This window comes from Molossus molossus, unplaced genomic scaffold (genome assembly GCF_014108415.1).
Source record: "Molossus molossus isolate mMolMol1 unplaced genomic scaffold, mMolMol1.p scaffold_m16_p_1, whole genome shotgun sequence".
Classification (NCBI taxonomy): Eukaryota; Metazoa; Chordata; class Mammalia; order Chiroptera; family Molossidae; genus Molossus; species Molossus molossus.
The window spans coordinates 224082165-224204060 of NW_023425344.1; the positions used below are offsets into that span (position 1 = coordinate 224082165).

At 47.2% G+C, this 121896-nt stretch overlaps 1 protein-coding gene across 1 annotated transcript; it reads right to left on the minus strand.

The window, feature by feature from the left end:
• Window positions 1-42473: 42473 nt before the first annotated feature.
• Window positions 42474-121171, minus strand: MAP3K9 (mitogen-activated protein kinase kinase kinase 9). The gene is made up of 12 exons (XM_036267425.1): window positions 120439-121171; window positions 113338-113751; window positions 74174-74354; window positions 61847-61995; window positions 60745-60920; window positions 56098-56338; window positions 54454-54576; window positions 52882-53035; window positions 49416-49484; window positions 47915-48027; window positions 46207-47010; window positions 42474-44878 (listed from the first exon to the last, which is right to left on the minus strand). Exons 1-12 carry the CDS (start codon window positions 120836-120838, stop codon window positions 44394-44396), a joined length of 3309 nt encoding a protein of 1102 aa, XP_036123318.1. The 5' UTR covers window positions 120839-121171; the 3' UTR covers window positions 42474-44393.
• Window positions 121172-121896: the final 725 nt, after the last annotated feature.

Genomic DNA, 121896 nt, shown 5'->3' on the forward strand with positions numbered 1-121896 from the left:
TTGACCAGGCGGCCTCCAGGCTCAAGTCCCTCAAGGGAACGGCATTTCAATTTGCCCCAAATGTGCAGTCAAGCCAGGTGAAGCCCAAAGAAAAGTGGGTCAAGCTTTCTCCGGGTAGATCCATTAGAGGTAGCTGCTCCCTCGGAGCCACTTGAAGTCTGCAGCTCCTGGAGCTTCGTTTATTGACTCTGTTTATTTCTCTAATTTGTCAAGTACTGTCTGCAAGCTCCAGCTTGCCTCCTAGATTCTCAGCTTCCATCCCGCTTGCAGGCCTCACCAATTTGATTAACATTCTCTGCACTCCATCTTTTGAGCCATTAATGAAAACACGGATGAATACTGGGCATAAGTCAGATCCCTGGGAGGCCTCTCCTCAGCTGCAGCTTCTTCGTGCCTGGCTAACAACCTAGCAGGGATGACCCTTCTTTCCAGATCATTTTTGCCCATTGTTCAAGAGTTTTTGCCCCCTCTTTTCAGCCATTTATTTATTCAGTCACTCCTTCATTAATTGTGCTAGGGCTAGAGACTTAGCACAATTCCTGACAAATGCAAACTTACCTCCTCGGGTTGTTATCAGGGTTTATTATATTATTAAATAAGATAATATAGAAGAGGTACTTGAAGTATTGTTTAGGGCATAATGAGCATTCAATCAATGCTAGTTATTATTATTATATCATGCAATACAACTACCCAGTATGAGGTATTTTCTTTATTTTTTTTATCCTTTCCTGAGGACATTTTTGCATTTATCTTCAGATAGAGCGGGAGGGAGAGAGAAACATCAATATGAGAGAGCCACATCGACTGGTTGCCACCCACATGACCCCAACCGAGGCCAGAGATAAACTGCAACCGAGGTACATGCTCTTAGTGGGAACCAAACCGACGCTCTGGTCCACAAGGCGACGCTCTAACTGCTGAGCCAAACTGGCCAGGGCAATTATTCTTGTTTTACCGAAGTTAGGAGGGTAAGTAATTTACCCAAAGTGCTTCAGCCAATAATGGAACTAGTGTCCAAGCGCAAGTCTGTTTGATGGCAAATTTCTTTATTATCATAAGCTAGAAAGGAAGAAAACATGCATGGATAACTATTTTACAAGATAGAAAAGCAAATGGGACTGTAAAGTGCAGAATAATTTTATGACAGAATAGATTCTCAATAAATTCTACCAAATGATGATGATGATGATGATGATGATGATGATGATGATGACAAAATTATAAGCACCATACTGAAGTTTTAGAAAAGTGTTTTAGGGTATCAGAGGAAAGAGAGACCATTTCTGAACAGGGGAATAGTTGGAGACTTTCATGGAGAAGGTGCCACTCGAGGAGGCTTTTCAGAGGAGTGTTAATTGGACTCAATGAAAAAAGAGTGTAAAACCCAAGAAGAAATCTGTCCAAATGGACTTTTGGTGGCTAAACTGAGCCCAAATTCATAACCAGAGTCTAGTGGCCATTGCTGACAGAGACTTCTCAGACTCTGCATTTCAGGAAAAGTCATAGACTGAACTTTCAACCTCCTGTAGTATGCTCCTGCCATCAGTATAAGGGAGCTCTTGGTTTTGCCTCATCCAATCAGAATCGCACAATTATATCTTCATTTGCATCTAAACTGACCAGTCAGAACTGCTCTATGAAGACAATTAGAGCACACAATACTGACCAATCAGAACTGCATAATTCGGACCAATCAGAACTTCACCAATCTGGAAACCTCAATGGCATAAAATTGATCTAATCGGAAACCTGGGTGGAAACTTGCTCAATAAAAGGTGGCCTCTTCTTTTTCTCAGTGATACACACCATAGGCTGCATTTCCCCAGTTTGCAAACTGCTCACCTGGATAAAGTTTCTCCTTTTCCCGCATCTCTTTGGGAATTTTTGTTGACAAAAGAAAAAGGCACTCATTATAGAGGAAACTGCATGAGCAAAGGCATGAAGATGGGAAGGTTTAGGGTGTGTTTGAAAGACAAGTAACAAGAAGGTCCATTTAGATAATATGTGGTATATTGAAGGAAATAGTTGGGAAGGAACTAGAGAGTATTGGTAAATGAAGTCTTGACCAAAACACTGGCCAAAGTAGAGAGATTTTTCATACTCCAAGAGCCTCCTAAATACACCAGGGAAAGCACCATAGTACGGATTTGGGGATGAGGAAGAGGCTTTCTTTAATATTCAGGCAGGAGTAATTTTAAGAACTGTGCGATAGGGCTTGTTCGGGGTGGGGGTGAAGCAGGCTGACATTCAGCCGGTACATGAGTTGTTAAAACACTCAGATATTCTGCCCGAAGGACATTATGCTAAGCTAAAGAAGCCAGTCACAAAAGGACAAATATTGTATGCTTCCATTCATATAAAGTATCAAGCAGACAAAATTATAGAAACAGAAAGTTGAAAGGTTGTTGCCAAGGGCTAAAGGGAGAAAGAAGGGGGAATTAGTGCTCAGTGGGTATAGAGTTTCAGTTTTGCAAGATGGAAAAGTTTTAGAGATCTGTTGCACAACAATATAAATATACTTCACACTACTGAACTAAGCTCTTAAGAATTGTGTGTGTGTGTGTGTGTGTGTGTGTGTGTGTGTGTGTGTGCGTGGTGTGTGTTTTCCAATAAAGTAAAGAAAAAAGTGAATTTTCCCACCTCCCCCAATATACTAAAGTACTTTCCAGCCAGCCAGCAAATGGCACTGCCCCGAGCCACCCAAGGCTCCTTCTCCTGGACCCTGGACCTCTTTGGCATCCTGCTATAAAAGGATTAATGTCTGGCACTATTTTGAAAATCACTCTTGGGGCTAGGGGACTTGGCTAGAAGATAGTTTGCTCAGCATTTTTCTTGAGATGGAAAAACAACAATTGTATCAATGAACGGGGGAGGTGGGCAGGGCGGCTCCAGAGTGTTGAAAAAGCAAACAGACCCAACCGCTGCACTCTGGCCTCATATTCCTCAGGCAAAGTCCCTGCAAGAGACAGTAAGCATTGCTGGGAACTCTCTTCTTGCTAAGTCACTGGGCAGCAGCCCTGCCCAGCCATGAGACTGTTATGTGGGAGTCTGGAGGTACAGATCCTGAGACGGCCCCTTTTTGAGCCCAGGGAGACCACAAGAGTCCATCCATATCAGGACACTCGGCACACCTGTAGACACCTGGTTTTCCTGTTGCTCCCAGCATCAGATACCCCCGATCCCTCCATTAGTCTAATGCTGTGGAAAGCCAGAAAAAACATCCCCAAAGAGTTGGTTCTTGGCAGCTTTGGTTCCTTCGTTTCTCGACCTGATGATCCAGAGGAGGCTGGATCTGTGGGTACAGGATTGCTCCTTGTCCAGCTCCCGACTGGTCATCTGTGAGGCGGCTCGGCTCCCTCCGAGGTGACAGGAGAGAAGGGGAGACCGAAGCTTGGGGCCTGCTGTCCCCTCTGCTGCAGCTTTTCTCCTCCCGCCTCAAGCAGTGTCCTGCTCAGCCCTGCATTCCAGTCTCGCTCCTCCCACTCCCCACAGTCACCTCCCTCCTGCCCAAGCCCTTCACAGAACACAGACAAGAACAGGGAGGAAGACAGGGTCCCTGACTAGGCCGAGGTCCATGGCAACTCCAGAGGTCAGGTGTGGGTGGTGCTCCAGGATGGATGGTGCCCCCACGCTCTGAGTGCAGGGCCTGCGTGCGGGGCGCTGCCCGCACCTGGGAAGACCGGCCCACCCTTGAGCCAGGGAGCAGGAGGAAGGCGGTCCTGGACCTCCAACATCTGCCCTCCTGCAGGGTGAGACAGTGTTTCTTTAATAAAAGTCAGGGCTGCCCTGGCCGGTTTGGCTCAGCGGTTGGAGTGTCGGCCTGCGGTACAGAGAGACCCGGGTTCGGTTCCCGCTAAGGGCACGTACCTCGGTTGCAGTTTGTCCCCGGCCCTGGTTGGTCGTGCGGGTGGCAGCCACTCGATGTGTCCCTTCACATCGATGTTTCTCTTTTCCTCTCTCTCCCTCCCGCTCTATCTGAACAAAAAATGGAAAAATGTCCTCGGGTGAGGATTAAAAATAAATAAATAAATAAAAGTCAGGGCTTCCCACCCCTCCCATGTAGAGAAAACTTAGAAAACGTGACCCCTTTTCCACGGGGTCTCTCCTGGGAGCAGAAAGGAGAAACTATGAAGGGCACTGAGGGTCTGTGCAGGGGAGAAGGGGTGAAGGAAATGTCTCTGTACCGCAGGCCGACGCTCCAACCGCTGAGCCAAACCGGCTAGGGCAGGGGTGAAGGAAATGTAAGGAGGGTTTGTTGACAATTAAAATGGTCTTAGGATGTCTGGTCAAGATGGAGGGGTAGGTAAACTCCGCACCTGCCTCCTCCCACAACTACATCAAAATTACAATGAAGCTGCCAGCTGGTATGGCTAAGCATTGACCCATGTACCAGGAGGTTGCCAGTTCAATTCTCGGTCAGGGCACATGCCCAGGTTGTGGGCCAAATCTCCGGTAGGGGGCGTGCAGGAGGCGGCCAGTCGATGTTCTCTCTCATCAATGTTTCTCTCTCTCCCTCTCCCTTCCTCTCTCTCTAAAATCAATAAAGAAAAAAAATTACAACTGAACTACAAAACAACCATCATTTGAGCTGAATGAAGTCCTACAACTATGAAATTAAAGAAGAAGCCACATGGAGACCGGTTGGAGGAGCGGAGGTGTGGATAGGCTGGTCCCATGCCCACGTATGGCAGATAAAAATCAGGAGGGACACCTCAGCTGGGAAGGTCCGCCCTGAGGAGTGAGGGTCCCCATCCCAGACCAGGCCCCCAGCTCAGGATTCCAGTGCCAGGAAGAGAAGTCCCCATAATTCTGGCTGTAAACACCAGTGGGGATTGAGGCAGAGGGAGGCTACGCTGCTGGATCCCCAGGCAGTTTCTCTTAAAGGGCCCAGAAACGGACTTACACAGACCCATTCCCTCCAGGCTCCAGCATGGGGGAGCAGCTTGAAAGGCACCAGAGACAAACAGGGATTAACTGAGTTGTTTGGCATCAGGGTGAGAGCTGGAGAGGCACCTTTCTCCAGGACAGAAGTGCTGGCAGGGGCCTTTGTTCCTTTGGTGAGCCCTTCCCCCACAGGGCCAGCAGACAGGCACTATATCTGGGACTCCAGTACTTGGTTCATGCTGTTTGTCCCACCCTGGTGATTCCCTGAGGCCCCGCCCCACTCAACTTTCAGGCCCACCCAAGCTGTTTCCAGTGGCTTTACCATAGAATTTGTCTGTCTTGGCTCCTGCCAGAGATCTTCCTAAATTTTCTCAAACAAGCAGCATCTGGCCTCAGCAAGCCCCATACCCCTCACTAAGTGGCCCCAGCCTGGCACTAGGAGCAGCCAACCTTGGTTCACAACTTGGCTTTTCTTGGGCACCTCCAAGCCCAGTATAAGAAGCAGCCATCTGCAGATCGCTTTGTAGCTTATGCCTGGTGGCCCTGGCAGTGGCTGACCAACACACCCAATGGACAGCTTCAGACACATTGAAGCACCACCACCCAACTATCTCCACAAGCCACACACTCAAAGAGTGGACTCAGAGCCCCGCAGAAGTAAGTCTTGCTCTGAGCAGTGGGCCTGTGCACAGCTGATCCTCCAAGGCAGTGAGAGCTCAGTGGTCAGTGGGCACAGCTAGTCCTTGCAGCTGAGCAACCTGAGTAAATCCTTCCCCTTGAGGTGCCAACAGCAATCATGTCTCAATTACAACAGAAGGGTGTACAGTCTACAGGAGGTGTGCATCTTGAGAGCACAGGTGATCAGGGAGGAGTGATCAGGGAGGATGTGCCATTACACCCCACAGGACACCAACTACAATAGACCATCCTACCAAGCCTGGGAGACATAGCAACTCTTCCTAATACATAGAAACAAACATAGGGAGGTAGCCAAAATGAGGAGACAAAGAAATATGTCCCAAATGAAAGAACAGAAAAAATTCCAGGAAAAGAACTAAATGAAAGGGAGATAAGCAATCTAACAGATGCAGAGTTCAAAACACTGCTTATAAGGATGCTCAATGAACTTACTGAGAATTTCAAGGAACTTAGTGAGAACTTCAAGAGCATGAAAAAGGACCAATTAAAAATGAAGAATGCACAGTCAGAAATGAAGGAAGCACTAACTGAAAGAAAGAATAATTTACAGGGAATCAATAATAGAGTAGGTAAAATCAAGAAGCAAGCCATCAAGTTGGAATATAAGAAAGCAAAAAACATGCAATAAGAACAGCAAAAAGAAAAAAGAATTTTTAAAAATGAGGATAGTGTATGGAGCCTCTGGGACAACTTCAAATGTACCAACATTCGCATCATGGGGGTACCAGAAGGAGAAGACAGAGAGAGCAAGAAATTGAAAACCTATTTGAAACAATAATGACAGAAAAATTCTCTAACTTGGTGAAGGAAACATACAAGTCCAGGAAGCACAGAGAGTCCCAAACAAGATGAACCCAAAGAGGGCCACACGAAGACACATCATCATCAAAATAGAAAAGGTTAAAGACAAAGAAAGAATCTTAAAAGCAGCAAGAGAAAAGCAGTTAGTTTCCTACAAGGGAGCTCCCATAAGACTGTCAGTTGATTTCTCAAAAGAAACTTTGTACACCAGAAGAGAGTGGTAAGAAATAGTCAAAGTAATAAAAAGCAATGACCTACAACTAAGATTATTCTATCCTGCAAACCTATCATTTAGAATCGATGGACATATGAAGAGTTTCCCAGAAAAGAAAAAGCTAAAGGAGTTCATCACCACCAAACCAGTATTATATGAAACGTTGAAGGGTCTCCTTGAAGAAAAAGAAGATAAAAAATATGAACAATAAAATGGCAATAAGTACATATCTATCAACAATTGAATCTACAAACAAAACAAACAAGCAGAACAGAAACAGACTAATAGATACAGAGAACTTTTTGATGGTTGCCAGATGGGAGGGGAGTTGGGGCATGGGCAGAAAAGGTAAATGGATTAAGAAATAATATTTGGTCGTTAAACTAAGGAACCTCAAAGGAAAGGGAGGAGGGCGGGGTGGGAAGAGATAAACCAAAGAACATATATACATATATGTATCACCAAAAGACACAGACAATAGTGTAGGTAGGAGGGGGGAAGAAGCAGGGAGGAGGGGTCAGTAGGGGAAAAAGGAAGGACATCTGTAATATGTTCCACAATAAAGATAAGTTTTTTAGCCCTGGTTGGTTTGGCTCAGCGATTAGAGCATTGGCCTGTGGTCCAGAGAGAACTGGGTATGGTTCCCGCTAACGGCAGTACCTCGTACCTCGGTTGCATTTTGTCCCCAGCCCTGGTTGGGTCATGTGGGAGGTAGTCACTCAATGTGTCCTTTTCACATCCATGTTTCTCTATGTCTCTCTCTCCCTCTCTCTCCCTCCCACTCTACCTGAACAAAAACTGAAAAAAATGTCCTCAGGTGAGGATAAAAAAAAAAATAGATAAATTTTTAAAAAAATAATCTTTCACCACAGAAATACAAAGGATCATTAACAAATACTATAAACAATTATACTGCAACAAATTGGACAATCTAAGAAAAATGGACAAATTTCTAGAAACTCATAGTTTCCCAAAACTGAACCGGGAAGAAATAGAAAACTTGAACAAACCAACAACAACCAAGGAAACTGAAGAGGTAATCAAGACTCTCCCAGCAAACAAAAGCCCAGGCCCAGATGGCTTCATGGCAGAGTTTTACTAAACATTCAAAGAAGAACTAACACCCGTTCTCCTCAAACTATTCCAAAAATTTCAAGAAGAAAGACTTCCAAACTTGTTTTATGAAGCCAGCATAATGCTAATTCCAAAACCAGATAAAGACTCTACAAAGAAAGAAAACTACAAGCCAATATCCCTGATGAACATAGATGCCAAAATCCTGAACAAAATAGTAGCAAATCTAATTCAGCAATACATTAAAAAAATTATTCACCATGACCAAGTGGGATTAATCCCAGGGATGCAAGTCTGGTAAAATATTCACAAATCAATAAATGTGATACACAACATAAACAAAATGAAAGATAAAACCACATGATCATATCAATAGATGCTGAAAAAGCATTCCACAAAATCCAGCACCCATTTCTGATAAAAACACTCAGTAATGTGGGAATAGAGGGACCATATCTCGACATAATAAAGATCATATATGAAAAATCTACAGCCAACATCATACTCAATAGGCAGAAACTAAAAGTGTTTCCCTTAAGAACAGGAACAAAACAGGGATGCCCACTTTCACCACTCTTATTTAACACAGTACTGGAAGTCTTAGCCACAGCAATCAGACATGAGGAAAAAATAAAAGGGATCCAAATTGGAAAGGAGGAAGTAAAACTGTCATTATTTGCATATGACAAGGTATTATACATAGAAAATCATAAAGACTCCATCAAAAATCTGCTAGATTTAATAAATGAATTCAGCAAGGTAGCAGGATACAAAATTAACATCAAGAAATCAACGGCATTCTTATTTATTCATTTATTTTTTAATCCTCACTCAAGGACATTTTTGCATTTATCTTCACATAGAGCAAAAGAGAGAGAGAGAGAAACATTGATGTGAGAGAGACACATTGACCATTTGCCATCCACACAACCCCAACCAGGGCCAGGGACAAACTGCAACTGAGGTACATGCCCTTAGCGGAAACCAAACCCAGATCTCTCTGGTTTGTGGGCCAATGCTGTAACCGCTGAGCCAAACTGACCAGGGCTCGATGGCATTCTTTTTTTTAAATCCTCACCCGAGAACATTTCTCCATTTTTTTGTTCAGATAAAGTGGGAGGGAGGGGGAGAGAAAGAGAGAGAGAGAGAGAGAGAGAGAGAGAGAAACATCAATGTGAAAGGGACACATCAAGTGGCTGCCACCCACATGACCCAACCAGGGCTGGGGACAAACTGCAACCGAGATACACGCCCTTAGCAGGAATCGAACCCGGATCTCTCTGGACCACAGGCCAATGCTCTAATTGCTGAGCCAAACTGGCCAGGGCTTGATGGCATTCTTATACACCAATAATGAACTCACAGAAAGAGAAACTAAAAAAACAATCCCATTTATCATAGTGGCAAAAAAATTAAGATACCTAGGAATAAACTTAACCAAAGAAGTAAAGGACCTATTTGCAGAAAATTACAGGACATTGAAAAAAGAAATAGAGGAAGACAAAAAAAAGTGAAAGCACATACCTTGTTCATGGATTGGAAGAATTAACATCATTAAAATGTCCATACTATGCAAAGCAATCTATAGATTCAATGCAATCCCCTTTAAAATACCAACGACATATTTCACAGAACTAGAACAAATACTTCAAAAATTCATATGGAATCAAAAAAGACCCTGAATAGCCACAGCAATCTTGAAAAAGAAGGACAAAGTAGGTAGGATCACAATACCAGATATCAGGTTATACTACAAAGCGACAGTAATCAAAACAGCCTGGCACTGGCACAAGAACAGGCATATAGATCAATGGAACAGAACAGAGAAACCAGAAATTGACCCAAGACATTATGCTCAATTAATATTTGATAAAGGTGGCAAGAGCATACAATGGAGTAAAGACAGCCTCTTTAATAAATGATGTTGGGAAAATTGGACAGCTACATGCAAAAAAAATGAAACTAGACCATCAACTTACAACATATACCAGAATAAACTCAAAATGAATAAAAGACTTAAATGTGACTTGTGAATCAATAAAAATCCTGGAAGAAAATGTAGGCAATAAAATTTCGGACATCATACACAGCAGAATTTTCCCTGATACATCACCTACACCAACAGAAACAAAGGAAAAAATTAATATAAGGGGACTACATCAAACTACAAAGCTTCTGCACAGCAAAAAAAAAATAACCATCACAATGGCAAGGGAACCCACTGTATGGGACAACATAATTGCCAATAATACATCATATAAGGGGTTAATTTCCAAAATATATAGAGTGCTCATACAACTCAACAAAAGGAAGACAAAGAACCCAATTAAAAAATGGGCAGAGGACCTAAATAGACACCTCTCCAAACGGGACATATAAACGGCCAAGAGACATGAAGAAATGCTCAGTGTCACTAATCATCACAGAGATGTAAATTAAAACAACTATGAGGTATCACCTCACACCTGCCAGAATGGCTGCCATCAACAAATCATTAAACAACAAGTGCTGGTGAGGGTGTGGAGAAAAGGGGAATCTAGTACACTGCTGATGGGAATGCAGACTGGTGCAGCCTCTGTGGAAATCAGTATGGTGTTTCCTCAAACAATTAAAAATTGAATTGCCATTTGACCCAATGATCCCACTTCTAGGAATATATCCTAAGAAGCCTGAAACACCAATCAGAAAGAATATATGTACCCCTATGTTAATAGCAGAACTATTTGCAATCACTAAAGTCTAGAAACAGCCCAAGTGTTCATCAATAGATGAGTGGATAAAAAACTGTGGTACATATAAAATGGAATAGTGGATTTTCAAAATGGTGGCAGAGTGAAAGGAAGCTACACAGACCGTTTCCCAGACCAAAGTGGAATTACAACTAAAATAAAGACAAATCGACGGGAAAAAGCAACAGAAAAGTCACTTGCGAGGATCATATAACCAGGGACACTGACTGGATCCTGGTAGGATTGTGGAGGTGTGAGAGGGGGGCTGGGAGCCCACAGACAGCAGTGGCCTTAGCTGTGAGCAGTGCCCTCAGGTTAAACCCCCAAGCGACGCCACAGCGCAGAGCCAGGACAGACGCTAAAATAGCCACAGCCACTCACCTTAGGCTCTGGCAGAGGGAGGGTGGACTGGACTGGAACTGTGTGGGAACACTCGGGATTTGGAGAGTGCTCAGAGCTTTTGCTGAGTAGCAGCCATGCAGGACGGCGGCCATCTTACTCCTTCCCAGGACTCTGGGGAGAGGCAGCAGCCCCTCCCTTGGAGATTCAACCACACCCAAGTGGGCCATTGAAATGGAAATTGACGCTCACTAACAACCAACATCTGCCCCACCCTCGGGAAATCTCCTTACGCTGAGCACCTGAGGCAGTTTTTCATTCAACTGAGAATCCAAGGCTCTTCAAGTAACTGTTACTGATAGCCTCCAGGCAAAAAGCTAGAGGATAACTGTACCTTTCCTGGGCTAGCAACTCTAACCAGGAAAGTAAGACTTGACAGTTGTTTAACGTGGTCCTCCCTCGCTCATCCAAGGAGCCACAAACAGCAGAACACCCACACCCACAGAGAAAATTTGGCAGGCTCCAAAGCCCACTGTGATAGCCAAAATGGTGAAACATTAAAACAAAAGCCAAATGAAAGAAAAAGAGACCTCTACCGAAGATGAGATAAATGTAGAGCAGTTAAGCAAGTTAACAGAGCTAGAGTTCAAAGAAAATGAGACCTCTACCGAAGATGAGATAAATGTAGAGCAGTTAAGCAAGTTAACAGAGCTAGAGTTCAAAGAAAAAGAGACCTCTACCAAAGATGAGATAAATGTAGAGCAGTTAAGCAAGTTAACAGAGCTAGAGTTCAGAGCCATGATCCTGAGGAAGCTCAACAGCACGAGTAAGGACATAGAGATGCTGAAAATCAACTAATTGGAAATTAAAAACCACCAAGAAGAAATCAAGAATGACATATCAGAAATAAAGAACAGATTGGAAGGTCTAAACAGCAGAGTAGATGAAGCTGAGGAAAAGATCAGTGAATTAGAAGACAGGGTAAAAAAATCAACCAATCAGAAAACCAAAAGGAAAAAACTATTAAAAAACAGGAAGACAGCTTAAGAGAACTGTGGGACAACTGGAAACGTAATAATATTTGCATCATAAGAGTCCCTGAAGAAGAAGAAGAAAATGAGCAAGGATTAGAGAATATATTCGAAGAAAGAGTGACAGAAAACTTCCCTAATTTGGTGAAGGAAGAAGGCATTCAAGTTCAAGAAGCACAGAGAACCCCAAGTAAGAAGAACCCAAACAGGCCCACACCAAGACATATAGTAATTAAAACGCCAAAAATTAAAGACAAAGAGAGAATCCTAAAAGCAGCAAGAGATAAGCAACAGGTTACCTACAAAGGAACCCACATAAGGCTCTCAGTTGACCTCTCAAAGGAAACACTACAGGCCAGAAGGGAATGGCATGAAGTAATAAAGTTCATGAAAAGCAAGGATCTGAATCCAACACTACTCTACCCAGCAAGGCTGTCATTCAAAATAGAAGGTCAAATAAAGAGCTTCGACTGCTGTAATTAGTAGAAGAAATAGGAAAAAATATATAACTAAACTAAACAAAAATGGCAATAAATAAGTACATATCAATAATCACCTTAAATGTAAATGGACTGAATGCTCCAATAAAAAGGCACAGAGTAGCTGATTGGATAAGAAGGCATGACTCATCTATATGTTGTTTACAAGAGACCCACCTCACATCAAAAAACTCACATAGGTTGAAAGTGAGGGGATGAAAAAAAAAACCTTCCAAGCAACCGGAAAGGAAAAAAAAAGCTGGGGTAGCAATACTCATATCTGATAAAATAGATTTCAAAATGAAGGCCATAACTAGAGACAAAGAAGGCCACTATATAATATTCAAAGGATCTATCCAACAACAAGATAAACTTGATAAACATATATGCACCCAATATAGGAGCACCAAAATATATTTAAAATCTTCTGGAGGACTTCAAACAAGAAATCGACAGCAATACAATCATAGAAGGGGACTTTAACACCCCACTCACACCACTGGATAGATCCTCTAGACAAAAAATTAGCAAGGAAACAGAGACTCTAAATGAAGCACTAGACCAAATGGATTTAATAGATATCTACAGAGAATTACACCCCAAAACTACAGAATTCACATTCTTCTCAAGTGCACATGGGACATTCTCAAAGATAGACGACATGTTAGGACACAAACTAAATCTCTACAAGTTCAAGAAGATTGAAATCATATCAAGCCTCTTCTCAGATCACACTGGCATGAAACTAGAAATCAATTGCAACAACAACATGCAAAGACATTTGAACACATGGAAGCTAAATAGCATGTTATTAAACAATAAATGGGTTACCGAGGAGATCAAGGAAGAAGTTAAACACTTTCTGGAAACCAGTGAAAATGAACACACAACAACATAAAATCTATGGGATGCAGCAAAAGCAGTTCTGAAAGGGAAGTTCATAGCACTACAGGCCTACCTCAAGAAACAAGAAAAATTTCTAATTGACTGTCTAACCTCACAATTTAAAGAATTAGAAAGCAAACAAAAAGAAAACCCCAGAGCAAGTAGAAGGAAGGCAATAGTAAAGATCAGGGAAGAAATAAATGACGTAGAGACCAAAGAAACAATTCAAAGGATCAATGAAACAAAGAGCTGGTTTTTCGAAAAGATAAACGAGATTGATGGACCCTTAGCTAGACTCACCAAGAAACAAAGAGAGAGAATCCAAATACACAAAATCAGAAATGAAAGAGAAGAAGCAACAACTGACACCACAGAAATACAAAAGATCATTAATAACTACTATGAACAATTCTATGGCAACAAATTCAACAATCTAAGCAAAATGGACAAGTTTCTAGAAACACACAGTCCCCCAAAACTGGACCGGGAAGAGATAGAAAACTTGAATAGACCAATCACAACTAAGAAAATTGAAGAGGTAATCAAGACTCTCCCAGCAAACAAAAGCCCAGGCCCGGATAGCTTCACTGAACATTCAAAAAAGAACTAACACCCATTCTCCTCAAACTATTTCAAAAAATTCAAGAAGAAGGAAGACTTCCAAACTCGTTTTATGAGGCCAGCATAATTCTAATTCCAAAACCAGAAAAAGACACTACAAAGAAAGAAAACTACAGGCCAAAATCCTGAACAAAATACTAGCAAATCGGATCCAGCAATACATCAAAAAAATTATTCACCATGACCAAGTGGGATTAATCCCAAGGATGCAAGGCTGGTACAATATTCGCAAATCAATCAATGCGATACACCACATAAACAAAATGAAGAATGAAAACCACATGATTGTATCAATAGATGCTGAAAAAGCATTTGACAAAATCCAGCATCCATTTCTGATAAAAACACTCAGCAATGTGGGAATAGAGGGATCATATCTTGAAATAATAAAGGCCATATATGAAAGACCTACAGCCAACATCATACTCAATGGGCAGAAACTAAAAGCATTTCCATTAAGAACAGGAACAAGACAGGGATGCCCACTTTCGCCACTCTTATTTAACATAGTACTGGAAGTCTTAGCCACAGCAATCAGACATGAGGAAAAAATAAAAGGGATCCAAATTGGAAAGGAGGATGTGAAACTGTCATTATTTTCAGATGACATGATATTATACGCAGAAAACCCTAAAAATTCCACAAAAATCTACTAGACTTAATAAATGAATTTGGCAAAGTAGCAGGATACAAAATTAATGTCAAGAAATTGATGGCGCCCTGGCCGGTTTGGCTCAGTGGTTGGAGCATCCGCCTGCGGTCTGGAGAGACCCGGGTTCGGTTACCGCTAAGGGCATGTACCTCGGTTGCAGTTTGTCCCCGGCCCTGGTTGGTCGTGCGGGTGGCGGCCACTCGATGTGTCCCTTTCACATCAATGTTTCCTTCTCTCTCTTCCTCTCTCTCCCTCCCACTCTATCTGTACAAAAAATGGAAAAATGTCCTCGGGTGAGGATAAAAAAAAAAAAAAAGAAATTGATGGCATTCTTACACACCAATGATGAACTCACAGAAAGAGACACTGCAAAAAAAAATCCCATTTACCATTATGGCAAAAAAATTAAGATACCTAGGAATAAACTTAACCAAAGAAATAAATGACCTATTTGCAGAAAACTACAGGACATTGAAAAAAGAAATAGAGGAAGATATAAGAAAGTGGAAGCACGTACCTTGTTCATGGATTGGAAGAATTAACATCATTAAAATGCCTATATTAAAAAAAAAAAAAAAAAGAGTCTATATTACCCAAAGCAATCTATAGATTCAATGCAATCCCCATCAAAATACCAATGACATATTTCACAGAACTAGAACAAATACTTCAAAAGTTCATATAGAACTAAAAAAGACCCTGAATAGCCACAGCAATTTTGAAAAAGAAGGACAAAGTAGATGGGATCACAATACCAGATATCAGGTTATACTACAAAGCAACAGTAATCAAAACAACCTGGTACTGGCACAAGAACAGGCATATAGACCAGTAGAACAGAACAGAGAACCCAGAAATTGACCCAAGACATTATGCTCAATTAATATTTGACAAAGAAGGCAAGAGCATACAATGGTGTAAAGACAGCCTCTTTAATAAGTGGTGTTGGGAAAATTGGACAGCTACATGCAAAAAAATGAAACTAGACCATCAGCTTACACCATACACAAAAATAAACTCAAAATGGATAAAAGACTTAAATGTGACCCGTGAATTCATAAAAATCCTAGAAGAAAATGTAGGCAACAAAATTTCGGATATCATATGCAGCAGAATTTTCAGTGATACATCACCTAAGGCAACAGGAACAAAGGAAAAAATGAATACATGGGACTACATCAAACTAAAAAGCTTCTGCACAGCAAAAGAAACAACCATCAAAAGGGAAAGGCAACCCACTGTATGGGAGAACATCATTGCCAATGATACACCAGATTAGGGGTCAATTTCCAAAATATATACAGTACTCATACAACTCAATGAAAGGAAGACAAGGAACCCAATTAAAAAATGGGCAGAGGAGCTGAATAGACACCTCTCTAAACAGAACATACAAATGGCCAAGAGACATATGAAGAAATGCTCCACATCACTAATCATCAGAGATGCAAATTAAAACAACAATGAAGTATCACCTCACGCCTGTCAGAATGGCTGCCATCAACAAATCATCAAACAACAAGTGCTGGTGAGGGTGTGGAGAAAAGGGGATTCTAGTACACTGCTGGTGGGAATGCAGACTGATGCAGCCACTATGGAAATCAATATGGTGTTACCTCAAAAAATTAAAAGTTGAACTTCCATTTGACCCAGTGTTCCCACTTCTAGGAACATACCCTAAGAAGCCTGAAACACCAATCAGAAAGAATATATGTACCTCCATGTTCACAGCAGTACTATTTACAATCACTAAGGTCTAGAAACAGCCCAAGTGTCCATCAGTAGACAAATGGATAAAAAAGCAGTGGTACATATACACAGTGGAGTACTATGCAGCTGTAAGAAAGAAAGATCTCTTATCCTTTGAGATGACATGGAGGGACCTGGAAAGTATTATCCTAAGTGAAACAAGCCAAGCAGAAAAAGACAAATACCACATGATCTCACTTATTAGTGGAATATAATGAACATAACATTCTGAGAAATAGGGTAGACCCAGAAACATGGAAGTAGGGTACAGACTGACAACCCTCAGAAGAGGGGGTGGCGGGGGAGGGAAGAGTTAATCCACAGAACTGATATGCATGTACGCATAACCAATGGACATGGACAACAAAGCCGGAAACGGGGCGAGGGGGATGGGGAGGAGGGTGTCAATGAGGTAAAAAAGGAGAAACATCTGTAACAAAAATAAAATTAAAAAAAAATAATAAAACACTCCAGAATCCTCCTATAAAATAAAATGGAATACTATGCAGCTATAAGAAAGAAAAATCTCTCTCTTTTTTTTTATCCTCAGCTGAGGACATTTTTCCATTTTTTGTTCAGATAAAGTGAGAGGGAGGGAGAGAAACATCAACGTGAAAGGGACAAATCGAGTGGCTGCCTCCGGTACAACCCAACCAGGGCCGGGGACAAACTGCAACCGAGGTACGTGCCCTTAGCGGGAACCGAACCCGGGTCTCTCTGGACCATAGGCTGACACTCTAACCGCTAAGCCAAACTGGCCAGGGCAGAAAGAAAGATCTCTTATCCTTTGAGACAACATGGAGGGACCTCAAGTGTATTATGCTAAGCGAAATAAGCCAATCAGAGAAAGACAAATACCACATGATCTCTCTTATTTGTGGAATATAATGAACAAGGTGGTTTGATGAACGAAATAGACCCAGAGACATAGAAAGTAGTATGGTTCAGAATGAGAAACCTCAGAGCAAGGGGCGGGGGGCAGGGGTTGGATGAGATGAACCAGAGAACTTATATGCATGTATGCATAACCAATGGACATAAACAACAATGCTACGGGGGTGGGGGGACAGGATGGGGAGGAGGGTGTCTAGGTGGGAAAAAGAAGAAACGTCTGTAACAAAAATGAATTAATAAAAATTGGGGGGAAAAACAGGTCTTTGCCCAGCCAGTGTGGCTCAGTGGTTGAGCGTTGACCCACGCACCAAGAGGTCGCCAGTTCGATTCCCGGTCAGGGCACATGCCCAGGTTGTGGGTCCGATCCACAGTGGGGGAGCATGCAGGAGGCGGACAATTGATGTTCTTGCTCATCAATGTTTCTCTCTCTCCCTCTCCCTTCCTCTCTCTCTCTCAAATCAATAAAGAAAGAAAAAAGTGTTCAAAAATAATAATAAATGAATAAATAAAATAGTCTTTATTGGCAAGTCAGCCCTCCACATTCAGTGAGCGGGTCCCACCTACCCGTCCCCAGCACGTGCTTAAGGAAGCATACATGTCCATCTTGGCCATTTGAATCCTCCGTGCAACAGCATGTGCTCTGTTCTCCTGCCCACGTTGGCCTGATGCTCCCCGGACTTCACAGAGTGCTGGAATGACATCATCCCTGTCTGTGTGGAACCCACCTTCCATTCCCTACCTCAGTTCCTCGTCTCTCCTGTGGCTCCCAAGTCTCAAGTTGACTGTGTTAATTTGAGAATTTGTTTCAGCCTTTCTTGGGCATCACCAATGTTGGCCTGGCCACCCCATGATAATCCTTTGGTCAGCTTGCCATGGCTGAAAGGGGATCTCTCCTACATGCAGAAGAGCTCTTAGCGATACTCCATTAATTCACATTAACGTGGATAACCACATCTAATTTTTATCAAACTTCTCAAGTAGCAGGCACTGAATGACACCCTGAGGGAACTGGATCTTAAACATTTGGTAACATACCCAAAGCTGCATGTAAGGAACTGAGCCCAGATTCCAACCCAGGCTATTCAACTCCAGAACACAGGCATGTCCCAAAACATCATGCCATGAGGCCACCAGAGGTACACAGGACTGACACCCAGTCCTTTCCCCAGAACAGGTGGTGATGGGATGGGGGAGAAGTGGGTGAGGAGGCAGAGCTCTGAGAGGGGGGGGAAAGAGCGCAGGAAGGGGACCGGAGCCAAAGGCCACAGGGGAACCGGAACCCGGAACTCGCTCTTCGCCTTCTCTCACGAGTGGTACAGTGTGGCTGGGACTGAGGGGAAGAGGAAACCAAGGAGGTGGAAAGAGTAAGTGCGCAGAGGGTGCTAGAGGTGAGGCATCCACACAGGTTGAACTGAGAGAAGTGTTGAGATAGATACAGCACGTCAGCAGGCACAGTGGGCCCTGGCAGGGTAGCTCATTTGGTTCGTGCGTCATCCTGATACACCAGGGTTGTGGGTTCCATCCCCAGTCTGCAGGGTACATGAGTGCATGAATGGGTGGAACAACAAATCGATGTTTCTCTTCTTCTCTCTAAAAATAAAAAATAAAGAACCCTAATGAGAAGAGGAGCAAGGGAGCCAGAGTCACGCTGGAGGAACTGACCTCATGTCTGGATCCCCGACTCAGGGCTGAACTAGGCAGTCACCAACTTTGGCTCTAAGACCTGAGACCAGTCAGCTCATCATTGCAGGCTTCTTCTTGACCAAGTCTTTCCAAAGGCATGCCAGGCCAGTGAGCTCCCACAGGTTGCCCCAGGTTCTGGGAGGCCAAGAGGGAGACCAGACACGAAAGCTCCTGCCAGCAGCGCATGCCTGGCAGTGCTGGTGCCCTGGCCCTGCAGCAGTCCGCGGGCTGCCGGGACAGGCACAGGCCAGGGGCCGAGAGGGGGAAAGGCCACGCCGAGGCCCTGGGGATACCTTGTCAACAGGCCAGTGTTCTTTGGAATCTCTCCAGATAAAACAGCAACAGTGAGACAAAGGATTTCCTTCCTCCTCCAGTAAGTCATAAATTCCCTCCGGGTTCTTCCAGGAGCCACGAGTCTGTCTTTATAGAAATCTTAGTCACATTTTTTAATCCACCCTGCAAGCAGAAAATGGAGAACGAAGCAAGATTCAAAAGATGTGTCAGCTTCTGTCACTGTTGCTGTGGTCTTCCAAGCAGGATAGACTAGATATTGAGCAGAGCCGGGTCAAGGCCAGAGCCTATGGGTAAGATTCTCCAAGATCATTCATGCCCTGTAGTGTCCTCCCTGACTCAGGACTGTTAGAGCAGGGCGAGACCTCGGTGCTCATCACGCCAGTAAAACCCAGGACCCAGGGAGGGGAAGTGATTGCCGAAGGTCACACAGTAAGTTCCTCACCACGCGGGTGCCAGAGCCTTGTCTCCCAGTGATCAAGTCTCCCATCTCATTGCTACATACACCAGGCTGACTCCTGAAGACTGGGGACACTTCCAAAAGGTCAGGTTTCAGTGGGAGGGACAGGTTCACAAAAGAGAAGGGGCAGACAGACCACAGGGTCTTGCACTGTGCGACACGGTCGCGTTGTGGCGACAGGCCCTGTGCTCTGTGTTGTCAGGGTTAAGAGTGCAGCTCTGAGCTCAAACAAATCTGGACCTGAATTTTGTGTGACCCTAGATAGGTGAGTCAACTTTTCTAAGCCTCCGGCTTCTCTTCTGTGAAATGAAGATAAAAAGAATATCTCATAGGATTTGGGAGAGGATTAAATAAAATAATCCACGTAAAGCACTTAAAACATTGGAAAACTAGCCTGGAGCAGGCCTGCCTAGGGCCAGCCGGTAGTGTGTAAGGGAAAATGTCACAACACCAGTCCAGGTGAGCATGAGGTTTATGAGAGCTGGGCACAGTGAAAGGAGGCAGGCCCTGGGATAGAAGGAGTGGGAGAGCCCAGGCTGGGCTGTCTTGTTCACTGGGGAGTCAGAGGAAAGGGGGCTTGGAGGCAGGTTCAGGCGGGTAGCCTGGGACAAGCTGCTACTGCCCACTGCTCCCCTTGTTGCAAGTCTCCTGGGGTCCCTTAGAGTTTAGGAGACTGTAGGGGAAGGAGTGGGGGAAGGGAGCGGTGTGGGCTGCTCCCCAGAGGGAGAGTATGCGCGGGGAGGCCTGGGAGGGGGGCGTTCACAGGTGATGTAACAGTTCCCCAGGTGTGCTCTTTCAGTGTCACGGTCCTCACTGATTGGTCAACGCCTGGGCAGGGGGTCCTTAGTCATTGCAGCTGGTCCTGGCATTGCCCACCTGGTTTTGCTGCTTTTCTCGGCCTGGAGCTGAAATACAGCTGAGGCCTAGATGCTGTCAATTACTCTGTCCGTTTGTTCCCTATTCCACTTGTCCTGGCTTACTGGCCTGTCTCATGCTAGCTCTGGCCTCAAACTAATATGAACCTGAACTTTGTGTGACCCTGGATAGGTGACTCGACGTCTCTAAACTTCAGGTTCCTCTTCTTCAAAATAAAGATCAAAAGAATACCTCCCAGCATTTGGGAGAGGATTAAATATAATAATCCACGTAAAGCACTTCAAACATTTGAAAACTGGCCCTGAATAAGTACTTAATCTATGTTTTTATTTACAGCAGTTGCCTGATTTAAATCTCACGCCTTCCTTTTAAGAGAGGGAGAGCATAGGCTCAGAAAGGTAAGTTACTTGCTTAAATTTATGTATCCATTCAGATTCCTTAAACTCATGCCAAGAGCCAGACACTGTTCTAGACCTGGGGACACAGCAGTGAGTATAGTGAATAAAAGTCCCTGCTCTTGTGGCGCTCACTATAAGGGAGTGGTAGGGTATGCTGGGGGGTAAGTGCTAGGGAGAAACGAAGGAAGAAAGGATGGTGCGAGGGTGTGGAGGGCTGCCACGTGAGAGTGGCCATGAAGGCATGAAGAAGGCAGGGGTGCAGGCACGCGGGGAAGCGCACTGCAGAGAAAGGGAAGCACAAGTGCAAAGGCCCTGAGACAGGCACCGAGTATCAGAGAGACAACCAGGAAGCCAGTGCTCTGAGACAGAGGGGTGCAGGGAGGAGCAGGAGATGAAGTTAGAAAATGCTATCAATTATGCTGCTGGAAATGGGCATTTGAACCCAGACCTGATTCCCAAACCCATGCTCAGTTTGGGTCCTTTGTCTTGAGGCTTTTATCTCTCTAGCAGGTGGGGTCTTTAGGAGAGATCTCATGGGAGGGTTTTAGCAGAATAGTCAACAGTTTCCCAGGTGTGCTCTTTCAGTGTTGTGGTCCTCACTGATTGGTCTGCGCCAGGGCACCGCCCCCCTCGGTTTCCCTAGATGATTGGCTGGTGTGACTGAGGGGTTAATTCTACTCTTCCCTGTGTGGATGAAAAGGAGCCACATGCCAACCCGACAAGCTCAGGGAGGTCTGTGTGGCGGCCTTGCAAACTCAAAGACCTACAATAATCACAAAGGATGGTCTGAAATTAAAACTTTTTAACGAAAAGCAGTTTATGGCAGGTAGTCATGTCCTAGGCCAGCACCTTCTTTGACAAAGGTTAAGCTTGACCTTAACTGAGCCTGTCTACTGTCTTTTTTTTTTTTTTTTATCCTCACCCGAGGATGTTTTGTCATTTTTTGTTCAGATAGAGTGGGAGGGAGAGGAAGAGAGAGGGAGAGAGAAACATTGACATGAAAGGGACACATCGAGTGGTTGCCACCTGCATGACCCATCCAGGGCCAGGGACAAACTGCAACCGAGGTACGTGCCCTTAGCAGGAACTGAACCCGGGTCTCTCTGGACTGCAGGCCGACGCTCTAACTGCTGAGCCAAACCGGCCAGGGCCTGTCTACTGTCTTTTTGCATCTATGATAACATATCTTTGGACTGTCACAGTAATGTTCCTTTTCTGGGCCCCTCAAAGCATAGGCACCACTCCGTGGAGGCCGAAAATCCCCTCATTGTTATTGAGTTAATTGTTGACTGTTAACTATTCTGTACCCACTTATGTAAAAGAAGCATGTGTCTATCATTTTACTTTTTTATCCAATCGCAGAGGTTTCCCCACTTTGCTTCTCCCACCTCCCTAATTCATCACCAGTGGATTACATATAACCCACTTACGGCTCCTCTTCTGATTGTAATGCATAAAATAAGGTGCGAATCTGCCATTCTCCAGAACATTCAGTCTGTTGAGATTTTGCTTCTTGGCAGTTGTCGACCAATAAACGCACAAAAATTCTTCACAGGTTTGAATGTTTCTTACGTTGACACCAGAGAGGGTTTTGTGTGGTTCAAAGTCAGATATCAGGAAGGGGTGAAGAATCCCACTTCTGAGTAAGTGTAATGGCTCTGTCTTCAGAATCAAAAATCAAAATACAAATTTCGATAAGTACATGACTTTATAAAGGGGGTAGGACAGAATACTTGAAGCCAGGGCATCCAAGACACCCAGGGCGTGGTCACCTTAAACAGGCTCAAACACTTTGATCCCAGAGACCCGCAGCTGATTTACCTTGATCCACCTCTACGAAGGAGCACCCGAGAAACTCCTTCATGGCCTGGGGAAGGGGGAACTGGGACACCTTAAAATCCTCTAGCTAGCCCGGCTGGTGTGGTTCAGTGGTTGATTGTCGACCCTTGCATCAAGAGGTTGCCGGTTCGATTCCCGATCGAGACACATGCCCAGGTTGTGGGCCCATCCCCAGTGGGGGGCATGCAGGAGGAGGCCAGTCGATGTTCTTTCTCATCGATGTTTCTATCTCTCTCTCTCCCTCAACCTTCCTCTCTCTCTTTAAAAAAAAAAAAAAAAATTCCTCTAGCGGCTGCCATCGCTGCAAGGTCCAAATGGGCAGAGGCAGGAGGGTGGGCCCAGAGCCCTGGAGCCCTGGTCCTGGCTTCTGGTCACTCTCAGGAACCTCTGAGGACCTTCACTGGCTCCCAACCCCATCTCCCCACCTCTGAGGACATTGCTAGGAAGGATCAAAGAGAACCTCTTGGAAGGGCTGGCTCCCATTCCAGATAATTGCCAGGTAAATACAGTGTCTTATGATGTAATGGGCCTGTGCTGGCGGAGCAGAGGAAATTGCTCACTTTGGGAGGGGCAGGAACTCTTCCAGGCCATTAGGGTCAACGACGTGTTGCCTTCGCCAAGGTAAAATGGCTCCCTGGTGACTTGAAAAGTGAACTGTCTTCTCCCATTCCACAAAGCATCGCGGTTACCTGGGCTATGCCACTCTTCTCTCTCCAGGACTCTGCAGCAGAGCTCCACGCTTCTGGAGAAGAGGCTGGAAAACAGCATGAATTTCCAAGAGGGTGGGAATTCGTGGTGAAGGCAGAGTGGGTGCAGGACGAAACCCGAGAGGACCCTGTGCCCAGGTTCCAGTCCTGGTCACTTGTTGATACCACCCATCAGCTGAACAACCTTGAGCAAGTCAGTCATGGCTTTGGCCCTCAGATCTTTTCATCTATCAAATGGGAAGGTAACTGTAAAGTTCACATTCGGCTCTGAAATTCTGTGATTTTAAGCAGAAGAGATCGCATGGGGCATTTGTAATGACGGGGATAGTTCATAATTGGGCTGAAGATCCCTCTCCGTCTTAGGCCCAGAAACCCCTTCAGCTGAACATTATTGCTGCAGACCAGAATGAGGCCTGGACAGGGATTTTCACATAGGTGGCAAAAAAAACCAAAACATAAACAAAAAAACCACAACACATTAAAGGGGGCGGGGCTGGTCATTTCCACTTGGAGCTTGGAGCCCCAGAAGAAAGACACACAAATGAGGCCAGGGACACACGCACTCTCGGCTCCTGCATTTTAATATCAGATCACTCTCATAAGCTGCATCAACAACTTGGTATCCCAGTTGGTGCCAACTAAGCCCTCTCACTTAATTACACGCCTAGAGCACTACAATTTAAAGTCCTGGAAACCACGTTCTATGCAATTAAAAACACACTAACAAACAGGCCTTCCTTGAGCCCCTAATAATTTGTTAGAGTTTGTCCCTGCTGTTCTCCCACCGCCCTAGTAACACAGAACGCTCTTCACCAAGCAGCCTCAGTGCCCTGTTTCCTGACGCCTGCTGATCCCTCTCCAACCTCAGTCCAGAGGCCCAAGGGCAGGTTCCATTCAGACCAACCAATTTGCTTACTCCCAGCCTGAGTTTCCACCTCTCTGTGCTTCCATTTTATTCCCAGTCGAGAAATACAAGATTCCGGAGTGGGGGATGCTGAGTGGGTTTTGCATCATCAGTGGCTTTGAAAGTAAGACTTCAGCATCCAGCCTTAATTAGCCTTAATTCATTAATTAGCTCTGCTTTTTTCTGCCTTTCCAGGTTTATGAGCAGAAATTGGAGCCTAAGAAACATGATCAGCCAGAATTCCGGGGGACAGAGAACTCTGAATCCACGTCACCCCAAACAAACTTTAGCTCCAACAACATATTCTTTTTTTTTTAATCCTCACTCGAGGATATTTTTCCATTTATCTTCAGATAGAGTGGGAGGGAGGAAGAGAGGGAGAGAGAGAGAGAGAATCATTGACATGAAAGGGACACATCGATTGGTTGCCTCCCGCAGGACCTCGACCAGGACCGGGAATTGAATCGCAACCGAGGTACGTGCCCTTGACAGAAATCAAACCCACAACTCTTTGGTCCACAGGCCGATGCTCTAACTGCTGAGCCGTATCGGCCAGGGCCAACAACATATTCTTATGGGAGCTATGCTAGCAGGCAGCTGTGTAGTCGGGTTTCAAGTTTACACCTGCCCCCACTTTTCCCAGCAAATGCAACCCCTAGACCAGAAAGCAAAGAGGGCACCATCAGATATGCTTAGGGATGGAAGCGCCACATCAAGTCCGTCAGCAAGACCTGGGTGTTCTACTCAAAAAAATGGTTGTCCGGCCGGTGTGGCTCAGTGGTTGAGCATAGACCCCTGCACCAAGAGGCTGCCGGTTCGATTCCCGGTCAGGACACATGCCCAGGTTGTGGGCCCAATCTCCAGTGGGGGACATGCAGAAGGCTGCCAATGTTCTCTCTCATCAATGTTTCTATCTCTCTCCTTCTCCCTAAAATCAATAAAAGGGGAAAAAAATTTAAAAAAAAAAAAAGGTGAACATGCCCTGGCCAGTTTGGCTCAGCAGTTAAAGCATCGGCCTGCGGACCAGAGAGTCCTGGGTTCAGTTCCCGCTAAGGGCATGTACCTCAGTTGCAGTTTGTCCCCGGCCCCAGTTGGGGTTGTGCAGGTGGTAACCACTCGATGTGTCTCTCTCATGGCGATGTTTCCCTCTCTCTCTTCCTCCCTCTCTCCCTCCCGCTCTATCTGAGGATAAATGCAAACATGTCCTTGGGTGAGGATAAAAAAAAAATGGTGAACATTTATCTCCTTCTCTTCAGCCTAGTCCAGACTACCACCATTCCCTGGGCGTCGGGCAGACAACCGCCTCCTTTGACAGCTATGACTTTGTCTGTTACCCCGTCAATCCATTCTCCACTCCACAGCCGGAACGATCTTCTCAAAGTTCAAAGTAAATTATGTCACCCATGATTAAAAATATTGATTTCTTTCTACTTAGAATATTCAAACTCCTAACTATGGCCTGAAAGACCCCGGTGCAATTCTATCTTCTCTTTTTTTTTTTTTTCTCCTTACCCGAGGACACTTTTCCATTTTTTGTTCAGATAGAGTGGGAGGGAGAGAGAGAAACATCGACGTGAAAGGGACACATCGAGTGGCTGCCACCCGCACAGCTAACCAGGGCCGGGATAAACTGCAACCGAGGTACGTGCCCTTAGCGGGAACCAAACCCGGGTCTCTCTGGACCGCAGGCCAACACTCTAACCACTGAGCCAAACCGGCCAGGGCTATCTTGATGGGTGCCTCATCCTTCGGGTCTCAGCTTAAATCAGTGCTTCTCCATTGGAAGCAATTTTGGCCCCCAGGGGACATTTGACACTATCTGGAGACATTTTTGGTTGTCACGACGGGGGTGGAGGGTCCTATTGGTGACTAGTGGGCAGAGGCCAGGGGTGCTGCTAAACATCCTACAATGTGCAGTTACCACAACAAAGAATTGTCTGGCCCGAAATGTCAATAGCACTGAGGTTGACAAACCTTGGCTTCAGTTCATTTTCCCAGGGAGGTCTTCCCTTAGCATCTTTCTCAAAACTTGTTTCCCATGCCCCTCTACCTTCAGCTCACTAACCACCGTCTGTAAATATGTTTTTGTTCTTGTTTCCACATTCGTATGCTCCACCAGGTGAGAGACTAAGTATGTCTTGTTCAGCTTTGTTGCCTCAGCACCTGTCACTTAGTAGGTGATTAATAAATATTTGTGGAAATCAGAAGGGCAAAAAGGAAGGGAAGAAGGAAAGGAGAAAGAGCAGTTAAGGGTAAACAGCATCCCCACCCACTCTCTCTGAGCCTCGGCGGTATCATTCCCACCTCCATCTTCATATGGAAATCTTGCCACTTAACTTGGCCAATTGCACAGATAGTTTTACTAGAGAATAAGCTCAGTGGACTTTGAAACATTTTTAAAAGTCTATGGTGAGCCCTGGCTGGTTTGGTTCAGCGGTAGAGTGTTAGCCCAAGGACCAATGAGTCTCTGGTTCAGTTCCGGCCTAGGGCACGTACCTCGGTTTCAGTTCGTCCCCGGGCCCTGGTCAGGGTTGTGTGGGAGGCAACCAGTCCACGTGTCCCTCTCATGTAGATGTTTCTCTCTCTCCTTTTTTCTCCCTCTCTCTCCCTCTCACTCTGTCTGAAAATAAATAGAAAAATATCCTTGGGTAAGGATTTAAAAAAATTTTTTTTTTAAATAGTCTGTGGTGAGGAGGAGGCATGAAGATGTCTAGATTTATTCAGTATTGACTTTGTTTTTTTCAAACAAGTCCCATTGCAGGTAGAAAGCAGGTCTATTCAGTCTCACTGTAGAGCCAGCACCCAGCATAGTGCCTAGCACCCAGACAGCAGGTTCCAAACAATGTTGATGAATGAATGAGTGAATAACTATCAGAGGGGGCCCTGGCCGGTTTGGCTCAGCAGTTAGAGCATTGGCCCAGGGACCAAAGAGTCACAGGTTCGATTCTGGTCAAGGGCACATACCTTGCTTGAGGTTTGGTCCCCGGTCCTGGTCGGGGTCATGCAGGAGGCAACCAACTGATGTGTCTCTCTCACATTGATGTATTTCTCTCTCGTTCTCTTTCTCTCCCTCCCTCTCACTCTATCTGAAGACAAATGGAAAAATATGCTGAGGTGAGGATTAACAAGAAAAAAATCAGAGGGGGACACAGGTAAACCCCCAGCCTCATTACACCTACTTCTCCAGCACCTCCTAAATCCATTCTGAGAGCCAGCTCTCCCCGACCCTTTTAGGATCTAGCTCCTTTTATTGCTGACCCTTAAAAAAAGCATTGCCGTCCAGCCAGTGTAGCTCAGTGGTGGAGCATTGACCCAAGAGGTTGCCAGTTCGATTCCCAGTCAGGACACATGCCCAGGTTGTGGGCCCGATCCCCAGTGGGGGGCATGCAGGAGGCGGCCAGTCAATGTTCTCTCTCATTGACGTTTCTCTCTCTCTCTCTGGAATCAATAAAGGAAAAAAAAATTTTTTTTTAAATTTTTTAAAAAAAAGCCTTGCCAATAGAAACTTCACTTCTGGAAAAGACTTCTTTCCTTCGTCAACTATTTCAGACGGCTCCGAGTTTTCCCAAAGCCCACTTACAGTCCCTCACACAAAGCCCAGACATTAATACGATGTTGTCATCCAGGGGCCAGCTAACTCCCTCAAAGGTAACCTCCTCTCCATCCTACCCTAACAACTCCACTTCAACCACCTCCTGCCCCGCTCAGGGTTTCCAGGGACCTACGGGAATAAGCTGCTGGCTGTGAGGTTTCTACAGTGCACTCTTTACCGGAATAAATCTGCCTAAATTTCACTTTTAAACCCCAGAGATTAGTGTTATCTTATTAGCAACAGAAAATGGAAAAGACTGAGCTCTTTCAGTTTAATCTGCTTAGTTGCTGAGGCTGCAGGGAGCTTCTCCAAGGAATGTGCTTGGCTTTTGTTAGAGGAAGGGGGGAAAAGTCCAACATATTATTTGGCATAAATCTGCCCATCTAATTTAGATTGTGAAAACCCAACTGATTAAACCCTGAGCCTGTCTTTTTTTTCCCTATAGAGTCTACAAATATCAAATATCACTGCTATTAGGAAATCTCATACCATAAAACTCACTACTGCAAATTCTTTTATTCTCTCTCACGAAATCTGCTCTTTATTCTCATCAGCGCCATCTGGTGGTGATTCAAAACCTCTAGTACAGTGGTTCTCAACCTTCCTAATGCCACCACCCTTTAATACAGTTCCTCAGGTTGTATGTGGGCGTATCTGCACGTGGGCAGACCCGCCTGGGGACGGATAGAGGAGCGGTGTCTTAGGCGACCCCTGTGAAAGGGTCGTTCGACCCCTAAAGGGGTTGCGACCCACAGGTTGACAAGCACTGCTCTAGTACTTTTAAAAATATTGACCCTGACCCTGACTGCAATCATCAGCTCCTCACCTACTCCATGTCTGTGTACATAGTTGATATACAATAAATATTGAATAAATGAAAAATTTTTAAAATATCGAAGGCTCCAGAGTGCCTGTGTATGTATGTATTTATTGTATTTATCTATTGTATTCAAAAATAAAACTTAGAAATTTAAAAAAATATATTGATTCTATTGGGAAGCTGTCAAGTTCATGACAGACTCAAAATGTCCCAAATCCTAATTTTCACTTGAAAGATCAAATTTCATCATTAAGGCCCTGGCCGGTTTGGCTCAGTGGTTTGAGCGTCGGCCTGAGGACCAAAGGGTTCGATTCCAGCCAAGGGCACATACCTTGGTTGCAGTTTGTCCCTGGTCCCAGTTGGGGTCGTGTGGGTGGCAACCGCTCAATGTGTTTCTCACATCGATATTTCTCTCTCTCCCTCCCACTCTGCCAGAAGATAAATGTAAAAAATATCCTCGGGTGAGGATTACAAAACAAACAAAATAAAACAACAAAAAATTTTGTCATTAGGAACAAATACTATCAGTTGTTTTCCTTGAAGTAACAGTCTCACTTTATTCATTTTTGAGAAAATATCTACCCAACAGGCAAAACTGAATAACCATAGCTTGTTTGACAATCATTCTTTGGAGTAAAAATGACCTATGAAAAATGTATTGATTCATTTAAAAATAACAGTAATAACATCATTAAATGTTGAACAAACATTTTAATAAAAAATAGCCATATGCTCCAAAACAAACAAAAAAAATGAAAAAAAGTGTCATTATCCTCACCTGAGGCCATTTTTTTTTTTATTTTTTTTTATTCTCACCCGAGGACATTTTTCCATTTTTTGTTTAGATAGAGCGGGAGGGAGAGAGAGGAAGGGAGAGAGAGAGAGAGAAACATCGATGTGAAGGGACACATCGAGTGGCTGCCACCCGCACGACCAACCAGGGCCGGGGACAAACTGCAACCGAGGTACGTGCCCTTAGCGGGAACCGAACCCGGGTCTCTCTGTACTGCAGGCCGACGCTCCAACCGCTGAGCCAAACCGGCCAGGGCGAGGCCATTTTTGTATTCATCTTCAGATAGAGTGAGGGGGGGGAGAGAGAGAGAGTGAGAGAGAGAGAGAGAGAGAGAGAGAAACATTGATGTGAGAAAGACACATCGACTGGCTGCCATTCACACAACCCCAACCAGGACCAGGGACAAACTGCAGCTGAGGTACATGCCTTTAGTGGGAACCGAACCCAGGTCTCTCTGGACCACAGGCCGACACTCTAACCGCTGAGCCAAACCGGCCAGGGCTCATTATTTTAAGTTTTTGCACATTCCTTTCATGTCTGGTTTAATAAAAGACAGCCAAATTCTCATATCTGTTTTTTCACTCAATTTGTTTCAATATCTTGTTTTTGGTTGAAGCATAGGAAGAAATCTGGCTCCACTAGGTATATAGTTGGAAAAGGGAGAAGTATTTAATAGCCTTTTTATTTTTATTTTTTATTTTTATTTTTTTGTGGTATGTGCCCCTAGCGGGAACTGAACCCGGGACTCTCTGGTCCACAGGTCGATGCTCAACTGCTGAGCCAAACTGGCCAGGGCTTTAATAACCTTTTTTAAAAATTTTTTTTTTCTTTATTGATTTTAGAGAGAGAAGAAGTGAAAGGGAGAGAGAGATAGAAACATCGATGGGAGAGAACATGGACTGGGCTCCTCCTGTTTGCCCCCCACTGGGGATTGGACCCACAATCTGGGCATGTGTCCTGACTGGGAATTGAACCGGCGACCTCTTGGTGCATGAGTTGATGCTCAACCACTGAGCCACACCGGCCGGACTTTAGTAGACTTTTAAGATAATTGTGGGCATTCTTCTTTCATGCTATACCCAAACTCCAGCCTGGCCAGTGGGGCTCAGGGGAGAGAACATCAACTGGCCTCCTCCTGCTTGCCCCACACTGGGGATCAGGCCCACAACCTGGGCATGTGCCCTGACTGGGAATCGAACCAATGACCTCTTGGTGCATGGGTAGACGCTCAACCACTGAGCCACATCAGCCAGGCTCTGCTCCACATTATAGTGCAGTCCAACATCCCGCGTGTGGAGTCCGCACAGCCATGGGCCATGCGGCTGCTAAGGCCACAGGGCTATGAAGCGAGAACACAGGTGAGTGTGGTCATGGAGCAAGAAAGAGCAGAGAGAGGGAAATCTTTGTCTGGGGATTTTAACCAGAAGCATCTTCAAACTAACCAATTAACTTTCCAAGGTTTTGTGCGCTTCTGATGGGGTCCACCCCCTAGCCAATCTATTGTTCCCCAGGTTAGGCTGACAGGCCAGCACCTCCCCTGCACCACCCTAACTTCTGCTCACATGCCTATCGTCCCCTTCTCTCCCAGACAATCAGTACCGATGGGGGAAGGGAGGGGTGTTAATCCCCTTGGAGGAACAATGCTGTGTGAAGTTGTAGCTTCCTGGTGAAGCTTGATCATGCTTAAATGTCTGACTTCCCTTTGCTTTCTTTCCTTTATTAATATTAACTAGCTAACTACGACAATAACAATATCATCTGCTCAGAAATGGGGTCAAGAAAAACATCCCTGTACCCAGAATCCACCTCCTAAACCCTTAACCCACCTTTATTTTCCTCTGCCCCGCAGCCTTTTCTGATTCCCCACAGAAAGCCTCTGCCCGAGAGACGGCTTTTCTCACCCCAGGGCAGACTAAATGGCTCTGGTGGGGTCCAGCTGGAGGCACCACTCCATCTCCCACCTCGGCTAACACTGACCTTCTCTTTTCTCTCCCAGTTATCACCTAACCCTAACACTTACGATAAAGAAAAGACTCAAGAACAAAGCACGCTGTGAGGTGAAGCTGCAGGATGAGCACTCTGGCAGAGGATCAAAATCCCTCTACAGGAGCTGCTTGCAGTACTCGGAACCCCCACAACGACTACCACCCGTGAGCGTGTCCATCTTCGTCATCTTTCAGGTCTTAACTTCCTATCTACCTACCTACCTACCTACCTACCTGTCTCTAGGTGGTGCTGGAATGGTGAGTTACCTGCAGAATATAGATATAAGTACATAGATAGATAGGTATAGACAGTCTCTGATGCCTTCATTGTCTGCTGTCTTGCCTGAGTCTCCCCACTAGATGGTAAACTCCAAAAAGGCAGTAGTTATTTTCTGTCTGCATTACTCTCAGAGGTTTTAAAACACAGGGGGGTTGGTTTATGCATTCTGTGTGTGTGTGTGTTTTGTTTTGCTTTTGTGCATTCCTTTTTTAAGCAGATGCCTCTAGATGGGACATGCATCTCCATTTGCCACAGTCCCCCACCACGTCCTATTGTTAAAAGAATGCATCACTCATTGACCTGCCTGGCCCTGAATGAACTGGAATTTGCCCATCACACTACATCCCAGACCAGAGTAGGCCCTCCATTAAGTGTTTATCAGAGGAATGGTTCTTTCCTTTTCAGGTTGGGTAAAGCACAAAACCAGATGGCAGTCTGCGCTTTAACTGGTCACCCTTCACTAACCGTGGCCCCCAGGGACTGCCTTTATTTGCAGGAGTCCCTTTGTGCTGGTCACCTGCCTCCGCGATCCCAGCTGAGGAGATCTCACCAAGGCGTGACCTAGAAGGCAGAATCCAAGTCTCTCTTCCTTTCTTCTCTTTCCCTCTTTTTCTTGCCTAATTCTCCCTTGCCTCCTCCTACTCCAATTCAACCACTTAATTTGTCAACCACTTAATTAGGTTATAGTCGATTAGACACCTGGGTAGGTAAGTGTCTGCTCACAAGCAGATAAGCTGTTCCTGGAAGATCGGGCCTTACCGGAAGCCGGAAGTGCCCTCTATGGGAGGAGAAGGGCAGGGGACAGGGAAATTGTGGTAGGAGTTTGGGACCTGATCATGAGGGGCCCTCAGGGCCATGCTGAAGAATGCATATCTTTTCCCACAGACACTGGGAGGTAACATGATTCAACCTGTGTTCCATGAGCTATTTTCTAGGGCTAATCTATCCCAACCCTTCCCTTTTCCCCCTGATCGCCAAGAAGTCTGGTGTCTGCCTCTGACACTGCATAAGGGGCCCTCCTGACTGCGTGGCTGCGGTGTGACCTGATCCGGGGCGGGGCAGGGCAGGGCAGCAGAGGCCCACCCTCCACCCCCACCCCTCTCTCCTATGCCAAAACTTGTTCTCCAGCCTGAGCAGGTCTGACTAGATTGGGTGGGGACCGGAGGGCTCAGAAGATTAGCACCAGTCCCTGTCTTAATGAAGCACATTCCACGCCAAGCAGACAGGTGTGGTGTGCCAGGCCCCGCCCGGCTCGGAGGAGTACGGGCCTGTGTTGCCCCCTAGGAGACCTCCCTGGTATTTCCTCAGAGCTTGCTCTGCCCTGTGTCCTCACGCGTTTCTGCTTGCGTTCAGCTGCTGACTCACCGCTCCAGCATGTGGAAGAAGAGGTGAGGAAAGGGGGAAGGGCGAGATTCTATTAGGACTGCAAACTGGCCCCGGCCCTGGCCCCAATTCCACCTTTTAAGAGCAGGGCTTCTGAAGTCACTCTACTGCTCAGGGCAGGGATAGCCTCCAAGTAAGGGGCCGGGCTTCTGGAACATCTGCAGAGGAACCTGGTATTATTGGAAAGTATCTCCCAACTACTGTATTCACCATTGTTTTGCTAAATGTAACTAACATATATTCATTTAAAAAAGAATCTTGGCTGGCAGGTGTGGCCCAGTGGATTGAGCATCATCCCATGGACTGAGAGGCCTCGGTTCGATTCCCAGTCAGGGCATATGCCCAGGTTGTGGGCTCGATCCCCAGTAGGGAGCATGCGGGAGGCAGCCAATCGATGTTCCTCTCTCTAAAAAATCAATAAAAACATATTTTTAAAAACATCTTAAAAATTCCAATAGCAAAAAATATTTTTAAATCATCCATAATACCTTTCTGTAAAGATAACAGTTACTGTCTTTCGCCCTGGCCGGTTTGGCTCAGTGGTTAGAACGTCGGCCCATGGACCGAAGAGTCACGGGTTCAATTCTGGTCAAGGGCACGCACCTCACTTGTGGTTTGTCCCCGGCCCTGATCAGGGTCGTGCGGGAAGCAACCAGTCAATGTGTCCCTCTCACGTCTGTTTCTCAGTCTCTCCCTCTCCCTCCCTCTCTTCCACTCTATCTGAAGATAAATGGAAAAATATCCTCAGATGAGGATTAAAAAAAAATTACTGGCTTTCTTTTTCTTATGCCTATCAAGTGTGTGTGTGTGTGTGTGTGTGTGTGTATAATGCTTTTACTGGTTTTTTAGAGAGAGAGGAAGGGAGAGGAAGAGAGAGAGAAACATCAGTTGGCTGCCTCCTGCACGCCTCCCACTGGGGATCAAGCTGGAACCTGGCACGGGCCCCGACCAGGAATCAAACCAGAGACTTCTGAGTGCATGGGACAACACTCAATCAACCGAGCCACACTGGCTGGGCAAGTGTTTATTTTTTTAAAAGATGGAAATAAAAGGAAATATCTTTTCTGTATATAATTATGATAACATTTTTTTTTAAGTTTTTGTATGCTGCCTTTTAACTTATGAACATTTCCCTATTCTTTAATTATTCTTGAATAATCTAATTTTAATGTCTATATACCATATATGGTTGTATCACAAAACCAGAAATAGGCACCTAGCCTGAGGTATCACAAGGAGTCACTTTCAAAAGAGACAGGGTGTGCGGCGGATACGAGAGGGAGTCACCCCATCTTTGTGCCTTGTGCCCTTCCACCCTCAGACTCAGTTCAGGTGTGGTGGCCTCCATGCAGCCTGTGAGTCTCCAGCTCAGGCTAATGTCGGCCCATGAGTGTCCCCAGCACCATCATAGCACTGACCACATTCTATTAAACCAATTTTTTAAAAAATTTTTTTCTTTATTGATTTTAGAAAGAGGAAGAAAGGAGAGAGAGATAGAAATATCGATGAGAGAGAACATCAATTGGCCGCCTCCTGCATGCCCCCCAATGGGGATTTGGCCCACAACCTGGGCAACCTGACTGGGAACTGAACTGGCGACCTCCTGGTGCATGGGTCGACGCTCAACCGCTAAGCCACACTGGCCAGGCTAAACCAATTTCTTTATATTTCGGTCTCTCCCATCAGACCATAGTGTCTTTGAGAACTGGGCTCCGTCCGAACAAGCTGTGAATCTCCGGTGTCCAGCTGGCGCATGGCACAGAGATAATAAATGCCCTGCAAAGAAGCAAAGTGAAAGCAACCTCCTGCTGGCAGGCAGTGAGATTATTTCTAGTTTGTGAAGAGAGCCTTCACACTCTACTTTCTCAGATTCGATGTTGAGTAAGGAAGAGGGTGGAGGAAGACCCAAATAATCTTGTTCGGTTCATTTGTAGTCATTTGAACCCTCCTGTGAATAACGTTGGGATGTCCTGTCAATGAATCTTTGTCTGCATCCGCCTCATTCTTATGATACAGTGGAGTCAGAGCAATCCCAGCCCGCTACTGGAGAGCGTGGCCTTGGGCATGGAACTTGACTCTGATCCTCATTTTTCTCAGTGTTAAGTAGCGGTGATGATATCTACTCTTAAGGACATTGAGATGTTGTAAATAAGATAACATAGGTAAAGTCCTAGCACATTGTAGCTAGTTTTTATTACTACACAGAGTGTCTGGGCTCAAGTTATAAAATGAATGCCACATGGCCAAACCGCTTTCCAGAAACTTGGGGCAACTTACACGCATGCGCACAGCACATGGCACCTTTCAGTGTTTCTTCAGCAAGGAGTTTGGTCCTTTTATCTTCGCCCAATCTGCTTTACAAAGGTTACGTGGGCCCTGGTCAAGCCTACCTTGAAATTCAGCTAAAGGTCATCTTTCTCCTCACAATCCAAACATCTGGCAGTCACTCCTCCCCACGCTGCAGAGGAAAGGTACGGAGTGAAATGGAAGGTCAGGGCATGAGGACGTCAGCATCGAAGTTCAGCAGCCATGTCTCCACGTGCAGCTAAATGATGAACTAGGGGACTAAAGAAGCAAAGAATGGCCTCAAACAAGATCCTTCCTGTCTGCTGTCACCTTCATCCTCACCCAACCCATAATCGTTCAGTGAGAGCACAACGCTGTGCTATGATCAGCTTGCTGTAGAAGTGGCCCAGAGAGGTTAAATGTCTTGCCCAAGGTCACACAGCTCCCAAGTGCCATTAAGACTAACCCAGCCAGTGTGGCTCAGTGGTTGAGCATCGACTCATGCACTGAGAGGTCGCTGGTTCGATTCCCAGTCAGGCACATGCCCAGGTTGTGGGCCCGATCCCCAAAAGGGGCATGCAGGAGGCGGCCAATCAATGTTCTTTCTCATCAGTGTTTCTTTCTCTCTCTCCATCTCCCTTCTTCTCTCTTAAAAAAAAAAAAAAAAAAGACAGCCCTGGCAGGTTTGTTCAGTGGTTAGAGCATCGGCCCGTGGACCGATGAGTCTCGGGTTCTATTCTGGTCAAGGGCATGTACCTCGGTCACAGTTTGTCCCTGGCCCTGGTTGGGGTTGTGCGGGAGGCAGCCAGTCGATGTGTCTCTCTCACATTGATGTCCCCGCCCCACCCCACTCTGTCTGAAGATAAATGGAAACATATCCTCGGGTGAAAAAAAAAGAGACAATCAAGACCACAAGGAATCAATGACTCATAGCCAAAAAATCTTGTCCACAAGTGTCAGACTCCATTTGTGTTTGTTCTCTCCACGCCATTCACAACTTCGCCAGCCATGTCAGGGCACATAATGGCAGGGAGTGGGAGACAGCGCACACTTGCTAGGGGCTCTGACTCATGCCCAAGTCAGTTGTGAGAAGAGACTGAATCATCTGAATGGGGGCCACTCAGCGCCATGTTTCAGGAAGGCCCCTGGGTCCGGCTGGGGGTTCCAGGACCTTCAGGGAGGCTCCTCCACCTCCTTCCTACACCATATCCATCTCTCCCTGGTTATTTTTTCCCTCCATATGGAAATTCCCCAGAAACAGCCAGTTATTTGGACATCTTATGTGATTACAAAGAAAGGGGAAAGGACCAGTTTACAAAGCACCACAGTAGACCCGAAGTCAGTTCTAACAGTTTTATTCAAGTCTGTGCGCCCTGGCGGTGAGACCAGGCTGAGACCAGCATTACACTGCGACACGACAAGAGGCTTAGCCATGGAACCAAGCCTGCTTGGCATCCCGAGTCAACAAGTTACAGTACCTTGGAAAAAAAAAAAAAAAGCCAAAGAAAACGACCTGAAAAGTTTCCTTCACGACTTTTCTATTTTTAAATATTGTTGACAAATTATAATAACTTAAATCCCAAAGCAAATGGGAGTTCGAGGACACGGGGCCAGGACACATGGACGAGACACGAGCAGAGGAGACCTAGGGATGAAAACTGGCAGCTAATGACAGAGGAGCAAAACAAACAGGTGTGTGAACTCTCACTTGACCTAGACCCAAAGGCTCGAACAGGGGAAACCCCAAAGAAAGCTTTCTCTGTGAGCCAGATAAAGCCCATCTCCGGCCACTCTCCTTCATCCTCTGAGGATACAGGCTTAGACTGCATCTTGGCGTGAGCGCGTGTGCGTGTATGTGTGTGCGCGCTGGATGGGCAATGAGGGACGTAGAGAAGAACGTTGACAAGTTCATCGACTCCCTTCTTTGCTACAACTGCGTACCAAGGACATTTGGCTCCTCAATACATCAAAATGGCAAAAGCCTGACTTCAAGTTCCCAACGAGGAGCTACGATAAGGCTTCCAAACCGGAAAGACTGGGAGGGACGTGGGATGAAGCTGTGGCAAAGAGCAGTAACGGGGCCACGGGGGCTGGGAACAGAGGAGCCAGGCCCACAGGCCTGCAGGGTGCTGGGAGAAGAGCTACAGAATCAGTATGTTCAGCCCGTGTGTGGAACGAATCCCTGAAGAAGGTGGGAAGGTGGTGGAGAAAGCAGCCGGGAGCAGAGAGGAAGTCGACTGACCGTTGGGAGTTGCACGCCCCGCCGGCGAGCCTGGAGACGAAGGCAGATGGGTCAGCCACGGGACAGCTCCTCCGTGGACAAAGAGCCATCGCGAAGCAGAGGCGGACCTCAGCTGGGCGGGTTTCATCCCAGGGCTTCTGAAAGTGTGCTCAGGGGAAATCAGAGCGACTTGGAGCCAAGCAGACCAGGCATGTTGCCTCCTGGCTGTGTGGCCTTGGGCATGTTATACAGTTACCATGCCTCCGTTTCCACATTCTCAGATGGGAGGGTCATATCTTCCCTCCCAGGATTACTGTGAGTCAAAATCATCATCATCATAATCAACCTCTAAGACACCACCTCCCACACAGAGGAAGTGCAATGGTTTCTTACAACCTCTCCTGTCCCCCTGCCTGGGCCAGGGTGGACCGCTCCTCACCCTGACGGGGGGGCGGGGAGCCGGAGGCAGCACAGCTTCTGCAGTGCAGGTGGAGCTAGATGGGGGAGTGGGACCAAGATGAGAGAATGGTCGTGAAGAGGGTGTGGCGGCTGACACTATGACTGGAGGCCAGGCTCAGGGCTATGGACGCCGTTCCAGGCAAGCGAGGGAGAGAACACGCCCCCACCCACTTCAGTCCTGAAATCTGGGAGAATGAGAACGACTGAGTCACATCTCCGGAAGTTCCAAGATATCCCCAAGAGGCTTCAGATGAGAATCAAAAAGGCCCTCTCTACTGGGATCCCTAACCTTTCCCCTGAAACACATACACACCTCTAAGCAGCCTCAGGGTTTCAGGGAGGCTGACAGGAAGCTGGAGAACTTCAAGGAGAAGTCACCCCCAATTACAGGTCCACAGTTGAAAACCTTCCCAGCATGCTTCACTGTTGTAAGTCCACACATTCCTATTTAAATGCAAATACTCCCAGAGAACTACCACCTCACCCAGGACTCGGGGCAAGGGCACCAGAAGAAAACAACCTAACTACTTCCCAGTTCTGCCTGAGCACCACCACAGACCCAGGTGAGGGGCAGGCAGGGCCCCGGCTGGGGTGAGAAGAGGTGCCCTCCTTGGATGAAAAATTTAAGGAGGCACCAAAAAGACTCAGTTATCAAGGCAAATTATATTTCAATACAGTATATAAAAAATTAAATTAAATTAATGAAAAAAATCTATGTTGACCACAATATCAGAATTTTAGATTAAGTCAGAGCCTGTCGGTGCAGGTATTTGGGGGTGAAGGAGCTCAGAGGCATGGGCAACATCCTACTGCAGAAACCTGGCTTGCACTCCAGTAAGTGCAGACAAGTAACACCAGATCCACGGGGCCACCACTGCCCAGAACTCCTTCATAAAACCCGTCTGACCTCTGGGTTCATGCCGGGATGTCAGCCCCACGTGCGCCATTGGAAAAGGGCTGTCCTGAACCTCTGGAATTGTACTCCAGTGTCCGTCCTGAGACACCTGTCTGGTTGTCAGGTCCACACCTGCCCATCGGGCTCGTAGAACTAGGCTGTGTGTGTTTGCAGGGAGGGTGGGTCAGACCAGTCAGGAGGGAGGGTGCGTTTCCATGAGAAACAGAGTGATGTGGAAAAGCTCCTGGCTCTGGCAACCCACTAGACCCTTTCATTCTCTCCTTTCTTTTTTGGGAGAGAGAGAGGAAGAGGGGAGAGAGAGAGATCAATGTGAGAGAGAAACATCTATCGGTTGCCTCCTATACATGCCCCGCCTGGGGATCGAGTATGCAACCTGGGTATGTGCCCTGACCAGGAATAAAACCTGTAACCTTGGGGTGTACCGGACGATGCTCCAGCCAACTGAGCCACGCTGGCCAGGGTTCATTCTCCATTTCTAGCTGCAGTTGTGAGCTAAAGACCTAAAGCAAGGCTATGGCAGGCGAGGCAGGGAACCACAGACAGTGAGAATCAGGAAGGACCAGTCCTGCTGGCTCCAGATTAAGGAGGGAGCCCAACCTTTGGAAGAACAAATGCCAGGGCTTCCGCAGAAGCCTAGAGGCCAGGGTGCTTCCAGGGCCCAAGACAAACTGGACAAAGGAGGGGTGGGGCCTGTCAGTATCTCAACAAGACAAATGGAAAATAGTAACAGTATGAGAAGTCTAGGAGAGGCTCAGCTGGCCCGCACAGCCAACCAGAAGCCCAGGGCTGGGTCAGGTTAATTAGGTACCTAAGCCTGGTTAATTAGCCTTAATTAGCCAGGACTCTAGTTTCTGCCTCCTGCCTTCCAACACCAGCGCAGAGGCGGTAGGCGGCTAGGCCAGGAAAACAGCCAGGGACTGAGGCCCTCCTCCACCAAGTAGCAGTGGGCTCTCCTTTCTGATGTGGATTTTTATTCATTTGAATTCCTGATCTAAAATAACAATGATCTGTCTGAAGGAACAGAGGCACAGTTGGGAATGTGTTGCTACAATAACTGCAGCGTAACAGGAAATCATCCTCAGGCCTGAAGCCAAGGAGAGAGGCCAGTGGTCTAGTAGGTTGGACTATATGAAATTGATTTTTTCCCCTAGTTTTTGACCTACCCCCGCCCCCACACACATAGTTTTCTCCACAAAGAGAAGCAATCCAGCAAGGTGAGACTTACCAGTGCTGGATGGGGCTCCAGGACCATACACTTGAAAGTTAGAAGAGCTCCGTGATTTGGGTCAAGAAGGCAGCATTGTCCTTATTCAGGGTTGGGCTCAGAGGTCCACCGTCAGGAGACACTTGCAACTTCACACTAGCACGTGGGCAGCTCAGATCACCACATTCCTGCGGCCCCTGATGCCACGGTGGCTTCCGCTCACCATGCCGTGGGCTGCTCACACCTCTGCAGGTCAGCAGGCCCTGGCAGAGCCCTCAACAGCCTAGTCCTACAGAAAATTCAGCACCCGCTCCTTCCCCAATCCTTCGAGGCAATGGAGTGTTCCCGACCTGCCCGATGGGGCCTCACACACCTGAGTCAAAGGCACAGGCTTAATTAAGGGAAAGGTCAGGTTCTGCACTCAGAGGGGCCTGCCAGATGGACAACTCACGCCTGACGCGAACCATTCACAGCCTTCCAGTCTTCAGTACCTGCTGCTCTGGGCTTTGTTAAAAGCAGGCTGGAAGAGTTAGGAGTGCTCGGGAGGTGTCTCCCTCCTTGGGGGGCAACATGGGGACTGTGGAGCAAGAGAATTGACCAGAAGTCAAGCCTAGCTGTCCTTGGGTGTCTCGCCATGTCCCTGAGCAATCGTGGTCTGAGGGAGAAGGGCTTTGTGAGGAAGCCCACACCGTGACACACGTCCCAAGGGCCAGCAGACCCTTTCCCAAAGATTCTCCAGGAACTGGCCTGATTCCAGTCTCTAAATAAGACTCGGGGAATGACTCCAAGAAATCAGACTCCAAACTGTCATTCTGATGCCTTCAGCCACTTCCTCCTCCGTAAGACACAATTGGTGGGGATAATCAGCCTGACAGGTTAAGTGAGGGGATTTGGAAGGATGCTTGTAAACATCAGGTGCTACACAAATGCAGTAGACGAGCATGTGCCTGACCATGGTCCCTCTAGTAGTCATGCAAAGCCAACTCCCAGAAGACAAAGGAAGAAACAGTAGGTGAGTCCCCTAGAAGTAAAGGAGGGGGACCACACTGTCGGCTTCAGCAGTGCATCCTAGTCCCACCCTCGGTGAGCCGCGGGCCTCACTGGCCTGCTGATGCTTCCTCTCCGTGCCCTTGCGGGAAGCAGGCGACGGCAGCTTTTACAGGAAGGAAATCTGAGAGGGCGAAGAGACAAGCCCGAGGTCAGACAGCAACAGCGGAATGAAGAACAGAGCCAACCTGTTCGGTCTCAGAGCCTGGTGCCTGACTCAGCAATCAATCCAAGCAGCTTTTTAATTTCTCTTTACTTGAATCGTTGTCCTTAAGCATTTCCCTTTCTCTACCAGCAAGGACATCAAATGTAGGAAAAAAAATGATGTACTTTTGTAAAGGTCCCGAGGAAAGGTTAGCATGATTCTGAGTCACAAAAATATATGATATTATCACCATCATATTATCATCGTCGTCATCGTCATCGTCATCATCATCGTCATCATCATTACTACAAGACCCTCAGGATACTAAATGATGCAAAGTTAATTGCATCCACCAAAGCCTCTTAGAAATAACATATGAGATCTGAAACATCGACCCAGCCCTGGCAGTGGCCTGGATGCCCGGGGGTAAGCGAAGGGTGATTCTGTTTAGAGCCAGGGGGAGGAGCCGACAGATCCACGGAGAAGGGCAGAGAGCAGGATCTGTTTCTATCACCAGCTGCCTTGTAGCGAGCACCTGCCAAGAGCGAGGGTATGTTTCTGAGGGAAAAGGGAAAAGGGAGGCCTCTATGGCAGAGCCTGACCCCCACCATGACCACAAGGCAGGGAACCTGAGTGGACAGAAAGCAACGTAAACCTGTTACTATACAGGATCCTTACCCCATCCCAGCCTTGCCCTACAGGGAGACAGTGTGGCAGGCAGGGGCCCATCAGAGAGGGATGGGAACTCTTTCACCTTCACAGAGACTCCCAGGAGCCTTTTCAGATGAACTGTGGTTCTGCCTCTGGCAGGTGCCATTCCCCCTTCGCAGAGGCCCAGCCTTCCCATCTTCCCGCCCGATGGAGGAGTCAGAACTGAGTTCAACCTGTCACTTACTGGCAAGTGGCCATCATTCACTTTATGCTACATCAATCACACTTTCAAGAAAGATGGCTACAACCTAACAAAATGGCAAAAAGTAGAAAATGAGCAAAGGCAAAATCCCCGCCTCATATCACAGAGCACTGACCGTCCAGAGCCTGTAGGCCGCAGGCCACCTGAGGGCCTTCGGGGCCTTAGAGATGTGTCGGGGGCTTAGAGACGGGGGCTGTGGAGAGTCCAGGGGAAGGGCACAGACTACCTGTGTCCCTCCCCCCACCAAGAATGAAGAGGAGTCACCTGGTTGGCTGGAACTGCTGAAAGGATTCACATTTTATCCCTCCTACCCAAGGAGTACAGAATGAGACAAAAATAATCTCTTGCATGTGGCTTCGCCGAACACAGACAAGTAGAGAGATGAGATGCAATAACAAACCCCAGGCCACAAAACCAGTAGTACCTCCCTGCCCAAGACTAGGTGGGGCCCTCGAACCAAAGTGCCAGTGGGCTCAAAAAACAAGGATCGATTTGAAAACCAAGGTCACCCATTTTGCCATGCCCAGCGCAGGTTGTCTACCAGACTTGCAGAGAGAGAGCAGTGACCATATTTATCACTCGGACCTGCTCCGTTGCTCTCCCCATTCTGCATTCAGGCAGCAAGAGCCAGGAACCTGTGGGTTGGCCTCCAACACTTCCAGACAACATTCCAAGGCAAAAGACAGCGGAGCAACATGGAGTCTTGAAGGGGGAGGAGCAGGACCTAAGGACTACTCCCAATCAAGCTATTGTTCCCACACAAAGACAACTCCTCACACCTGACACCAGAGGCCTCAGAGTAAGCGGAACTGTGAAGTAAACTCCAGAAGAAGCTCAACATTCAATCAAGGAAACAAATTCCAGAAAAGTCAGGGTTGGTCCCTGTTGTCCTTCCTACCCAGCTCGTGGTCCAGAGCCCAGCATCAGGGGCTATCTGTGCACAGAGACAAGAGGCCTTGGTCAGTCTCCAGGGCTTGGGACTTGAAGGTCACTGTACATTGGTGGTTCACTAAGCACCTTACAAGCATCACTGCTGCAACCATTCACGGAAGGTACTGCTCATGGCTCCGTTTTATTTCAAAGGCATTACAGAATGGATGGCCTGGCTGAGAAGAAACACCCACTCCATACCTGCCCACCCAATCCCATATGCTATTCTGGTGCAATGCAGAGATATCTACCAACCAAATACATAACCCGAAATCCACCACCTCCAGGGACAGGAGGAAAGCTCAAGGGAAGGGAGTAACATAAAGATCAGACAACAAAAGGGACAAGCAGAGGAACCCTGTCTCTGGCATTCCAAGAAACTTAATCATGGGATGAGCATGTCTGTATCAGAACCTGGTCTGACCACGTCTGGACCCTAGGTAGGAGATGGGCGCGGTCAACGGGTGCTGGTTTCTGCCCTTGAGATTTTCCAAAAGGAACAAGGACAGACAGACTCTGTTACCCTCTTTACTGCAACTGGGCTGTATTTTTCCTAATTCCCTCCCCTCCCCCAGCTCTCACTGAGACAGCCCCCCCCCCCAACTGGTAGGCTCAAATAAATAAGAGGGGCACCTGGAAGTACAGGTAAGCAGTGCCAGGTCCATCAGCTCCCATGCCCCACACTGGGCCCCTGGCCTTCAGCCCTCCAGCTGGCATAAAAAGGGCTTAGGACACAGAAAAGCTCTTATCTCACATCAAGATTCTGATTCGTGGGTATTCGGGAAGAATGTGGAAGAACAAAATCAATCACAGAACATTCAATACTGGTGTTTGGGAGGGCTGAACTCGGGGCTAACAGAGGGACCCCAGGACAGGCTCTGGGCATACCCAGGGGGCTGAGGAGAGGGGGCAGCAGACAGATTTGGCTGAGTGACGCCGCAAGGCCACCCTAAAGGTGAGGAAGACTGTGGGGGACATGCACAGCCAGAGCCGATAGCCACAGCCCTGCAGTGGACACGGGTGACAGGCCCTGCAGGGCCGCGGACCCTCTGAAGTGGCTCTGCTTCCACCCTCCCATCCTCAAAGTGCAGTATCAGTGCAAGAAGTAGGACTGGATCTCAGGAGGTCCGACCCTGAGAAAGGGCTGTGCCAGCCAGCTCCCCCATCTCCTCCTGCTGCCCCTTGCCCAGCTCTGACCCTTGTCATGCTAAGACCAGAATTCTTGCTGGATCTCATAAGGGGCAGGCCTGTGTGTGTTCAGTTCAGCTCTACACAGGGGCACAGTGCTGTCCTGACTCTGGCCCTCGGCGTCCAGGTCCAGAAGCGTCCGCTCGGCGGGGGGCGGCGGCCCCGCCTGGAACGGGAGCAGGGCTGGAAGCCCAGGCCGCTCCTCCACGGTGCTGCTGCTGCTGGCGAAGCAGGAGTCCAGGTTGCTGGGTGTCTCTGTGCTGGAGCTGTTGGCCGGGGAGGCGCTACGGGCATGGCTGGGGGACACAAACCACCAAGGGTCCAGCCGTTGCCGGTTGGCAGAAGGACGTGGCCGAGGCAGAAACTCCAGGGTCTTGGGTCTCTCCAAGGTAGAATCCTGCTGTGTGTTCCAGCGCCTTGGGGTCGGGGGGAAGACTACATTGGGGTCGGGAAGACGGGGGAATTCACCGGCATCTCGGCTGGGGCTGGGGGTTTTCAACATTCCTGGTCAAAGAGACAAGGGGAGAGGCATCCGATGAGGGCACCTTTTCTCTGGGCCAGGTGCACTCCGCTCCCTCCCTACTCACGTGGGATAACATGGACAACAAGCGTTCAGTGAGTACCTCCTATGTGCCACACAGCGTGCTGGGAGGCACTGGAGATACCACAGTGAGCCAGAAGGCCTGGCAGTAATGGTGTGACATATGGGGTTATAGCTGTAATAAAATTACATAAAGCAGATGTCGGCAAACTGTAACTCACGGGCCAGCCACCCGTGTTTGTAAATAAAGTTTTATTGGAACACAGCCAGCCTACTGCCTTCTTTATAACAGCAGAGTTGAGCAGTTACAACAGAAACCCTAGGACCCCTAAAGCCTGAAATATTTACTATCTGGTCCTTTACCAAAAATGTTTGCTGACCCAGGACTTAAGGAAATGTCTGGTCATTCACAGTTCATCTATGTAATAAGCACGTGATGGGAACAAAGCTAGGTATCAGAAATCTGAAAAAGATGAGTAACACAGGGGTCTCTACCTCCAAAGAGATCACATATTTGTGTTTAACAAAAATATCTAAAGAGGGAGGGACAGCGGAATGGTCAAATACAATGATCATTACCAGGCAAATCCCGTTGAAAGGGTATTGCCATCCCCTCTCCTACTGGATTAGAGGTGGTTTCCGAGAGACCCAGGTCTCTTAGGGACAGTGATGGGAAAGACCTAGGGTGGGCCTAGGCATGCCCAGGTGTCACAGGGTCAGACGGAGAAGGCAGGGCTATGCACAAGCATAGCGATTTACCTGGGCACACCTCCATGCCCGAAAAGTCGGGCATGCGTAAGGGGTGAGTGGTGGAGGGCGCGAGCGTGGGTGGCAGCTTGCCTGGTGAGTGTGCCTATACTGGTGCTATAAGGAGTGGCAAGAGCACAGCTACGTGGCAAAACACACCCCTTCTAGTTCAGGGCAGGATCCCTCCCGGTGACTCGAGGCTCCTCTGCAGGGAACAAGCAGAGCCAGGCTCCTGCCCTCCCTGTGCCCTGACACTGGCCCTCCACACCAGGCCCAGAAGCACTGCCTGTGCACTCCCAGACCCGGGGCCTAATCGTCCACAGGCGTCCCGGCCCGGTCCTTCCTGGGACCTGCCTGTCTTCTTTTGTTCCTCAGGGAACAGCCCCTGAAGCACAGGTCGGAGAGAAGCCAGCCACCTCCTTCACCCCAGATCATCCCGTCTAGACTGGCTGAGTCAGAGGAGGAATGGAGTTCACGGCAACATCCCTGCTCCTGGGGAGGCACAGAGGCCGGAAGGAGGAAAGAAGAGGAGGGCAGGACTCACCTGCTCCCGGGCTGGGGCTCAACCCATTGCTGGAGGGGCTCCTGCTGGCCAGGAGAGCCGCTGGCTTGAGGGCCCCGTCGGAAGGAGTCCGCCGGTGACCACTGGGCTGCGTGGGGGTCGTCAGGGTGACGTGGGTAGGAGTCAGGGATTGGTTAGGGTCTTGTTTGAAGCGCTCCACTCGGACATTGACCAAGGGGTTGTGGGTGCAGGGGGTCAGGGCGGGGGCCTCCACCGGGCTGACAGGCATCTCATACACCACGATCTCATCGCTGTCTGAACGCAGCAGGGAGCGAGTGGAGTTGCACTCGGAGATGGAGGAGAGAGACAGCAGTGTCAGGGAGGCAGAGGGGTCTCCTAGCAACAGCACGGGCTCTTCCTTCTTGAAGAGCTTCCGGGACGGGGGGCTGGTGCTCCGACGAGGGCGACTGGCCCTCTGAAAAAGACCCTCACGCCTCTTCTTCTCCTCCCGGGCTGGTGGCTCAGGCTCCTCCGGGAGAGGCAGCTGGCACTTGCCAGCTTCCAGCAGGTCGAACCCCAGGCCTGTGGCTGCGAGGACAGCCCCACAGCCAAGCAGAGCCACCTCACAGCGGCGGTGATGGGCGCCGCCCCGCTTGAGGCTGTTGGTTGGCGTCAGCTGAGGGGTACTGGTGGCTGAGTTGACTGGGGTGGGCTCCTCGTGGGCTCCGTCGCTGGAGGGGCCATCCCCATCCTCCCCACGAGGGAATGGGATACAGAGGTAGGACTGGTTGGGCGAATGCTGTAGGCGACTCTCCCCACTCCCGGGGCCTTCGCTGTCTTCATCCTCTGTGAAACGAGAGGAGCAGACGGGAAACAGAAAACGGGAATGCAGCAACAAGAGTAAGAGTCTGGTCCTTCTCCCTGTCCAGGCCTCCGGGCTCAGTGTCAGGGACGCAGAGGTCAAAAAGTCTGATGGGCGGGGCAAGGGAACCAACAGGGCTCCACCCCTCCATGCTCAACTGTGACCAACGAGAAATCCTCCTTATTCCAGAGCTTGTTTCCCCACCCGCAGAAGCGGACTGTTAATTTGCTACTTTGTTCACAGGGACCCTCCACACAAGAAGCGCAGCGAGTTTCCTAAAACACTGGATAGAACAGAAGCATCCCTGATTCTTTTGCACCTTGGAATTGCAGGGGACCTTGGATTTCTAGAATGACAGCCTAGAGATTTGTCTTAAAACTTGCAAAGGATTAGACTCCCCTACATGGGTGAAGACCAATCTACAGACTGACCTACTATGACCTTGGAAATCTACAGAGATCAGTAAGAGGACTGGCTGTCGGGGGGGAGCCTGAAGACCTTGCCCACCCAGTGCTCAGGGACTGCAGCATGCTCTTCCACCGTCTCCCGTTGGATGGACTCCCTGCACTGAAATACCAGGAAACAGACCCAGAAAAGGGAAATGCCAGGTTCGAGGCCTCACCCCTCTGCACCGCCCTAAGGAGACTATAACTGGCCCCTTGACAGAAAGCCAAGGGCAGGCTCCATGGCAGCAGCAGTGACTTGGGAAGATTCAACAAAATGGGAATAGGACAAAGTAAGAGGGAGAGGAGGGAGAGGAGGGACTAGGATTTGAGTGAAAGAGGAGACGACCCCCAGGAGTAATACTGAGGGCCCTAGACAGTCCTGGAAGCCGGGCCAAGAACTCCCTGAGGGAACAGGGAGAGTCAAGATGAGGGCGATGCTTACCCATCTCCGTGAGGCTGGTAAACCCTGGCAGGGCTGGGCTACTCCTCGGGCCCTTCCCCAGGTTGGGGGCACTGGATGACCACTGTTTGTATCCATCTACCAGGGACTTGAGGCTAAATGAGGGCAAATGAGGAAACTGTTAATACTGGTAACTTCCCTTACGCCACCCTCAGGTCCACGGCCTGTGGAAAGGTCTCCCTTATTCACACCAAAGCCCAAGAGCCTTGGGGAATCGGCAACCAGCCGTACTGAGCCCACCGCTCCATCGCCGAAAGTGCACATGCTCTAGGGAAAGAAAAGCAGCAGCACGGCCACCCCCTTCACATGCTGCCAAGGGCGTGGAAGGGTCTGACGGGCGGCCGGAGAGCAGACAGACGGAATAAGGGCTGCCCAGCACCGGCCAGGCTCTTGCCTGAGCCCGTGTTAAAGGAGAGGCCTTCACGCCACTGACTATAACACGCTGCAACGCAAAGACTTGCAATGCAAGCCAAGCCCTGGGCAGATGAGCTAGCAGGGATGGGCCAGGTCGCTATACTCACATCACTTCTCAGTCTCCTTCCAAGCATATGGCATGCTTAGGCAACTTCCAAAGCCATTCACTTGTCAAAAAACAAAAATCAACCAACAAAGCGGCACTAACCCAGTGCACTTTGGGACAGACCTATGCGGGGAGTACGCAATGCTGTACTCGAGTCTTCGGTTTGCCTGGGACTGGAGAGCAAAAGGACAGGAGCTCACTTTCCAATCCCTACAATCCGCTCACACTGGCAAGGCAGTAACTGCAGACACAGACTGGGGTGCCCGCCAACCCCCTTACAGACTGAGTGAATCAGGGGCCCAGAGCACTGGGCTCCTCCCTTGAGGACAACGAGGGGAAGAACAGGAACCTAAGCTGTGGTTGCCTTAGAGATACAAGGATTGTAACTAGAGGGGGCTCTCATTTTAGGGCTAGAAAGAGCCATTCAACTAAAGCCCATTCTTCCCAGCCTATCTGAGGGAGAGAGAAGGACCAACTTTTTCCATGGCTTCAGGGCTCCGTTTCAAGTGCCATCATAAATACTAACAAGTTAAAATACATTCCAGCCACCAGTGGTGTGAACCACAACACGCAGCCGGAGACAAGCGCGCTGCTAAACCCCTAGCTCGGGACTTTTGCCTGATAATCTGTAACAGTGCCTTCAGCTCTGGGTCCAAGGAAATCCAGATTAGCAAAATCAGAGCCAGCACTGCACACCAATGGGTAAATAGTTCCGTCTTTCTAAAACAAGGGGTACCTGGAGAACCCCAACAACAGGAGTGGTCAGGGAAGTGAAGAACAAGGTAGGGTCAGACCAACACAGGAATTTTCCCAAGGTGCACGAAGGTACTGCTTAAAAAAAAAACACAAAGATCTGCATAGCTTGGCAATAAAGAGGCTGGATTCTACGAGGTGCACTGTGAGAACAGGAAATGGAAGGGGCATTATGGCCAATACATTCGAAGGGGTGAAGATTAGACTCACCCCAAGTGGAAATGTGGAGATTCTGAGGGGGTACTTAAACCATTAGCTTTCTCACGTCTCTGAGGGGATCTTCAATGAATAAAGAGAATCAGTAGTGGGCAGCGGTGGGTACACCCAGCTCAGCCTCTCCTAGGAGACCCCTCAAGGCTGGACTCCACCTACATCGCCAGCTGCCCTCCCTCTGTCCGGTCAGCAAAGCTCACACCATAAAAGCATCTTAAGAAGATGGCCCTGCTTGAGCTGCTACAGACCAGGACCTCCCAGTCTATGGGACAAAGGTCTCTGGGCAGCCACAGCATGATTCCAGGGGGCCTTTGAACCCACAGATGCCCATGCTATCTAGACAAGTGTACGTGTTTCTTACAAAGGTGGAATTTTTTAAAAAAAAAAAAAACAGAGATGTAAATTCACTTAACATTACTAAATTCAATAAAGTTTTATGTCATTACATTTTCTTTAGCTGGCAGGGACTAGATTTAGAAATATTGTCATATAAAGGCTCTCAAAAATTTCTGACATTAAAGAGGTCTTTTCCTCGAGATTGGGGGGGGGTATATTTTATTTTTTTAATAGGAATTGAGAATCGTGAAAAATGAAGTCACATATTTTGAACTGCTTCAAAAGTTTTTAGGGTAGCCCTGGTCGGTTTGGCTCAGCGGTTAGAGTGTCGGCTTGCGGTCCGGAGAGACCCGGGTTCGCTTCCTGCTAAGGGCACGTACCTCAGTGCCTGGTTGGTCGTGTGGGTGGCAGCCACTCAATGTGTCCCTTTCACATCGATGTTTCTCTCTCTCTCTTCCTCTCTCTCCCTCCCACTCTATCTGAACAAAAAGTGGAAAAATGTCCTCAGGTGAGGATAAAAAAAAAGTTTTCAGGGCAGGTCTCGCCAGCTAGCTCAGTTGGTTAGAGTGTCGTCCCCATATGCCAAGGTTGTGGGCACATACAAGAATCAACCAATGGCCCAGCCAGTGTGTCTCAGTGGACTGAGCATCGTCTCATGGACTGAGAGGTCCTGGTTCCATTCCTGGTCAGGGCACATGCCCGGGTTGCGGGCTCGATCCCTAGTGGGGGCGTGCAGGAGGCAGCCAATCAATGTTTCTTTTTCACATCAATGTTTCTGTCTCTCTCTCCCTTAAAAAAAAAAAGATAAAAATAACAGAATCAACAAATGAATGCATAAATAAATGGAACAACAAATCAATGTTTCTTTCTCTCTCCCTAAAATCAATAAAAAAATTTTTTTTGAAATCTTGCCCTGGCTAGGTGGTTCAGTTAGTTGGAGCATTGTCCCATACACCAAAAAGGTTGCAGGTTCAATTTCCAGTCAGGGCCCATCACTAGGTTTTGGGTTTGATCCCCAGTTGGGGTGCGTACAGGAGGCAACTGATAGATATCTCTCTCTCACATTGATGTTTCTCCTCCTCCCGACCTGCTCTGTAAAATCAATGAAGGCATATCCTTGGGCGAGGATTAGGGGGAAAACATCTTAAAAAAAAGTTTTGAAGGTAAATCTATGTAAGAAGGAAGAAAATTACAAAGTTAATGTTTTATAATGCAAAATAAACTTAATTTACCAGTAAGACAAAAAAAAAATTTTTAATGAAACTGAACCACAGAAACTATTGGGATCCATGGCCAACCTGGTAAGTCCTATCTGTAATCACACTAATGTTAGAAATATCATGGGATTCAGGGTGACTTAGTTTCCTCTCGGTCCCGGCTCAACCTCACTCTAGTCCAGGTTTAGAGGACAAACAGAGGAACCCTTGCTCCTGTAGAACTGAGTACAACAGAGTAACTGCCGCCCCCAGGGCTCAATCACTGGATTCTTACATAGCGTAGTCGCTTTGCCCTACATGTCTAAATTTTCTATTCCAAAGCCTGGCTTCAAATAGTCAATCCTTTATGAACCAAACTGTTATTTTTACCTTCAGCTCAAATCTGACATAGCAAACCAGATTCTGGAGATGAAATCTTAGTGTTTGGAGGAATACCAAGGCCAATTATAGGTTCAGGGCACCTATAAGCCTGCTAGTCAACCTTAGAAGCTCTTTGGAAAGCCACTAGACAGGGTGAAGCAGGTTGCTGCTTATACTCACACTAGGAAAAGTAAAAAAACGTGGTTCTAGATTCTAACAGCAAGAAGAAGACGTATAAACCATTATGTTTGTTCTTCGGATATGAAATAGCATTACATTAGAAGCATAGCAAATACTTACACATGCTTACAGTGAGCCAGCTAATCTCTGGCACTTCACAAGGATGAACTTATCACTCCATCAACTCTATGAGATGGGTCTGGATATAATCCCCACTTTATTTTAATTAATTAATTAATTTTTTAAAAATCCTCACCTGAGGATATTTTTCCATTTATCTTTAGACAGAGTGGGAGGGAAAGAGGAAGGAGCGAAAGGGGGAGGGAAAGAGAGAGAGAGAGAGAGGGAAACATTGATGTGAGAGAGACACATTGATTGGTTGCCTCCCACACGACCCCAGCCAGAGCCGGGGACCAAACTGCAACCGAGGTACAGTGCTCTTGACCGGAATCGAAACCTTGGACTCTTTGGTCCACAGGCCAATGCTCTAACCGCTGAGCCAAATTAGCCAGGACTATAATCCCCATTTTATAGCTAAGAAAACATACGGTCCCATAGCTAGGCATGGTGGGGCCAGGATTCGAACCCAGAGGGCTTGGGTCAGCATCCAAGCTCTTCACGACTAGACTATAAGTGGCAGGCCTCCGAAGGACAGGGGCCGGGAGAACTTGAGTCCTAGGCCACAAGCCCACAGAGCGAACACAAGCACATCTAAGGCACCAAGACGTGCTTTGTGCTTTGTCCAGAGGGTGCTCACACCTGTCAGTGTGGCTATGGGTGGGGCCTCAGAGAAGTTCCAGAGGCCCTGTAGTTCTATGCAACTGCTCCGCCAGGCATGATCCTTCCACCCGCCCCAGCTTTCGGATGAGCCTCCAGTCGAGTGTCCCACAATCCACTCTTCTTCTGTTTCCTCTGAGCAGATGTTTTAAGTGGGGAGCCAGGTATAAGTGCGATACTCAGGCAGAACTCTGTCTGGTTCATGCTCAGGGTACTTGCTGCTCTGAGTGGGACCTCCAGGGGTCGGTACACTGTAACTCGTGGGCTAACTCCTGCCCACCACCTATTTTCTACTTACTCTAGTCCATGGTCTGTGGCGGCTTCTGCTCTACCACAGTGAAGTCAAGCAGTTACCACATGGCCCACAAAGCCTAAAATATTTATTATCTGGCCCTTTATGGAAAAAGTATGCCAACCACTGTCCCAGGAGGTTCCAGGGAAAAGGGAGATTGGCCAGTTCTGCTGTAAAGGTCAAGAAGCTTGTAATGTATCAGAAAGAAGTGAAGTGCACAACAGAGAAAAAGGTATTTCACATCCTAGTTTTAAAAGGATGCCCGTCTTTAAATGAGAATTTCCCATCATCTGGCTCTTACCCTTCATCTCCCGAGGCAAACTCCTTCTGACCAAGTGTACCTGGCCCCCACGTCCGTCCCTTCTTCTTGGAAGCCCTCTTCTCCTCCTCCTCCCCTTCCTCCTTCGGGACGGCTGAGCTCCGGCCCCAGGTTTTGCTGCTTTCACCTGGTGTCACTGTGAATAACAAAGGTTGGATGGGATCTGGAAACAGACAGACAGCGTTCTCCCCCCAAAACTAGCCTCCACCTTACGAGACACACTCACACACACACACATTCACACACACACACACCGAACGAATCATGGAAGCCCTTCCTAGCTTCTCCTAAGTCCAGGGTACAGCTGGAACTCAGGCCAGGCAGACTCAGAGTTCCAACCAGATCTGACTTAAGAAATGTGTTTTGCTGGGTGGAACTGGATTGTGGGGCGGGTGAGTGAGGAGGTAGGTGGACAGAACAAAGATTAGGGGTACGGACGAGGTGGAAGTGCAGACATTTTGGTCAGAAAAGTGTTGGAAAGGAAGAAAATGAGGATTTCGACTGGAAAAGGAAGTCAAGGGGACGGGGAAGGAACAGGCCTGGAGGAATAGAACAGGTAAGAGGGGAAGAACATTCTTCTGAAATTGCTACCTTCGAGCTTGGGCTGAAACCCAAATGCTGCAGAGACTTGGCTTATACCATAAAGAGAGAGGTGAGCCAGTTACCAAAAAATAAGGAGTCGAGAGAACTGAGGCAAAATTCGGAGCATGTGGAAGCCGCGTGAGTTCCAGCCAGCTGTGGCCACGTGCAAAAGGAAGTCCACGGACGTGATTTGACTTTTCAAGGAAAGCCAGAAACCCAGGATTTTTTGATGACATCTCTCTACCTTAAATCAGAGAAACCAATTCATGCGTACACATACACACATGTGTGTATGAGTCTGTGTAAATATAAATTCTTTTTATTTTTTTTTTCCTCTATTGATTTTTAGAGAGAGAGGAAGGGAGAGGTAGAGAGATATGGAAACATCGATGAAAGAGAACATCCATTGGCCGCCTCCTGCATGCCCCCCACTGGGGATCTGGCCCACAACCTGGGCATGTGCCCTGACCAGGAATCAAACTGGCGACCTCCTGGTGCATGGGTTGATGTTCAACCACTGAGCCACTCTGGCTGGACTATAAATTCTTTTTAATAAACACCACCATAAAAATAAAATTGGTCCAAATTTGGCCTATCATAAAATACTTGCCAAACTTTCTTAAAACGTACACTTCAAAAACACCCATCCCTGGGAAGCATAAACAAAAGAAAAACAGTGATGCCCTAAATATGGCAGAGCACACAAGGTGCCCAGTATCCCCATAGTTCCCACAGACCCCGTGGCTGGTATCTGACTGCCAGGAAGAGGTGGAGCAGGCAGCAGTAAAGCTAGCGGAAGGAGACGGAGGAGGACGAAGGTTTGTGCACACATGTACATTCTAATGCACACACTGTCGAGGAGAGGTGGCAGAAGCTACGGATGGTGCCAGCTTGGACTATCTGGTAGCTGGACAGAGTAGACAGGTGCCCCCGGTGTGTTCTGGCCCCTGCTGATTTGGGAAACAGTCTCACACTGGATGGCTCGAAGGCGCGGAATGATGGTAGGGCTTGCAGGAGGGCTGGAACAGCTGTTGATGAGACTCTTCCTCTTATCCATGGTGGGGGAGGCCTGGACGGTGAACTTGTGCTGGAAATCTGCTTGGGGGAAGACAAACACATGGGTGTGCATTAGAATTTCCCCACAATCAAGTTCCTCCGAGAGCTGAGACTTCCTGGTAGGCTTGAGACTCCTTGTCCACCTGGGAAATGTCCTCTTTCAGAATCATCTCTTCTCCCCAAGAGTGGCATGAGGGCAAGATGAGCCGACAAGAAGGAAAATTCCTATCCAAGTGAAAGTCATGAGACAGTTTTCATAAATGTACACAGGTGTAGCAATGACATATTTAGAATAGTCTTTTTTAGGTCATGAGACTTGTTGATTATTCTAGGAAATCTAACTTTAAATCCTCCGTTTCATATAATCCATTAGTACACACCCCTCTGCTCAGGGACCAAAGCAGGCAGACTAATGCTTCTCACTAAATGCAGGCAGAGCAGGGTAATAAGAACTCATCCTTGGTGGGAACCTAGGGAAGTGAGGAACACGGAGCTAATGGTCCGAATTCTGATGCATTCCCAAGGCAGCCACGGCCTAAGCAACGTAGAACTTTCCTGAGCATCACGCAGCAGAGGTATGATAATTACAGCTCCATGAGGCCACCACGCCTGCCCCTAGACTGGGATCTCCCCGAGGAGGGAACTCGGCCTTTCTACCAGCTTCCCCAGCACGCAGCAGTGTGGCGGCCTGTGCTGAGGCTCAAGAGGTGCTTAGAGCTCTGTGTTGCCTGAAAACAAATGCGCAACAAGGAAACCAGAACACATTCTGGTCCCATGAACACATTCACTGCCTTTCACTGAATGGATTCCCTTGTCTGTACTTACGCCACCATCCTTGTGCTTAAAATCATCCACTACCGCTCCTATTGGGCCATTTGCCCTTGGTCCCTTGATTTCTAATAAGCTTGCTTCCTGTGGCCTTGAGGACTCAGAAAACAGTGGACATTTATCTACATAAACACACACTTGAGCCGTCACCTCCCTCCATGGCCACACTGCACCCAACAAGATTCTAATCCACAGTTTCATATTTCTTTACATTTCCCCAAGGCGGTGCAGACCACAGAGGTACTTGTCTTCAGCCAAAGTGTTTCTGAAAGGGTATGTGAAAATCAAATTCTTGTACATTAGTACTAATCTCAACCGCACGCAGTGAACTAATTACGAAAGAAACCTTGAGATGAGTTATTTTGCAGAGACAAGAGTTCTCTTTCTCTCACATACATACTCTGGAATTTCTGTTCCCCCAGTGACATGCTTCCTTCGCCAGGTGTGTCCCAAGTGAGATGTGTCTACGTGAGTGACCGCGCCTCTAGCAGCCCGAACCACGCCTGCCTGTCAGGTCCATCACCAGTCTGTCTTCCCTTCACATTCTGTGCTTATTCACACTCAAAACGTCAGGCCAGTTTTTCCACTGAACGGAGAGGCCCGTTCTGAACAGGCTCCATGTTGCGACTCAGGGTCTGGTGCTTCGGAGCTCAGTCCCTGGCTCCCACTCATCCGGCCCACACCCCAGCCCCTAGCCCTGCTCCCGCTTCCCAGCAGGTCCTGGCCACTGACCGGAAGGGAGGCTGATGCGGTTTCCATCCTTGAGCTTTAGCCGGCTCTTCCGGAACTTGCCCTTGCGTTTCTTCACCCGGGGCTTCTCCTGGCACAGCTGGTGGATGATGATGTTGAGCTCTCGTTCCAGGATGTCGATCTCCCGCTCTGCCAGCTCCTGCTCCCGGCGCCGCAGCAGCTCCTCCTGGTTCTTCTGCTGGAGTGCAGCCCGCGTCAGCTCCTCCTCCCAGGTGCGGAGCTCCTGCGGGGTGGGTAGGACCATGAGCAAGAGTGGGGTGCTCAGTGCACAGGGGTGAGGCCCGAGAGCCCGGGGGCGCTAGTGCTCATGGCAAGCTGGAGAGTGCTCCTGTAACATCCCGTACATCCAGTCCCCAGCAGAGATGGCAGCACAATTGTTAGCTGGTAAATGAATACCTGACCACCTGGACAGTGGAGAAAGGAAGGCTCAGAACAGCCACACTGAGGGATACGGCTGGAGCAGCCAGAGCCAAGCCCCAGACTGAGAGTTCCCAGTTGCTCTTTGATTATTGATTAAAATTGCCTGTGACTTGGAAGAAAATAGCGGGTTGGGTGGAAAATATATATTTAAATTTTACAGACTTGGTTCTATTTTAATTTTCCCATCATATAAAGACATATTTTAATTTTTATTATTTTTAAAATTTATTTATTTTTATTAATTTACTTTTGTTACAGATGTTTCTCCTTTTTCCCCCCATTGACACCCTCCTCCCCATCCCCTCCCACCCCGTCCCCAGCTTTGTTGTCTATGTCCACAGACTTACATGCATATAAGTTTTGTAGTTTATCCCTTCCCTCCCCCCAAAGACATATTTTTAAATCAGAGCCAATTTAATGTGATCTAGCTTAAAATGTGTCCACTGTTAGCGAATCATCCAGGCATCACCTAAAACATTAAAATAAAAATAAATATATTTTGCCCAGCCAGTGTGGCTCACTGGTTGAGCATTGACCCATGCAGCAAGAGGTCACCGGTTTGATTCCTAGTCAGGGCACATGCCCAGGCTGTGGGCCAAATCCCCAGTGGAGGGCATGCAGCAGGCGGCCAATCAATGTTCTCTCTCATGGATGTTTCTATCTCTCTCTCCCTCTCCCTTCCTCTCTCTCTCAAATCAATAAAAAAAAATAGATAAATAAATAAATATATTTCCAGGGTGGCTGTTCAAAAGGTATGTGAGGCATGTCACTTGGTGAGTGAACTGACTGAGGCATGTGGGCGGAGCTCTCGTCTTATCTTAAAGGACAGCCACTTGCTCTGGAAGGACTGTGGCAGTGCAGCAGAGAGGGGCGGGAGCGTTTCCTGGGGCCTCTCCAGGCGCCTGCTCTAGCACTGCTGCCACATGACATGGGCAGAACCTCGTCCCTGCCTCCCTGTTCCCTTCTGCATGAATCTGTCAATGAACCCAGCGTGGAGTCCAGGCAAGAGACAGAGGATACGGCATCAGGAAACAGGAGATAAAATGGGAGCGAGAACAAAGTATATGTATAAGATTTTTAAATATGGAACCTAAACTGTTAACACTGGATACCCCAGGCCTAGGACTGAAGTGGTGTGGGAACAGGGGAAAACTTAGGGGGCTTTCACGTCAATAACCCAGGAGAACCACATCTAAAAGGTGGGACGTTTCTTCAATAAAGGAGCCAGAGCAACACTTCTATGGTCGAAACTTAAAATTCTCAGTGTTATTATCCACTAGAGGAAGCCATTCTGGACTAAAAAAAAAAAAAATACTGTAGATATAAGGAACCAGAACTATTTTTAAAAAAAATGTGAACACGTACTAGGGAAGCTGAGCAGCGGGTAGGGAGAGAACAGAGATGAGAATAAAATATTCTGGTGGTAGGAACTTTTCATTCGAGGTGTCTTCCATTCCCAAGAGAATGTAAAAATAACCACAGGAGCAGTAGAAAAAAAAAATGAGAAGAGGATTAGCACCTAGAAAATTGTCTGGGACATGGTAGGTGCTCATTAGTTGCTGAAAAACTGTTGAGTCAATGAATGAATGATGAGAATGAAGGAGGTAGAAGACAATTTTACAAATGCAATCCTTCATTATGGAAACATAGTTTTTATTTATTTATTTATTTTTATTATTTTTTTTAATCCTTACCCAAGGACATTTTTCCATTTTTTTGTTCAGATAGAGTGGGAGGGACAGAAAGGAAGAGAGAGAGAGAGAAACATTGACATGAAAGGGACACATCGAGAGGCTGCCATCCGCACGACCCAACCAGGACTGGGGACAAACTGCAATTGAGGAACGTGCCCTTAGCGGGAACCAAACCCAAATCCCTCTGGGCCACAGGCCGACACTCTAACCACTGAGCCAAACTAGCCAGGGCCATTATGGAAGCACAGATTCATTATAAGTATCTATGAGATAAACTTGAACTTCTGAACTTCTACTTTGATGAAATACGTTCCAAAGAGATTAATTATAGACCTTCCAAATCTCTGGCTTTCCTGTCCCACTACTTTGTTTTCACCATCAGGAAAACAAAAACATATGGAGGATTCAGAAAAAGTAGTACTGATTGGTTGATTTTGTGGCTAGATGGGAAAGCTGACCAATTCAAGCTAATATCAGCCTTCCCAAGTCCTCTCTCCTGCATGCTCTTGTCTAAGGGACGGTTTGAGTCTAAGCCCCTTCCTTTAAGGAAACTCAAACCCCAGTCCAGAAACCGATCCACAGTCACAATACCTAGAAGCAGTAGGTTGAGACAACCTGAAGAATAAGCTGAATCATAGAGGAAACCAGGACATTTATAGAGTATTCGTCTGTGGCACCATACACCTGGAAGTCCCTCAAACATGGCACATCCCCTTCTTGTGAAACACCTATTTAGGGATCAACTTCACAGTATGCCAGTCACATCTTCCACATACAATAATTTAAGAGGAATCCCTCCAGAGAGAAAGCTCATTATCCATCTTACCCTCACTTGCCCAGCTACGAGCCTTATAATGAACAGGCATCGCCGCATGGTGGTGAAGAGCAAGGACTCTGGAGCGCTGCCTGAAGTGGCCTTGGGCAATACGGGCCTCATCCGTGATGTGTGTTAACGGCGCTGACATCACAGGGTTGTAGTACATAAAACAATTATTATCTTATTATGGAAGATTATGTAAGAATTCATATAAATGACTATGGCACACAGTACTGATCTACAAATGGTAGCTATTATGAGAATGGGTTTGACTTTCCCTAGCAAGCACTTATTGACAAAATTCAATTTTCATTTTTTGCTAGCTGGAATCCTTATAATTTCATCAATCAAAAGAAATAACTGTGAGCCAGTGATCCAGCAATCTAAAAATAGGACAGCAACTCTTCGGTCCTTCTAGTTGCAAGAGCATGTGTACTAGGAACAGCCTCTTTTAATCATTCTGCTCAGTGGTCAGTGCAGGTCCTCCCCCCTCTCCTCCCTGGGATCCCTAAAGCTTCGTCATAAGCTCGCCCCATTCCCCTGCAGAATGCTTGTTGATTTGTCAAACGGCACCAAGTTTAGGATTGCTATGTTGAACAAAAACTTTGCATCGGCTCCAGAAATGATGAAGTCATTTGTTTAGGGAAACGATAATGATACTGGGAAGAGGATGGTTTTAGAATCAGAAGACGCAGGTTGAAGATTCTGTTTCCCCACTTACGAGATAAGCCGCTGACCGTCAGCTCTGAGAAGAAAAAGATAATAACACCTGCCTACATGCTGGCGGGCAGGGGCCATAAGACTCTGGGACGAAAAGGTCTTACCAGACCTTTCAAGTGAAAGAACGGGGAAGTCATGAAGGCATGTATAATTTTAGTTACTATTATTATCCCAGTGCTTCCCAAACGCCCATGGTGGGGAGTGAGAAGGGAAAAAGGAATTCACCAAGTCTGTACATAGACATCCCTCCTGGCCCGAGCTGTGGCCCTTAGATTTTGTCCTGCCCCTGCAGTATAAAGCAATAAAAAGCCGCACACTGCTTTGATTAGCTTCACCTGTGTGGACACTGACTGCCCCAAGGGCACAGACAGGGGACATTTAGGGAACAGCCACAGAACAAGAAGAAGGCTCTCTACCTGGCTAAGTCTCTGAACTGCCCGGTTGGTTTGGGCTGTTAGCACTTTTCATAAAAACACGAAATATGCCAACTTCAGACCCTTGGTGTTTTCAGCCCATACACTATTTCTGAGTCTAATACCAAAAGACACTGGCAAGACGTTCTGATCAGTGTTCTCAATGTTGAAACCTCCTTGTATCAAGTTAATCCCTCTGAAAGTCCACTGCAAGACCAGCAACCCTTTCTAGACTGCTCTGTTTTCAGCCGGCAGGCTGAGCCACCACGCTGGCACCGGCCCAGTGGCTCTCTCCCTCTGGTGTGGACGATGAAGTAGATCAGCTCAGGGAGAGCTTTGGGCCCGTGACTCCCCCTGCCACATCCCAAAAAGAAAGAAAAGGGATACACCATTTCAGGTCAGTCCCGAGGCCTGGCCTGGAGAATCCTTTCCACTCAGAGCCGGAAGGAAAGAGCTGCCAGGTCATCACAAGCCCAGCAGGAAGGTGGTGGTGTCCGGATCTGTCCGGAGGCCCAGGAGGGAAGGCTCACCGAGCCAATGCATGCCTTTGTCTTCCTGTCCTCACCTTTTCCTTGGCCCTGAGTTGGTCAAACATCTCCTGAATCTCGTGTTTCCAGTCGTCCTGCAGGCAGTGGAAGGAGTCCTTGGGCATTTCAAAGAAACCAGACTCCTCTATGGTCGTTAGCTGGTCCAGGATATTGGTGAAGGAGGGTCGTGAATGAGGGTCGGGATTCCAGCAATCTTCGCGAAACACGGGAGCAGACAAAAAGCATGAATGGAGAGAAGCAAATGTAAGACTTAGGGTATAATGTGACCCCATTTACCAGAAAACGACCTCTCATTTCTCCTTCCAGGAAAAGAGACTGGGATTTAGGTGCACAAATAGGGCTTAGGAAGTAAAGCAAGGTGCCCGGCATGTAATCATAGAGTCAATTCGGAAAGAAAACACTGCACTTCTGCGCCCATCCGACGGCGACTACTACTCGGCACGAGACAAGCAAGTCCAAAGAGTCCCCTGTGGGAAGTCTAGCACCATGGTTTATCCAGGTACTGACTCCTGGTTCTAGTCTTCACCCTTGGGCCTCATTTTCCCATAAGTAAAGGAGCCACTCTTCCCCATCTCAATGGGCAGTTGAGAAGGGTCAAAAGCTCTGGAGTGGGAGTCGGGAAAAGTGACTTCTTTCTACTCTCAGCTCAGCCCTAGGTAGTGGAGTGGCCCCCTGTCCACCTGGCCTCTCTCAGCTTTGGATTTCTCAGTTACAATATTGTAGGATTTGACGAGATGACTCTGAGAGTTCTTCTCCTCAGGTGCTCTCTGTTTCTATATGTAAGACCCTCAGAGGTCCTGAAATAAAAGCTGCTTTACCTTCTTCATTTGTATTAAATAATAATAGAATGAAGCACTGGAGAGCAGGCCTTAGTTACTAAGATCTATAGTCACTGGGGAGGGACAGAAGGGGCACTTGTGCCATCAGCGTATCAGGGTCCTGACATCATCTTGAAGTAGCTCTTCACCCACAGGATTCATACATCTGTGAGTGACTAATTCTTCATCTCCTCTTTTAGGAACTGATTCTGCAGAACTGGCCAAAATCTATCAAGTGCTGACAGTAAACTGTCAAGGGAAACTCTCTTGTTTTTCTTCCGGCCGGGGATCACTTACTTACCTTCCATGAGTTTGGCGAAAGGTTCTGGGCATGTAGAAGGGATGGGGAGGGCGAGCTTGTTCATGGCCACCCCATAAGCGACGGCTAAGCCATCGATTCCTCGGAAAGGCACCTCGCCAGTCAGTAACTCCCAAAGCAGCACACCATAGCTAAGGAGAGGAAGAAGACAGAAGCCATGTTCAACCACAGGTGCAACTTCACTGAAATAGCTCACGCGGCCTCGCTGAGCATCCCACATCATCCCAGCATGTAGGGAGACTAACAAAACAGATGCACTGCCCTGGCAGGTTTGGCTCAGCGGTTAGAGCGTCGGCCTGCGGTCCTGAGAGACCCGGGTTCGGTTCCCGCTAAGGGCATGTACCTCGGTTGCAGTTTGTCCCCGGCCCTGGTCGGTTGTGCGGGTGGCGGCCACTCGATGTGTCCCTTTCACATCGATGTTTCTCTCTCTGTCTCTGTTCCTCTCTCTCCCTCCCACTCTACCTGAACAAAAAATGGAAAAATGTCCTCGGGTGAGGATAAAAAAAAAACAAAAACAAACAAACAAACAAAAACAAAAAACAGATGCACTAATGTAATATGAAAGAGAGACCAGGAAGCCTTCCGGCCGAGCTCAAGAACTCTGGGTTCCGGCACACGTGGTTTCAGTCTGTTCCTCAAATCCCTCACCTGTAAAGGGCAGGGAACACTAGCAGTCTCTCAAGACTGTCGTGAAACTAAACAAGCTTCTGCAGTGTTTTTAATTTAATTTTATTTTTTTAATCCTCACCCGAGGATATTTTTCAATTTATCTTCAGATAGAGTGGGAGGGAGAGAAAGGGAGAGAGAGAGAAACATCGATGTGAGAGAGACAGATTGACTGGTTGCCTCCTGCACGACCCCGATCAGGGCCGGGGACGAACCACAATGGAGGTACGTGCCCTTGGCCAAAATCGAACCCGAGACTCACTTGTCCGCGGGCTGATGCTCTAACCAGTGTACAAACCGACCAGGGCTCCTGCAGTGTTTAAATCAGTGCTCAGGGGCCACAGCTACTGTGTTGTTTTGATAGTTAACGTAATAAACTGGAAGAAGGGGCAGCCTCCCCAAAATACATTTTTTCTGTTTTAAAAAAACTTCAGCTTTAATCACAAATACATATTTTTTTATTTTAGCTCTAGAAATGCAGAGCTGACCACTCCAAACAGATTTTCCCCCCGTAAAAGGTTTCTTTAATGCCCACGAGGTTGAGCAGATTCCTGCCCCCATCAGTGTGAGTCCTTCATGGACAGCGCTGTCTACTTCAAAGGGGGGAGCCAGGGTGGCCCGCACCAGCAGAGCGCAGCAGCTCGCCACCTGTGGGGACTCCGGAGGCTCCTCCCTACCTTGCAAGTCCCCATGAAGAATTTCTTTTCACAGGTCCTGGGAGTCAGAGAATGAGGAGCACAAAGCTTAGCGGAGTAATAATTCTACAAGTTCACAATCAGAACCAGACAAAATTATGGAGCGTTCAATCCTTCCAGGAATAAGTCAGGACAAGAAAATGTAAGCCCATGAACAGTTGGAACAGTGACTCTTCTTAAATTTTCAACAAAAACCTCAATTTTTAAAAATACTCACTAGTAGTTTATAACCAACAAAAAGTCAATTCATTTAAAAAGAATAAACCCAGTATCTATTTTATCATGGCACCTTCCATGTGCAGGGATGCTATGCCTTTTACAAACATTATCTTGAAACCCACAACTAATCTGCAAGATAAGTTAGTTTCATGATCATTTTGCAGATGAGGAAAGCAAGTTTTAGATAGGGTTAGCAGCACAGATTAAGGGCATACATGGTGGACTCTGAACCAACTTTCAGTTCTTTCTCTCTAGAATGTCCTTCTACCATTCCTCTGCCTGCTAAACTCTAATAGCCTTTCAAGATCTGATTCAAATGCACCACTATTTATTCGTTCACTTAAAACATCTAAATATTTATTATGCATCAAGCTAAATGCCAGGCACTGGGATACAGGATGAAAGATACAGATCTTGCCCTGACCAGCATGGCTCAGTTGGTTAGAGCATCATCCATACACCGAAAGGTTACAGGTTTGATTCCCAGTCAGGGCACATACCCAGATTGCAGGTTCAATCCCTGGTTAGGGTGCATACGGGAGGCAAGTGATCGATGTTTCTTCTCTCTCACATTGATGTTTCTTTCTCTCTCTTTTCCTGTCTTTCTAAAGTCAATAAAAACATATCCTTGGGTGAGGATTTATAAAAAAAAAAAAAAGATACAGAACTTATCCATGAAAAGATTAGTGAGAGGAATAGAAAAAACATCAATTAGAATACAGAGAAATGAGTCACAACAGAGACACTGTGAGAGTACAAAGGAGGACCATCCAGCCCCGACCAGGATGGGGCAGGAGGCTGAACCTGGAGCTAAACCTTGACTGCTAGGTGAAGGAAGAGTCGGTGATCCAGAGACCTGTCAGCAATGTACAGGGACATGAACTTGCCTTTAAAGAAGCCCAAGAGGCCTGGCATGGCTCCAAGAGCAGCAACGTGCCAACCCATGTGCCAGGGTATCTGGGGGATCCTTACAGATGGACCCTCAGCGTGGCCTGGCCAGTCTCATTGGACAATGGCTTTACCCCAGTAACCCCTCCAAAGATGAGTGTTTTCTTTAGGTATCTAGACAGAAAAAAAGCCTCGTAGACAGTTGCTAGTCTTGTCGGATTGTTGGATTTTAGACTGAGGCTAATGGGAACAACTGGATGCTTGAGGAAGACTTCCTTAACACCTCTAGGGTTACTCGGCCTTCGTTTGGGCTGCCACATGTTGTAGTTGTTTGTTCGCCAGCCTGTGGGCTCCTAGAGGCCAGGGATCGGCGTGTTAGATCTCATTCTCAGAGCCGTGCGCAGGCTCCGGTGCACAGTGGGCACTCGTAGTGAACGAGCTGGTGGACAGGGGTGGGAGTGAGTGCATGGTGAGGTGGTCCTGCAGGGCGCACTGGGTACCCGAGAGTGAGCCCCAAACACCACCAACAACTGCACTATCGTACTTCCTGCCAGATCTTGAATGTGACTCACCCAGACAGTGGTCATGCTGGGCAGCTTCTACCAAGTGACCGCTGAGAACTCTCAGCACTGCGGATTAGGTTCCTAGGTCAGAGTGACTTTCACCTGCAGTTGCTTGCTCTTGGCATTACTGCCCACCTCCACCTGAGGAGTGAAAGCCCAAGGTCCCAAAGAACCCCTTTCTCCTATCCAGGCAAAGACAAATGGTGTCTGAACCCTAACCACCTGGAAAGACAGTAGAGTTTCCAAAATCCAAACATGCACTCTCTCAGTGTCCTAGCGTCCCCTCGGTGCCCTAGGTGACCCATGGAGATGTCTCAGGCCACCTGGAAAAGGGAGAAGCCAGGCACCCTCCCCCTCTCCCGTCTTCAACAAGGGCAGCTCTGCTCACCCCTGGCTCGCTTCTTCGGCGTCAGCATCCCACGCCGTTTGAAGGGCTCTACAACTAAGTGAAAGGGGAGAACGGCCGCTCGGAGACTGAGACAGACGAGCCCAGTGCCTGCTTTCCCGCTCACCAGCCGGATGACCGTGGACAGCAAGGCCACGCCTCCAAACCTCAGTTCCCTCATCCGAACAGCAAAGACAGCCATTCCCACACCTCAGAGAGCTGCAGAGAATACATAACAACTGCTCCTCACCCAGAACTTACCACCTGTGGCTAGCGAACAGTTTGCCCTTGGAAAGGACCTGAGGCGAGACCTGTCTGGAGGGGGTTGGGAGAGCCCACCATGTCTGGAGAGAGCTTTGGTGAAGGACACTACCTTCTGGGAGGAAGCCTTTCGGAGGATGACTCAACCAGTCAAAGTTTCCCTCTTCCAATGTTCCCGTTTATTTTTGTAACAGAAGGTGGGTGATATAAATGAAGGCTCGGTATGAATAGAGTCCAAGAAGGAAACCGGGGAAATGTACCTTAGTTGGGTCTGGGCCCCAGGGAGGGGTGGGCAGAGGCCCACAGATCTACCTCAGGTTTAGCCTACTTGGTTGCCCTCCGGGGACTGAAAGGTCAAGAGGTCCCTCAAGGCCATTTACAAGCAGCCTGGAAGTATCTGCTAAAACACTGCCCGGGAGCCCCTCCCCCACTGAAAGCTGCCAGCTCCCACAGGCTGCCAGTGACTTCCCAAGGTCCCCACTGCCTAACCCCCAACTCTCAGGGAACTAATTAGCCACCTCCAGAGGTGCAGTAACCCTTTCCCGTGTGGTATGGTCAAAGGTGGGGGAGGGGTGTTTTGTTTGCTTGTTTGTTTGTTTTTTAAATTCTCACTCAAGGACATTTTTCTATTTTTTGTTCAGGTAGAGTGGGAGGGAGAGAGAGGAAGAGAGAGAGAGAGAAACATGGACATGAAAGGGATACACTGAGTGGCTGCCTCCCGCATGACCCAACCAGGGGACGGGGACAAACTGCAACCAAGGTACGTGCCCTTAGTGGGAACCGGACCCAGTTCTCTCTGGACCACAGGACGATGCTCTAACCACTGAGCAAACTGGCTGGCGGGGGTGTTATTTGAAGAAAAACATCGGAGTAGATAGCAACCCTTCCCAGCCAAAGGCACAGCAATTCCACACCTGAACTGGACCAGGACTTTTTTTCTTTTAAAAAATATGTTTTTACTGATTTTTTAGTGAGAGAGAGAGAGAAAGAGGAAAGGAGAGATAGAAACATGGATGCAAGAAACATTGATCAGCTGCCTCCTGCACGCCCCCTACTGGGGATTGAGCCCAAAACCTGGGCATGTGCCCTGACCGGGAATGGAACTGGACCTCTCAGTCCATGGGACGATGCTCAATTCACTGAGCCAAACCGGCCAGGCAGGACTGTTTTTCTCATTAACCTGCGTCATCTCTAAATTAGAGGTAACCTGCCCTGGCCGGTTTGGCTCAGCAGTTGGAGCATTGGCCTGCGGACCACAGAGTCCCGGGTTTGGTTCCCACTAGGGGCACGTACCCAAAAAAAAATTAGTAAAATAAAATAAATTAGACTGCTTATTAGAGATAACTGTCAACTCAGGTGTTCATGCTCTGAAAGGAGAGGTGCCCCCTGAATGGGCTCTTGCACTTGGTCATCAGCTGTGACCCCACATTCAGGAACCACACCGTTTATTAATCTTTGGCAAAGACAACTGAACTTACCATATGTGAAAACACTGTGGATTGCAGAGTAGCATACAATTCTTTTTGTTCACTGGACCCTCATTTAAAATGATGACATTACTAACATATATATGTAATATACACATTCATTTTTTATCGACAATAAATATTTATTGATATGCTCATGCAATATTATATCAAAAAGTAGCTTAAAAAACAGAATAATCCCATTTAAGAGCTGAGTGGATGAGCATGTGAACAGAAATAAATGCACCAAAATATCAGTATAGGTTATCTTTAGAAGTAGGTTGTGGGTGATTTCCTTTTTCTTTTCTTTTTGTTAATCCATATTTTCTAATTTTTTTCCTCTAGTGAACACAGTTTACTACTGTAATTTTAAAAACTTACAATGATCAGTAAAATGCCTCCATTTCATCCCACACGAGATAAACGATGCGCCACGTTCAGCATAGAGCCTGGCCTGTAAGCAAGTGTAGGCGGCAAATACTGTCGCCAGTGTGTGTGCGCTGCATGGACAGCAATGGACATGAGTGTTATTCTGGTAAACATGCAAGAGCCTTTGGAGCCACTTAGATGACTAGGCTTGGGAGAGAGGGATAAAAGACCCGTGTAATGAGTTCAATAGATCATGTCCTAGAAAGAAATACTGAAGCATAGAAGCTAAGAGAGCTAGAAAGGAACAGGGTGAATTATGTTTTCAAACCACATTCATCAGCCAAGCTGAATCAGGAGGCTTAAATCTTGGGAACCATTCTAAACTAGAGACCCATCGGCAGAGCAGACCATGGGACAGATTCCAAGATACCTCATTTAAAGTGCTATTGATTGACGTTGACCTCCAAGCTCCTCCCTTCAGATAGTAGAATGACATCATCAGATGCCTCTCACCAGAGGCTCCTCAAGCCTGCTTTCAGGATTTGTGGTTTAAGGGCAAGACCTGGAGGTTAGTCTTGGAACAAGGACACTGGGTAAAAGCTGATAGGTCCTGCCTGGTTCCTTCCATGACGGACAAAGCCCTGCAATGGCCTTGCCGGCCATTTCTATCACTATGAAAAGATCCTACATTAGGAATTTGGGTTTTCCCTTCCCACTAAGAATGTACCAGGATACCAAAGGCAACTCTGCCCAAATCATTGTAACAGCAAAAATCTTTGGAATGTGTGACAATAAAATCTGAATAATTCAGGGCCAGGCTAGGAGAAGAGGCTAGCAGGAATTTAGAAAGTAGAAAACAAGCATGTTACTGAGAAGTCATGTTTTCCAAGAAGAAAGATAAGATGAAGTTGAGTGTAGCACATGGTTGATTGTCCCCCTGAATCCATTCTCGCCTTCTTCCACAGTAGGAGTTTGAGCTGAGCTCACAGTTGTCCAGCCTACATCTGTCTTTGCCTCCCTTGAAGCCAGGTGTGCCTACATAATCTATGGTGGTCGAGGGTGTGGAGATGTGCACAACTTCCGGGTCATCTCCAAATTAAAGACAAACTGCTTGCCATGAATCAGCTCTCTTTCCCCTTCTCTGCAGACAATAATGTAGAATTAACAGTCACTCAGATGTAACCATTCAGACAAGAACAATGCACTGGGGGACCTGAAAGAACCTGGGTTTCTGAACAATCTCACAGGGCACAACAGCCCTACCAGACTGGACTACTCCTCAAAAGAAATCCAGTTCTGCCTTGTTTAAGACACCACATCTTTGTAATAGCAGGTTAGTTTCGATAATATATTAACTAATCACGTTAGCCTATGGTCAAGCATTGAAAAGTATTAGGTTGAAGTATATAAAATAAATGGACAGATGTTAATGATCGGAAGCCTTCCAAAGTGATTTACAAATTTAATATAATCCTTATCTAAATCCTAGCTGTTCATTTTGTAGAAATTGATCAAATGATCCTAAAATTCATATGGAAATTCAGGGGATGCAGAATGGCCAAAATAATATTTTTAAAAAGAAGAACAAAGTTGGAGAACTCATTTCCTAATTTCGAAACTTACTAAAAAACTATAATAATTAAAACAGGATGGTACTGGAATAAGGGTAGACACATAGATCAATGGAGTAGAACTGAGAGTCCAGAAGTAAACCATTACATTTGTGGTAAATTGTTTTTAGCAAGGGTGACAAGACAATTCAATTATGAAGGAATAGCCTTTTCAACAAATGGTGCTAGGACAACTAGACCGCCACATGCGAGAGAATAAAGTTGGACCCCACTTCACACCACATATAAAATTAACTCAAAATGGAACAGAGACCTAAATTTAAGAGTTAAGATTATAAAACTCTTAAAGGAAAACATAGGTATAAATCTGCATGACCTTGACTCAAGCAATGGTTTCTTAGATGTGCCACCAAAAGTGCAAGCATTTAAAAAATAATAAAACTGGACTTCATGAAAATTAAAAATGTTTGTTTCAAAGGATACCATCAGGAAAGGGGGGAAGAGACACTCAATTCCGGTCAAGATGGCAGGTAGGTAAACGCGGTATCACGTCCTCCCACAACCACATCAAAGTTACAACTAAACTATAGAACAACCATCATTCAAATCCGCCTTAAATCCAGCTGAATGGAAGTCCTACAACCACAGAATTAAAGAAGATGCATCAAGACTAGTAGGAGGGGCGGAGAGGCTGGTCCCACACCCACGTGTGGTGGATAAAAATCAGGAGGACACCTGGGCTGGGAAGGTCCTCCCTGAGGACTGAGGGGTCCCCGTCCCACACCAGACGCCCGCTCAGGGTTCCAGTGCCAGGAAGAGAATCCCCATAACTTCTGGCTGGAAAAACCAGCGGGAACTGAGGCTCAGGGACGCTAAGGCGGCTGGAGCCCTAGGCAGCGTGCGCGCGTGTGCGTGCGTGCGTGCGTGCGTGCGTGCGTGTGTGTGTGTGTGTGTGTTTCGTGGTACGTGCCCCTAGCGGGAACTAAACCCAGGACTCTCTGGTCCGCAGGCCTAGGCTCAACTGCTGAGTCAAACTGGCCAGGACCCAGGCAGCTCCTTAAAAGGCCCGCGCATGGACTTACTCGGACTCGCACCCTCTAAGCCTGGAGGGGAGGCAGCTCGAGGGGCACCAGAGACATACAGGGAGAAACTGAGCTGTTTGGCACTGGAGCGAGGGCTGGAGAGGGGGCTTTCTCCAGGACAGACGTGCTGTCAGAGGCCTTTGTTCCTTTGGTGAGCCCTTCCCTGGGGCGGCAGACAGTCCCCATATCTGGGACTCCAGCAACCTGGCTCACACTGGTAGCCCCGCCCTGGTGATTCCCTGAGGCCCTGCCCCACCCCACCCAACTTTCAGGCCCACTCAAGCTATTGCCAGTTGCTTAACCATAGGCCTGTCTAGGATCCTGCTTCAGGTTTTCCTAAATTCTTTCAAACAAGCAGCATCTGGCCTCAGCTAGCCCCATACCTCTCGTTAAGTAATACTTAGAAACAAACACAGGGAGGTAGCCAAATGAGACAAAGAAACGGGTCCCAAATGAAAGAACAGAACAAAACCCCAGGAAAAGAACTAAGCAAAATGGAGAGCAACCTAACAGATGCTGAGTTCAAAATACTGCTTATAAGGATACTCAATGAACTCAGTGAGAACCTCAGTGAACTTAGTGAGGGCCTCAAGAGCATAAAAAAGGACCAGTCAGAAATGATGGATGCACAGTCAGAAATGGAGGAGGCATTAACTGAAATAAAGAATAATTTACACAGATTCAATAGTAGAGAACGTAAATCCAAGGAGCAAACCATCGATTTGGAATATAAGGAAGCAGAACAGAAGAAGCCCAATCAGAACAGCAAAAAGAAAAAAGAATGCAAAAAAATGAGGATAGTGTAAGGAGCCTCTAGGACAACTTCAAGTGTGCCAACATTCGCATCTTGGGGTGCCAGAAGGAGAAGAGAGAGAACAAGAAATTGAAAACCTGTTTGAAACAATAATGACAAAAAACTTCCCTAACTTGATGAAGGAAACAGACATACAAGTCCAGGAAGCACAGAGAGTCCCAAACAAGATGAACCTCAAGAGGCCCACACCAAGACACATCATCATCAAAATGCAAAAGGTTCAAGACAAAGAGAGAATCTTAAAAGCAGCAAGAGAAAGGCAGCTAGTTACCTACAAGGGAGTTCCCATAAGACTGTCAGCTGATTTCTCAAAAGAAACTTTGCAGGCCAGAAGGGAGTGGCAAGAAATATTCAGAGTGATGAAAAGCAAGAACCTACAACCAAGATTACTCTATCCTGCAAAGCTGTCATTTAGAATCGATGGCCATATAGAGTTTCCCAGACAAGAAAAAGTTAAAGGAGTTCATCACCACCAAACCGTTATTATATGAAAGGATGAAGGGTCTTTTTGAAGAAAAAGATAAACTATATGAGGAAACAAAATAGCAATGAATACATATCTATCGACAATGGAATCTACAAACAAAATGAACAGGCAGAACAGAAACATTCTCATAGATACAGAGAGCATTTTGTTGGTTGCCAGATGGGAGGGGGGTTGGGGGAATGGGTGAAAAAGGTGAAGGGATTAAGAAGTACAAATTCATTGCTAGACTGACAAAGGGAAACGTGTTGGGGGGTGGGAAGAAATAAACCAAAGAACTTATATGCATAACCAATAGACAGAGACAATAGTGAGGGAAAAGGTTGGGGGGGGGGCGGGTATGGGGAGGAGGGGGTCAATGGGGGAAAAATGAGGAACATCTGTAATACATTCAATAATAAAGATTTAAATTAAAAAGAAAAAGAAAGGGGGGGAGGGACCCACAGAATGGAATATTTGCAAATAATACATCAGATAAAAAACTTGTATCCAGAATATAAAGAAGTCTTTTAACATAAAAATAAAAAGACATATATCCCAATTTTTTAAATGGCAAAGGATTTGAATATACATATATACTGAGAAGATATAAAAATGGCCAATAAGTACATGAAAAGATGCTCAACATCATTAGTCATTAGGGAATTACAAACCAAAACAATAATGAAGACCACTTACTATCTACTAGGATGGCTATAATAAAAACACAGACAATGACTAGTATCGACAGGATGTGGAGAAGTTGGAATGCTCATATATTGCTATTGGAAATGTAAAATGGTATGGCCGAGGTGAAAAACAGTTTGGTGGTCCCTCAAAAAGTTAAACATTGAATTACCATGTCACTCAGCAACTTCACTGCTCAGTATATACCCAAGAAAACTGATAACATTTTCACACAAAAGCCTGTATACAAATGTCCACAGCAGCACTGATTATAGTAGCTAAAAAGTGAAAACAACCCACCCTGGCCAGTGTGGTTCAGTGGTTAGAGACTTGGACTGCATATCAAAGGGTCTTGGGTTTGATTCCTAGTCAATGATGTGAACCTGGGTTGCAGGTTTGATCTCAGCCCCGGTTGGTGCACATGAGGGAGGCAATCAATTAATGTGTTTCTCTCACATCAATCTTTCTCTCCTCCTCCCTCCCTCCCTTCCACTCTCTCTAAAAAACCAATAGAAAAAATATCCTTGGGTGAAGGATTAACAAAAACAAAAAAGTGGAAACAACCCAAATGTCCATAAACTGATGAATTATGGATAAACAAATTGTGGTATATCCATAAATGGAATATTGTTCAGCTATAAAAGGAATGAAGTTCTGACACATACTGAAACATCGATATACCTCGAAAACATTATGCTAAGTGAAAGCCAGTTGCAAAAGATGACATAGTCTATGATTCCATTTGTATGAAATGTCCAGAATAGCCCCACAGGAACAGAAGGTAAGTTAGTAGTTGCCAGGGTGGATTAGAAAATTACTGCTAGTAGATATCAGGTTTCTTTTTTGGGTAATAAAATATTCTGAAAATAGGGATTATAGTAGGTTGAATGGTGGCCCTAAAACGTTATGTCCATGTCTTTTGGAAGGAGGGAATACTGACAAACCTCAGGGGGTGGGGCAGGAAGAGATAAACCAAAGAATTTACATGCACATATGCATACCAATGAACACAGACAAGAGAGTGAAGGTGTGGCAGGGGAGGGGAGTGGGATGGGAGCAGAGAGGAGGGTGTCAATGGGGGGAAAGGAGAAACTTCTGTAACAAAAATTAATTAATTTCTAAAACAGGTTATGTTCATGTCTGAATACCCAGAACCCATATTTGGAACAGAATCTGCTCTAGTCTCTGGAGGGGGTGTGACCCTGCTGACACTAACTGTAGACTTCTGGTCCCCAGACTATAAACTTCTATTGTTTTAAGCCACCAGGTTTGTGGTAACTTGTTACAACGGCCCTAGGAAACTAATAACAATGATGATTAGTATAAAACTTTGTAAGTTTACTAAAAACCACTGACATACTTTTTCAAGGGTAGACTTTATGGTAGACTCAATAACACTATTATTGAAAATACACACACACATACATACATACACACAAACACATAAGCTCATTTTACAACACATGAGGAAGCAACATCTTCACAGACTGAAGTACAGTGATAACTATAGTCCTTTGTTTTGCATACCAAGGTGATGCTACTGCCTCACAGCCATGAGGACGCATGCTCTGTAGAGGCTGACCTCTTGGGCTGGCACATATTAGGGGGATGGCTGGTCTGAATCTGTGAGTGCATTTCTGGGCACATGCTTGGGACCCATCTTTTCTCATTTCTGTATCCATAATCAACAGATAGACTAAAAAGGTTAACTGGATACACTGGAGAGGATAATTTCCAGCCCACCAAAAGAAAAAAGAGAGAGACAGCACAAAGAATACTTATCTGCCCAGGAGCTTACAGTGAGGACAAGTCCAGCAGTAACAGCCACTGTTGCTAAGCAAGCCAGGACGACCCTGGTGAAGGTCTCCAGGAGTGTCTGAGTACCCTCACCACCCTACAGTCAGACGAGAGTATACACTGATTTTCCCAGGAAGCAATCACCAACACAGAGGGGCCTGCACACATGTGTGCTTGCCACGGCACCGGAGGGATTTCTGGTAGAGGAAGGCATTGGAAACGGCCCCCTGGCAACATGGGAATTCGTGTAGACTGCACTGAAGGGGTCACTTAGATTTATCTGGGGTTCCTGGCAGTCTATGCAAACTCAATTCTCCAAGTTCTAAAGTGTGTGTGCAGCCAAAACAGACCTGGGGGACACTGACCTGCACCTTTGGACTTACCTCCACACATCGCTGCCTTTGGAGAACATGGAGGCACGAATGACTTCGGGTGCCATCCAAGCATAGGTCCCTGCTGCGCTCATCTTGGTGGTTCGGTGCCATTCTCGAGCCAGGCCAAAATCAGTGATCTTCAGAATCTTGTTGCTCAGGTCTCCATTCTCCACCTTCTGGAGGATCAATACTGGGCAAGGAAAGGAATACAGAAGACACCAGAGAGTCTGCATTAATCACAGGGAAACCACCAAACACGGAGCCCTCCTGCCATCCACTCGCCTCTCCTGCAGGCTCCATTGTGCAGAGACTATGGACTGACTGACGGTAGGAGCCACCATCTCTTAAACACCTATGATGCTTCCATTTTTTTTTTGGAATCCTCACCCGAGAACACTTTTCCATTGATTTTCAGATAGGGAGGGAGGGAGGGAGGGAGAGAAACATCGATGTGAGAGAGACACATTGACTGGTTGCCCCCTGCATGACCCCAACCAGGGCCAGGGATCGAATTGCAACTGCAACTGAGATACGTGCCCTTGGCCAGAATAAAAATGGCGACTCTTTGGTCTGGGGGCTGACACTCTAACCGCTGAGCCAAACCAACCAGGGCCAATGCTTCTACTTTTATGCATTATCTCCAACCCACACAACAGTCTTATGAAGTAGGTACTACTGCCATCTCTGTTTCACAGAGGAAACTGAACTATAGCACCATTAACTAAATTTTCCAAGGCCACCCAATGAATAGCCTTTATACCACGTATGGCCCATCGGCACCCTGGGGAAGGAGCTGTGAGGTCACAGCCGACCCTTCTGAGAAGGGGCTACGAGAGCTTCCTGCTGCCAGGGCACTCCTGGGCTGTAACCGCTCTCAGGCCACAGGGAACGGAGATGCCTGTTGGATTGTCAAGGTTTCAGTGTCTGAACAGTTTCCGTGAACCAATTCAAGTTACTTTACTTAAGCTCTTGAGAAAACACATTTTGGGACACAGAGATTTCCCCTTACTCCAGGAACTCACCCCTACCCATTGAGAACTGGCTGACAGGGTCGGAGGGCACACACGTGCACACCCATGCTGCTCTGTGAACATAGCCCGGGAGGAAGATCTAGTGCACTGAACTGGTTGTACCTGGGCCGTCTCCCAAGGTGCAACACCCAAGCACCGCGGTGTGGGAGCCGGCGTGGCGTTCCTAGGACAGCAGCTGAGGCAGCCACCTCACCCCAGGACGGTTCCAGTGGTAAGTGTGCCCGTGTGGGAGTCAACTTCCCCTACCAGGGCGGAAACGCTAGTTGACTACAGAGCCATGAGTTAAGCCAAGGGACCGCCTGAGGGGGCAGCGAGTGAAAGCCTGGGATCTGCACCTGCGGAAGGCAAGCCCCAGGGTAAACACAACCTCTGTGGACCAGATGCTGAGCCCTGAGGAATTCAGGGAAGAAGGAAGATCCTCTCTGCCACTCCGCGGGGGTGGGGGTGATTTTAGGGCAGGGGCTTAGGGAGGTCCCTCAATCACACAACTACTTTTCCTGCCGAGCCCCCGCCCCCAGCAAATGTTCACTGAATTGTTACCATGTTGAAAGGATGAGGGCCAAAGGTCTCCAAGTCCTATGTGCTTCTCAGAAAATCGTCAGTAAAGACAGATTATGAGCTGCCAGCGCTGGAGGCACCGAAGAAAACAGTGCCAGCCACTCCCTAGATCTAATGGACTAAGGCTCCTTGCTCCACACGCTCTCCCCAGACACACCCCTCCCCACTCGGAGCCTCCCGCAGCCTGAAAGGGTCCAGGCCTCCGAATACTTGGGCAGATGAAAAACAAAGCGAAATGCCTTTCTCCATGTCACCTACTAAAAATCTTTTCCAGGTTCTTCTGTGCCTCTCTCCCTGTCTCCTCCAACAGAAATAACAACAAATACACGCTCAGGCTGCAAACACTGAAGAAATCAACAGTGAAGCCCACAGTTCCCTCTATACAGGGCTACCAGCTGCTGGCCGTTTCTCCCTAAGAGGCCCTTAAACCAAAGGTTCAGAGAGAACTCCCCCTTCCATAGTCAATGGGGTTTAGTCCCGTTACCCCACATCTCCAGGTGGCTGGCACAGGGTGCAGTGGGGAGGAGGATACGAATTTCACCGTACATACTGAACCAGCTGAACTTCCTCGTGCTCTGTGCTGGAAGGGGAAGCAGTTTAGATTCTGATACAGGAAATGGAATTTTAGCACCTGAAGATGGTTTTTTAAAATAGTCTAGTCTGTCAGATGGTTTAAGAGGGATGGCAGAATGACGGAGAGAGGACAAGAATCAGCCTGGAGGCAGTCGGTCTGAATGCCGAGAGATGGTGCAGGTGCAGCCCAGTTTCATCTAATCCCCACTCCGCCCTGCTGCCTCACACCCAGCTGACCTCAAACATTTATCCCAACAGGTTGGGCCCCGGAAGGCATCTGAGTTAGAAATCCCTGGTCCAGTTGTCCTGCCCTCAGCCACGAGCAGAAGCTGTAATTAGAAGGCAGCTAGTAATCCTGGCAGATGGTCACAGGCAGTGATTCTCAACAGTGTCCTGACATACTGGTATCAACAAGCACCTATTACGAGTAATAATTATGGTTACAAAGTTTGTAAAAACTTTATATTTTTTGTAGTTTTTTAAAATTGAGATAACATTCACACAGCATAAAATTAACCATTTTAAAGTGAACAATTCAATGGTATTTAATACTTTCAGAATGTTGTACAACCACCATCTCTATCTAGTTCCAAAATATTTTCAACACTCTTCCTAGGAAACCTCCTACTCATTAAGCAATTGTTCTCCATTCTTCCTTCCTCCTAGCCCCTGGCAACCACCAATCTGCTTTCTATCTCTGTGGATTTACCTATTCTGGATATCTCACATAAATGGAATAATATAATATGTGACACATATGATTACTGCACTTGGCATGTTTTCAAGGTTCACCCATATTACAGCTTGTATCAGTACTTCATTCCTTTTTATGACTGAATAATATTCCATTGCATGTATATACCGCCATGTGTTTATCCATCTGTCCACTGACAGACCTTTGGGTTGTTTCCATCTTTGGATTATTGTGAATATTTTGATTGGTGTGAATAGTGCTATGAACATGTGTGCACATATATTTGTTTGAGTACCTGTTTTCAATACTTTGGGGTATATACCTAGGAGTGGAATTACTAGGTTATATGGTAAGTCTATGTTTAACTTTTGAGGAACCACCCAGCTGTTTCCCACAGTACCTGAGACAGTTTACATTCCCACCAGCAAAGTGTAAGGGCTCTAATTTCTCTACATCCTCACCACACTTCCTTCTCTTTTTTCAAATAGCCATCCTAGTGGATGTGAAGTGGTTTCTCATTGTGGTTTTGATTTCCATTTCCCTAATGATTAATGATGCTGAATATCTTTTCATGTGCTTTTTGGCCATTTGTATTTTTTAAGAGTTTGTTTGCTTATTTATTTATTCCATTGATTTTTAGAGTGGAGAGAGAGAGAGAAATATCAATATGAGAGAGACACATTGATTGGTCATCATCCACACGCACTCTGATCACACGCTGACGGGTTGGTTGATTAAATAATGATAGCTCCCCATTACTGAACACTTACTATGTAGTAACATGTTGCTCTTTACATGATGTATGTAAAGGGGCTGACATACATCACATTAGTTAATCCTTAGATCAACCCGTATGAAGTAGGCATCATTTCCCCCACTTAACTCATGCTGAACAAACACAGAAAGGTTACATAGTGAGGGGTGGAAACGGGATCCGAAGCCAGATCTCTCGAGTGCTGTGCCATCCAGAGGAAAGAAAGAAATCCTAACCACCTTTAAGGCCTATCTCAATTTCTGCCTGCTTGCTAAAGCCGTCGTTGATTAACTGGTCTTCACTGCTCCCCCTTTTCCTGAATTACTCCTTCAGCACCCAAAAGCAATACCAGACGGTTTAACATTATACACTCCTTTCAGTCATTCCCTCTGCTGCATGTATGTGTCTCTTCATTTCCTCTAGACTGTGACGGAATATGACTCCCTGCGGGCAAACCTTCTCTTTCTTCTGGAACCCACAGTCTCCAGTCCAGGAACCAAGCACAGGGCTGGGCTCCCTGAAAGAACTGGCCCCTCACTGATCACTGATTCCTCTGAAGGACCACCTGTGAATCCTTCTCAGCCTCTCCACTGCCCCGCCCTATTGTTGCCAGGTGTTGGGAGCATCGCGCCAACATTACCAATCCCTGGGGAGCTAAGAGGAGCCAGGTGTATAGCAGGGAAGATGAAGATACCGGAGAAAGGGGAACACCTCAGCCAGGTTCACTGGTGCCAGGTAGGGGGACACAAGGAAAGATAAGCTGGTGACTCTGCCATCAGGGGCCTTCCAAAAGCTATACGGAAAGACACACAACAAAACAGGATGCCAGGTCAGGACAAAGTGTGCATCAATACGGCTCAGGTTTTGCTACAATCACTAAGATAAGCATGGATTTCCAGACCTCAGTAACTCAAGGACACTATTCTCTCTCTCTCTCTTTTTTTTTTATCCTCACCCCGAGGACATTTTTCCATTTTTTGTTCAGATAGAGTGGGAGGGAGGGAGAGAAACATCAATGTGAAAGGGACACATCGAGTGGCTGCCCAACCAGGGTCGAGGACAAACTGCAACCAAGGAACACACCCTTAGCAGAAACCGAACCCGGGTCTCTCTGGACCACAGGCCGACGCTCTAACCGCTGAGCCAAACCGGCCAGGGCAAGGACACTATTCTTGATAATTCCCAGATCAGGACACCACCTATATACCATTTACTTAATTTTTTTTTAATTGACTTTTTAGAAAATTACACAAAGAAGAAATTTTATATCATAACAAATGGGAGAAACAAATATCCTCCTAATATTAGGTACAAATACATAAAATGAAAACAACATACTAAGTTTCAGTAGATCCTGCTGCTGGTCAAAGTTCTGAGCCTAAGGCCTGCTTTCTTGGTCAGAAAGAGAAAATGAGAAATGTTAGGAATAAAAGGCAAACTAGCGCCAGAAAGAATCTGATCCTCTATGAATATTGAGCGGTCGAACGACTTTCTATGGGATTCCACAATATTTATAAATATATGTTTATTGATTTTTTAGATAGAGAGGAAGGGAGATAGAAACAGCAGTGAGAGAGAAACATCAATCAGCTGCCTCCTGCATGCCCCACAGTGGGGATTGAGTCTGCAACCTGGACATGCGCCCTGACTGGGACTCGAACAGGCGACCTCTTGGTGCATGGGACTACACTCAATCCACTGAGCCACGTCGGCCGGGCGCATTCAACTGTATTTAATACAGACCACCTAAAAGGGCCTCAAGGCCATCCCTGTAGGATGTCAGAGGGAGAAATGAGCTGGGAAGGATGGCCACAAAGGCTTCTTGCAATGACTTTATATCATTTAGCTGGTGGTCAGGCTCTCAAAACTCACGTCCTAATGGTAAACGATGATTAGCACTTTGAGATTTCTTATTTATTATTCACCTCCATTAGCACGAGGGGCTCTGATGTGCTAAATGCTCCCCAAGGCACCAACGCTCTCATCCCCAGTCCTTCATTTGATTTAAGTGACTCCTCTCCCAGATTAGGTCATTGGTCTAACTCTGTTTTGAGGGCTATGTTTTGCTTGGTTTAGTCTTTTCTTTTCTTTTTTTTAAATAATTTTTTGTTACTCCTCACCTGAGGATATTTTTTTCACACGTTTTTAGAGAGAGTGGAAGGGACGGGGAGAGAGAGAGGGAAACATCGATGTGAGACAGACACTTAGATTGGTTGCCTCCTACACATGCCCCGACCAGGTATGTGCCCTTGACCAGGAATCAAACCCATGACCCTTTGGTGTGCGGGCCAACACTCTAACCACTGAGCAAAACTGGCCAGGGCTAGTCTTTTTTTTTTTTTAAGATTGTCAAATGTATATACACATAGAAGAATGTATATAAAACATGTATTTTTGGCCCAGCCAGTGTGGCTCAGTGGACTGAGAGGTCCTGGTTCAATTCCCGGTCAGGGCACATGCCCAGTGAGCTCGATCCCCAGTGGGGGCATGCAGGAGGCAGCCAATCAATGTGAGACACATCGATGTTTCCATCTCTCTCTTCCTTCCTCTCTCTCTAAAAATAAATAAAAACATATATATTTTTAAACCCATGTATTATGCTTTAAAGAAAACAAGATGAAAACCCATGTGACCCCATCCAGTCTTTTAGAAGCTCCATGTGTCCCTTTCTGTCACATCCCCTTCTCACTCCCCAGATGTCACAGTCTTGACTTCTGTTATTCATTCCTTTACTTCTCTTTATTATCTCTTATGTCTACATCCCTAAATAAGATACTGTTTGGTTTTGAAAAAATGAGTGAGACCAGCACAAATGTAGCTGTGTGTCCTAGTGTCCTAGGGCCACCATAAGAAGTTAACTCAAAGTTGGTGGCTCCAAACAACAGGAACTTACTCTCTCTCAGATCTGAAGGCTAGAATTCTAGTCCAAATCAAGGTGTAGGCAGGGCCATGCTCTCTAGAGGCTCCAGGAAGGTCTCTCATCGCCTCTTCTAGCTTCTGGTAGCTGCCAGCAATTCTTGGCGTTCCTTGGCTCAGGGCAGCATAACTCCACCCTCTTCAATGGGCCTCTGCCCTGTGTCTTCACATGGCACTCTCATCTGTGTGTCTATGTCCAGAGTTCCCTCTTCTTACAAAGACACCAGTCATCGGAGTAGGGCCCATCCTCACCCGGCATGACCTCATTTTCACTTGATTCCATCTACAAAAACCCTAGTTCCTAAAAAGGTCACATTCATAGGTCAGGCCATCAAGATATCTTTTTCAGGGGGACACAATTCCATCCAATGCTGTATAACTGTAAAAATATTGCCTTTGCTAGAGGAAGCCTCCCAGGAGGGAATAAGCTAAACAGAGTGTTTGGTCATGGTCCTAGAGAACAGTCAAGAGCCCTTTCTGGGACAGTCGATAGCAAGGTCATAAATGAGTCCCAACTATATTGGGTAGGTGGCAAAGGGGTCGTGGGGGGAGGTGCAGATATAGGACATCCCTTAGGAATAAGGCTAAGGGAGTAAGCTCCTCTGGTTTTCTGGGTCTAAATTCACTACGGCCTGCCTCTGGTTCTTGGAGTTGGGCAAAGGAAACACTCTGCCTCTCTCATCAGCCCAGTAAGGAGGGATGAGCAGGAATGCCATCAGTCCATGAGCAAGACATCAAGTGCAGACGAGAATCCGGACTGAGCCCCCCCAGGTTGTCCGCCTCAGGTTACATTGATGGAACACGGCAGCAGTGAGGAGGTGACAACAGCCCCGAGTCACACTGCCCGTCCTCTGTGTCTGGTGCATAGCTGTTCTGGGATCGCCCTTCAGTTCCCAGGAATTTCCCTGTGTCTCTCTCCTGTGTTCACTCCTGTGTCCTGTAGCCCACTTTCTCCTGTGGCTGGTTTCTCCTCTTGCTTTGGTGGTGTATGTTCTCCAGTAGCTCCTCAGCGAGAGGAGGGTACTTTTTGTTGTTGTTAGAAAATCATATATTCCATCCCCATATTTAGTATAAAAAGGATTGAAGACTTTCCTTCATAAATCTGAGGGCAGCATGCATTATATTCTTGCTTTCGACACTGCTGTTAAGAAGCCCCCAGCCGCCCTGGCTGGTTTGGCTCAGCAGTTAGAGCATCGACCTGCGGTCTGGAGAGACCTGGGTTCGGTTCCCGCTAAGGGCAGTTTGTCCCCGGCCCTGGTTGGTCGTGCGGGTGGCAGCCACTCGATGTGTCCCTTTCACGTTGATGTTTCTCTCTCTCTTCCTCTCTCTCCCTCCCACTCTATCTGTACAAAAAATGGAAAAATGTCCTCGGGTGAGGATAAAAAAAAAAAAAGAAGCCCCCAGCCAGTTTGCTCTGTGCGTGATATATCTTTTCCTTCCAGGCAATTTTTAGTCTCTTCTTAATCCCCAGTGTTCTGAAATCTCAGAGGGTGGGAATTTAGAGAATACTTTCAAACCTGAACACTCATATCCTTCAGTTACAGGAAATTTTCTTGAAGCATTTTACTGTTAATTTGCTCCCCTACATGTCTGGTTTCTCTTTCTCTAGAGCCTCTATTCAGCTACTGGGCTTTCTAGACTGTCCTCCAACTTTCTTACCTTTTCTACCTTTTCCAGCCTTTTTTCTTTTTGCTCTTCTTTCTGAGGCATCCTCACTTTCAGCTCTAACCCTTCTGTCGGGTCTGTCATTTCCCACCATGCTTTTCATTTCTAAGAGAGCTCTTTTTTGTTCACTGAATTTTTACACAACTGAGTGGCAAGCACAAACATAGCTGTGTAACAGCTGTTTTTTGTTTGTTTGTTTTTATTTTTTTATAATTTTTTCTTTATTAATTTGTTTTTGTTACAGATGTTTCTCATTTTCCCCCATTGACACCCCCCACTGTCCCATCCCTAGCTTTGTTGTCTATGTTCATCGGTCATACATACATGCATGTAAGTTCTGTGGTTTATCTCTTCCCCCCTCAACCTCCCTTCTTCTGAGGCTTGTCAGTCTGTACCCCACCTCTATGTCTCTGGGTTAATTTTGTTCAGCAGTTTGTTTAGTTCATGATATTCCACAAATAAGTGAGATCATGTGATATTTGTCTTTCTCTGCTTGGCTTGTTTCACTTAACATAATACTCTCCAGGTCCTTCCATGCCATCTCAATGTAACAGCTGTTTTAATATGGGCACGATATCTTTCCTTTTACCTGAGTGCATTACTGATGGTTCCTTTTTAATTCTTTGTTTTCTCCCAAAGTCGTTTGCTTCAGCTACTGTTTCTCCTTGTGCTTTGGTCTCTAATACACTTTTGCTCAGAGTTGGAATAATCCTTGGTTGTCTGTTCATGGTTAAGAACCAAACTGTGCTCAGGTTTTTTTGGGTTTTTTTAATCCTCACCCGAGGACATTTTTCCATTTTTTGTTCAGGTAGAGTGGGAGGGAGAGAGAGGAACAGAGAGAGAGAGAGAAACATTGATGTGAAAGGGACACATTGAGTGGCTGCCACCCGCACAACCAACCAGGGCCGGGGACAAACTGCAACTGAGGTACGCACCCTTAGCGGGAACCGAACCCGGGTCTCTCTGGACCACAGGCCGATGCTCTAACCGCTGAACCAAACCGGCCAGGGCTGTGCTCAGGTTTTAAAGGTACATACTGAAATATTTACCCCCCCAAAATAATATTGCAGGTTTATTTCAAAGTAATCAAGGGTGGGGAATGAGTGGGGTGACAGAAGATGTAAGATTATTCATGAGTTGATCATTGTTGAAACTGTTTGAGTACATGGGGGTTCATGATGTCATTCCCCTTACTTGTATATATGTTGTCCATAATAATAAGAGGGGTTGTTCAAAATCTGGGTCGGCCCTACAAGCAGAGTGGAGGAGCCCATCAGCTTTGCACTTCGCTGGAAGGAGTCCAGGGAAGCCTAGACAAGAACACCTGAGGTCATTTCTCTTGAGCTGGTCAGCTCCCAGAGGGCAGTACTATGCCCAACTGCTAGGAAAATAAAGGTCTGGCTGCCAATGTGCTGGGAAACGAGTCATGAGGAGGGCGAGGTGGTCTCAGAATGCAGGCTTCCGCATGAGAACAGTGACTTCATCTTCCCATGTTTTAAAACAAGTACCCACACTCTCCATGTGCTTACTGTCCTCCAGCCCAGAGACCGTTTCGCCCCTTCCAGATGGAAAGCCAGTCAGGTGGCTGCAAGGAGCACAGGAGGCAGAAGTCCATGGACCCAAGTGCCTTTCCTACAACTGCTACCTAATCTTTTTTATTTTAGCACCCCAGTTCCTGAGCTACCTGGTGCTACTAGCTCCTCGACTTCTAAGGAGTCTGGGATATAAAAAGATTGGTTCTTTGCTTTCCTCACTGACAGCTTAAAATTCTCTCTCTCAAATGTCCTGAGTCAGTTAGCACTCCCCCACTCTGTTCTCCAGCTTCCAGAACTTTGCTGCTGCTGCCTCCTTTCCTGTTTGCCTTGTGAGTTCCTGCAGTTGTAGCCGGGTTTCGAGAGAGCGCAGCAGATGTGGTATTGGTATGCATTCACTCTGCATTCTCAGTCTGGAACCCTGCCTGTGGTGTTTGTTTTCTCGAGTAGGGAGAAGGAAACAGGCACAGTCTATACGCAGAGGTGCCCTGCAAGGGCTTCCCACCTTCCTTGGCTCGGTTCTTCCATCTCTCCCCATACGCAAAATCTGTACTCTGCTTGTTTCTGCCAAAGCTCAGATCGGCCACCGGATCTGGGTCGCAGCGTCCTCTCCCACCTTAATGAGATTGATTTCTGGGCTTCGGCAAAAAAGAAAGAAAGGAGCAACAGATGAAGACCCAGCGTGTCTGGTTCTGGCTCTGCCGCTGTGTGATCTCCACCAGGATCCCACTCCCCCGCCTCTGACCTTCTCTGTAATTCCCGGAAAGTAGTGTCAGTCTTTCCTGGGCCCAGCCAAGCTCCACCACCCATCGGAGCTGAAGAACAGCTCAACTCAAGGGCAAAGACGAGTTAGGCAAGAGGATTCTGCCACAGAGAAAGCTCACAGACACGGCCGGGCCTCAGGTGCCTGAGTCAGCACGGAAGACATTTGCTCCCTGCAGCACGGCGTCTCCAGCGGAAGAAGGAAGGTCTCAGGCTCCAGACTCCCTGTTGTGCTGACTCAGTGAGAGCCACGTGACGAGCCTGACTCACGGATCACTACCATGTAGTGAGGACACGGCCAGCATGTTTCCCCCAGCCTCTCTTGGCCCCTGGCCCTCAGCTCGCTCTGTCCCTCCAGGCAAGGCCGAGAGAGGCCAGACTTGCTTGCCAAGGCAAGTGATTCACCACCTAGACTCCCTGACTCTGCCTCGGCAGAGGTGTGGCGCTGCCTGGGGACGGCAGGGAGATGCCAGCGGCATCCACGGCCTCTGCCGGGTTCAGCAAGGTCAGCAGAGCTGCACCAGGTCCACTGGCTCAACCAGCAGAGGTGTGCTTCCAACACACATTCAAGCCCGGGCAGCCAGAAGTCCCTGTCAGATGACAGATGGTCTACCTCTTCTCAGTACAGCAGAGGAAACTCCTGGATGTGTGCAATGCAGTCCTGGAAAAACCAGAGAGCACTCAGCACAGTGACCTTGTCCTGTGACCCGAGCTAGAACAAAGCTGAACTATGATGGCCTCCCTTCCTCTACCTGCAACCTAAGAGGCATACAAGCGCTCAGTAAATATCTGTCTTGAATGAATGAGTGAATACAAATCATCCCACAGGTTTCTGATAGAGTCAGTTAAGGCACTGGTCCCCAAATACCTCTTTGAGGGCTGGCTACATCAGAACCACCAAAGAAACAATAGCAATGATTCCTACCTAACCCTTTTTTTTTTAATTTCTCACCCAAGAATACTTTTCCATTTATCTTCAGATACAGTGGGAGGGAGGGAGGGAGGGAGAGAGAGAGAGAAACATCGATGTGAGAGAGACCCATCGACTGGCTGCCTCCTGCACGACCCTGACCAGGGTCAGGGACCGAACCGCAACTGAGGTTCGTGCCCTTAACCAGAATCAAACCCGCATCTCTTCATTACGTGGGCTGATGCTCTAACCGCTGAGCTAAACCAGCCATGGCATTACCTAACCTTTTAAAATATGTGCTTTTAGTGTGTCATTTAAGAAGAAGACAATGACCAGAGCGAATGTGTATGAGGGCCTTAATGAGTGCTGTGCACTGGACTAAGTGCTCGTCCACAGTCGTATTTAATTCCCTCCACGATTCTGGAAGGAATTTCAGACATGGACACTGGACTTCAGAGAGGCTGGTCCGTGAGTGGGAAGAGGCAGTGCCAGGATTTAACTCATGTCTCAATGAAATCAGCAGGACCCCAGACCACCATACCAAATTAAACACCCAGTAAGAAAAACGTTTTTAAATGAACTTGTATCTTATCAACACATCAGCACCTACACACATTTGAAAAACAGAAATAGGAATACTCGCACTTTCTACGAACATGTTTGGATTCAAAGACACCTTGCAGTAGCCCCCTCCCCAGGGGTCTACAGCCCGTCCCTGGGAACCACTGAGCTCGAGGACTGGAAGCCCGTTACACAGAAAGCAGCAGGATACTGCCTCTGGGAAAGGATCTCCCTGTCTGCTCTCATCTCACATCTAAGCGAGTGTCTCAAAGTCTCCAACTCCAGAGTGGATGGGAGAGAATCTCCAGGGAGGAGTTAAAACAGAAGGACAGAGTCAGCAGGTTTGTAAGAAAGAGAAACACAGCAGAAACGAACTGCTACATTAGCAATCCTGGAAACACATTGTGGAAGGACTAACAGGGATTAATGATAGGAAAAGAGCCTGGAATCTGTGACCCAGACTGCTAGTCGCCCTTCAGTGGTTATTCTCCCCTCCGCCCATGGTAATAGAATCCTCAATTTCAAGATGGGCACCTGGCCATCTATAACATCAATTACACTTCCCAGTCTCCTTGTTCCTGGGTATAGCTAGGTGACTAAGACGTATCCTGTGGCTGCTTTCTGTAACTTGTCTTAAAAGATACTAGCTCAGGGCCTTGGACCCTGCTTCTTCGTCCCTGCTGCCTGGGACATGAATGTGGTCGCTGGATGTCCAGCTACCAGTTTGGACCACGAGGATAAGATCATGCCCCAAAGTTGGCATAGCTGTGAGTGGGAAGAAGTTTAGGGTTTGTAGAACAGAGATGCCGTGCCAACTATGGACGGTTCTCGCCAGACTTTTATGTACCAGAGAAACAGACTTATTATTTCAGCGCTGATACTGAAAGCCCACTTCTCATAGTTAACCTAGTCTAACAACACAAAGTCCAATTCCACTCCTATAAAATCTCTTTACAGTAAAACAGAAACAGACATACTAACATTGAAACTCTAAACCAAAAGCAACATTCCCGCCTATAGCATCTCTACCCAATATAGCTGAAGATTTGGATGGCCTCTCCCAGCTGCTATAAGGTGATCAACTTGAAACATGTTTCAACTGCATACTTTAAAGTAGTGTATCATGGTCCTGGCCGGTTTGGCTCAGCAGTTAGAGCGTCGGCCTGCAGTCCAGAGAGACCCGGGTTCGGGTCCCGCTAGGGGCATGTACCTCAGTTGCAGTTTGTCCCTGGCACTGGTTGGGTTGTGTGGGTGGAAACCACTTGATGTGTCCCTTTCATGTCGATGTCTCTCTCTCTCCCTCCCTTCCCCCCCGCCACTCTATCTAAACAAAATATTAAAAAAAAAAAATGTACTCGGGTGAGGATAAAAAAATAAATAAAGTAGTGTGTCATGTCTCATAATAAGTGTTGACTTAAATATTTCAACAACAAAAGGCTGCATGTATGGAAAGCCTACATGTACAAGGTGTTCAAATAAAAATTAAACCTGTACCTCCCCTCAAGAAGAGCACTAGCCAAGAGGAAGGTTCAGGGAGTAAGAAAGGATTGAGCATGAGACCTTTGTATTTTGCTATAAATCCTGTGACACAACTTGGCTTCCAGACTAAATACTATACATGTGTGACTTAAAAAATACGTATCAAAAAGATGTAGCAGGCAATTTAATAATATATGTGATTATGTTAAAATAAAACATTACCATACACAAATACATAGTTTGACTATATTTCTTTTTGTTGAGAACATGTTATCTGTCCATCTATGTATCTATCACATAGAAAACACCTGGAAGATATGTACCTTTACCTAAATGCCAACAGTAGTTAGCTTTGGGATTTGAGGTGACACATTTTTCTTTATACTCATCTATATTGTCGAAATCATCTAAAATAAACATGTATTTTTTGTTAATATAAAAACTAGGTCATTAATAATAACAATAAATTAATAGCAGCAGCTACTATTTCTTGCGTGTCTATGACGTCCCAGGCATAATAGTAGAAACTTCACATACGTTACTTCATTCCTCCTCATGACGACCCTGCAAGGTGGGCAGCATGCTCACTTTATAAATGAGAAAGCTGGAGCTCCATGGTTGAGTAACTTTTCCACATCAAAGAAGAGGGGGAACCAAAATTTGAATCCTACTCTGGCTTCTATGCCCATGCTCCTTCCAACGTACCACGCTGTCCCCTCCACTTGGGGTTCAGATGTTTAGCAATTACATCTCTACAAGACCTTGCACATCTCTACAGTGCTGGTCTCTCCTGTGCCACAGTGCACCCAACATCTTCATTGTGTTTGTCGTCCTGGGATGGGTTCATGTCATTAGTTAATGGGCAGGCACCTCGCCCAATCCTACGTCCTGTATGGCCAGAGCCGCCGTTGAGAATGGTTTCCTCACAGCACTGTCACGTTGATGACGGCTACTTCTCACTGGCCAGGACAAGCAGGGGTGACTGTCTAGAAGAAAAGACAACTAGCAGAGAAGCCACCAAAGCTCGGAGTAAAACCTAGTTCTACTTGAGTCCACTGTCCTTTTCACTAGGTCTCCGAGGGTCTCTGAAACCAAACCACTTGAGTATTACTCTGTTTCTTTCTAGGGAAGGGAACCAGCCCTTTAGATTTAAATAGGAGTGCTTTAGGAGTGAAGACTGTAAATATCTGGGGAGGTCAGACACTCAGAGTAGGGCAGCTCTGGAGAGGTGTGATGGCAAAAGCTTGCTGGTAGGCAGCATCTCACTGGGCATAATTTAGGGCAGAGGTTGCTATAAGCCCCATGGCTGAGATAGCACATTAGCTTGGGGGTTGGGGAGAGTAGGTGTTGGTGGGTAGGGCATGTAACCCACCTACACCAAGTCTGACACCATCTTAGAAGTTCTGAGTCGTACACACGACCATGTAGACTCAATACCACTGGTCATCTTTATTTATATATTTATTTATTTATTTAAATCCTCACCCAAGGATATTTTTTTTTCTATTTATCTTCAGACAGAGTGGGAGGGAGAGAAAGGAAGAAAGAGAGAAACATCAATGTGAGAGAGGACACATCAATTGGTTGCCTCCCACACGACCCCGACCAGGGCCGGGGATGAACCACAACTGAGGTACGTGCCCTTGGCTGGAATTGAACCTGCAACTCATTGGTCCTTGGGCCGACACTCTACTGCTGAGCCAAACCAGCCAGGGCACCACTGATCATCTTTAAGTCACACCCTTCTAGATGACAAGTATGTATTTGGTGCTGAGCAGTAGCAGCTAGGCCCAATCTAGATGTTCAGCAAAGCCCAAAACAAAATGTTCTCAACCTAGGGTCTCCACTTGGATTTACAGAATCCTCTTCCAACGTCCCTTCCGTCTCTAGGCTGTAGGAACTATGAGCAGCCCTTGACTACCTAACCTCTAACTTTCTACCCATCTCTAGGGCCCTGTTGCTTGGCCCAATGTCTATCTCACTATCTCTTTCACAGGGGAATCTTCATTCCTGTGTCACCCACACCAAATCACCATCCACATCTCTTTGTCCCTTCCTATAGTGTGCCCTGCCCAGTGATTCGTCCCCAGACCAGCAGAAAGGGCCTTTAGAGAGTGTTAAGAAGAAGTGTCAACTCTGAAACAGCCATAGTCAACCATGGGAGAAACATTACTCACTGCTCATTCACCCAAGAAAGAATCATTTTTCACATTCAAAGATGGAGGGGTAAGTTATTTTAGAGAGGGAGCTTCTCCTTGCTCCATCACAGCCCCGGGGTCAGTGAGTCTCCCCTACAAGACCAGGCTGGTACTATTAAATGTAATCAGGGTACACTGGGTGAGTTCTGAAGCACAAGGGTCAGCCCCTCACCAGCGGGTCCCATGCCCCAGCAAGTCAAGTCTTGAGATGCCGGCTTTGTCCTCGAACCACGAGATCCCACCCTAAAGAACTGCAGCGTCCACCCTCCTCTGGGAAAGAGGCACCACACCCATAGGTGGAAAGGGACTGGGGGTTAGCTAACGCCTCTAAAATACAACCAACATCCAGGATCAGAAGTATAACCAGAAGAGAATCCAGGCTGTTACTCCAAGAGCTCAAAAGTCCTCCCTGCTAACATTCCTGCCTGAGAATCTACTGACTTTGGCTAATAAAAGACACCAACTGCTTTGGTTTATTGGACCCCTACTTACACAAAAGGGAGAGAAAGAGAGAGGGACGAAGAGTTGATCTTGTCAAGAAAAACAGAATGGAACTTCCCTCGTTCGCACATCTCCTCCCACTCACTCTGGCCATAGGTCTGCGCCTGTAACCGTTACCATCATCACTGCGAGTACTTAAGGAGCACTTACTATATGCCAGGCACTGAGCTAAGCATTTTACAGGCACTAGCTCATTTTTAAACCTCATGAGATGGGCAGTTTTCATCTCTGTTTACAGACGAAGATGCCGTGGCTGAGTGAAGCGGAGACACTCCTCGGAGTTACACAGCCAGTAAGTGGCACAGTTGGGGCAATGGGCTTCAGCTCCCGTGCTCTTAATGATGACCTCATTCTACCCCGCCTGCCCATCTTTCTCGAACACCTACCGTGGAGAACTCTGAGAAGAACAGACGGAGAGGAAAGAAATGTCTCAGAATACACAGCTGCTCTGAGTTGTAAAGAAGGCACAGGGCTTGGTCCAGGCACAGAATCAGGAGAAGGCCACTCTCATAGGGGGAGTGATGAGATTTCAGGCCAAAGGGAAACGCAAACCTGGACACACCTGGCAAACAGTCCTGGTGGCTGGAGCAGGACCTTCCTGAGGGCACAGGGAGGAGCTGGAGCTGGAGCAAAGGGTTGGGGCAGGACTGGAAGACTGTAGGCCACGCGGAGGGGCTGGGAATCCACCCTGGAGTCACAGGCAGTGTTTCGTTTTGGTTTTAATCCTCACCCGTGCACATGTTTATTGATTTTAGAGAGAGGGGGAAAGAGGGGGAGAGAGAGACATCAATGTGGAGAGAAACATCAACCAGCTGCCTCCTCTACACGCCCTGACCAGGGATCAAAGCCATTCTAGGTATGTGACCTGACCAGGAACAGAACCCACAACCTTTCTGTGCACAGCACGGTGCTCCAACCACATAAGCCACCCAGCCAGGGCTTACAGGCAGCTTTTAAGAGGGAGGCGATGTAGTCAGATTTGTGTTTTAGAAAAACATCATGGTTGCAGTGAGAGAGTGACAGCAAGAACAATAACCTCCGACAATTACCCAGGGCACGGTGGTAAAGAATAAACTAAGGTACCGGAGAGGGGGATGGCGGGGTGAAGAGATGGAGTAATTACATGTACAGGGAGAAGAGTGGCCAGAGTCCTAGGCTCTCCAATGTTAGAGGAAGGACAGCTCAGTGCCTACAGGGGCTTTCAGGTCCCATTCCCCAGGCCTCTGCGCCTACATCCACCCCACCCACTCCTCCCTTCCAACAGGGACTGAAGCTGCCCATCCCCCTACTTGCTCCACCACCACCTAGGAACATGGTTCCTCTGTTTCCAGTTGTAACCAACTCACGCCTGTTAACTGCCGCCGTCTGCACCACCTGCGGTTCCTTGGTCCTGATGTGCTGAGACCAGACACTACTTGCCAAAGCAGCTCAGTCCTGCACTCATCTGGGACAACGGACTGAGCTTCACAATGTCAGCCAGGGCATGCAATAGAGAGCTCAGGGAATAGCACAACCAAGAACGAGGCCAGAGGGACGGACTGAAACACGAGCCGGTTCTCAGACTGGCACCTGGGCCTTCAGCACAGTGCTCAGACAGGCTAATGAGTTAACAGGACCATGCAGCTGTTCAAAGCCAGAGAGTGTCCAGGGTTCCAGGCCACTCCCAACTCGGACCGGCCACGGGGAGCAAGGGACAGTCAGATGCATTCGCATGGACCCGCCTTCATAATGTGCCCACACGTGCGCCTGCCACGTGACTCGACAGCATGAGGGGCGGCTTTCCTGCTGCTGCCTTGTTGGGCTGGCGCACAGAAGGGGGACCATGGGGAGGAAATGTTGATAGAGTGATATGGCTGGTCTCAAACAGGCACAGCACATTCACGACTTTTTCAAGCTATTTTTCGATGACCCTTTTAACCAGCCCCAACTTTCCGTGGGAACTTCACTTTCATCTCGTCCTTGGATGCTGTACCTCCTTTCCCATCTCTCTCATGCTGCTGTGTTCAGGTTTCCTGTGATTAAAACAGAAAAATCAGTGCCATCTCCCCAGCCAAACCCCCCAGCATGTGTCTGCAGGACACCTTGCACTCTCCAACGCCCTAAAATACGACTCTTTCAAAAGATGTCAACTGGGGTGCCACAGCTCCTGCCATCTTGTGCAAATGAGGCCCAGATAACACAGCTGGTGCTCTAGCCTGCGCCGGTCCAGACAGAGGCGCCACCGGTGGGGACCGAAAGGCAGGACAGAGCTTGCGTGCAGCCGGCTTCCTCACGAGGACATCTCAGATGCTGGTCTGCCCTGAACATGCCCGCCGCCCCAGCTCGGACGGACTCAGCCGCGCCGCCAGATCTCTCATGTGCCTTGGGACCTACCAACCAGATACAACTAATCAGAACAGAGGGGGCACATCAGCCCTTTGATGATGCTGTCAACAAAAAGCCGTGCTTCTCTCTCGGCATGTGGGCATGGGGTTCCGCTGGGGCACAGGCTCCCAGGACCTCTGTTCCCAAGCTTGGCCACCAGAGTTCACTTGGCGGGCATGGCAGGTGGCATTTCCAAATGGCACAACATCTCCCATCTTATATGCTTTTCTCCAGTGTGACTGCACACTCCTCCCATGAGAGGCGGGTCTCTGTCCCCTCTGCTTGAGTCCGAATGGGCCTGGACTCACTCTGACGCTGGAATGCAGCGCAAGCGACACTGAGAGAGTTCAAAGCCAGGTCAGGAAAGGTGATGCAGCTTCCGCCTTGTTCACCGGTGCTTGAAGCCTTGAGCCACCATGTGAGAAGGCCGAGAGCCCTGAAACAGCCACGTTCGTGGAGGGGTTAGAGGTGGGCACCCCCACCCTGGCCGGTTTTGCTCAGAGTGGTTAGAGCGTCGGCCCAGAGACCCGAGTTCGGGTCCCACTAAGGGCACGTACCTCAGTTGTAGTCCTCGGCCCAGTTGGAGTTGTGCAGGTGGCAGCCAATCAATGTGTCTCTCTCATGTCAATGTTTCTCTCTCTCTCCCCCTCCCACTCTATCTGAACATAATGCAAAAATATCCTTGGGTGAGGAAAGAAAGAAAAGGAAGGAAGAAAGGAAGGAAGGAAGGAAGGAAGGAAGGAAGGAAGGAAGGAAGGAAGGAAGGAAGGAAGGAAGGAAGGAAGGAAGGAAGGAAGGAAGGAAGGAAGGTTGGTTTTCCTTAAAAAAAAAAATAGAGGTGGGCACCACCATTGGCAATCCCAGCCTTCATGTCCTCCCTGCCCAGGCCTCAGGTGTGTGCGTGGACGAGCCTGTCTGATGATTCCTGCCTCCATCTCTGGCCTCACCCTGAGCCTTCAAATCTTCCCAGCTGAGGCCCGGGACAGGAACAAGCCATTCCTGCTGAGCCCTTTCCAAAGTCCTGACCCAAAGTCTCCAGGAGCACAAGGAAATGGTTCTCGTTCCAAAGCAACAGTACTGGAAACAGCTGGTGACACACTTGTCAATCTATTCTTATATCTGCTGCTACCATAGAAGCAAGTAGTATTTTTTTAAAAAGAAAAAGCTCCCTTTTATTGAGCATTTACTTTGTACCAGGCATTATGCTAAGGGCTTATACACACAATTTCATTTAATGCTCATCACAATGCTGTAAGTAAATACTAAGATCATCCCTACTTTGCAAAATGGAGACGGGCTCAGAGGTTGAAGACCTTGCCCAGAGCTGCCTGACTCAGAGCCCATAACACTGTGCCACCTTCTGCTCTCCAGGCACTTGGAGGCTGGTACTGTTTCTAAATGGAAGACTCAACTCCTTGGGAGCATGGCCTTCCTGTTCAGTAGCCGAGGTCTGGGAATTTCCTAAAGAACACAGGTGATGGGCACAGCATGGACAAACACGTGGCCTTGCCTGAGCGGGGGCAGTGCCCCCCCCCCTGGAAGGTCATGCTATGGCCCACCACCCTATCAACTGCCCCTGAATCCCACGCCTTCCTAAAGGCCCAACTCCTCCATCAAGGCCTTCCAGAGAATGCGGCCTTCTCTGGACACCATCTCACGTGTGCTGGGCACACCACTCCATGCCGCCTCGTAATGTCCTGCTTGTCCAGGCGTGTCACCTAGGATGGCTCCTGAGGATGGAAAAGATGTGGTGGAAGTGGCGTGTCAGTTACGCATCCGATCAGGTGACCTACCCCAAAGCACCTGCACAATGGGCACATCAGCTTCTCACCAGGACCTGTTAGGGAGAGAATCACAACCCACGCACCACACAGACGTCAGGCTCTGCGACCTGCACTTCACCCAGGGCGGCAGAGAGGAGAATGCATCTGACACACCACAGACCATCACCATCACCTGGCAGGCAAGGGACCCCCCACCACAAAGGCTCCACACAGTGGAGTTGCCATTTTGAACCACAGGCCTTGGTAGTCCTGGAAAGCTAAGAAACACAGATTCAAGTTTCCTGTGAGTCATTCCTCAACCTCTCCATCTAAGAGTAAGGAGGGACCAACCTCCAGCACCTCCTCAGGCTACCACTAGCTTTGTTCTGACTCACTGTCTTTCTGTCTATGCTGTAGATGCCTTTTCCAGTGCCTGCCTTCCACCCCCGCACCCTTGGGACGGGTAAGACAAGGTGCCTGTACCTTCCCAGCCTACCTCCAAAATTACTCCACCAATCCTAGTCCCCATGTGATGAAGCTGAGGATCTTACCATGGCTGGGCAAACTAAACCCACACCGATTCTCAAGGTGGTACACCCCAGTTTCCAGGGCAAAGCCGGTCTGTCCCTTCCCTCCCCGCTACCTGGGAAGGCAGGCGTAATGAGCATACCCAGAAACTGCTGGGAAATGTTCCAACGCCGTACGTCCTCCCTCGGGGAACCTCCTGTGAGGAAAGATCTTAGAATATCTCCTTTTTCCTCAACAGACACATTCTTACTCTTTCTGGAAGGTCATTATTGGTGACCTTGCCATTCCCCTCCTCTTCTCCAATATACTACATAATAAATTGGGCACCAAAAAGCTTAGAGGGGCCTAAAATTGGCCAGATTATGGTCCATGCCACCTAGAGTCAGGCACGTAAAGCCAGGTTCACAGGTTATATTTTCAGGATAAGAGGCACCCGGGGGGGGGGGGGGGGAGGAGGGGGCACGCATCCTAAAGGAAATAAAAATGTGTTGGATTGTTTCCTTATTTTGTCAGGCATCAGGGGCTCATATGGTTCCAGCAAACTTCTTCAAATCCCCCTTTTCCTCCCACCACTGCCCTTACACAAAGAACCTCATAAATTTCCTGCTTAAAATTCCTTTTTGAAAAGTGTGTCTGTCCAGCTGACCTGGAGGATACCGTCCTTGTCCCCTCTCTCTCCCTCCCATCACAAACACTCAAAAGTACTAGCGGCAACAAATCAAATCCTGTCCAGTGAAGAGGGAGAAGGGAACAGTGGGGAAGGTTCATTCATAACAGTTCGGGGGCTATCGATCCAAATGCATTACAGAATGCATGGTGTCCAGCCCGTGCGGCTCAGCGGATTGAGTGGCATCCCATGGACTGAGAGGTCCCGGTTCGATTTCAGTCAGGGCACATGCCTGAGTTGCAGGCTTGATCCCCAGTAGGGGGCATACAGGATGCAGCAATTGATGTTTCTCTCTCATTTCGATGTTTTTATCTCTCTCCATTCCTCTCTTTCTAAAAAAAAGTCAATAAAACAATTTTTTTTTTAAAAAAAAAGGAATGAATGGTAAAAAATCAACTTTCTCTGAAACTGGAGGTGGCACCACAATGCACACCTCACTCTCCTCCACTGGGCACAGAACCACCATGCTGGTCCGACATGGCTCTTCTGGCTACAAACGCAGCTGCAAAGGTAACGCTTGGGGGCTGGCTCACCACCAAGGTGACACAGAGCTAAAAGCCACGGAATCTAAAGAACCACACAGGGCTCTGGCATTAACAGCTGTATCCAAACGTTTTTGAATGTTTACACTACTTTTCTGGTCAAAAATGTTTATATGCCAGAAAGAAGCTGAAATTAATGCTGTAGATGCCTGTGAATTAATCTGAAATCTATACATATTTCCCTTGTTTACACAAAAACAAAACCACAACACAAACATAAATAAAAACAAGAGTCCTCTAGAAGAGAAACTTCCGCTACGGCCCAGCCTCTGGACAGTCGCACGCAAGCATCACTGGTTCAGGACCAGCACTAACAAGAGGCGAAGTGGAGCTGCAGGATGAAAGCTGAGGTGCACACTGTGCTTTGGGAGGCGCCCTGGGAAAGGAGGAAACCAGAAAACTAGCTTGCAGCTCCTTGCATTTTAGGACCATCAGGTCCAGAGGCATCAGAGGCCCCTGGGTTGGAGCAGGGAAGGATCTGCCCCCTGCAATTCCAGATGTGGGGACCATGTGCTCCACAAAGGCCCAAGACCAGGTTTAAAGGAGGGGACCAGCCTCGTCACACCCAGACTCTGGTGAGTCACAGGGCCATCCCCCAGAACGAGTGGCTAGAAGAGGGTCACCTGCTGCAATCTGCTCCCAAGGAACGGAGCAGAGAGAACAAGAGCCCAGGATTCAAGTTCAGGCGCCACCATTCTCTAGCTGCATGTTCCTGGGCAAGGCATTAAACCTCTGTGAGCCTCAGTTTCCTCTACTGTGAAATGGGGCTGGCATCACCTCTGCCTGGAATACATTCGATAGATATTGTTTCAAATAAAATTCTACACTACCAAATACAGAACATGATTATTCTTCATCCCATCTCTAGAAACTGGGGCGGGTGGGGTAATCAAGTTCCATTTATTGCTGTCACCAAGAATAACAGGCTAAGGAAAAAATCAGATAATGTCACATTATACTAATAATCCTTTTTTTTAATCCTCACCTGAGGATATTTTTTCTATTTAGCATCAGATAGAGTGGGGGAGAGAGAGGGAGAGAGAGAAACATCGACTGAGAGAGACCCATCGACTGGATGCCTCCCGCACAACCCTAACCAGGGTCGGGACTGAACTGCAACCTTGACCGGAATCGAACCCGTGACTCATTGGTCCTTGGGCTGACGCTCCAACCACTGAGCCAAACTGGCTAGGGCCACACTAATAATCTTAAATCATCTGAAAAAAGCTTGTAGGAAAAACTTAAGACGGTTTCCATTGCCACCTATACAACTGGACTGTGCATCTTTCCCTGTTGCCAGCTGCCATGCACTTGGATGGACAAGCTAATTTTATTATTAATTTGATCCAAATAATTAGAATGGGTAGCTTCCTATGGGGGGAGAAGGGAGAACTACCAATGGCAGTGAGATTGTTACAGATCCCCCCAGGATTCCTATCCCTACGCACAGGTACCAGGACTTGACTGCTTAAGAAATAAAAATGTTTTGCCCTGGCTGGTTTGGATAGTGGTTAGAGCACCGGCCTGTGGACCAAAGAGTCGCAGGTTCAATTCCAGTCAAGGGCATGTAGTTCAGTCCCCAGCCCTGGTCGGGGTTGTGTAGGAAGCAACCGATTAATGTGTCTCTCTCACATTGATGTTTTTCTCCCTCCCTCCCTCCTACTCTCTCTGAAGATAAATGGGAAAATATCCTCGGGTAAGAATTAAAAAAAAAGAAAGAAAGAAAGAAAGAAAAATGTTTTTCAATCCAATTAAAAAATGGGCAGAAGACCAGAATAAACTTTTTTTTTTTAATCCTCACCCAAGGATATTTTTCCATTTAGGTTCGAATAGAGTAGAGAGAGGGAGAGAGGGAGAGAGGGAGAGAGGGAGAGGGAGAGGGAGAGGAAGAGGGAGAGGGAGAGAGCGAGAGAGCAACATGGATGTGGGGAGAGACACATCAATTGGTTGCCTCCCGCATGACCGACCAGGGCCAGGACTGAAACAAAACTGAGGTACACGCCCTTCACTGGAATCGAACCCACATTCTCTGGTCCGAGGGCCAATGCTCTAACCACTGAGCAAAATGGCCAGGGCCAGAATAAACATTTTTCTAAAGAAGACATACAAATAGTCAACAGGTACATCAAAAGATGCTCAACATCCCTAATCATCAGGGAAATACAAATTTAAATCACAATGAGCCTTCACCTCACACTTGTCAGAATGGCTACTGTCAACAAGACAAGTAGTAACAAGGATGGTGAGGATGTGGAGAAAAAGAAAACCCTTGAGTACTGTTGGTGGGAATGTAAACTGGTGCAGTCACCCTGGAAAACAAACACAACTACCACATGACCCAGCAATCTCACTTCTGGGTATGTATCCAAAGAAAATAAAAGCACTATCTAAAAGCCGTATCTGCATGCCAGGTTCACTGCAGCATTATTCACATAGTTAAGATAAAAAAACTATCTAAGTGTCATCTACAGATGAATGGATAAAGAACATGTGCCAGACACACACACACACACACACACACACACACACTCAATGCAATATTAGTCAGCCATGAAAAGGAAGGAAATCCTGCCATTTGTGACAACATGGGTGAACCTTCAGGGTATTATGCTAAGAGATAAGTCAGACAGAGAAAGACAAATACTATATGTGGAATCTAAAAAAGCCAAATGTATAGAATTGGCTGTTGTCAGGGGCTGAGGGGTGGGTGAAACGGGGAGATGTTGGTCAAAGGCACAAACTTCCAGTTTTAAGATGAATAAGTTCTGGGGATCTAATGTACAATATAATGACTATAGTTAACAGTACTGTGCTATATACTGGAAAGTTGCTCCGAAAATAGACCTTAAATGTTCTCACAAGGAAAAGAAAAGGTTCAATTATGTGAGGTGATAGAGGTGTTAGCCCTACTGTAATGATCATTTTGCAATACATATGTGTATCAAATCATCACTCCGTATACCTTACATTTATACAGTTATGTGTCAATTATATCTCAGTAAAGCTGGGGGGAGGGGGGGATGTTTTTACTGTTTTTTCTTCCTGAAAATTAAACAACCTAGAAGAGCAGTGAGCATTCTCATCCTTCTTCCTGACAGAGAAGAAAAGGATCGAGCTCATGTTGGTGAGCAGGAAACACGCAGACTTCACTCCTGCCCCGAGCTTTGACCCCTGGCCATGTGAGCAAGTCCTGCCCGCTCCTCAGGCGGTGTAGAGATCCTCATTCTATCATTGTCCACAGTCCTCTGGGCCTGGCTGGAAAGCCTGGCAGAGTGATAAGCCCCGCTGTCAGGGGCTGGGCATGGCTGGAAGAAAGGACCCTGTCCTGAGACTCAGGAATGTCAGCAGCACAACTTTAGGCCCCGGTTCTCGGGGTCAGAATTCTAAGGTTCCTTCAGGTTCTGAACTTATCAATAAACACAAAAGAAAGATAAGCCCTGGCCAGTGTGTCTCCATTGGTTAGGTGTTGTCCAGTGCACCAAAAGCCTGCCAGTTAGATTCCTGGTCAGGACACATGCCTGGGTTGTGGGTTCAATTCCCAGAAGAGAGCATACAGGAGGCAGCTGATTAATGTTTCCCTCTCACATCAATGTTTCTCTCTTTTCCTTTCCCTCTCTCTCTAAAAATAAATTTTAAAAATCTTTTATTTTTATTTTTTTATCCTCACCCGAGGACATTTTTGCATTTATCTTGAGATAGAGCGGGAGAGAGGGAGAAAGAGAGAGAAACATCGATGCGAGAGAGAAACATCGATGCGAGAGAGACACATCGAGTGGCTGCCACCCATACGACCCCCGCCGGGGTTGGGGACGAACTGCAACCAAGGTACATGCCCTTAGTGGGAACTGAACCCGGGCCTCTCTGGTTCGCGGGCAGACACTCTAACTGCTGAGAGGCCTGTGGGCTGACGCTCTAACCGCTGACCAAACAGGCCAGGGCATTTTAAAGTTGCGCCCATAGACCAGAGAGGCCCAGGTTCAGTTCCACTAAGGGTACGTACCTTGGTTGCAGTGCATCCCGAGCCCCAGTTGGGGTCGTGTGGGTGGCAGCCACTCGATGTGTCTCTCTCGCGTGGATGTTTCTCTCTCTCTCTTCCTCCCTCTCTCCCTCCTGCTCTATCTGAAGATAAATGCAAAGGTGTCCTCAGGTGAAGATTTAAAAAAAAAACCAATCTTTTAAAAAACTAAGTTAAGCCCTGGCCAGTGTGGCTCAGTGGATTGAACATCGTCCCATGGACTGAGAGGTCCCAGTTCAATTCCCGGTCGGGGCACATGCCTGGGTTGCAGGCTCGATCCCCAGTAGGGGGCGTGCAGGAGGCAGCCGATTGATGTTTTTCTCTCACATCAATGTTTCTATTTCTCTCTGCCTTCCTCTCTCTCTAAAAAATCAATAAAAATATATTTTTTAAAAAAGTAAGTTAAGAATGACTGGACACTGAAGACTATCACTATTATCCCCAACCACAGTGCTTTTCTCCTTCCTCTTGGATTTTGAAAGTTAACGGAATGCAGAAACAAAAAAATACAGTAAGTGTCCAGACAACATGTACACTGTGACTAAAGCAGCAGAAGATGTGGTAAATAGACAACAACAGGCACATCATAAATAACAATAAAAACAGTCACATTTGCACAATGAAATCTGGGATTAATTTTTCTTTTTCAATGATACTTTTTCCTGTTACATTTGCCCTAACAGGTACATCTGGCTGCAAACAGTCCTAAGAATTTGCAGAGAAAGGTCTTAGTTACAATATCCATCACTGCCAGGACCCTGGAGCCACACTGGTATGGTGACCACCCCCTACCCCTACCCCACCCCCAACCCGCCCCTGGGGATGGGAAGAAAGAACCTTCACAGGTGGGCAGCTTCAGAGGCAAACTCTAGGCTTCTGACTCTGAGACACTCCAAGGAATGCCTTTCTTTAGGGGCCAAGCTCCTGCAAACTTTATGAAATGGATACATAAAAGCAAGGGCTTGATAGAAGCAAAGGCAGCTCACACAATAAAGGAGTTTGAGTCCACCCAAAAAGGAACTAGGCACAGGAAACACAAGATTTCATAGCAAAACTGGATTGCCGCGAAGCATCTGGACGGCCATATGTAAGTCCTATGGTAGGCATGATTCAAGGGAGGGGGAGGGAGGGAGCAGAGGAAGCTGGAAGAAGGGAACACAACACCTCTGCTGTCAAGAATCCTTTTGGGGTTCCTGTTTTCATGGAGAAAAAATTATCAAAGGAGACCCAAAGAACCTTAATTCCATTTGCTTCCAAGAAGTCAAGTTCAGGGTAGGAAGGAGACGGACTTTCCTTTGTATTTCAGTTCTGCGCTATTTTGACCATGTGTGTGTATTACATTTTGAATTTTAAAAATCCATAGTGCAGCCCTGGCCGGTTTGGCTCAGTGGTTAGAGCGTCGGGTTGCGGTCCAAAGAAACTCGGGTTCGGTTCCCACTAAGGGCACGTACCGTACCTTGGTTGCAGTTTGTCCCGGGCCCTGGCTGGGTTGTGCGGGTGGCAGCCACTTGATGTGTCCCTTTCACGTTGATGTTTCTCTCTCTCCCTCCCTCCCACTCTATCTGAACAAAAAATGGAAAAATGTCCTCGGGTGAGGACAAAAAAAAGAAAGAAAAAATCCATAGTGCAAAGGAGAGAATATAACTAAAACACTTAAAATGTGGGTACAAGACACATTATACTCAAAAGTACAAGATCACTAACTGTGGACCGAAATACTGGGGGAATTAACGTAGCTGCGGACTGACAACGATAACATCCAAACACAGAGTTAGTTCTCAGCACCGCCAGGCAGGCTAAGAGCTTCACCTGGCTTACTCCACCTAATCCCCACTTCTGCTCTGTCAGTTTCCCCACGTCAGTTACAGAAGCTAAGACACAGAGAGTTACCACCTGCTCAAGGTCCCAGCTAGCAAGACTCAGAGCCAAGGTTCACAGCCAGCCTGACCCAGAGCTCACGTGGACTCATTCCAGTGGAAAGGGGGTTCACATCCTAAATGTGGGCTCCAAAGGAGGGGGTTCTGGCATTGTTTGGAGAACGTCTTGAGGGGATGTTGACATGCGGGAAACGGCACAGCACTGGACCCTGGGCTGATCAAACCACAACGCCTCCTGAGGACCACTCCGTGCGGGGAGCGAGCTGCTCTGGATACGCAGTGGGAAGGAAGCTGCTCTAGAGATACAAGAGGGGCGATCGCGCGCCATCCTCCTGCCAAAAGACCACGCCGCTCAAAATAAAATCCCTTCTGCCCACCCTGAGAATTCCAGTCTGAAAAGAGACTGTGCAACAAAAATGCTAAGTTGACTTTGGAAGGCCAGGAGGACGGTGTGAAGAAAGGACATTCCCTTTGACCTCGGCAGCAGAGTGGGGCAACAGAGAAGGGAGAGGGAAATATATGGCTTTCCTCCTGGGACAAAAGCATTTTAATTATCAGCTGAGAGGCCAGCAGAGCCATAAAACTGGCCAGCTGTCCCGCTCAATCAGGCCAAAGGCCATAATGAGACGAGACAGCATTTCTCAGGGGGCCAAGCACTTCGAGTTAAGCTGGGTTCACAAGAGGCCCAGGCCCAGCTGGAAGGGGCTGGTGGGATCGAGCCCTTTCTGCGGCTTCAGCGGAGATAATCTGCCCATCTCAGTGGAAGCAGTAGAACTACACCTGGCTGGCTTGAGCGATGGCAGCTCAGGGCTGCCGAAAATCCTCAGACTGCTTTAGGGAGGAAAACCCTCTGATATCCTGTGCATACACAACAGCAGGGAACGGAGAGACGTTTCTTCTACTCCTTGGAAACAGGAAAAAAGTGCAGTCCCGCTGCTGACCGGGGTTCCTGGGTGACCCAGCTTCTTGAAACAACCCTGCTCTTTTCTGCACTGTCCACATTTTACCGACGAGAATCCTCGTCACATGGCCAACGTCAGGGGCTCAGGAGACAGCTTGAATCCAAGTCCCTCTGACACTCACGCCAGGGTCCCTTCCATGAGAGCACAGCGGCTCCAAAAATCAAGCTTAAGGGGAAATGTTTTCTTCTCAAATCAAAACCTTTAAATTTCCCACAGAGAACAACCCCAGGGAGGCTGGGAAGGAAAGGGGTGTGCGATCCACAGCTCTAACAGGTCTCATCTCTACTTCTCGCTGTCACAGCCTAAGGGGCTGCAGAGGCCAGTCCTCCTGCACCTGTACTGGTGAGTGGGCACAGAGGCTCACAATTAAAACCACCTAAACGGTCTTGAGCCCCATCTGAAAAAGGCTTATGTGCATTTGGAAAAGTGGGTGGGAAGCCCGCAAGCCAAGTCCTGAGATACCAGGATGCCCGTCGCTCAGTGCCAAGGACAGAAGAGTGGCTATGTCCAGGTTGCGGATGCAGGCTGCCCTCGGTTTGCTGTGAATCCCCAGTAGGATTCTCGTGACCAGAGCATCTTTTCTCAGCAAGGCCATCTGTCACGCCCTGGGCAGCAAAGGGGGAAGGGAGCACCTGTGGGCTCCTGTCAACTGCTGGCTCGCTTGGCGAAGGTTCCCCACCAGGAGCTTTGCCCTGCAACAAAAAGTGGAAAGGGGGAAACCCGGGCCTGCAGCAGTCTGACTGCAGATTCAGACACACCACGTAGTCACCACCTACTCCCAAAACACACACGTTCACACTCACGTCACATAATGTCGGTCCTGGGAGGGACCTCGGAGACTATCTCATCAAACCTCTCATTTCACAAACGAGGACTCTGAGGCCTAGAGAAAGCCCAAGATGTGCCCAGGGCCACCCAGCCAGCCAGTGCCAAGGGTGGCACCAGGGCCAGTGCCCCTTCCACTGTACCAGCCCTCTTACCCAGATGCTCGGATAACTCAGATTCATGTTATCTGAGTCTTGGACTGGTGCAGTGAAGGGACCCTTTCCCTCAAATGAACCCATATACATTTTGCATAGATTCCAGGCGGGTCAAGGTTAACAACCCGTCCTTAGTAAGAACAAGTGTGTTTCTACAAGAAGCCAATGGGGGTAGTGAAGGGGACTCCAAGGTAAAGAGATGGGCGACCTGGGGAAGAAGCTACATTTCCCTCTTGACTCAACCAGACCACTGATGTCACCAGTTTATGCCTCAGTTTCCCTACCCATAGTGGTCCTGAGCTAGCTCATGGCAATGAGGTAAAGCACCAAGTCAGGAATGGAACATTTTCCAACATGGAGAAAAGGAGAGACAGGAGGCTCTTGTCTCATCTCCTAGAGCTTATGAGGCACAAATGACCCTGAGCGACGGCCGCACCAGAGGCCACCTGTGAACAGTGGACGTCACTACTTAGCTGTCACCAGGTCGGCCGGGCTGAGATCTGAGGAAGAGAAGACCTAAGAGTTTATTTACCTTTCAAGGCAATAGTGGCGGAATCGGCAGAGACAGAGGTCAAGGAGATGAGACTAAAGAAACACAGTGCTGTGTTCCTGTCACCTCGAACAGTGTCATATACAAAAAGGCACAGTAAATCTCTAATGAATGGGAAAAAAGAAATACAGGGTGGGGCAAAAGTAGGTTTACAGTTGTATGTGAAACAGAGTTTATTCTTGTATTATTACCTATTAATTACTGTATTATTTTCCATGTGAACAGCTGCAAAGCCACTTTTGCCTCACCCTGTATTTAGAAATAAGAGTCCATACACCTTTCAAAGCCCTTCTTTTTTTAAAAAAATCCTCACTTGAGGACATGCTTAGAGAGAGGAAGCAGGGGAGAGAGAGAAACACCGATGTGAGAGAGAAAAACATCGACTGGTCACCTTCCATACGTGCCCAGACTGGGGACCAAACAGGCAACCCGGGCATGTAGCCTGACTGGGAATCGAAATGGCAATCTTTTGGTGCACAGGATGATGCTCAACCCACTGAGCCACTCTGACAGGGTTAAAAGCCCTTTCTCTGAGCCGACCCAACCCGTCACTGAGGCTATTTCCCTCAAGCTAATGGCTCAGTCATAGTCCAGAAATATCTACCAAGATCCTCCACGCAACACAATTTGCTGCTCCAACTCCAACACAGGCGCCTAAGTGTTGCCCCAAGCCGCTCCAGCCCCACTGAGCAAGCTACCGAGAAGCCTCCAGCAAAGAGGAAGGGAGAGTGGGCGGCACTCCCGAGCAAACTTGGGGGAAATAAAGGGAAACATTCCACAAAGAGATCAAGTTCCTTCTTGAAGCCCCTCCAACCACGGGAAAGGGCCGAGGCCAGAGAAGCCACAGGGGACCGCAAGAGCACCGTTCGCCTGCTAGGAGGCCATGCTCTCACTGGGCACTTGTCTGCTGGTCTCCCAGCCTGGAACCTGCTGGCCCCCCTGCCCTCAACACTTTGTCTCATGAGCTCTTCTCATTCCGACCACATCCTCAGCGAACCCTCGGGCATATCCCTGTTCAGTCACTCTCCGGCACCTGCACCTCCCCTCCAGCGCACTCTCCAGAGTCCCGACCGCATCTGTTTTTGCTCACTGTTATATCCCCAACGCCACGCGCTCAGAGTGACACAAACCAGAACCGCCGTTGTGTGGAAGAAGCAAGGTTCCCAAACAAAGTTAAAGAACTGAAGGCACAATGTGGCCTGCAGGCCAGACCGCTTGGCCTCTGGGGTCTTCTGCTGAGTCATGTCACCTGGCTGGTTGCTTGCTTCATTTCAGCCTTATTCACCTATGTATTCATTTTAACTTGCGGAACATGTCTCCGTATTCATGGAAAATGCTACCCATCGGAACACAACGCCCTGGGGCACGTCTAGTGGTTGCTCGCTGACCACAGGCACGTTCTCATGCAACCAACGGAGAAATCCAATTCACTTAATGCCAGGAACAGTCCTCAAAACACACCTGTCACCCTCCAACTCTCTGTAAGAGGGAACTAGTAGCAAAGAACCCCAGAGACCAGAAACGGGAAGAATAACAGGAACAGAGATTCAGAAATACCAGAGCCAGTACTCTTGGAAGTATCTTATTTGGAGATGCGTTCATGAGGCAGAGAAAAAGTCATTTATAGTCCTGGCCAGTGTAGCTCAGTTGGTTGGAGTGTTGTCTCATACACAGAAAGGTTGAGAGTTCAATTCCTGGTCAGGGCACATATCTAGGTTGCAGGTTTGGTCAGGGTGCGTATAGGAGGCAAGTGATCAATGTTTTTCCCTCTCATTGATGTTTCTCTCTCTCTCTCTCTCTCTCTCTCTGAGCCCTCTCTCTAAAATCAATAAGCATGTCCTTGGGTAAGGATTTTTTTTTTAAAAGTCATTTATAAACCTGTCAAAAAAGACTAAGAGCCCTGGCCGGTTTGGCTTAGCGGTTAGAGTGTCAGTCCACGGTCCTGAGACACCTGGGTTCATTTCCTGCTAACGGCATGTACCTTGGTTGCAGTTTGTCCCCAGCCCTGGTTGGGTCATGCGGTGGTAGCCACTCGATGTCTCTCTAACGTCGATGTTTCTCTCTCTCTCTCTCTCTCTCTCTCTCTCTTCCTCCCACTCTATCTGAACAAAAAATAGAAAAATGTCCTCAGGTGAGGATAAAAAAAAAAATAAGAATTGGGTTCTCTATCTGACTATTGACTGCCTCCCAGATCCTCCCTAGGAGGATCATAGTTTATTCTCCTACAGGAAAGCTACGTTTATGGCCACTCCTCATCCTTTTCTAGGCAAATCCTTTTAGCCACGTTGCTGCTGGCCAGAATGTCTGTGCCTCAGTGACTTCACCCGAGGCAGGAACGTGCTCCACTGCAGGAAGGGTGTGTGCCGGGACAAGGATGCGGGGAGCAGAATCCAGTGGGTCACGAGGTTCCACAAGCCTTGCGCCAGCAAGCTCGCAGCCTGGGGAAATCCTGCACAGGGAACGCAGTCAGGGGCTGAGGGCACCATGGAAGCTCCTCGCACTGCAAGAAAGCAGGTCTCCTCTTCCCTGCCTTGCGAGCTCTGAGAGAAGGTGGGAGACGGATCCAGAGCACCTGTGAGCACAGAAATGGGAAGGAGGGGATGCCTCATGGGTCTCCAGTTGCAAGAGGAGCAGCCACGCGAACAACTCAACAAAAGTGGACCGGACACTGTGAGGAGCACGACAGGGTTTCACAGTTGGGAACTGCAACGCTGAGGCTGGCTGAGACAGGCTGCAGGCGTAGGCAGCACCTGTGAGAGTCCCTCAGGGCTAGCACCTGGGAAGGGTGCAGAGAAAGAAGAGGATGAAGCACTAGACGCTGGTGACGAACGTGCTGTAGAAATGCCACGCGTGGCACCCAGAATAGGTTGATGAACTCAGATGTTAGCAAGGATCAAGGGCCTGGAGATTATAACGAGGATACAAAGCAATTTCCAAGCACGTGAGGCATGAGGGACCTCCTCCAACAAGAGAAGGGGAATTTTTACATTGTGAGATCCTGCAAGTAGACCAGTTCAAGGGATGCTTTATTCACACCTTCATTTATTCATTCATTCGAGTACTTGAAAACTAAAGACACAAAATCTTAGAGACATAGGGGATACTCCTGAGATCAGAGCCAACAAAAGCAAGAGGGCCAGGGATGCAGTGTTTTGCTCTGCTTTCCAACAGCCTGTGTTGGGTGGAGCACTCACTTCGCCCTCGCCCTCGTTCCCACCAAGCCTCACACCTTCACCCCAGCTGCTTCACCAGTGTACTGACCCTGACTGGAAGGCATCTGAGCTTGCAGCCAGGGCCTAGCAGCTCTAGTCCCTTGTCACCTTAATATTCTTCCACATACCCTCAGGTAATATGTGTTTAGCACCAAACGACTACTTAGCATTTGGGCTGTCGCAGAAGCAGCCAGCTCTGAGCTGAGCACAGAAAAGTTTCGATAGGCAGAGAGATGAGGCGAGGGCCCCCTGAATGCAGGGTTATTCCCACAGCAAGGGTCAGTGTGATGAGGACATTGTGGCTGGGAAGTACAGGATGTGTTCTGAGGGAGAGGAAACCAGTTTGGCTTAAGGGAAATACGCCTTTGAGGAAAAGAGGGAAATAAGGCAGCAAAAGCCTTATGAGATGAAGTTGACATCCAAAAACAGAAAGGCAGGTGTGGCTGGTTAGTCCCCAACCAAATACCGTTCATCACTCACCTGTTCTTTCAACTAAAATTAAGAATAAGGCGATCATCCCTGGCTGGAGTGGCTCAGTTGGCTGGAGCATCATCCTGTACACCATAAAGGCCGAGGGTTCGATTCCCGGTCAGGGCACATACCTAGGTTGCAAGGCCTATCCCTGGTCGGAGCATATGGGGGGCAACCGATTCGATGTTTCTCTCATGCATCAATGTTTCTCTCTCTCTCTCTAAAATCAATAAAAACAGTAATAATAAAACAAAACTGTTATTCAAAAAAAATAAGATGGTGGTAATACATGAATGAAATGTGGATGCTATGGCTCTGTGAGCAGAGCAATTATCACTTCTAATTGTATAAAACTTCTACTATAGGGCTACAAGAAATAATGCAGTTAGACAACCAGCTGCCCAACAGCAGTGTGCCAACAACGGGAGAGATCAGGAACACAAGCTGAGGAGTCAGAGCTGGGCACAAAGCCTGGTCTTAGGGCTGGCAGTGAGACTCTAGAGAAATGGCTGACTCCTTCTGAGCCTCAATTTCCTCATCTGTAAAGTAGACACTCAGTCTTTACCCTGTAGGGTTGCTGTGAGAATTAAATGAGAATCCACATAAAATGCTTAGTGCCTGACTTAAAGCGAGCACTCAATAAGCATGAAGCATTAATAGTTGTTATTAATATTATTATTATACAGGGATTCGACTTAGTTAATACAGTATAGTATATCTAAATAGTGGAATACTGTGCCACCTTTAAATATCTGGTGGTAAAGAATATTTACTTACGTGAGAAAGTGGCCACAATACACTGACAAGTGGGGGAGGGGAAAGCATGTCACAAGCAATATTTATTAAGATTTCCTATGCAGCCCTGGCTGGTGTGGGTCAGTTGGTTGGGCATCGTCCCGTGCACAGAAAGGTTGCCAGTTCAATTCCTGGTCAGGGTTGCAGCTCCATCCTTGGTAGGGGGCATGTAGGAGGCAGTCGATTGATATTGCATTCACATTCACATGGATGATTCTCTCTCTCCCCCTTTCTCTTTCTCTCTCTCTAAAAATCAATAAACCATTAAAAATAAACAAACAAAAAGGTTTTCTGTGCATGATTTGGGAGTGAAAACAAATATGCATAAATGCAAAAATTGGAAAAACATATTGCTTTTATGTTTTTCCTGTTTCCTAAGAGGAGGAAATAAGTTATTTAATAATAAAATAAAATAACACTCCCTTCACTTTGGGTAAGGCTTTCCATTTTCCAAAACTTTTTCATATGATCTCATTTTTACACTAATTTACACTAATTTAACTTTTAAGGGACACTTAAACTGTTATCCTGCCAAATGCCTGTTAAGTCAAAACCCTGACATCCATCCACTAACCCCCAAAAGGACAATCTTTCCTCTAAAAGACTATCTTTCACTAACACTGTTGCTAACAATTAGCTTTCCCCCAGTCTGACGGTGCAGACACATAAATCCATTTTTATAGCCAGTGCTTTTACAAGTAGTGATGTTTAAGTTAATGATGCAATGTGGCCAAGTAGTAAAAACCAGTAGCAAAATCAGGGGTCTGAGCCACACCTCCCAGGGCCTGGCTAACCTTGTTTGAGTGCATGATGCTAATATCCGAGATAACGGTTCTTCCCAATGCATGTCCCACACTGCGATTCCACAGTAAGACTGTTTCCCTCTCCCGCCATGCTCCCTCTCTTCCTTGGTAACAGACCCTGATCACTAGCTGCACCCACTGTACCCAGAATAAAACCCTCCATCTCCCAGCCTCTCCTGTACTAGCCATGGTTATGTGATTTCCTTCTGACCAACTAACGCACGCAGATGTGTTGTGCTGGACTTCTGGGAGGCTAATGGGAGACAGCTTCTGTGCTTCTACTTTCCCCCTCCTCCAGGCTTGTGACTTAGACCAAATAATAGCATCTTGGACTGTAAGGCGGCCCCTGAGAATACAGGTCATGTACTGGGGTGATGGAGTGAAAAAGAGGAGCCCAGTCCCTGATGACACTGTGCAGATGTCCTGAAATCCTCCAGACTTCTTTTCAAAGACAAATGAATGTATACCTTATTTTAGCTACTGTTATCTTGTTTGTGTGTGTGTGTTTTTTTTTTTTTTTAGGTTATGTAGAGTCAAACCTAACCTTATTGCAGATTATACAACAACATAGGATACTGTATGTTTACACATTTTACTGCCACTGAACAGTGTATACTTTTTAAAGTAGGTGACCAGGATGATAAAACATTTTAATAAATCACTTTTTTTTACTGAACCTTTTGTAAGTTAGATGTTTATCGCCAATTACCTTTTATTCCAACAAATACATCCCCCATATATGTGTACCCTTTTCTCTAGAGATTCAAAGTCAACTAATACATGTGATTCATAGAATTCTGCCCTCACATGACAGCAACCAAAATCCAACTCTCTGGAACCCCTAATAACAGCCAAGGGAGACAGGCCAGTACCCCCAGGTCTACAAAGGCACAAAGAAGTTATGACCTCCAACTGGAGGCAAAATTATTTCCAAGTCACATGACAGCAATGAAATAAGAACAACAGTATCATCAAGGTTCACGTTGGATATACTGTATACAATCCCAGGCAAACAGCCATCACAGACAAATGCCAAGGAGGTACCCCACCTCACATGTGAGATCTATAGCCGGCATTAACATCAACACCAACTATGCAGCCCAGTGGACCTTACACACTTCTGGACATCAGTGATCTTGACGAGGTCCTTTAAGACACTGCGCTGTGTGCAAGCCCCACACGTGCCACCATCCACTGACCTGAAGGCTCCCCCTTGGCAATCCCAGAGCTCACTTAAGGACAAAGAAAGGACCAGGGTTTGTCTCCTGGATGACGGAATGACAGTCAGGTCTGTCGCCATCTCCTACAAACAGCAGAACCTTGATGAGGTAGCTTTTCCTTCACAGGACCTAGACTTTCAAACACAAATCTCACGCCCTGGCCGGTTTGGCTCAGTGGTTACAGTGTCGGCCCGCGGACCAGAGAGTCCCAGGTTCGATTCCGGCTAAGGGCATGTTACCTCTGCTGCAGTTTGTCCCTGACCCAGTTGGGGTCATGTGGGTGGCAACCAGTCAATGTGTCTCTCTCACATTGATGTTTCTCTCTCTCTCTCCCTCCTGCTCTGTCTGAAGATAAATGCAAAAATGTCCTCGGGTGAGGATAAAAAAAAACAAAAAACACAAATCTCATAAAAGGTAAAACTTTATATTTAGCTTGAAATTACACCCAAATTTAAAATTTCAGAGAGGAAATTATTAACTTTCACAATTCCATCATCCTAGCCCAAGTTTTTAAATGGGTTCAATTATGTCCGGTTAAAGTACTTTGCTTAACCTCAACTTGTCTCCCAGCATGATAAGGATAATAAGAAAAAATAAAATAAAGACAATGCAGCTTCTATATCATATTTTGTACCAACACATCTGCTTATTCTTACCCCATCATCCAAAGCAGTCTCTAGGTAGAAATTACTTTGAAAAGAGGTCACCAAAAGTTTTAATTTACTTAATACATTAACAGAACAGATTTTTGGAGGCCCATATGAGAATAATCATATGGTAAAGAGAAAGAATAATGGCAGAAGTAAAGGAGAAACCAAATTTTATTTTATAGACATACATTATATCTAAAAAACAAACCTAATGTCCACACCCTCTCAAGAATAAATTTTCTATTATTAAAGGGGAAGAAGGTAGAGGTGGAGGAGGTAAAGTAGTATAGGCTACTTAAAGTAAACTGGAAAAATTGGCAAGTGCATGTGTATATATACATACACCATATATGCTCTAAAAATGTCTGGAAGGAATTGCCAAATGTAACAGTTATACTCCCTAAAGGAAAACATTATGAATTATATTTCTTTTCTTTTAGTTCATCTACACTTTCTAATTTTTATACAACAAAAACACTACTAACAGAATTTTATTTATTTATTTTTTTAAATAGTTTTTATTTTATTTATTTATTTATTTTGATATGTGCCCCCAGCGGGAACTGAACCCGGGACTCTCTGGTCCGCAGGCCAATGCTGCAACCGCTGAGCCAAACCGGCCAGGGCTACTACCAGAATTTTACAACGCATTTCCTTAAACAGATTCACAATCGCATCAACGAGAAAGTAAGCCACAGCTGGAACAGCCCAGAACAAAACAAAGCTCGAAGGATCTCTGGGCTCAAAGCTGAAGGATACAGAGAGTGAACTTCCTGGGCCCACATGACCCACAAAGTCCTAACACGCTCCTCGCTGGAGAGGGCGCACAGTGACCTATAGCACATACCATTTAGCAAACTGAATCCTCTTTACCACACAGTTTACGGAAGAGAGAACACAAATGACCACACCAAAAAAAAAGCGTATTCCCAGTGCCTGCTGATTCGGCCAAGGAAAGAGACTGAAATGTCCATCAACTCACCATTTAATTATGTCTCACACTTGCTTTACAATCCAGTTTATGGATTCTGGATGTTTAATAAACAGTTACTTCTCAGTTCCCTGCTATTAAACAGTAGGTAGTTATGACAATTAATTAACACTACCCCTAGGCTATCAGGAGGTCTGTAATCCTACCAGCCAGGTCCTGCTCTCTAAGTTGACGCTGTCATCTGAACCGCCTCAGGGCTTAAACAAGCCTCTGTCCTTAGAGCCCATTCTCTGCTGGATGCCTCAAGTTGGGGGTTTAGGCAGAAATGCAAACAGGTGGTATAGGTTTGCTTTACCTGATGTTCCACGAAAGAGGAAAACCTCTTTTGTGATTAGACTCACCTCCCTCAAGTGGAAAAATAAATCTACGTCGTTGTTTTTGCACAATACATCAGAATTATATGTCGCCAAACCTGCCTGCGGAAATGTGAGCTCAGAATTATCCCAAACCCCCAGGTGCCTAATTCTTTCCCCCTAAACCCATTTTCCTGGCACTCCTTCTGGCCCTGCATCTCCACTCAAGGATGGAATGGCTTTAAGCAGGAGTTCCATTACCCACTAAGCCTCCTTTAGGAACCCACTCCACCTGAAGCCATGGACTGGGTCTAAATGTGCTCTTAAGCCCGACGGCCCCACCCCTTCATACTCACTGTTGCTGGACTTAAGGTCACGGTGGATGATGGGGACAATCGCCCCATCGTGTAAGTAGTTCATCCCTCTGGCAATCTGCACGGCCCAGTTAACCAGGATGTCCGGGGGAATCCTCTTCCCAGATAACACTCTATTCAAAGGCCCGCCGCGAGCAAACTCCATGACCAAGCAGAGGTTGGGTTCCTTCAGACACACTCCCCTCAGAGCAATGATGTTGGGGTGCTTCAGCATGGCGAAGAGCTTGGCCTCCTGGCGAACGTTCTCTATGGTCTGGCTGATGTCCTCGTCAGGATCGTGGCGGGCTGCTTTCACGGCGACTTCGTCCCCTATCCAGAAAGCTCGATAGACCTTCCCAAAGCCCCCGATGCCAATAATCTCTTCCAGGGTTAGCTCCGCAAAATCAATCTCTAACACTGAGAAAGAAAGGGGAAAGAAAGCAGATTCAAAAAACGTTCTGAAAACACCCTTTAACCACCCACTTACCCGGATGGGTAAACACAGCAAGTTGTCTGTTCATTTGGCTTTTGTCTTCCCACTAGAAGGTCAACTCCGTAAGGGCAGGAAATGTGATTAACTTATATCTGCGGCATTATCCTCAGTAACTAACACATAAATCTTGTGCTATTATATGTTTTTCTCATGAAAACCCTGTTCTCTCATCTTCTCGGTGTCATTGCCTTTACCTGGCTTACTCACACTCATCTCTCAGGTCTCAGCTTAAACATCAACTTACTAGAGGAACTTTTCCTAACCCCCATCTAAGTGAGGTCAGGGCACCATCAAACAATTCCATAGCAGTGTCTATTTGGCAAGACTCAACACGGTTACAATGACTTGTTCAATGCCTGTTGTCCTGCTAGATTGGGAGATCCACATGGGTGGATTCTGTCTGCCTTATTCACCACCATACTCATCATGCTGAATATTTAGTAGGTGAAGTAAAATGGGTGGTGGTGGAGATATACCTCCATAGGAAATAAACCAAACTTAGATCTGAAAGAAAAAATTAAATTGGACTCCTAAAACAAATACAGAGAATAGTCTGTATTTTGGCTAAACACACACACCAAACAAACAAAAACCAAAACCAAAAACCTTGCTGAAAAACTAAGAAAACAAAAATATATTTCTGAACTTTTGGCAAAACCAAAAGAGGAACTGCCCACTGCTTCCCTCCACAGCCAGCCCCATGGTGCCACCACCCTCCACTCAGATGCTGGTGGTGCTCCACACTCTGTTCTTGCTCAATTATAGTGTTTCTATCCCATCTAAGGCTGATATTCATTTGTATTTTGTAATGCAACTGGCACTCTACACAAAGGACACGCAAGAAAAGTTAGTTGGACTGTCTTAAAGTATATAAAAAGTACAGCCCATCTTGACTTCAAAACTTTCAAGCCATCATGCTTATCGCCTCATCAAGCACCCTTCCTGGAGACTAGAGGGTGTGGGACATCCTGCAGACTAGCAATCAGCATCCCTTCCAAAATCCTTCTGGCATGCCCTTCAGTACTACAGGGGCCAGAAAGCTGAAAACTACATTTCCCAGACCCCCCGACAGCTGGAGTTCTGGATGCAGAAGTGAGATGGAGAGCAGCTTCTTGCTGCTGCTTCTGGTAAGCACGGCTGTGAAGAGGGGGGGGTGTTTCTGCAGCAGCATGTCAGTGTCCAATCATTAGCTCTGTGGATGTGGAGAGGCATGTTCAAGGCCAAGTGGTTGCCTAATCTTGGACTGCAACAACCACCGGGTATTCTTGAAGTCGACAGCTTCAGTGACAACACCTGAGTCTGTAACCTTCCCAGTTAGTGAAGTAGCAGCTAGCCTGGTGGGCCAGGTCTGCGATGTTCTGAGGGTTCTCCCATTGGTCCACCTGAGAGTCCCTTCTCCCTACCCTTCCAGTAATTCTGTAAGCTCCGAATTTCCTATGCTAGAGCACTTTCTGCTTAAAATAGCTTGAGTGGCCCTGGCCTGTTTGGTTCAGCGGTTAGAGTGTCGGCCTGCGGTCCTGAGAGACCCGGGTTCGGTTCCCGCTAAGGGCACGTACCTCGGTTGCAGTTTGTCCCCGGCCCTGGTCGGTTGTGCGGGTGGCAGCCACTCGATGTGTTCCTTTCACATCGATGTTTCTCTCCCTCTCTCTGTTCCTCTCTCTCCCTCCCACTCTACCTGAACAAAAAATGGAAAAATGTCCTCGGGTGAGGATAAAAAAAAAAAAAATAGCTTGAGTGGTTCTAGGTCCTAAACTGAAACCTGACATTACTAATTACTGATTTATCTCGTCTATAGGAATGAGAAAAAATATGCCTATGTTAAAGAGAGAGTAGAAACCCTCTTGGAGAAATATCTAAGTTATGTTAGCAGTCTCCTGGACCATGGAGGGAAGGAAAGTTCTTTTTTTTTTTTTCCTAACAACTTTTAACAATGATGAAAAGATATGTGCCTATTTAACAAATTTGTATTTACACATCTTATTTCTTCAGCCGAATATCTGAACTGTCCCTAAGGGAATGAACTGTTGTGTTTTCTCTTATTCCTGCCTTCTTCCCTCCCGTCTGAAGCATAGTTGTGAACACACAGGAGGTGTTAAATATTTATTAAAATGTATGAGAATTTAAAAGATGGAACTCTGAACCATGGGTGCTGAAAGGACAGCTCCTATAGTGGCATTCTGCAGAGGACAGAAAACCTCTGCGGGGAGGGCGGAGCAGTAACCTTGCTCTGGGTGGAACTTCCAGGTTCCTGCTACTTAGTTAAGAAAATATTATGACCAGACTTCAAGAAAAATATAGAACACAGCTTACAAGTGGATAGAAGAAAGGGGCAAGGGAGGAGGGTACTTTCTTTTCCCTTCCCTGTTAAGAAGTCCCTTGGAGTAAGAACTAAACCTTTAGTTGTAGCTCAGAGAATACGGGGCTCTCCTTCCCTTCCCTGCTCCAGTCAAGACCTGATTTTAAGTAAGAATCAGGTCAAGTCACATTCATCACATATTTTTTTTATCCTCACCCGAGGACATTTTTTCATTTTTTTTTCAGGTAGAGTGGGAGGGAGAGAGAGAGAGAGAAACATCGACGTGAAAGGGACACACTGAGTGGCTGCCACCTGCACAACCAACCAAGGCGGGGGACAAACTGAAACCGAGGTACATGCCCTTAGTGGGAACCAAACCCGGGTCTCTCTGGACCGTAGGGTGATGCTCTAACCACTGAGCCAAACCGGCCAGGGCACATTCATCACATTTTTTCAGTTTCTGGGGAAGGACATTTCCAAGAATATCAGGAACAGAATCTTATTCTTTCATTTTCAGAATCAAGATGTTATCCACCCTCAACTGTATCCTTGTAATGAAATATATAGGTACATTCTAGTGAGTTTTGGCGAGTGAATGGTACATATCTCACTCATTTAAAAATCTTAAGTACATGTACCCTGGCGGGTTTGGCTCAGTGGTTAGAGCCTCAGTTCCCACTAAGGGCGCGTACCTCAGTTGCAGTTTGTCCCCAGCCCTGGATGGGTCGTGTGGGTGGCAACCACTCGATGTGTCCCTTTCACATCGATGTTTCTCTCTCTTCCTCTCTCTCCCTCCCACTCTATCTGAACAAAAAATGGAAAAATGTCCTCGGGTAAGGATAAAAAAATATATTAAAAAAAATCTTAAATACATGTGAAAATGCATCCTTAAGATTTCTAGTGGGTGCAAGAAAAACAAAAAGTAAATTAGTAATAACCTTAATTTATGCCTTGCTTAAAAGAAGACACAACTTTCCTATAGGAGAAACTTGTTGCTTTTTTTAATCCTCACCCAAGGATATTTTTTACATTCATCTTCAGACAGAGTGGGAAGGAGAGAGAAAGAGAGAAACATCGATGTGATAGAGCCACATTGACTAGTTGCCTCCTGCACAACCAGACCAGGGCTGGGGAACTGAGGTACATGCCCTTGACAGAATCGAACCCGCAACTCACTGGTCCTGGCCGGGGACAAACTACAACCGAAGTACATGCCCTTGACTGGAATCGAACCTGTGACTCATTGGTCCGTGGGATGGTGCTCTAACCACTGAGCCAAACCGGCCTGAGCCAAACCGGCCAGGGAGAAACTTTTGTGTTGTTTTTTTTTTTTTTTTTTATCCTCACCCAAGGACACTTTTCCATTTTTTGTTCAGATAGAGTGGGGAGGGAGAGAGAGAGAGAGAGAAACATTGATGTGAAAGGGACACATCGAGTGGCTGCCACCCACACCACCCAACCAGGGCCAGGGACAAACTGCGACTGAGATACATGCCCTTAGCGGGAACCGAACCCGGGCCTCCCTGGACTGCAGGCTGACGCTCTACCGCTGAGCCAAACGGGCCAGGACGAGAAACTTGTTTTAATACCTACATATCTCTCTAGATGATAAATCTGGAACTACATTTTTCATCTTTTACTAAAATAAGGAAGATGAGAGAGCTCCTGGATAATTTTTATTTGTCAGCTCCATGGAGAGCTATACTCTAATATCTATATTGGAGGGGATAGAGTACTATATGAATGTTAGCTGATTTATAATATCAATATTATATTTTTTCTTTGTCATAAGATTCAGTAATCCGCCCCCCTTGTTTTGAATAAAGTTTGAAACAGTTTGAAAGCAATATTTAAAACTAAAACAGATCATTGTTACTTAGTGTCTTCTATTCACAATCTAATGTCACAATTCATGCCCCAGATGGGAAGTTCAAAAGGATGACTGGGGAAAAGTTGTCACTGGTTCAACATCATTCCAACTATTTGGAGAAAGGTTGTCAATCACCTTTCATTTCTGAGTGACAGTACCTGAACTGGTGGGTAGCAGCATACAGGTACGAAGCACACCTGTCAGCAACTTCCCATGTTCATCTTTAGCAAAGCAGTGTACTAAAATTACAATCTCCCTCCTGTGTGATTTATAAACCTCCTTATCTTATCATTTCTTTATCACTGGCTATTTAACATAGTGTCCATTCTTCACTAGGCTCTCTAATTGGTTTTTGACTGGGATTACATTTTCTGAATTATCAAGAATTAACTCAAATCACGATCAGAATTCCTGGGTGACGTTAAATAAAATAACTTACGAGAACCTTCAAATGCCATATTCTTCAAGTCAATTCTTTCAATAAGCACAAGGTACTTCCTACTTTCTCATCATCTGAGTTCTATATATAGGAATCTACACTACGGAAGGTAACTTTTGTTACAATAAAGAATAAATCCTGGGCACCTAAAGAAGAAGGAGCTTCTACTGTAGCACACTGGACAGGTCTGGTTTTCGGGGGATGAGTTCTTCCAGCCCAATCACATTCACTCCTGACTGCTCTGATGACAGGGAGCACAAGACAGGAAGAAACTGAGTTCCTGCTCATGAGCCTCACACAGCTCTTCTGCTCTGACATTAGCTGTCCCTGAAAAAAAAATCACAAACTTCATCCACCGAGAATCTCAAAATCTGACTTATGTTTAAAACAACCCTGTTTTCTAACACACCAGGCCATTCTTACAATATTTCTTCCAATGTGTGACCAAGTTCATCTTCAACAAGTTCATATTTCAGACACTATGCTGGGACTCGTAGCCTTCACCTTCCCAGTACTAGTGCCAAAAAGATAGAACACCTAGAAACAACTTAAAGTAATCTGTTGCCTCCAAGTACTATCAAATATAGAAACAGGAAGTTTTTAATTGAATGAGGGAGAGAGAAACAAAGAGAACTCAAGATTTGACTGTTGTTTTGACAGTCAAAACAACAAAAAAAGAGCAGAAAAACAGGATAAGAAATTACGATTTTGATATTATGTGATAGTATTTAATAAATATCTTAAGATAATAACACAATTGTTCAGTTGAAAATAAGTTATAGGGACAGAAGATAACTGTCATGAATGAAATTTTAAAACTAAATGTTTAAAGTTGGCCATTGGCGATGATTTTTTTAAATCAGCTAGAATGAAAAGTGTACAAAGCGTGGAACAAAGAATGATAAATATGTATTAGTAATACTTTTTTAACAGAAAAGAAATTATGGAAGCCCTCAAATACAAAATAGTGTAAATTGTACCTGGAGATATCTACATCTGTCTGCTAAAACCATGTAGCATCATTGATAAAGAAATTTTAATCAACTTAAATCCTTTGTGGGTAAAAACAAAAACAAAATTTCATTATAGGGTGTGGAGCAGGGGACTCCCGGGAATTGGTAAAAACCAGGACACTGGAAGAAAAGCCCTGGGAGGGGCCTATGGGCATGGTCCCCCTGAGATTTAGCAAATTCCAAATATAGGCAAGGATCTAGAGTGAGAAGAAAGAAGAAGAAAAAAAATGCATGTTTTAACATCCTGGGTGTCAAGGGACTAGGATTTAGCCACTGTTCCCTGACCTGATCTCTCATGGGAGAATGACTTACTTTTGTCTCTCTGATCATTTCTCCACCAATCACTTGCCCCTCCACACAACACACACCCTTCTCAGCACATTATTCAGTGAGACTCCTGAAGATACAACTTCTGAGTTACAAGATTAGCATCCAAGAAATCAACACGACATTTCAAAGACACTTCAGCTTTGAGTTCACAGAGGCTTCCGGGACTTGTGAGCCAGCCCAGCCCTGCGGGAGACAACCCCCAACTCCTTCAAAGCAAATGCCTTTAAGGGGTGGGGACAGACGATAGAAGGGGCCGAGAGGTCCCAGACTTGGGAACTAGGGTTACCACAGAAACCACCAGCTTGCGTGAAATCCTTCTAGAATTTGGGGGTGGGAGGGCAGCAGGGGACTGGGAAATAGAGAGATTTTCATGCTGAGGCTTCAGGAAGTGGAATCAGGAGTTGCTGCTCAAGTGGTCAGATGAAGGTTGAGAAGCCCAAGCGCCTGAGGTTCCAGCCAAGGCCTGCGGCGTCTCTCGTACACATAGCGCCCACCGAAGCCCCTGCGGCCCGAGCACCCGCGCACAGCCCCACCCCCAGGCCAACCAAGGCCCCCCATCCTCAACCTAACCCTCAAGAAGGGCTCCCATCTCCCCGCGACTACCCCCAGGGCTCCATCATTGCTTCCTCCCCGCCGGGGTCCCGGGCCCCGCCTTCGCCTTACACTGAATGGGCGGGTAGCAACTGGGGTCCTCGCCGCCCGGCTGGCAGCGGCTGGAGAAGGCGCTGCGCGGGGTCACGTAGTTGCTGGGGAAGATGCCCACCCGCTGGTTCAGCTGCCCGGTCCACCAGCCCTCGTCGCCGGACACCTGCGAGTCTTTGGACAGCACCTCCACCACGTCGCCCAGCCGCAGGGTCAGTTCGTCCTCGCCCGCCGCCTCGTACTCGAACACGGCGGTCCAGTAGGGCAGCGGCGCGTCGGAGCCCAGTTCCCCGGGGGCCGCCGCCGCCTCCTCCTCCTCTTCCTCCTCCTCCTCGGCCCCGGCCCCCGCGCCATCCTCCCCCGGCGGGGCGGCAGCGGCGGCGCTCGCTAGGCAGCCGAGAAGCGCTCTGGAGGGCTCCATGGAGCGGCCGATCCATAGGGTGTGGGGCCGCCGCCGCCCGCAGGAGCCGCCGCTGCCTATTGTTCATGCGGCTCCGCAGAGCTGGGGGGACCCCCTCCCCCGACGGCGGCCGCAGGTAGGGCCCGGGCTGGCTGGGCGGAGAGAGCTGGCTGCCTGGGGCTGGCGCGGCAAGTGCAACGAGCGCGAGCGCTCACCGCAGCATGGGGGCGCGGCGGGCCAGAGCCCCCGCCTGTGCGCTCGCCCCCTGGGGACGGCCTGGCCACCTCGGTCGCAGCTACCTGCTCTCGCAGCCGGTGCCCGCCGCCGCCAGCCAGCGGCCGCTCCCCTCTCCGCGCGGCACCCCGCCCCCAGAGCCGCCAGCCGGTCCAGGACCACCTGACGCAGACCTGGCTCCGCCCCAGCCCTGCGGCTCCAAAGGGGCGGAGCTTCCCGGCACCCAGGCCCACCCTTGCGCCAACCCGCCTTCCTATTGGCCACCGCCGACCAGTCCGCAGGTTACCCCCACCGCGGTTGGAGCACCCCCGCCAGCCACCGGGCCCGCCCTCTCCACCCCCCGCGCCTACGTGGTCCGCCCCCTCGTTCCCGCCCTCTTTTGCGGGCTCTCTCATTCTCTAACCCCAGGTCACGCAGTTCTCTCTCCCATTGGCCCGCAGCAGCTCCAACCATTGGCCCGAAATACCTGTCCATTTCCTGGGAGAGTTCAACACCTCCTGCTGGAGGAGGCTGCGGCCTCATTGGGTACCAGGAGGAATGGGTGGATCCTGAAAGGTAAAACTCATTCTTCATTCAGACCAAAAAGGCTGGAAGGAGGCCGGTCCCTTTGTTTGCGGTGGATGGGTAGGGGCTCTGTTGGGCAGCACTGGTGTTTTTCGTCCTGCAGTGAGCTTTTTAAAGTGAGCAGAGGAGAAGGGAGCTGGATTGCGCCGCCTGGGAGAGCTTTTTCTTCTCCATCTCCCTCTTACAGTCGGATTCTCCCCTCTTGGATCTGCCTTTGCCCTGGGCTAACTAGGTGGATCAGCTCCACCCCATCTCCGTAACCTTTCATTTCTTATTTAAGG

Bases quoted from the DNA above. Each gene is read 5' to 3' on its own strand.
- MAP3K9 (XM_036267425.1), bottom strand. From the start codon at position 120,838: ATGGAGCCCTCCAGAGCGCTTCTCGGCTGCCTAGCGAGCGCCGCCGCT. The intron at 113,752-120,438 runs GTAAGGCGAAGG...TTTCTTTCTCAG, and splicing joins TTGCTACCCGCCCATTCAGT to TGTTAGAGATTGATTTTGCG. The intron at 49,485-52,881 runs GTAAGAGCCAGA...TATTCATTGAAG, and splicing joins TTTGCCTCGGGAGATGAAGG to ATCCCCTCAGAGACGTGAGA.